Source organism: Neodiprion lecontei, chromosome 1 (assembly GCF_021901455.1).
Source record: "Neodiprion lecontei isolate iyNeoLeco1 chromosome 1, iyNeoLeco1.1, whole genome shotgun sequence".
Lineage (NCBI taxonomy): Eukaryota > Metazoa > Arthropoda > Insecta > Hymenoptera > Diprionidae > Neodiprion > Neodiprion lecontei.
This window is the reverse complement of record NC_060260.1, coordinates 27,446,822-27,591,000: the sequence shown is the minus strand read 5'-3', so window position 1 is coordinate 27,591,000 and position 144,179 is coordinate 27,446,822. Positions and strand designations below refer to the sequence as shown.

General features: G+C 42.1%; 2 protein-coding genes and 2 long non-coding RNA genes across 12 annotated transcripts in view; 3 read left to right on the top strand and 1 right to left on the bottom strand.

The window, feature by feature from the left end:
- LOC107221089 (protein spaetzle 5) overlaps window positions 1-4,128 on the top strand; it is a 19,852-nt gene extending 15,724 nt beyond the window's left edge. For 2 of the 3 annotated variants that reach the window (XM_046740934.1, XM_015659967.2), the window contains 5 exons: window positions 1,043-1,132; window positions 1,489-1,638; window positions 1,760-1,954; window positions 2,478-2,750; window positions 3,055-4,128. In XM_046740934.1, the coding sequence (XP_046596890.1) occupies window positions 1,043-1,132; window positions 1,489-1,638; window positions 1,760-1,954; window positions 2,478-2,750; window positions 3,055-3,226 (880 nt within the window). In that variant the 3' untranslated portion in view covers window positions 3,227-4,128. Of the gene's footprint in view, window positions 1-1,042; window positions 1,137-1,488; window positions 1,639-1,759; window positions 1,955-2,477; window positions 2,751-3,054 lie in introns of all 3 variants that reach the window. The other variant, XM_015659968.2, reaches the window with a different exon arrangement.
- A 30,351-nt stretch (window positions 4,129-34,479) lies between these two features.
- Window positions 34,480-47,853, top strand: LOC124293148. Its single transcript, XR_006903081.1, has 3 exons — window positions 34,480-34,518; window positions 35,144-35,596; window positions 47,680-47,853. It is a non-coding gene; the product is annotated as an uncharacterized LOC124293148 (long non-coding RNA).
- A 767-nt stretch (window positions 47,854-48,620) lies between these two features.
- Window positions 48,621-143,807, top strand: LOC107221085 (DNA N6-methyl adenine demethylase). 7 transcript variants are annotated; one of them, XR_006902817.1, is made up of 12 exons: window positions 48,621-50,395; window positions 98,551-98,625; window positions 116,334-116,558; window positions 129,101-129,341; window positions 129,446-129,699; window positions 130,512-133,341; window positions 133,585-133,772; window positions 133,858-134,211; window positions 134,305-134,532; window positions 134,641-134,795; window positions 135,793-138,805; window positions 139,927-143,807. XR_006902817.1 is itself a non-coding variant. In XM_046731335.1 (11 exons), the coding sequence occupies exons 1-11, from the start codon at window positions 49,337-49,339 to the stop codon at window positions 138,614-138,616; spliced, it is 8,403 nt and encodes a 2,800-aa protein (XP_046587291.1). In that variant the 5' UTR covers window positions 48,621-49,336; the 3' UTR covers window positions 138,617-143,807. The 7 variants fall into 7 exon arrangements, 6 of the variants coding, with proteins under 6 accessions (XP_046587291.1, XP_046587274.1, XP_046587267.1 ...); XM_046731335.1 differs by having other exon boundaries at window positions 129,464-129,699; window positions 133,597-133,772; window positions 135,793-143,807; XM_046731318.1 differs by having other exon boundaries at window positions 129,464-129,699; window positions 135,793-143,807.
- On the bottom strand, window positions 97,022-97,560 carry LOC124292876. Its single transcript, XR_006902825.1, has 2 exons — window positions 97,293-97,560; window positions 97,022-97,204 (listed from the first exon to the last, which is right to left on the bottom strand). It is a non-coding gene; the product is annotated as an uncharacterized LOC124292876 (long non-coding RNA).
- Window positions 143,808-144,179: the final 372 nt, after the last annotated feature.

The window sequence follows — 144,179 nt, the reverse complement described above, 5'->3', positions numbered from 1 at the left end:
TCGACAATCGCTGAATATCACACACGAAATAGTTTCTATGATAATCAGCATTTTCGGATTATTACATCAGTATCTTGCACCGCGAATTCAAATCCGATTCACGGTGAGTATCCGGATACACGTACGCAGATAATAACGTGATCGAGAATATTCGTTTACGTATGTAGGTGCGTGTAAGGCAGGTGGGAGAGCTTGGTGAACAAGGTGAACTCAGGGAGCACGTGTAATCGGTTAAGGTTAAGGGATGTGGGGTTTATCATCGCGTCCCCCGAGACTTGGTAATAGTTTCAATCGAATAAGCAATTCCTAATTAGCATACAAAGTGTCGTCTTAACCCCGAAAATTAATTAACGTTAACAACTAGGTCGTTCCCGCCACTACGAACAATATCTGTCTCTTATATGTATACCTATAATATACGAAACTAGGTTGTTAGGTATAATGGAATCGGCTCGGATACGTGTTTATCTCCTCGTTCCATTCTTGCTAGTTCGAGCGATCTCGATGCCCCGTATAACAGAAAGCACCGGTGAAATTACTTATTTAATAGATACATAGTGATCGTCCGAAGGATGATTGTGTGATATAAAACTCTACACCCAACCAGAATCCAGGTTTCCATTTTTACTTACTTGAAATCGGATGTCAAAAATAATCTACCATGAAAATTTATGTCCCTGATTATTGTAAAAACTTGAAGTTTGAGTATGAATTTATCATTCAAAATCGTGGGAAAATTAAGTAAGGTAGATCCTTTCAGAATTGTACCAGCATATCGAGAATTGTAAAATGCTGAAATCGATATTCAATGCGAATGTGCCATTTTCTTGTTGTACAATTATAAACTTCGTAGACAATAAGTAATATCGAAAACATTAAAATCCAATCTGTCCCGGTCGTGAAATATATTGCATAAGATGGTAAGAAGCTGCAGTTGGTAGTGTTTTGAAATAAAATCATAAGACAGAATTCAGAAATTTTTCTATAGACTTTAGAACAGTTCATTGCGATCTAATCGCCATTCGTGTGTTTTCAATTTCAGACAGCTGATCAGGTTCCTAATCGACAAATGGAGTTTTGACTACAACACGCTATTAATCGACGAATCTCGGGACGGCTTCAACTCCTACAGGTCGGTGGGTTTCTACTTTTGTACATAATCACTTGTAGGGTGTAAAGTATCACCCAAAAACGGCAAATACGGTTGCGCTTGAGAGGTCGAGTCCAGTAAAAAGACTGATTTGTGCCATACCATGATGTATAAGTCACGGGTTCCCTGAAAAATCCAATCGTTTAGTAGAGAATTCATTCGAAGTAAATATTTTTATAAAATCATCGACGTATAAATATATCGTTTCCGGTAACCGCGTATGCAGAAACTAGTATCCACGATTCGGTTGCCTCGCGAGCGAATTTCTCAAGCTCATCTGAATTTGTGGTTCTGTAAAACTGTTAAAATCCGAGCTAACCGCGAACCGCGATTTGAAGAACGGAACCGGAATACCACGGAGGTTACGACTACCAACGACCGGAAGTACCTCAGCTGTATCCACAACCGTTACCGTTCCTCCCATCGCAATACCCCTTCGGACCACCCGCACCAATTTACGGACCTCCGACCAACAAGTCCCAGCAGGGGTAAGTTTTGAGAAGTGGTATCAGAGCTTGGAAGATCAAATCACCCCGCATATCCGCACCCCTCGTTGATTCACCGCGCCTTTCGATTGTCTGTAAAAATGTATGTACCTTTTTGACGCAGGTACAGCTATCCGACACCGTCCAGGTCGCCGAACAACCCGTTCTTGCAGCCGGCTCTAGGAGTTTCGCATCATCCGCTTTCGCCGCATCTTCCGCAGCATCGTCATTCCCATCAACAACAAGAAAGTCCGTTCTTGTACTCCCAAGTCCAGGCTCTAGATCCCCTTGGACAGCCTCAAGGCTGGTGGCCAGACAGGTAATGCGTTCACTTACGGTGTACCTACGGGAAATTTGTCCGTATTCACCGGGATATTCTTCGGAGGAACTTATTGCAAAACGTCTGTCTATAACGTGACGTGAATTAAAATAGATTTCGAGCGATTTCTACTGATTCCTACATCATCAACGATGATTACCAATAATTTTTTAGAGTTTTACGGGATTTTCAGTGACTTTCCAATTCGACAGAACTAAAGAAAATCACAACAAATCACAGGAAGCAACAAAATGTTAACGATTCAAAACCATCCGGCGTTTTTCACAAGCCATTCAACGATTTCTGTAACCTCCAACGCTCGCCGTGCGATTGCTTCGGACTATCACGTGATTTCAAGTAATTCGCAATGATTTCCGATCATCTTAGTTACCTCGATTGATTCCTCGTTATTCCAAATAATACGTCAGCCGATCAGGTTCCTTGGGTTTACAATTCGATTTCCAATCGTTGAATTTATGACTTCCTTGAACGAATGGCCCCTCGACTCGAACCCAATGTTCAGGTACACTCGGAGCAACGCGAAGAGCGGAGCATTGAGAAAACGTCCTCGTCGATCGCCGCGTGTAAATCCTCTCCTGGAGTTTGCCGCCTCGAAGAAGAGCAGATCTCGTCGTCAGGCGAACGCCTCGAGCCAAGCGACCCCGCTTTGCCTCACCAATTCGCAGTTCATCATGCCCAAAGCAGCGCTGAACAACCGAGGCAACTGGATGTACGTGGTGAACCTACAGGAACAGGGGGACAAGTACACCCAGCTAGTGAAAAGCGAGACGTGCGCGTAAGTCAGAGTTCAGCTGCGGAGAAATAATTTGATTGCAGGTGCTAACGAGGAGGTTCATCGCCCGAGAATTGCTCTTATAATTCAGTCGGGTAAAGAGAAAAGTTTTCAATCGGATTTACCGGCAAACAAACTGGCTAAAATTTATGAAACTTTAACATCGACTTGTTCTCGTCAAAAATTAACCAACGAGAGTTTATTTTGCAAATTTTCGCTGGTCGTCCTCGGCGAAGATGCCGAACCTTATTCAGGCATTATTACGTCTTATCGCGTGCCAACCTCATGCGGATTTTTGCAACTTCAGATCGGATACCTGCAACGGCTTGTGCACCCTACCAACCGGATACACGAGTAGATGTCAACAGCAATACGTGCAGAAGAGGCTTGTAGCTTTAGAAGGCAGCGGGGACCGTCTTTATACCGACGTTTTTTGGTTTCCACATTGCTGCACATGTCAGATCACCTCGAACAACTGATTGTTAGAAATAATTCAATCAATCAACTGCGATGTCTCGAAATGCATAATAAGAATGGGGAAGGTTAATGTTCCCGAAGAAAGTTGATTTTATTTTTCCGAGGGGACGTCATTTGCCATCGATCAAATTTCTCCAACTCAATCTGTCCTCCAGAAATTTTAATTTCAATCCTTTTCTTTGCAATCCTTAGATAGATGTTTCGTTTCAATTCATTGTTTAGCTTTCATTTAACCGATTGCAACCAAACCGAGTAACATTTTCCTACGGTATATTTCCTGTATATACCTTTACTGATTTTGGAAATATTGCAATGATTGATTGAAATGGGACATTCTGTACGTATACGTGATCGTCGATATGGTTGAACGTTTTTCAGAATTAGAATATAAAGACATATAATAATAACAATGTTCCTCAGATACGACACTGTAGAATCTCAAGAGGATTTGCAACTGCGTCTGAGAACTCAAAGACGGTGAATCACTAATATTTAAGTATATAATAATTTGACAATACGAAACAAAAATTGGAATGAGAGAAGAATATTACAAATGAGATTTTGGAATTTTATCTGCTTTCGAATTTTTTTTTTTTTGTTTTCTTTTACTCACTTTCTACGGATCAATTCGAAACCAAATTCGAATCACTCAATTTTTACAGTCGGTAAAATGAAAGTCTCATGTTAAATTTTCTGGCGGCTGTCGATAAGTTTGCCCTCAAGTTGTCCTACAGGTTCAACGAAACTTTCCCGTAGATGTCGCTACCGTAATAGTTTTATCTTGAGCTACGTGAAAAAACAATCTAGGTTAAAAATACTTCCTGTATTCAATTTGACGAAGAATCCTCATTGGCCTGATTTCCGTAAGTTGTGAAGAGACGAAAGAATTTAGAAAAAATCATAAGAAAAGAAAAATTAATAGATAATTTTTACGAGCGTATATACGAAGCGGGCACAAAAATCGCTAAGCCGCATAGAACGATATTTGAGGTTGTAAAATTCTTTGACTTTCACAGAAACACGCGTGAAGCGCAGATACGTGCATATGATATACGCATATACGTGTATTAAATAAACGAAAGCGTGATTAAATTATTGTTAATGGTATTATTACGATTACGATTATTTTTTTTTACTCTAATTTAAGAAGATATAACTTTATTGTTCGAACGGATACTACGTGAATATAAATATTCCGTTATCGTATAGAATTATTGTAATTGTACTTTTATTATTGGATTTTTATTTTGTAATATGTCGACACGTTATTGCACTTTCGCGCTGATAATTGATAATAAAAATACATGTGTAAAACAAGAAAGGTAATAAAAACGACGAAACGAAATAACAAGTACGAATAAAGGGAGAATAACCAGACGATCATCGAACAAAAACATGTTCACGGTGTAATGTCGCGCAGTCGCAGCTTTGTTCCGAAAATTTAACACGTTATAGGTGAATTGTGAATAATTCTTTTCGTACCATTCGACACCCAGAAAATGAAAATTATTGCATTCTGCATCTGAATCATTCCGCACCATTAGAAACCATGCAATGCAAGGATCGACGGTCGTGAGTAATTAATTGAATTCCTGATTGGAAATAAAAGCGTGCATTATGGTAAATAACTGCACGCATACAATTATCCGTGATAAAAATTGACTTGTTTCAAAGAATCGCGTATTTCTCTGGGTGCACTGGGAAAAATTTCACTTGTTACAGTAACTAGAAAAATTGAGTAAAACAGGTATCGTTAAAAAAAAAACTGTTTGAACATTGTTGGAATTACGAAAAACGAAGTACGCCCAACCATTTTGCGCTATCGTCGATCCTTTTTTGGTTATTGCAACGCAAAATCAGTTTGTGAGGTTTACTCTACTTTTTTTTAGCTAAACAAGGCTTTAACGTCAATTTATTGTTGTACAAGCATTAAATCTTTGCAACAGGTACAAGAAAATAGAGTAACAGTGATCACGATGATAAAGAATAGTAACGGATACTAGACTTTCTGGTAACAGCTCAAAAACTAACTTTCATTTTGTATTTAGAATATTAATTTTTCGATTGTGGTAAAAAATGAAAATAATTAAGGACTGAGCGGTAACCGGAACTGAAAATTTCTCTCAGTGTGTGGAAAACGCCGCGAGTATGAGCCTGCTGCATTTTATGCATAGCTACACATGTAGTATCGTATCGGTAGGTGTGCGTACAGATGCATAAAAAGAGGCACCTCGTCGGAGGCATTAACGGGTTGCTTTATACGTCGGACAGGTGCCACTGTTCGGGATACGGCATATAGGAGAGAAATTCGAGTCACAAGCCGCACGTAATGTACAAAACATCGCGTGACCGCCGGTAAGTAGGTATAATAACGTTTGATTTAGGCAACGATGACGGATTACGTTGTTATTTCAAGGCTCAAACGTGGTCAACCGCCTCGCTGTTTATAATAAATACTGTACTGGGTTTATAACAATGGGCAAAAATTCGGTTCGAGGAAATTGTTCGGGACCGTTGTGCACGGTTCGCCGGTAAAATATATACGCGAGGTTGTTACCACGGCATTATTTTACTTCCGGATACGGTCTGCAAATCCATTTACACGATATTCTATATTTTACGCGTACACGTGTAACGGTAAATGCGACGTCACTCGATCGAGGTCTGTGATTAAGGATTTTTGTATCGTGTAAAACGATGCCAAGATACGGAAAGAAATACGCAGAGGTTGAAACGCGCGAAATATTTTCATTACGGGACTTAAACCAACGCCAAATTTAGGTTACAATACGTACATTTTTTTCCATCCAATTAATGACATTTTGATTACACCAATTACACGATATCTTGATCTACAAATGGGATTATAATTAAAGTAAAAGAAAACAAAAAACATATAAATATATGTGTATGTATGTATATGTATATATATATATATATATATATATGTTGTTCGCAGTTACTAAAAATAATACCAATCATTTTATAACATCAAAATCTTTCCGGGGATAAAGTGATAACCATTATTTCATTATTCAGGTAAAAATTTTAAACGGTTATTTTATCACTGCGAGCAACTTCTCAAAGCAATTTGTGGCTTTATCTAATATTACTCACAGCTCAGTTAGTAGAATTTCAAGAAACTGAAAAGAATTAATGAATTTCAAGGTAGTATTGAATGTGAAAGATGACGTGTCGTTTTCATACTCACGCCAACTGTGACGTCTAATAGTTACGAGCGAGGTCCGCTGATTCATATATATAATATTGAAAATATTGAAATTATGTGGAAAGTTTCAAGCCTGTTAAGCAGGGATTAATACCGTCTACATTTTCATGCCCGGATGCGTTACTCGGTGTAATTCAAATATTTCTCGTAACACTCGCGTCACACTCGCAACAAGAAAACTTCCGAACTGTTTCATTTTCTGCATGCCAAGGTACTTTAAAAGTTCAGTTACTGATGATAAAATAAAATTAAAAAAAAAACATTGTTCATCACTTTAACGCATCGTCAAAAAACTCGAACAATTTTTGCGTTTAATTTGCAACTAATTTCTTCCGAGCATGTTATTAACATATTTGAATACCGTGTCGATTGATTGAAACGTTCGGAATAGCGAAATTTTGGCATTTATTTTTCACACATGACAACGGCTCGGCTAGAATAGTCGTACCGAAAATAAAAGTGCTCGAGGATTATGTAACGAGGCGTATAAGACCGCGCTGCGAGCGAATCTTCGAAGAGCAAGGGGCTAATGTCCTCGTTAGAGTCACGTGGAAATATTGAACTCTCGGAAAAGCAAATGTACTACGAAAGAAACGTGATAGCGTAATAACAGCCCTCGTCGTAATGCGGAAGAACGAGAGAATAAGAGCGGGGAGAGAGAGAGAGAGAGGGAGAGAGAGTGCAAGAGGCGACGAACGAGGAAGTAGCTTCGCATTTTGCAAAGAGGTCAGACACGCGCATATGCCGTGGCGCACGTCGTTCCACGCATCAAAACAAGCCGAAGACCCTAGGTTTTAGGTACGTACCTACACCTCTTCATCTCAGGCGCCTCTTCCTCCTCTCCTACTTACTTACAACCTGAGCCTGCAAAAGCTACCGAGAAATTCATTATTCAAATGTGCTAAATACCTGACGAAAATTTGCTACACAGCGGCAGCTGTGCACTGCTCGATTCTAACATGTTGCTCCGTTCGAGGGGATCGTTGAGAAAATGCAGTTTTTCATTTTCTACTGATTTTATCAATAATGTTCCTCAGTTGACGAAAAACTGGAGCGCGGCTGGTTTTTTGTTTAAATATTAGGCTTCTCCGACTGGTTTGTCTTTTTTCAAAAAAGTTATTTCACGGATTACCGGAGTCACTTTAACGTTGTTGCAATTATGGATTATCTTACCTTAAATTAAGGCCGATTGCAATTTTTACCTTTGTTTTTTCTATCGGTGTACAGTCGCGTGAAGAAGAATATTATAGTTTATCTTGATGGTATAAAACGATCTGATCATTCGGACCATTTTAGTTAAAACTTTCGCGTTGCATTCTGCAATCGATGATATTCAGCACTAAACTGAAATAAAGGGATTGTGCGGTAGGTAACGAATGACAATTGCCATAGTGGTGGACAGTTGATTTTATGCGAATAATTTTTCCTGGCACTTGTCCTCTCTTTTACCAACTACTTGCCACATCTGCTACATTCGGTTTGAGAAATTCTTTAGATCGGCCTACGTATCACAATTTTCTGCTGTTTGGATAGCGCGCGAAACGGTTGGCCATTTTTCATCCAGCGAAACTTTGTTAGCAACAATAAATCGCGAAGGAATTTACAAGAGAGTATTAAAGAGCTTAATACATTTCCCTCTTACATAATATCCTTTTTTCAATAGATATAAAATATTTATTGAAAAAGTTTCGTTCGCTGTTACTAAACTAAACTCATTATTCTGAAAATCGTTGAAAAGAAAATAGGGAAATTCACAGGCGCAATTAAGAAACACGTAGAGAAAAAATTTATTTTCCGTGTTCCACGTACTGCAATCTGCAGAAACGCACGAGTTGATTGAAAATGTCTTAAAAATTTGATCGATGACTCGGGCAACGAAAAGTAAGGCAAAAAAAAATTCTCATATCGTACTTGGGTATTACTCCGAAGCACGCTAACGAATTTCAAGATGGACAATGCAGCGAGGAACGTAGAACACGATGGGAAATGTGCGTTCCTCGATCTGCGGCTGCTGCCATCTTCTCCCTCGCCGAAACATCCGCCTTCTCGTTTTTCGACAGGCAACGCGAGACTAGCTTGGTTTCCGGGCGTCACGACGCCCGTTCTAGCTCCCGGCATGCACTTGTCGGCGTCCCTCCCCTACTCGCCAAGAGCAGGGAAGAAAAATCACTCGCTTCTATACGTGAGGGGGTGCAAAACTACGTTCAAAGATTTTTTCCTTTTTTTTTTTTTTTACTACAACGTTACGCGTCGTTTTCCCGGATATATTACCGTTCGAAATTCATTAGACCGAAATTACAGTGATCGTGATCCGATTGGCGATCGGTTTTGAATTTCGCACTGCGCGATTAATTTCGCTGTAAACCGTGTAACTAGTAAACCTATGATAAATCGCTGTTTACAAAATTCATTTCGGAAATCCTGAAACTACGTCGTTTCGTCGAAGAACAATGCTTTTTCGGAAATAGAATTTTTAACGTCACCGAATCTGGGATCGCGCGTCGATTCTTGAACGTCAAGGCTCGTCCCCCTTTAAGGTGAAGCTTTTTCCACCGACCAGCGTATTCACGGACGGTGTATTTACGCCGATGGACGAACGTGCGTGGGTAGGTGAGCACATAGGTGAATGGCGGTAAACAGGCGCGATTCCCTCGCAGATACCACGCGTATACCCGACGCACTTGTAATCCGTGATATCCACGCGGGATTGCATCGTGCGCGCACACGTCGATCCGAGGAGCATGCACGCACAGGGCCTCTGGAATAGGACGGGGACTGCACTTGAAGGGTTTCCATTATGCGTGCACGCACCCCGGGAGTCGAGTTGAGTCCTGCGATATTTTTCCTCTTGCGCTAATAGGCTCCGGGTACCTGCGTACGCAATTATCCTGCAAGTGCACTGGCGGACTTGCGTGCGTGAGTGCGTAGTGGGTGAGCTTATATGCAGCAGGCCTTCGCCACCCTTGGATACCGTGCCCTTCTTCCATTCCGCTATTTCATGCCTAGGGCTGCAGGAATCCAAGCACCTGGGTTCCGGGCATTATCGTGTACCTTGTGTGCGTCGTGTGGAGTCTCCTGTAAAGGAGGTTCTTTGCCCGAAAATCGATACTTTTCGGTAATTTCGGAACTACATGGATGGTCGTACATTGTGTATTCGGTGAATTGTGATATATACAAGCTACGAAGATCTCTTTAAGCGTACAGAAATATAAGGTAACGGGGTAGTTGAAATAAATGGTACTTGTTACATATCGATGCTTTGTTTCAGAATACTTCGGATTGTGTAAAATGTTGTGAATTCGTTCGATATCACTTTGCGATGGCTCGTTTTATTCAGAAAACTGTATCGTCGACAAAATTATTAGAAGATTGTTTCGCTATCGTTTTGGCGTTTTTGAACATTTCATTTCACAATATTGAACTCGCGATACCGATTACGATCAACAAATTTGGCAATATTGAATCGACCGTACTGAGATGAAAAAAAAGTCTGTTTCGGTCGTTACGCAGAAAGTGAAACATTTTTTTTTTTTTTTTAATAAAATGATCCATCGTGGAGTGAAATCGTACGAATCGACCAGATTTTTAACTATTTTGAAACGATTTGAAATGAATTTTGATAAATGCTCGCCGTACGCCTATCTATTACGAAAATTAATCCAGTATTGATTTTTGACCAACCAAACTTCTCGAAGGGATGTTCGGAAGGGCTGAATGAAAAGCCGAAAATGTAAAATAGAAATGTGGAAAGCATATTGTTATGTTATTTTTCATATTTTCGCCATATTCGTTAACTGCCTTATACAAGCTAGAAGCAGAGGATTAAACAGGGTGAAAATATAGCTATGCGCGAAAACTCCTGTGACCCATATTGTCCCGACGCTTTGTTGGCTCCGTCATGCCGAGGTCGTGGACCCGCGAGACGAGCGGGCGTATTTCGGGACGAAAAGGAGCGAGGATCACCCAAGAAAGATAAAGAACCAAGTGAGAAATTCGCCGTAGCGGAAGGAAGGTCGCGAGAGTAGAATTCGAAGGCGGAAAAATTTCGCGTCAGAGGGTTAAAGAAACCCCGGCCAACGTACAATCACTTTGCCGAATGGCGGTGGGTGTAATTTTCCTTTTTGTCTTTTTCCTTTGCCCTCAACCCGTCCGGACTGCTGCAGCGCTTGGATAAAGTCACGAGGAGCAGTAATTATGAACGATCGTAGCGAAGGGGAGAGAGAGGATATAATTGTGATTGATGGAGGGGGGACGAACGGGCGCCGGGGAACGGGGGATGACTTCCTTTTAATCTCAAACCTAACCCGTCCATTCGTTGGCTCGTTCACTCGCTCGTCGATCCATCGGCGTGTCCGATGCCTCCAGTATCAGCCGGCGGGTTACTGGCTAAAAATTAAATCTTGAGCTAAAAATAATCAACGCACCGATTGATCGAGTCCAAAAACACAATCGAACGCGACTCGATCGAATCGGTAAAAGTTAATCGATCAATCGATTCTTTCGCATTTTTTTCAAGGGGTGCATACGAAACCAAAATTTCGTAAATTTCAGCACGCAGTCATAATGGCGAAAAAGTTTTTTTATGATTTATAATTTCATTCGTTCGTGTATCCGAACTCTCGATAGTCGACGGTGACTCGTTGATGCGATCCGGCAAATATACTTCGTTGTGAAAAGCTACGTGGTCGCGAACCGGTAGATTTTCATACCGTGGAATTTTAATTAGTCAGTCAGCTCACCTCAGCGTGATGTCGTTACGTCGTCGATTCCTTATAACAAGGACTCTCGAATCGTAAGGAATATGAAAGATTTATCTCACATGCGGAGATACAAGATTGGCAGGAAAGAATGTATTCGAAAAAATTACATATCGTCGAATCGTTCGATTTTCTGCGTAAGGAATCCTCCAATAACGAGCTTTAAAGCTTTTTCACTTCGATTTCTTGTATACGCACAACGAGGCCTTCTAATTGTAAGATTGCCGAGAACGGTGATACCGCAAGCAGCCTGAAGTGCGAAAGAACCGAATGTGGGGAATGAGATAAGTGCTTTCGAAGGGATAACTAATTGATCGTAACACGGTATTTCTAATCGCGGTTTCCGAGCGTGATAGGAACCCCCGAGAGCTGTTAGATAGGTCAAGTTTACGGTTTAGCGCCGGGTCGCAATTCCATAAACCCTTGCCCTTGTCTCGGCTGGGTCAACGTCTTGCTTGGCTCCGACCCACCCGGACCTGCCCCGACCCGAGGGATGACCCCCCACCGGCCCATTAGCATCGCACGGCATCCCGTGCTCGGGAAACCTCCGGCTACTGACCTTCCGACGTTCATTCCACCTTAGAATTTGCCGTATGTGCTAAAACGACGTGCGTCACGCGATCGTCCGGCAATGCCGTCGTTTTCATCACCTTCGAATTAGCCGAAGGAGTGGCAAATTTTTATCTTGAAAAAGCTGCCGGCTTTTCTGAGTATCTTTAATTTTTCTTGCCGCACTGAGAAAGATTTCATTTGTTACGGTAACTAGAAAAATTCAGTAAAACAGGTATCGTTAAAAAAAAAAAACTGTTTGAATATTGTCGGAATTACGAAAAACGAGGTACGCGTAACCATTTCGCGCTATTGTCGATCCTTTTTTGGTTATTGCAATGAAAAATTAGTTTGTCTGGTTTACTCTACTTTTTTAGTTAAACAAGGCTTTAACGTCAATTTATTGTTGCAAAAGCGTTAAATTTTGGCAACGATTACAATAAAATATAGTAACAGTGAACGTAATGAGAAAGAATAATAACGGATACTAGACTTTCTGGTAAGAGCTCAAAAACCAATTTTCATTTTGTATCTAGAACTATATTTTTCGGTTGAGGTAAAAAATGAAAATAGTTAAGGAATGAGCGGTAACCGGAACTAAAAATTTTTCTCAGTGCGTTTTATGTTTATCTATATGCATTTATCGATGACATTCGGAAACTGAACAAAGCTACCAAAAGCAGTACGACAAAAGAAAAAAAAAAAGAACTAAATAATAATTAACGCTTCAGAGACTTTGGATTACAGATACTAACATGTTCTGAACGAAAATTGTTCGTTAGACTACGAGATTTTTGTTCACTTCTTCCTTTTTGTAAATACTTATCCGGATACTGGATACTTTGTCCGATCAGTCTGACCGGCGTCGAGACGAGATCGACTAAGGGATGTTTGAAGGGGGAGAATTCAGTGGAATACATGAATTCTATAAGGTCGAAAATTGGCACTGAAGATTGTTTTTATTTATAAGGTATGATAAAGTGTCAAGATTCTTGTAAGGTATCGTTTTTCGAATACTCGCAATACGATTCGATAAATTTTTTTGACATTTTCTTCGCCCGCGTATCTCGATCCGTCAGAAATTTCTTGGTGATGCTTTCGAATTCGCCCATAAAATGAATATTTAGCAAGTTTGTACCTTGTAAATCCACTTCCAAATATCGGAGCGAAATCAGAGAAGTCGAGGTAAGCTTTGAAGCGCTACGATGTTTTACATCGACAGAGAATGACCGGCTGGAGGGAAATTAACAAACGTAATGCGTGGAATAACGTTACGCTTTTGACACAAAGGCTCACATATTAAAGTATAAACTAATAATAAAAAAGTGGCAATATCGATGCAGAAATCAGCTCTGCGATGATCTCTTTGTGAAAATAATATGTCCGCCATTAGAAATCGTACTTTCACCCCTACTTACATCCTCGCGTGGAATGTCTAATAACTTTGTAAAGAACAAATGGGCTAATCGTAAGTTTTGAACTTTGAGCTTCAGAATTGGTATTTTGAGACAAGCAAATTTAGGTTACCATGGAATTATTTACAATACATTCGATTTTGACTACTGAAAAGATGATCTCGTACATTATATCTTATAGATCGAACAATTATACGAAAAAGGGAATAAAAAATCTTGGCAATATTGTGTGGGGAATTTTGCAGTCTGTTCGAAAAGATACAGCTGATCCTGGACTTGAGCCAATTGCTGTATGAACGGCGAAAATTCTGGATTCCAAACCGAAAGGAAGACGCCTACGGTGAGTGCTGACAAAAAGGAAGCGATAATTAATAGACACATCCTTAAAAGCTAACGAACAAAGTACCTGGGTACACCTACCATAGAAAACCATTAGACAAGTATTTTCCTTCACGTACTAATTCTAAAAACTGTCCCTATAATCGAGTGAACCCTAAGAAATCGAATTTCTGGGTGTTGCGAAAATGACGAAAATTTATCCGATGAAACCGATCGAACATTATTCACTGTCAACAATCGATAATACGTGCAGTATTTTTACCCTCAGGGATCGCGTAGAATATTTTTGGGGGGGTTTTCACCTCTTAATGTCGTTTGACACACGATAAAACACCTGGATCGCAGAATGAAGAAAATCGGTAAGGTAGACCTCGGGTACCTTTCTCTCAAGCATAACAATCAATTATCTAACATCCGGAAAGATAACACAAATACTTAGATCCGGCGGACGATCGGTTTCGGGGGTGAATAGGGTCTGGGTCGCTGGTCTGTTAGCTTCTTAGCCGTCATGTAATAGGAAAACGAAATAATGACGTCACCGGCAACGTACCTATCATTCCTTCGAGGAGTAACCATTACATCACAACGCAACGCCGTCGGTAGGAATGACGTATGCGAGGAGGTACGTAAACAAACGGCTCGCTGGAGCGGTGAAGCGACGTCAAAGGGTAAAGAAATCCGGTGGAACTGTCGCGTTTCGCGATTACGTCGATTGGCCCCGTAACCGAAGAATATAAGGTGCTCGCAACACTTGGCCTGTATTGTAGCCACCCGACGATCACAAAGGACGGCGATTGCGTAAAGCGCTAAATTCTTGTATTCCATATTCCGTGGAGTGATAATCCTGCGTTACGCTGGTTTAGCCGTTATACGCCGGATAGGTACAAGGGTTGCAAAGTATAACAGGTATTGCTACCTAGGCGAAGAAGGGGTAGAGAAATTCATCGTGACGAAGATTGAAAAAAGTTGTTGGAAAATTAAAAACTAAGATGAAAATGGGCTAATTGTAAGTAAAATACAATTGGAATCGCGTCCCGGATAATTTCGATAAATTCTTCCTCTCGCGACCCTAATTAATGGCTTTCTGAATTTCTGTGGCATCTTTTTCCGATAAAAAATCGGTCATTTTCACGAAGTTCATAATTTATTGGCTGGTACGTGCTGCAACAGCTGGCAACGCTCGGACGTTTTAAACACGCGCCTCGTACATTAGCATTTCTAAAAAAAGAAAAAAACTAATCGAACAAACGAAAACGCTTCTCTTCAAACAAATTAAAAAAGGTAGTGTTACAGCAATTTTTGAGAGTAACTTTGTTGCTTGAAAATAACTCGATGATTTCTTACGTTCGTACGATAGACTTGATTTTACCGCAGAGTCTGAAGATTCATAGAATCGAAATCTGCGACAAAAGATCAACCAAATGATACCTTACGGAGATACGATATATTTTTAACGCAAAATTTTCAATTAACAAATTAAAATAAGGTTAATAAAGTCTAAACTTTGAAAGCGCGTGAAAAACAAAGTTTTCGCAGAAAATAATTCCAGCGTGTCAGAATCCGTTCATTGCCCATTTGTCAAAGTTATAAGTCGTTCACTTTTAAGATTTAACGTAAAGTTTCGTGATTTTGTACCACGCCCGGAATTCGGGTGACAGTCCCAACAAGGAACACGAATTTGAATCAGCTTTCCGCATCCGCGTATATCAGGAAGACTGGAAGCAGGTCTGGAAGGAAGATGACTTTGACGAGGGCGAAAATCGCGCGAATCTGTTGCTCGCATTTCGCGCGGAGTGTGCCGGGAAATATTTCGTTACTTCCGAGAAACCGCCGGCGCATAAACAGACGCTACTAACGTTCCCGAAAATGTTCAACCATAACAATAAAGCAAATGTCGTGCGCGATAAGGAACGAAGCACCCGCACGCCCGGCATCCTGCAGGACCGAAATGGGGGATGCCGGGGTAAAGAGCCCCCGCGAAAAAAGAAGTGAGAGAAGAAGAAAAGTAAAAAACAGAGAAAAAAAAAAAAACTTATAAGAAGAACTTTAGACTAAAAAGAAGATTTCTCCTTTTTTTTTCTCTCTCTCCCGTCTTTTTGTCTTTCCGTTACGTTTTTTCCTTGCTTCCCGCTTTCGTCTTTTATTTGCCTTTTTTTTTTCACTCCTCCTTTTCCTTATACTTTCTTTTCTTCTCATTCCTTTTTTCTTACAAAAACTTTTTTCAACTTTAGCTTAGCCTGCCACGCTCAAAGATCATCTCCTTGAAACATTTCGAACAAACTGCGACGTAATGTTTAGTTTCACTCATGTTGTTCCGGTGCAAGTAGTTGCCCGAGTATTCAAACGATGGATTGAAATTAGTTAATGTTGACGCGTTGAATTTCGTGAGTAGAATTTGGTTGACTAAGAATTCCGAATACACCGTGCGATCCTAAGTTTCTTGGGTGCAGCAATTTTACCGCCGATAAGCCGGCAGTCGAGTTCTTGCCTCTCCCTTCCTGACTCTCGACGCTGAAGCCGAACGGTATGGTTTCAATTTCGAAACGTATTCGGAGCTGGAGATACATAAAAGTATCAGGACAATGGGTGCAAAAAAATAGTTTGAAAAAGGGTTCCAAGTGGTTGAAACGCGACAGAAAAGTCGAAATGATTCGACGTCGTTGAAAACTGGCAGGAAGAAATCACACGCATACATATAATTTACATTGTAATACACAGATCAATTGTTTTCACCGCTCGACGGAGATAAAGGCACACATCGATTGAATTTTGATACCCAACGTTTCTCGATTTTCGAAAAGTGGGAAAATTTTACGGGACTTCATTTTTCCGGAACATATAGTTTGAAAATCATTGGAATAGATTTTACCGAATTGCAAAAAAACAATATCGGGTAAACTGCTATCGAAATAAGACTTTCTCGGCGAAATAAAAGATTCTCCTTTTCTTCTTCAGAAAAACGTCTCAACTCGAGGATTTCATGTATTTCACGGGTCATGTACAATTTATCGAATAGGTAGATACTGGTTTTTTGTCGCAGTTAAAATTCCAAAGTATCATTTTCATGCTGCAGTCTTCACCGAACGCATGAAACGTCACTTATTTTCACTATTATCAAACCCTATGAAAATCCTACAGTCAGCGGCAATTCGACAAGCAATGCTAAATAAAACTTAAGAAAAAAGGTTTTCTTTTATCTAACAATAATGCCAAGAAATGCATTTTTGTAACAAGATTACCACTTATCACCGATACAAATCTCCCGGCGTTATCCTCGCACGAAATAATACAGTATTTGGATATTTTCGCACATTATCGGCTGTAGAATTGCTCCAACTTCGGAATTTTCACGTCAATGATGCTTAGAACTTTGATAACAGAGATAACAAGTGACATTCTACGCGGTCGGTAAGGACTGACTACAGCATTCTCTTATGGATTCCTCAGGTCGTCGATTCGCCCTGGTTTCCGAAACAACAACAACAACAACAACAACAACAGCATCCGAAGCAACGAAGTTTCATCGTGTGGTGAGAATTGCACGAAGAGGCAGAAGAAGAAGGAGAAGGCAGAAGTAGTACGCGAACTCTACGTGTTTGAAAACGTGGGCAGCTGAGCAGTGCGGGCAGGAAAAAAATCGCAGCGTCATACAACGGTGCGAGGTACGTACGTACATACACGTATATACGTACATATAACGCCTTGGGGAAAAGTTTTCGGCTGTTTACAAAACCCTGCGCCGATGACGCGGCCCACGCACATGCCGCCACGTGTTTGTGTTTGCGCGTGAAAGTTGGGAGAGCTTTGGATCGATCGCGCGCGTAGCTCCGACCGCGCTTCGCTTCACTTTCCGCAACGGTCGATTCGTTCCGTTCCGTTTGCCGGCCCGTAGTCGTCGCGTCGGTACGTAGGGCAGGCTTGCCTTCCGTCCGTCCTTCCGTCATCCGTCCTCCTCCTCCTCCTCCTCCTCCTCCTCCTGCCGTATCCGCGTTTCGCGGTGCGCTCCGTGCGTGCGTTTCGTTGCGAGGCGCTCGCTCTCCGCTCTCTCCTCCGTTCGCTTGAAGCCTAGCTTTTCGAGCGCGCGGTTGTCATGGCAACCGCAGTGCCACGCATTGATCGCAGACTCCCGGTGGTGGTGCGGTGCGTAGAGTGCGTGGCTCGGTGGAGTGCGTAGACGAGGACGGAGCGTCGTGATGGAACGGCGGGGCAGGGGGGAGGGGGGACGGGGCGAGGGGAGGAACGAGCACCCCGAAGAGCACCGTAACACGAACGCGTTTACCCCCTCGACGCGATACCTGCACACGCTTATACGCGTCACGTATATAGAGACGCGTGGTGCGTCGTGCGTACGACCACACGACCCAATCAACCCCGCAGCCCACATACTGCCTGCGGTATAACTCTTAAACGACATTCGGGATATGGATGAACACGTTCTTCTTGTTCGTCAAATTTTCCGCGATTCGCCGGATAAATTGAAATTTTTGTTTTTGATATTTTCTTTTTCCCTTGTTTTTCTTCTTTTTTTTTTCTCTCTCTTCTCTGCCATTTCACAGACGAATTTTTCGCGTGATTAAAACTTTATTTGAACGGGGATGAAGATTGCGAATGAATAAAAAAATAAAATTAATAATAATTGTAAAAAATTGATGAAATTTTTGACAGAATCTGTTCGACGCGGGTAAATTGATCACCCACGATTGTTCAAAGTACAAGCTTGAGGTGTTTAGGAGTCGCGATGAAAAAATAGAACCGTTGCACACTGGGGGGATCGCAATATCAAAATTTAGTACACCAAGATTTAATACGTGTAATGTCGAGGTATAGAAAAGTCGAAGTTTAGAAAAGTAAAATATAGAAAGCGAAAATTATACCGATATTTTGTCTTCTATACTCTGAGCCTTCATATTTTCAAAATCTACGAATTGGATTTTCGGCCTTTGGAAAATTCCATGTTTGAAGCCTTTAATCGTGTGGCCATTCTACTATTTGACCGTCACCTCCTTTAATCTAAGAAATCGATCGCTTTTCAGCATCATCGCTCATACGATTATTTGTAATTTCATGACAAGGCCAGATGTGGCGATTATCGGTCAGTCTTTATTTTGCATGCGATCATTGTTTTTTCTTGTTTGATTTCAGCTTTATTTTCGTACTTTTATTTTGACGAATCCATTTACCAACGATTCCCCGTTTTCGACGTGACGCAATTAATGCCCTCTTGGACAGCCGCGAGGGTTGGCCTCGAGCTTTCACGCGTGGTTGAAACTTCAATTTTCGAGTTAATTCCGCTCGATTCAAGGTCAGGTTCACATACCCTATATCAAATGGAATTGCCGTACCAAAATTTTGTCCAGGATAAACCGGGGCGTTTGCCACTGAATTTTTCGTAATCAGTTTTCGACGCGAATATTGATGTCGATTTATTTTTTCATCGAGATGAAAGGGGTTCCGAACTGCAGAGTTCACAAAAGCTCTGGTATTATTTATTTTTAGATATTAAAATAGATATTTCTTGAGAGCTTAGCTGAATTTTATTAAAGAATGACGATATTTTGTGTGATTGTTCTTTGAAATTTATTAGACGTATACATATACAGCGAACTATGCGCTTTTGCAGACCGAACACACGTACGTCTAAAACTATCACCCTTCCGAAGCTTTCTTTTCGCGACATGTTCACGACTCTTTCATGTACTCGACATCGACGCGGATACCGAGATATGAATTCATACGTGACGGTCATGAAGTTTCTATGGATCAGGCGATTCCCCCAAAGGAGTATACAGCCCTTCAAAGGGTTCTTCTGGCCTCGACGTGAAGTGCCTGAGTGTAGTCCAAAGTCACACACACCTACGTTCGATGTAACGATAACGCCGCCAATGCCTGGCTCATTCTCTTTAGAATATGAACACAAGGGGAACAACAGAACTGTTCGAATCACGACTGAATAGGTACCGCCAAATGAGGTATACATATCACCGCGTCGAGATTGTTAAACTTTATAACAAAATAGATTTAGAATTTGGAATTTTCGACATGAGAAATCTGGAAACCTCGGGAAATTATTTAAACTTGTTCGCACGTGTCAAATTCTACACGAATCAACCCAAATTGTACGTGGTTCAGCCTGTACTGTACAAAATTTTTGTTACGAATCGTTCAACGCCAAATTTACGATACCAATTCGGCAATGTATGAGCTTAGTTCTTAAATATTCGATGCGGAATTGTTTCATCAACTAGACTTGTCAAATTTAAGGTCAGCACTTGTTTTTCACTGCTTCTTTGTAGGAACATGTACTCTTGTGGTCTTGACTTGTCTGTGAGAGTGAAAACGATCCTTGATTTCTTCTGTAACTTCATTGGGAAATCTTTGATTGACATTTCGTTAGTATGAAAGTTGATGAATAAAAACAGTAGCAACGTTTTTTGCTACCACATGGCGACTGTGTAAGTAACGCAGTTTGTTATATTCGACACGGGAGAATTTGGTCTGGAAAACCTGGAATTCCTATTTGACCGTAGGCTGGATGTCGTGAAAATAGGTTCTTCCTATAATCTATGAAACGAAATTCCGAATGCACCGTTGACCGAAAAGAATCCACGCTTGTTGTGGATTCCTGGTTAGAATGTACACCGTTTCCCGTATTATTATATCCTTGGGATGGATATGTGTGGGAACGAGAAGTCCGATCTCCGAGGAACCCGGTTTTCGTCATCGTCTGCGAAGGCACGATTCTTTTTCGAAGAGCGGTGCAGGACCTGCGCGGGATTTATTCACCATAACATATGTATGTACGCATAGGTATATAGGACGAAGGATACAGATTCACGTAAGCGTAACAAAAGACTGTTTGGCGGTGTGCTAACACAAGACGGTCTTGGTCCACACAGTTTCCTAGGGATAAAGCTTAGTGCACACGTACCTGCGGACCAGGTACAGATGTCCTACAGTCCGTTCACTTTAAGCTCCTATCGATTCTATACCTCCTGGGATTCGGGAGAAGTAGTGTAGGTATGCCTGCGTACAGGCAGAGACGAGGAAAGGCGGACCGGTGTGTAAGGAACTCGATTTGCGGATATATATATCGTACATACCTTTTGTTCACCGTCGGGTAAGAATTTGACTTTGCAATTCCACCGACCGGTAAATTTATCTGGCGTAAAGAGGGAAAGAAAGAAAGAAAGAAAGAAAGAAAGAAAGAAAGAAAGAGGTAGGGAAAAAAATGAACGGAAAACAAAAAGAATTGAAATTCGCTGAACGATGTGACAAGAGCTTCCATTCTCACCCTGACGAAATCACTCGATATTCCAGTTTTTTCAGGCCACAGTACCAGCCACCCTGAGTCGTGTGAGAAGGTGAATCTAGTGATGCAATTAAAGAGCTTCACGAGTCATTTTGAAAATGAAAATTGAAATCCGTCTCGGCCATTCCCTGCAGGAGCCCGGAGGGATTCGGCTCGTAAATATATCGAGGACTAAGCGTCAAATCCCAAAACAATAATAATTCACACCAACTTCCTCCGCATCTGTTCCCATTTCCTCGACACATATGTAACGCACGCCGCTGATGCAGACGAAGCTGCGTAGGACGCCTTGATCACTGCACAACGTTGCCATGCACCGTGTGCAATGAACTATACGTGCACCTATGATGCACGTATACGTATGTGTACTACACGTAGCCGCATAGACTCCAGATGTGACACGATGTAGCGAACGATGGCGTTCAAGGTTGGCGCCCACCTTTCATCCCCTGGCCGCATTCGTGCGGTAAACTTCTGAACTGAACGTCGAACCGCGTGTGATCGGTGCCTTTTCGTCGCCGGACTTATCGGTATAAGAGTAAAGGACAAAAAAAGAGCGGGTTGGAGGGAGGGGGGGGGGGGGGGAAGAGCGGGGAGAATGCACAGGATTGCCGGAAGATGCGTGCCATTGTCAAGAATCGAGCAATCCTGGAGCGCGAAGAATGATCGTGAGGGAGGAATGGTAATAATGATAATGAGGAAAACTACGAAACAAATAGAAGAGAAAAGAAAAATGAAAAATACATGTACTTTACATAGAGCGCTGACTTTTGGAACATGTGGTGACGTATTTAAAATTCCAGGCAGCTGTTCAGGGACCTAGAAATAAGTAATGCGAAGGAAGGACCGAGAGGAAGAGGGGGAAACGGGGACGGAAGGAGAGGGCAGAGAAAGATGAGCCGTACATCCATACGTGAAGGCACAATGAATGTGCAGGGGTATGTATACGTCGGGAAGATTTTGCCAGCAAGATTGTGCCCGCTGAAAAACGGCTGGGCTCTTCACGGTGTTTCGGTGCAGCAAGAAGTACTCCGATAGTATCGCGTGATGATGAATCGAAGTTTTATTTACCGAAATCATAGTGATAATAATCGTCGGTTAGCGTATCGAATTCTTACACCTGCTTGCCGTTGGTACACCAAAACTGCTTCGTGGTCCCGATAGAATCAAATGCGCGGTGTTCATCATCCTCCGAGGCGATGGAGAGTTCGGGACACGCGACACGACGGATCACGGAAGGAATTCGTTAAATTGGAAACGTGAAACTGCACCTTCTATTCATCGAAGGACAAGGCGTAAGGGCAGCAAAGAAAAGGTTCGGAAGCCAAGGGACGTCACTCGGATCACCCGGGGTGGATTAGCTGATTCTTAGGCGACTCGAGACTGAGATTTGTTAGGGGATTCCGTGACTTCCTTAGACGGCTTACGCGCTCGACGCAATGACTTAGCAGTCCACCAACTGGATGTAAGTACATTCGACATAGGCAGAGGCGGTACGTCGGTGCGATATTGATCCGTCACATATTACCAACACCAAATTCCTCGACTCGAATCACCGATCATGGATCCAATCTTTGACGACCGAGAGGCCGACTCAACTCCCTCTGCAGCAATCGTGATCCTACATCATCGGGGTCCAGCAACACCCACGGATAAACTCGAATCGTGATCACCTGCGACTTGTAAAAGTTCCGTTACATGTTCGCGGACGGTTAGCAGCGCGGAGGCTGGCTTGTCCGAGTCCCGATCCGGGCCGCCAATCCATTGCGTTAACTACGGGTGTTGCCAGGACGATCATCCCCTATTAGTGTCCGGCGTTGGACCTCCCTCACCTTAGCACCCCGGCGACCCCTCAGGAGCTGTTGTACCTTTCCACCCTCTTGCAGCTCATTTGGTGGAAATGAACCTACTCCACTGTTTTACTCTGCCAATTCTTCTTCCTCTTCGTCTTCCGCCGCCCAGTCTTCTTCTTCTTCTCTGTGCTCCGGCCGCTCTTTCTCTCTCTCTCTAGATTTCTCTTGTCAAGCAGGAGGAGAGGAGAGAGACCACAGGCCGTTTCACCGGGTCTTCAAGCCCCATCTGTTTCTGTATGTATAGAGTCGTTGGTACACATGCACCCAAAGTAAAGATTAAAATCAGGTCCTCCCGCAGGACATCCTTTTGTCCCGACGTTTGCTCTCCGAAGAAGACAATACCCTCGCTCTGATTGGCTCCGGGCCACGCGCCGATATACAAGGTATACTACTCTAGGCCTAGAATCGGCAGATGTTCTTCACCGGTGCAGCGACCCGGCTTCGAACCGATCAAATACTCTGGCTGTGCGACGCTACAGTTGGTTCACTCCTCAGAAGCGACTGGTGAAGATTCGACAAACCGGGGAAAGGTGAACCGAGGAATCGCTCAAAGTGTGGGGATTTTTCCTCTTTTAACTCGCGACAAAACATACCTTCACTCCACGTCGCATTGGGCTGCCCTTACCCTGCAGTGCAAACCTCGAGGGTGATGACCGCCATGATAGGTACTGGTCAAAATTAGGGGTGCACTGCGCTGCACCGCGCTGCGCAGCCCCAATTTTTAGCGTGTGCCCCTTTCAATGGTGGTGAAGTCGATGCCCTAGCCTTTACAGTCAGGAGGGGTTAAATGCTCTTTTCCTATCCACACCCATGGCGCTTGGAGAAGCACAAGAAGCACCTGCGTCCAACCACGGTTTTCACCGCTTGTCGATCAGGCATTTTTATCTTACGTTCGTCTTCACGAAAGAAAAAGAGATGCCTGCAGTCAGATTTAAGTCAATGATCTGCGTTCCGAAGAGCAGGAACTTTATCAAAGTGGACATCTACGACGTCTCCATCCCGCAGACCAAGGGTCAGTCGGTACGAGAACGCCATGAAACGACAACAGCGTTTTTCCGACGGTTGCCTAAAGTGGCAACTCACCGCGGCAGCGCAGAAGCATAAGTGACGTTCGAAGCAAAGATGGACGAAAAGTTGAATCTCAGGTATATTTCAGGATAGGCACTGGCTAACAAAGGCACGTTTATAAAGTATGGTGCAATCTGTGCATGGTGCGTGGGAAAAAGAGAGCTGGATAGTAGGGGGAGAGAGGGGCAACGATTAAAAGGATCCTTTCGAGGAGGAATTCACCGGGACCTCTGAAGGTCCTGTGCTCTGGGCCAGGTGGATCCGTCGAGCTTGGACAATTTTTCAATTTCCAAAGTCTCGGTGACAATGAACGCGTGTCCCGAAAGTTACAGCTGCAGATGCGGCTCTCGCTTGCTTCGATCCAAACGGACACACGGTCGAGGGCTAGGAGTACCCACCATAAAGAGTATCCAAGAGTAGCCGGCCAAACGAGGCCAAGGATCTTCTTGGTCGGTGCTTCGTGGCCGTTGCTCTACGGAGTTGGGCACACGCGTCCATATTTCTTCACTCAAGTGTATAGCTGCAGCTGTACTGATTGCAACGCCGGGGGTGACGCAAACCGTGAGGAAGGTGCGATCGTGAGAAGGGGATTTCCAATGGTCTACCCAATGTTGATAATTTGTTGATGTTAAAATTGGTCGTTGTAGAATTTTACATGGAACCGTTTTTTTTTTTTTTTTGGTCAATTTGGAAATTTAACATCCGCGCAGATGGTGTTAAATTGGCAGCAATTTATTTGTTCTTTATTTACTTCACCTATTTTTTTCATCATTTATTGCGGCGAATACGGCGATAGTCGTCAGAAAACAGAAAATGGAAGGAAAAAATAGAAAAACAGACGGAATCCTGAGATTCTCTAGAGAATTCTGTCTAGCTTCTTTAAAATACACTTATCGCGTGTATTTTTACGCAGCCACATGTTGCTTTAAATCATGGCTCCGTAAACTATTGCTGCGTCAATTTATTTGGACTGTAAGTTTTTGTCGATGTAGAATATTTTCGAAAATGACCATGATAATTGTTACGCGCGTTGTAGAAAATAATGTACAATACCGATCGAGAATACGAGAATTACGCGTGCAATCAGTTGCTAGGGTAGGCATACACACAGCTTTTAGGTAGGTAAAGCGATATGCCGAAACAAGCGGACAAAAATATAATGGGAAATTTTTCAGGGTAAAAGTTTCGTTCGCTGCGCACATCAGCCAATAATTCAATCAAGCCTTTCCCCCCTGAGCAATGCTTTTTTACACTTTTTTTTTGTTTTTTATTTGTTGCTCTCGTTTTGTTTCGTACAGTTTTTTGCAGAGCTACCCGTGCCGTAATTCTAAAATGAAGACAGAGAGAGAGAGAGTGAGTAGGGGAGTCCGGAAAAAGGCTTCATGGTTTTGCAGTAAATCAAAAAAGTCGTATCGGTATAGGAAGTCTGGGTTGATGATGTTTTTTTGGAAACTATTCGAGAATTGGGAACCGTTGCGGGCACGGATCTTTACAATGCCCGAAGAGGGCCGATTCCTATACCCAATACCCAGAAAACATTCTACCTGGTTTCGATAAGCTGATTTATTTTCGCATTATACTATATCGGAATATACACTACATGTGGATACATGTATATTATATATATATACAGATCCGTGTGTGTACACGTACGGGGCTACTCGTAGGTTTGTAAGGCATGTGTGCGTCGAATTGCATCTGCCGGGATTTGCCGGATGCTGAGAACTTAATGCATGGGAAATCTTTTCGAACCGTGTAAACAGTCGAATTTGTTACAGGGTGAAACTCAGGATCAATTTCGTTTTGGCATTCATTTTTAGTTACATTTTGGCAATTGCGACGCATTATTTGCAAACTGTGCGTTATTTAGCACGGATTTAGTTGAGTATAAAGAGTTTTCGAAAAAAATTAGCCTCGCGTGAAGGCAAGCTGATGTGTCTATGGATAATATGATACGTGAAAGTGAAGATCAATTCATTATTTCACAATCTGTGCAGTTATTGCAAATTGAGCGTTAACAATAGTAATTATAGGTTCGCGGTGTAAATTCACGTAACATAAAGTTGAATCCATATTAGTTGCGTGCGTGTATATCCCATCCTGCAGAAGGGATGGAATTGAAATTTTTTTTGAAAAGATCCGTGCTCCAGAAAAAAGAGAGAAAGAGAGACAAAGAGGTGAGATTAGGTCGGATTACGTTTTTATTATACCATATATGGGGAAAAGCTGACTAGTCGCAACGTAAGAGCGTGTAAACCGGTAAGAAAAATGGGAAAATGTTTTACTTTATTATTTTTCTGTGTTTCATTTTACATCGAATTGCATTCACGTAAATTGCAAGAAAAATAGAAAGTGAAAATTAGTGTTACTCCGCAGTCCGCAAGTTCTTAACGCGAAATGTTGACGGAAATCTGAGAATTGGACCGGGGTTCAAAGACTTTTCCTTTCCGCATTCAACTTGATTTTCTCAGCCCTCGTTCGGGTTCACTCACCTCGTCCCGAAGTTGGGGTATACACCTAAAGCCGCACCGCGAGGAAATTAAATTCTTGCGAATCCGACGTCGCCTTCTAATTCGTCCTTGCGCTAAAGATAATCACGTGCAGGTAATTGGGAAAAATAATCAGGGCCCAGCTCTCGCAAAGTGGAAATGAAACGCTGATATAATCTGCACACACGTTAAATGTATGATATGTATACGTGTATTTTCTTTATTTTCACCGCAGACGGTCGGGTTCCTCGGCTTACAAGCTAAACGTAATCGGGAATTACTCGGAGCAGATGAGTATGATACAGCAGATGATACAAGTATCACACGTATTCGCGTGTTACAGCTATACACAGTACGTCGCATGCACGCATCCGTCAGATTAATACGAGGAGTAATAATTTATATTCTTTCCCGCGTAGATGCATATACGTAACACGAGAGTAAAAGCACACATTCATTTTTGAACCTCATACGGTGCAAAGTAGGTAAACAACAGCGGGGGTGAATTTTGTCCCAGTGAACCCTGGGGACGCGTTACATGCCGCTTCCACTGGCCTCGTGCTGCAGGAGTCGGCCAGGAATAGAAGGGGTAAAGCGGGAAACGAGCGGCGGAAAAAGCAAAGGGAGGTGAAAAAAAAGGGGGAGAGATAAAAAACCAGTGATAAAAAAGGGCGAAAACAAGGAGAAAAAACGAAAAAAAAAAAATTAAAAGAGGGTTTGAAAAAAAAGGAAAAATTGGAAAATGAAAAGCGAACAACAAATCGAAAGTATAGGCCGTTCCAAACGATTAATTACACGCGTCACGTCGGGACGAGACAACGAACGACGCGGTCCGCCCAGCAAGACGTAATTAGCAAATTGAGCGTTTATAAATTCAACACTTGACGAGTTCTAATTTCTCGCGATTGTCCCTAAACAACTTTTCGGGGTTAATTACGGTATTTCTATGTATTTATGCATATTAGCTCTTCATTGATGTATCGTCAGCGTTGAAACCACAAAATTACTCGGAAAAATAATGGACGCCCTAATCTACTTACCGCCACGCATAATAATTAATTTCTTTAAACGAGTTTCACCTTGTTTCAATAGCTTTATTGTAGATACGCTCGTCCGGGTGACACGTGAGAATATTTGAACCTCGCGGTAGTGAATATTCGCGGACAAAATGAAGGGCACGCGAGATTCAAGCTTAGCCCCCGTCATCGATCGATGCAATCCCACCGATATCGATACCTTTTATCTGAAAACACGTGGGTACCCGGCATATGACGGATTTCATTCGCTTGGGACCGTCGCATCAATTTTGCCGACCGCTAAAATAAAAATTTTTACAAAACACCGATGAGGCGTTGAGCGGACGGGAGAAATCGCGGTGCCTGCAAATTGCAAAATTTGCGTGGATTGCGTGAGCGACGATTGCGGAAAGTGCACAATAATTCGTTACGTGTTTTCCAATTTGAAGAGACAAGTACAATCCGAAATCAAATCAATGTTATTGCAAAAATTCCAGGTCAGTAGCGATTCGGTAATTCTATTCCTATCGGTTGAATTACATTTGTTTTGCGATTCATTCCGATCGCTGACCGTGTCAAAATTTATTGGAAATTGTTTTGCCCCGTTGAAATATCCATTTTCGGATAATCTATTCATCTATACGACGAATATTTTGGAATGACTGAGAAGAACAAATCCTGTAATCAGAGAAATGGTAGCATTGAATCGAAAAAGAGGATTTAAAAGAATTGGAAAAAAATTGAGAAAACTACACGTTTAGAAAAAAAAGTCCGAGCTGGTCCACTCAAGTTTTTTGATTCATTCAACCACTTTTTAATGTATTACTAAGTAATAAGAAAAACTGAAAATTATTAATGAAATGTTGAAATGACAATTCAAATGTTAAAATCAGAATAAATGTGTGCCATATTCATTAACAGAAATCTAACAAATAACACAAATATAAATTGGACCTGCCGGGATATTACGTTTCGTTAAATTTTTCCAACAGTTTACGTCATTGATTCTGCACCTCGTTCAAATGAATTCTGAAACACGGAGATGTAAGTCAGAAAAGCTGAGAAAAAAAAGAATTGAATGCAGAATATAATTACTAATCAGTCAACCACAAGTGAGCTTAATTAATTTTGATTAATGGTGGAACTCGAATGAAGCGAGGGCCTTAATGGAAGGGGTGGTTTGGCGTAGATGAAAAACCGGTTTAATATTCCTAACAAAAAAGAAAGAGAGATAGAAAAAGAAAACGAACAAAAGTATCGAGGTTTTGAGTTTTGGCACGGTATTGCCGGAGCATCTCGCCCTGTCAACCGACAGAAGCTGCCTGCATAGAGCAGCCAGCCAACCCCGACAGAAGAATACGCATTAATTTATATCTGCATACTCCGGTATTGTTATGATAATGACGCGATGCTACCGTCAGAACATGCGGACCAGATATTCTGGTAGTGCACTCTTCGCGTTCGTACCGACGATGTTCGTGCAGGTCGTGTTGGGCATATGACACCAGAGACGTGCAGGACCGTCTGGTAGAGTGCAAGTTGGATGTGCGAGCAATTAAATATGCAAGAGGGAAAGCTCTACCTGGGAAAATTACACGTAGGTTGCCGTTTTTCCGATTCGTATACTCGTACGGCGTGTGTGTGTTCAATACGTACGTGTGGTAATATCTGTTTGCGCTTGTAGTACGTGCGGTGGGTTTTACTACTTCTTAATTTTATTCAACCAGTCCTCATCCCGATCATGAACCCCGGAAGGAAACTTCTAATACCGAGGCAAATTTGTGTATTTACAAAGTGCTAAGATTTCTTTGAAAATATACCAATAACTATAAAACAGTGGAGTTGTAAACGAAAGCTTGGAGGTCGATGATTCAAAATTGTCAAAAATCAAGTAGATAAGGTCAATTTTACGACGTACAAATTCACTGGAAACTTTTTTTTCCATCACGTTGGCGTCGTTGAATTATTTAATTTTACAGCATTTGATCGACATTGACGGTGGTCGAGAAATGGCAGTATTGAAACGACTCTTATAAAAAAAATCTGTTCCGGCGATCGGAGAAAATAGGCTTTTGACAACGAAACGAAATCAGGCAACATAGAGTTCAACGGAACAATTATTGTGATGGGAAATGAAGCAACAATGTCTATAAGATTTTGCTTATAATTCTAATATCGATATTTGTATGTTTTTAAATATATCTATCAGATCATACGAGAGTATGAAACAACACTTTTGATCCCTAACCGTTTCGTAGATGTACCGTTTAATATTTTATACTCATTATCACGGTTTCTCATGGCCCACCGCATAGCGCAAAGCCGCTTAAACTCGCCGGCTTATCGATATGGGTTTAAAAAGAAATATTGGCAATATTTTGTTCGATCTACAGGTATTGCGGCGGTGTGCGGTTCTCGCGTAAATTAACGGCAACTCACTCGAAAGCAAGGAAAATATCCGTGAAAAATAAATATCCGCGTGCGAAAAAAGAAACAATTAAAAAACAACACCAACAAAAACGAAAAGTCAGTGTGTGGATTTAGCGGGGATTCAATGAAGCCTACATTAAAATTGTGAACTATGTGATATGATAGTATCATATCTTCAACATTAGACAAAAAATAGCCTCATATTTTTTTCATCACATACTTTGCATACGCCTAAAAGTGCTTATCTGTAACGGTGATTTCTTTTCGAATTCAATCTTCATATTATAGGACCGACTAATCCGATATTATAAAGCTGTGGTCTTCGTTAATTGTAAGATGTGACATTGAAATGAAGATTTAGTATATATGGGGTAATCCACGTCAAATCGAACGGTCGATTTCAATGATCCATTTTAATCTGATTGTCCTTTCACCCAGTGAAAGTGCATATTGAAAGGATGAACTTTGAATTTTGTCAGATTTTTTCGACACATGATTTCTTCACGACAACTCATCCAATAAATTGATTTCAACAATGTTTTAATTTTTCGCGCCTACGTAGCTTAAAACCTGGACGACATATGAAAAAAAGTTCCCTCATAATAATTTTAAGTTCTCTCGTGAACTTCTAGAGAGTGTGTTTATCAGATTTTTCATTCCCCTTTTCAGTGTAGCTCTTATAGAAAACGCGCGCTAATTATTCGTAACTGAAAAATGTCCCAATCGAATGGGCTACAATTTATACAAAGCGCGCCTTCTGCAATGCGAAATGTTGTCTGAAAACTTCATAGTGGACGGTGCAGTGGTTCAGAAAATATATCAACAAATATTCACACAGTGGCGAGAAGTCGGTTCAAAGTTCGCGGCGCGACAAGCAATTTTCTTACCCTGCGCGTGGCGCTGCCGCGCACTCGAGCACGATCTTCAATTGTTACGCGTGTTGTTTATAATTTCGGTCGTCGACTTTTTCTCGAGGTGCATACTTCAGTCTATCATTTATTACGATTCCTGACACGATACGTGAGTTCCGTACCGCCGGACAATATTTTTGAAGCATATTCATCCAAGGTAAGAATTCAACGATGTGTTTCGTATCGTAATAGCGACTGTATAACTCACCGTTCATACCGCCACGTTATACTACGTATGGATGAGAAATTTCACAGGTCCATGTACACGATTACTTGTAAGTTTTGAACTACTTTTCCGCCCACTATGAAGCATACGGATAATATTTGGTATTGAAAAAGACATGCTGTGCGAAAATTTGAGCCAATTCGATCAGAGCACCATTTTGTTACAGAAGATTTTTCATCAAAACTATACTTTAACGAGGGAGGAAAACTCGCGTAAAATTATTTTTAGAAATTTCATACAAAGATGCGTAACTTTTGTACCGGAACTTTTCACATATGTCATCTGAATTTTAAGCTATGTTAACTTGCAAAAATGAGAAATCGTCAAAAGCTAATTTTTTGACTAGCTGTGGTAGGAAAATGCTTGGTTAGGAAAATCTAAAAAAATTCAGATTTGATGCTATCAATGCAAACTTCAAGTGAGTAACAGGGCGAAAACATAAAAAATGGTCAGGGAAAAATTCTGATTTCTTCGTTCGATTTGACGTGGAATCCCCCATATATATCTATAGTGGATGCAGTGAGTATAAAAATTGTACTAAGGAGAACAGCGCAATTTGTTATACAGGTGCGAAAATGTGTCTTCCTCTCATCTTCGGTAAATCATGTATGTCATCGATATACCCCTGGCGTAGAATAGGCGGGTATATATGGTGAGGTTTTACCGCCGTATGGGCGGTGTGAGTGGGGAATGGGGAAGTAGAACAAAACGGAGTGTTCTGATGGTGGTAGGTATACCCCTGCTTTTACGGCTCGGCCATAAACCGCGCGCGAAGGTTCGCAACACTTTCTTATCGATATCACGGCTTAAAGAGCTTGTAAGAGGTTCTTCTTCATATTAGGGAAGGCGGGGTGTTGGGTCGCCACGGGCTGTTGTACCTTTCGCTTTCTCAAAGGACACCGCTTGCCTCCTCGATTTTTCCCTCTTTTCGTGTAACACGTTGCATAACGCCGACCGTCGGACCGCGATTCGCGGCTCTCAGGCCTCGCTTTGCCCGTTTCTCCTCCATACTTTAAGAGATGTTGATGATTTTTACCACCAGATGACAAAATGAACGAAATCAATTGCGCGGGGCATATTTTGACAAAATTCAGCTTTGTTGCACACAGTTTTACTCTGGCTCATGTTTGCCAAGGTGTAGGTGTATTTAATTGTCATACTGAAATTACAATCGCAAATTACCCAGTAACAGATGTTCTTCATTTTTATTTTTCGAAATATCGTGAATGAACCCGCAGCAAAGCGAATACGGCATGAGGGTATTTACTTTTGTCGTGAACGCTTGAGTCTGATATACATTCTTGTTTATATTCGACGAAATTAGAGATAGTAATCTCGTAAATTCTGATTCTCCACTCTGCAGTAACTCGGTGATCGTAACGGTGATGGCACATGAGGTATCATGTACGTACAAGGTCTCAGTGTGTAGTGACGGATTCGGATGTGTTTGTGTGTGCCGAAGGGCGTTTCACTCGTGAAAATTGACTGTCTAACCCTTTAAAATCGCTGTGGAAACGGTTAGAAATCAGCGTCGGAACTGATCAGCAATCACGTCAGGTGGTGAAGTTTAAAATCGGAATTCTGTGAAATCAGTGAAAATCGAAATTTGTGCGAAAATAATCGTAAATTACTTGAAATTGGCGGGGCTGTTTGCTTCGAGAAATCAAATATTTATAACAGCCTGAAATCATGCAGATTGAAATCAGTTTGAAACGAACGTGAAAAACTGTTGACAACAAACGGAATTAATGGAAATCTAAAACTAGTGTCGATTCACTCCATTCCCCTTCGCTTTTTAAAATTACTCGAAATCTGTTCGAAACGCGTAGAAACACGTGAAATCAGTGATCTTGCACGAGCATCTGGTTTGGCACAAAGTCTCGCGATTTCTGATATCCAGTGATCGGGATTCATAAGTGAGTGAGAAAATCCGCGGAGACCCTGCAGAACATGTTACAAAATTCAGACGCGATTTCGGCATTGTTTCGTGCGGGGAGTAATATGTTTCACCGCAACACGACGCACGTCAGGTAATTTTAGATGCGATGAAACAGACGCGGGCACCTCGATTCGGCGAAAGTACTGGCGCGATATTTCACTCCATGCCACGTTTTTCCACCAGTTAGGCATTTCCTCTATGACTCCTCAATGGCGTACACGTAAGTACGAAGTAAAAAACGTCAAAATTGGTGTGTGTAAGTATTTATCCCCGTTTAAGTTTTTATTTTTATTTTTGTCATATCATACGCCTATCCTAAAGTGGGATAAATTGCAAACCAATGTTACTATACTGTTGGGATCTGAAAATGTTGTATTCCTACAAGTTCCGTACTCTTGGCATGGTAAACTGTCGATTCTCAGGTTCAAAATGAGAGAAAGAACGGAAGAGAGAGGCATACCGAGATTCGTGGAGGGCAGAAATGCTGCAGTGGGTATGATGTTTGGATCTTGGATTTAAACCGACGAAAGAATTTCGCTATTTCTCACTCGTCCGGGGGGCTGCAAGTTTAACGTTGGATATTCGGTGATTTATTTCTTAAGCTGTCAGAGCGAATTGAACAGATATCAACAACTTTTACCGCCGCAAGGCAAAGTCTGTAGAATCCTTCTTCCATCTTGCCATCATTCCGGTTTTGGTGAGAGCCCCGCAACCCTTGTACCTAACTCACAGGAAAATGCCTTGAATATAAGCGAAAGTAATCTTCAGCTTCGGTTGCCGAATGAGAATGTTTCACTTCTGAAATGGGGTAAGGGAGGAAGATTGTTCCTTTTTCTTGTCACGAAAAAGAAACATCTCTTTTAAGAAGTAGGTATTTTCCTCTCAGCTTTTGTAAACCAGATCCGCGAATCCTTATTTTTGGCTAAATAAGAAGAGAGAAAAAAACGTCTCTCATCGAGCGAAGCCGATAAGAATATCGAACATTCACTCAAGACTCAATTGTGACTTCAGCTGACGAAAGCATAAATTGTGCAACGACGATTCGCCAATTTTCTAACCGAAATCAGATACCTACTTATCGACAACAGGGTAGCGTGATAACGGAAAAATTGGCAAATAAACAAAAACCTCAAAACCCGGAATGCGACCGTTCGATTCCGATACGCGAAAACAATGTGAAAGAATTCCGCGCGGACGCCTATTGTCGTGGAATAAGCGGCAGGAGCGGAAGACGCGGGGTCTTGAAAAATGGGCAAGTCACGGGGTCGGTGCACCAATACAAGGAAAGGTAGAGGCGAGACGAGGCTGGGGAAGCTGCAGGATTCCTTGAGCGAAACTCGGATCCTCGTGACGTAGGAGGATCCGAGGCGATGCAGCCGACGCGAGTAAGCCCATACTTCTACGAGTACGACGCACGACGTGCAGCGTAGCCGTATCAAGGTGTGCCGCAGGGGTGAGTGCAGGTACAGAGCTTGTCGCGGGGCGTAAGGAAGCTTGCACCGAGCTGCCTCGGCTTACGGGGGTTGCAACAAGATGGCGTCAAAGGCTTCCCGCCCAGAGCGTGCGTCGGGGATCCAGCGCGGCTCGGTTCCCGCCATGAGCCGATGACGCAGCGACGAGAGCCGAACGGCACCGAACGGCGCCGATCTTCCCCGAATCGGGAACGCGGGCAGCTGTGAGACGGACAAAGAATACTCCGCGAGCGTAGAGTACAGTCACTGCGCGGCGAGCACGCACAGCACCGGGGCAGTCCGCCAACCAAAGGTACAATCAACCGAACCGGTGACACCGAGTCACGCTTTGCCAAATACGAACTAATCGTTAACATACCTATATCGCGTATTGTTATACGTATATGTATATGCATATGCATATATACATGTAGTGTAGTACATGCGTATATATGTATGTATATACGTAATAAACAAATCGACGATTAAACGGAAAAGTAAATAAAGAGAAGATTAAAAGAAAAAAAAAAAAAAGAAAAACAAGCGTGACCGACGGCCGGGGAGTTATTTATTTTTCTATTTTTTTTTTTGTTTGTTTTGTCAATTCTTTGTCACATATTATATGTGTTTTGAAAAAGGGTGATCGATCTACGGAACAGGACGAAAACGAAGAGAGGGGGAGCGAGAGAGAGAGAGAGAGAGAGTGAGAGAGAGTGAAAAAAAAAATTTAAGGATTATATGTATGCGTACATGGGTAAAGTTTCTACAAAACCGAAAATTAAGAACCATTAACAGACTACGGCGGTACCGGACGCCGCGCAACGTGCCAATGTGAAAACAGTGTGTTGTTTTTTTTTTTGTTGTTGTTTTCGTTTTTGTTTTCTTTTTTTTATCCTTCTAATCTTCTCAACTTCCGTTTCGTTTCGTTCGTTTTTTAGCGGTTATTGTTTCGCTTCGTTTTACTCCTGGATTATTTACTGCGCAAAGAGGGGGGGAAAAAAAAAAAGAAAAGAAAAGAAAATCAAAACTTGGAGGAGTTGTAGTTTCTTTCGTTCTGCAAATTGTGCCGATGTACTGTGTCTAATACATTTAAAACGGAAAACAAAAAAAAAAAGTTACTGGTGAAATTATAAAAATATAACAACAATAATAATACTATGCGGCAGTTCGATTTAATCGTTACACAGTGGATCGAGGAAAATACTGTTCATTAAGGACACAGCGACAACAGCAACATCAGGTACAACAGTTACAACAAGAACAAGAGCAACAAGCATCGACGACGACAGTAATTATTGTGCACTCGAAACGTAGGATGTGAATACGAATCTATGTATTCGCGCGGTACATACTTTCCTCAACAGATGAGAAAACACAGCACAGTTCAACAGGTTTTTAAATAATAATATATCTATGTATATATTATTACGTATGTTTTAAATTTGCTAAATAATTGGTGTGGATCGTAATATCATTGTTCTCGTATTGCCTGACGAGAACTTTCCGACTCTGTTATCGGTGTGCAACGAACAAAACGTGCGATTTTCTCTTTTACACGCGTTGCTTCACCGGAGGATGAAATTTAAAAGACAGGGATTATCCCTCGATGATCTTGACCTTACAGTGCATTATCAGGCCGGAAGAAAGGGCGAATCGGGGTTTGAGTTAGGAGAGTGCGAATTAAAGTTTGCTCGGAATATGTCTCTGCGTGTTAAATATTCGGTGCTGTTAGTCGAAGCTGCGATGATAATTGATCGCCGTCTCACGCGTATTACAGACTTTGTTGCGTATAAAAGTTAATCAGCGAAGAGTTCCGCGTAACGTTTGTTTTTCCATATATGTAGCCATATTTTCCTACGTAAAAGTTTCGATTTTATACATGTGTATGTACACATATCGCGTATGTATAGAATTACAATGACAATGTCGATAAGCTTGTCGTAACCGCGCTAGTAATCTAATCGCTAAATCTGTTCCTACTTAGCGACTAATAATTATCGGCGAGAACGAATCGCGGCCCGGTTTTCTTCTGCTATTTATTTGCCTGGCTCTTTTTCGATCGCCGATATTACGCGTACCCTTTTGTCTTTTTGTTCTCGCTTATCTCCGCGATGCGACCTCGTCGTCATCGCGATCAAACTGACCAGCCCGAAACTCCCGATCAAGTCGGTCGTATCGTCGTTGCTTACAAGCCTTACAAGCCTTACAAAAACTCGTCACTTTTGTCGAATCGGCAAAAGTGCGACGGTGATAATGCCTTTCGGTCTATTCGCGGTTTCAAACTGCGTAATAAACCGCGTATTTACCATCGAATAATGATCCGCGAAATGCCGAAAGAGGGAAAACGTAGTTGCGGGATCTTCCCACATACGTAATACGTGTAAATATATTTCTCGTGTATTTTTCTCTCGATAAATTTCTCTAAGGGAATGCCCTGGTCGATTTCGACGTTTACGTGTATTTTCCAAACATTCCACGTATTTTATACGCCAAAAGGGCCTAATAGCCGCATTCTATAAACAATTTTGAATAAAAACACTCTATCGCATCTTCATTTGCGTCAGAAATGAAGAAATGACACGGATTCGACGAATTTACGATTAAATTGCGATTTCGTAGAAACCGTGCCGTTTCTTTATATCCGCGACAGGTTAAAATGTGTCTCAGTGTTTTTGTCCAGAATTGCGTAAAGAATGGGATTGTTAAGCCCTTTCTTGCGTTTGAAGTACGTGGACTTCGGTATTTGGAGATACACGAGTGAACTTTGAAGTCGACTAGAGCAACCTTTAACACTTTCAAAAACTTATGCCAGCGGTGAAAAAAATTTAACACGAAGAGCAGAAGAAATTTAAATCGAGGAGTTCTTGCGCGACGGGAATGAATCGAAAATTTCTGATCGCTGTTTATCTCTGAAAGTAACGGGCGTATCGAGAAGTTAATGAAAACCGGACGATCGTCGAACCGCGGTTAACGATGGGCGAAAAAGAAACGAGATGAAAGAGAAGGAAGAACAGGAGGAAAAAGGCCGAATATTCGAGTTTAACGCGTGTCGATTGGCCGCACCGCCCGGGCTTAACCGTTGAAGGGTATTAATCTGTGCTTTGGCGAACCAATTTAAATATCAGCCGGTTTAGTCGACGCAATTTTATATCATTTCCGATATCTTGATGGTGTGTGGCTCGGTTTGAGGATCCCTCTTCCTCCCCCTCATCGTCGAACACACGCGCACTCGGCGGGCACGCTTTTAATAACGCCAAACTGCGACGTGTTTTTTCTCCTCTCCTCTCCTCACTTTCGCTATCCTGCGTATAAACATGCCGGCAGCACGCTCGCATGCACGAGCATTCGACGTGCACGATACGCATGCATGTGTATAGGGCATTCCGCGCCAACTCTACCTGTCTCTCGGAACTTCGCGATCTTCGATTCATCCCCCGTTGCATGCCGGTGGTCGTGGATTTTTCCGAGTCAGATTACTATTCCCGATTTCTAGGATCGAGAGAGAAAAGTTCGCGAAATTCTTGCTCGCGATTGACTCGATTTTTCGAAAATGAAAACGAAAAAGACCGCTTTTTTACGAACGCCTGGATTTTTTTTTTTTTGACGCGCCGCACTGCACTGATTTACGTTCTATAAACGGGAGGAATTCTGGGAAGTTTCTTTTGATCACGACACTTGTAAACTTCTTCTCGAGTCCGTCTCTGCAGCTATAATTCGCGCGACGAAAGTTCGTTTGTACTCGTAAGGAAAAATTGGTCAAATTTTTGAACCAGCAACAAAACTGCGCGCGACATTTCTCTCTTCTACCCGCGATATTTAACGGACGTAAAATTGTACTCGCGCTGTGACATCTTTTTACGGCTTTCGACACGATTAACAACAGCTTTCTTCTTGAGGCTGAAGCTGGCAGCCAGAATTAGCAGCCAAACGTTGTGATATTCATTCGAATAATGTAATGAAGTCAAAAATATCAATTTTGTGACGTATCTTCGACTCCCGATAGTTTTATAGAATTATAAGGATAAAACTGAACTGCATTTTTCTGTTTCCAAAACGTGTTCAAACTGTTTGAAGATAGAAAAATGCAGTTCAGTTTTATCCGCATACTTTAAAAGTATCGGGGGTCGAAGATACTTGAAAAAATTTTTATTCTCAAACTTGATCACCTTATTCGAATAAATATCAAAACGTTTGGCTACTCGTGCTGAATCACGAATACATTTGATAAGGAATCAGATATCGCCAAGATTCAGTCACAGTTTTATCGAATATCGTGCAGTTTGGTTAATATCGTGACGGAGAAAATTGCCTTCTCGATTAGCACGAACTTTATCGATCCAGACGTTCAACTTTGAAATTCTCTCGTATCTGTTTCTTTAGAGGATGCGTCTAACCTTCGATCCTCTCGCCCCTTTCTCTCTCTCTCTTTCTCTTCTTTCTCTCCACGCCTACGTACGCATTATACGTAAACAAGTTGTACGTACGAAGCGTGTGCAAGGATGCAAAAGCATGCGAAAAAAGCACGCACGCGACTCGTTCCTTCGGACATCAGCCTCGCCGTTTCGACTTAGTCCGAGTCGGAATCGCTCGCTGCTGCTGCTGCTGCTGCTGTTGTTACTGCTGGTGTGGATGAGACTACGAAAGAGAGAGAGAGAGGGAGGGAGGGAGAGGGAGAGAGAGTGTCGAGTGTGGGACCTTGAATCGGGCAGCCTTTGTCGAGGGACGCTGCCGCCGCCGTTTGCCGCTTGCTTCTTCTTCACGAGGTCGGCGAAAGTGTACCCGAACATTTTTTTGCTCCCGTCTTGCATATTTCCTCTCTCCGCCCTTCCCACCCCCTCCCTCCCCCTCACCCGCACTCGCTCCTCGTTTTTCGCGTTAGCGATTTTTTTATTTGGGGTATATTTTTTTTCTAATTTTAAATTTCTTTTTGTTTTCACCGCTCGATTTTTCATTTCCTCTCTTACTCTTCCTGTTCGTTCTTTTTACACTATTATTCTTCTCATACGTCGCTGGCTGCTGCACCGGCTCTCGATCCTCGACTTCCTTCGCCTCGTTCACTTTTCTTTCTTCTTTTCGTCAAATCCTTTTTTTTTTTTTTTTCTTTTTTCTTTTTTATACACCACTCCGCCACGTTTCTTCGCTTTTGCCTCGCCATGCCTACTCCCGCCATTTTCCTCTCTCGCGTTGCAGTGGAATTAGATCCGCGACATCGAAAAGAATCTCTTCTGCAGCGTTGTTGCAGATTTATTTTCGTTCCGTGTTTTTGTTATATTTTGTAGGTGTTCAGGAGATTATTTGATGCAACTGAATTGTGAAAAAATTTAATCCGGTTACTATAAATATACACAACTTATAACATGCATATTAACATTCGAGTTTGCCGTCGGTTAAATTCACCTGAATTTCATCGCAATTTTATCATTCTTTCTCTTTATCAACGCTCTCTCATTCCTCATGCTACCTCCACTCTTCCTCTTTCGTACAACGTACATAACTCAATTAATTCTCGGCACCTAGTTTCAAGCTGTAAAATTATCTCTGCGTTTGTAGCCGCGTATCTTGTTATAATTTCAACAAAACCGACCAATTCTTTGTTCCGTGATTCCTGAAAAGATATCCCAAGTCAAAAATGAAATTCGTATCAAATTTGACACATTACAGCTATCAGATTTCATTGATATTTCTTAATCTTTATTATTCTTTTTTCTAAACGGCTCTGCGCTTGCTAATTTCCTACGAGTCATTGCATTGCTCTGTTCGTATGTGATAGACTGAAAATAAAATATTTACAACTTATTGCCGTATCACCTTGCGTCGTTGTAATAAATTGAACGTCGATATTGCGTATATTAAGCTTTCGAGTATCTTTCGTACGAAAAGAGACGAAAATGTTCTAAAAACGCAACTCAATTTAGGTTCTATAATTTTTTATTCTTACGGTGTTCCTGCCGCAATGATGCATATTAAGTGTCTCAAAAATGTATACTCTTATCTACTACATACTATATGATAGTCAAATACTTTTAAACATCGACACGAGTTTTGAGAATGAAATTTCGTTCACTTTGTATTCTTACTTTTATATTCTTCATCACAGTTGAAACCGATCGTGTTCGTCGCGTCAGATTGTAAATTAACGAATAATATTGGAGACAATTGATACTTATCCGTAATGTATATCACACACACGAAACTCTTGCTTACGAATAACCACGCCCGGAATGTTTATAAAATGTGAAATTTTCCAAGCCTCTCAAGCGGTAAATCTGAAGAAACATTTATCTCGTCGAGCCTTGTTTGCCGTGCATGGAAAATAAGAATAAAAATTTGAGTCCCGTATTCGGCGGACGGGATTTCGGGTGTAGGGTGAAAATTTGAAAATACAGTACCTGCGGTAGTATATAATCCTGTGTACAAAGCCGTAATAAACGTAAATTAATAAAAGCCGGAGCGCCCCTGCAACGCGCAGGTGACAATTACACCCTACTGCACGGTGAAATTTTTCCGCGTTGTTAAAAACGAGGAACTAACGAAGAAATAAGGAACCTTTTTCCCCGCAGACTAAACCACCGGCCTCTACGCCAATGCCGTGGCGGCTACGTTAGCGCGAAGGGCACAATGCGTTACGCAGTATTGAATTTTTGTACGACGAGACCCGCTGGCTATAGTTGGTGCAGCGAAAGTGCACTGCAAACATCTGCGCCGGGCTCAAGTTTGTCTGACCGTCTACCGAGCGCCCAGAAAGAGAGCGAAACGGAGAGAGAGAGAGAGAGAGAGAGAGAGAGAGAGAGAGAGAGAGAGAGAGAGAGAGAGAGAGAGAGAGAGAGAGGGAGAGAGAAGGAGGGAGGCTGGGGAAACCCTGCGCTACGTTTCGAGTACCTTGAACCGTATTACGCTACGTAGTATTCTTGTGCCTATTTATACGTGACGTAGAACAAGCGTGCAGAGGGAGACGTTATCACTCGGGGAGTGAATTTGCGGGTTGAAAAATTTTGGAAACCGCTTCGATCATTGCCGATTGATCGCAGAAAACCGAGAAATTTGGTGTATCGAAAAAGGCGTTGCCCAAAAAGCGTGGAAATTGAAAATGTATTTTTTCTTATAATTATTATTATTTTTTCTTATTCTCTTACCATTTTATGACGTACGTAGAACAAATCAATTTCGTGTAAGGTGTTGCGATTCTTTTCTTTCTTTTTTTTTATTTCATTTTAAGTCCTGTCCGAAAAATTTCGGGTTATTAATTATAACTTGTACGAAGTTGCAGAAATTAGTCTCCGAAACCTTTCTTCTCTACGGATGATAATGTAAAAAAAAGAAGGCATAAATCGAGCTTTTCAAACTCGCGAAAATAATTTTTATCATTCTATCTTTTTCCCTTCGTGATTTCAAATTACTCCTCCCTCCCTACCTCCGCGTTTATGTGTTTGGCGTTTTTTTTTACCCGGGCAGCACCCATACACGCATTTTATACCTTATATAATAATGCGAAGTGAAAAACAGTCTTTAAGCCGTGATTCATTGGTCGTTTGTTCTTCCTCCTTCTTTCCTTCGCATTCAACCTCGTGAACCCCGAGTACAAATCATTTTAATCCGTACCGAAAGAAAAGAGCGAAATGAAAAAAAAAAAACAAAAAAGGAAATTATAGGCAAATGCTATTAAATCTCTTAAATTAACACACGCGCAGAAATCAACGCGTTTCCGATTCATTTCAAATTTTTCAATTTCAAATTCGTGAATTGTTTTTTACCTCGCGTTGCAGTTATAGACTTTGGAAAAGAAATATTTTTCCTCGATAGGTACATTTAAGGGTTTTTAATGAATGCGTACATGTTGTATTATGCAGAATTGAATTGCGACGCGTCAGTCTCGCTTGTAACACGCCGCCGGACACTTTCTTCAACGGTCTCGAATCACTTCGTTATTTTTCTGTTTCCAGCAGCCAATCTCCTGATCAATACTAAAGAGTACGTCCATAAATATTCATGTCTGCCTTGCGTGCGAGGCGAACCAAAACAAATAGAAATTGTAAAATGGTTTGTTATATCTATCTGCGGGCTTTCGATGCTGCCGAAAGCGCATTTTTTGAAACATTGGTAAATTGCACGAAAGTGCTTCGAACTGTCGAACTGAAAATTGTTTGTAAATTCTCTAAACCTTTTTCTGTCCATTTCAAATTAGGGGATCAAGTCCGCGTGGGGATTTGCCCCAGAGCTTATTTTCGTGCCCCGATCACCACACCGTGAAAAACTTTGAAATTCAGGATTTCTCTTCATCCGTCAGACTTTATGATTTTACCCTAGATTCAAAGGCGTAAAGGCGTGCCTTGAAGTAACTTAACCGATGTCAGACTCATCCCTCAACCCTTCCTGACACGTGTATCTGTGCGTCAGAAATATTCGGAAATTGTCAACTGCAGCACTGTAATTCAGGGGAGAATTAATCAGTCTCCGTTTTCAATAAATTTTTCCAATCAATTTTTAGAATGTCATTTTCCCTTCATTGCCTGCATATTTTCTCAAATACTTATCGTAAATAATAATTAAACAAACTTCGGTTTTACATTTAACTCACTTTCATTTATAAATTTAAATGCGAAACTGAAGTTTGTTTAATTGTCATTTACAATAAATGTTTGAGAAAACGGGTAATTTTTCTTAAAATCTGAAATATCGTTCTGGTTTCTACAAAAGTATCTGAGAAAACTAATTTTCACTTTATTAGTGACGTGGAAGAAATGAAAACATGACATCTGTTATAGAACACACACTAAAAATTCGCGATAACCGATGTTACGTACAATATGTATTTCTGTCAATATTGTTATTCCATATGTTTACCAGTACAAAATTCGCTGACCGTGTACTGCGAAAGATAGATATTAATTGTATTTTTCGGGCCTACAAGCTCAAGTCCGAAATTCCTTACTACAGACTAAGTCGCCAGCGGCTTGTCGCTTCTACGCATCCCGTATATCTGCATGTGTGAGTTTTGCTGCGTTATGCGTAGATCCGCGACCTTTAAAGACTAAAGTTCGCGGGGTATTCATTCAGTCCTGAGGATTTATGGTTACTAGGAAAGTTCAATTGCCTTGCGACTCGCGTTTTGCTCCCCTTACTCTCCGAGTCTCTCTTACTCTATCCCTCGTTATATATCCAGAGGTATATTATGTGCGCCCGCACACCAGTGACACAACGCGATCGTCATCACCGCGGGGGGTCGAAAGCTCCGCAGTAACTCCCAAGTGTTGTGTAATAAACTTGACGAGAAATCACTTGAGATTTTGGATTTCAGGTTTACTCATCGTTTCGAAATCAAGTCAGCATCTCGTGCAAATTCTGTATTGCCGTGATCGTAAAGCTATCGGGTAAAAACTGCGAATTCAGGCAAAAGTTTCAGGGATGATTTTCAACCAGTTATGGAATTTTAGAACGGTGTAACGGAAAGAGATAGAAAAGAACTTTTACCACGTAAAGTAATTTTAAGAACAGTCTTTTGTCCACGCGATCCGTTTTCCGTGATCATTAGACGAATCATAAACGCGTTTTTGAAAACCGATTGGTTCGAAGCTTTATTTATTGGATACTCGAATTGGCACTATTAGTTCGAATTTTAGTCAGGGAAAGTTTGTAATCTGGTTCGGGAAAAGTCCAGGGAATTTTTTTCGACACCATGTTCGCGTATATTTTCTCACATCTTGGAATCCATTTTTACATCTACCGTTAAATGGTAAAACGGGACACTTGGTGTTCGAAACTCTATCGAACAGTTTCGAAAAATCGTAAACCGAATCGAGTTGGTATAATTGTTCGATCGTTCGGAAATTCTTCAGGTATGAACTATTTTCACTTCTTTCAAGAATAGACAAACTTTACACGCCGTGCCGAACGTTTCTCTCAATGTTTGACTACGTACGTACCTGCAACTTCAGTCTCATCATTTTTCGTACCAATTATATATATAATTAACGAATCGATGACGTGTGAAATCGGGAGGTGGTGCAGTACATGTAATAAATCTAGAGTAGGTACATTCCGGCGCCTCTAGGAATGCGTTACACGTGCGCAAGTAAGTTGACATACCGCTTCCGTACGAATTACGCAGGTAAACAACAAGCGGTGCAAGCTGCGAGGCGATTTAGCGAAAGCACGAGGTCGCGAAAGTTATTACACGGGGCTCTGGGTACAAACCGTTACACGCGCACCTTCCTCACATCGTAATATGCGTATGGCTATGCATCTACACGTCTACCTACCCCATGCCCACGTGATATTCGCATGGGTGTTGCACCCACACCTCGGGGACTCCGTCTAATGTATTTGCACCTCGCGCATTTCCTTTTTCGCCTCATGTATACGTATGGGTATGCACGTATTTACGAGTATATATATATACATATACGTACCCCCAATTTTCGAGGGGGCATCCATGTATTATCCCCGTGTAACTACGTAGGTGTAGACACGGTATCGGTATAGGTACACTATAACTTGGTATATAGGTATATGAAGTTCCCCATGTACATGGATGTGAATTTATGTGTGTATGCGTGTATACATATTATTATATGTGTGTATATATATATATATATATGTGCGAACGGCGAGGAGAAAGGAGAACATGGTAAGCACATAGAACCGAGCTTGCACATAACACATTGAAAGTGAGAGTGAGAGGGAGAGTTAGAGGAAGCCCAACACCGGTCGATATTTCACCGTGGCTGGGCGACGCGACGCTCTCTCTTGTGTGCTGCACAGGGTGATGATATTGTAGGGAAAAGTACGACACGAAGAACGTTTGAACAATTCGTATTTGTAGGGCAAGGATACGAAATTCCGATATCGTTTTAGTCAAACTGTTACGGAATATAACGTCAAAGATTTTTTTTTTGTCTTCATTTCTCTCTTATTCGTCATTTTTTACTCCATCTTTTGTAGAGCAGTTTTGTTTACCGCAAGTTTTTCAGGTGAAATATTTATGCCAATTGTTTTACGGTGACAATTTATTGTGCCGAATCAGTATGGGTATAACGTATATGAAACTAACCGGACGTTGACACAAAAAAATTTTTTAAAATCGTAAACTTTGCAGCAGTTTTATATCGGAGAAAAGAACGTGGGATCATTGAGGACATGTGTTACTGAAATTTCGTCCTTGCCACGGAAATTCGAAAAACTTGACGATAGCTTGAAAATCAGATACGAAAAATCCACTTTTAAGTTGTTTTTTTTTTTTTTTTTTTACATCCGAAATGGCGAAAGTGAATACATGGACAAAATATTTGAAAAAAAAAAATAATGAATTAACACCGGTAGGTATTCCGAGGAGGTTATGAACTGTGAAATTTTTCAGAAATTCGGGAAGTTTGCTCGAAAGTTATGAATTTCAAAATACTGTATACTAATGACCCTGACGGAAACTTGACAACCTTTTTCATCTACGTCACAACGAGTTTCAAATTTCATTGACTTGCAAATGAGGTTCCTTAAGCGACATAAAATTTCAAGAGTAACCTCTTAATACTGAAATTAGTGAACAGATTTTTTTTTCCCTCTTTTTCCTTTTCTTTTCGATCTGGCCGTCGCTTTTGTGCATGGGAAGCGAAACTCTTCATCAGAGTTTTGAACCCCCGTCATACTCGTCGTCAGACCGATTTTTCACCAAAGACTACAGCTCGCGAAATTTTCAAGATAACGTTTGTTTTTTCATTTATTTTCTGAATACTATGCAACAAACAAAAGCGCTTTTTCGTTTGCCCATATTTACGGAAGAGTCGAGGAATTACTGTTCAGTATACTTGGAGCCATTCTAATACGAAATTTCGCGAAATATGGTGTTGACCGTACGATCTTTTAACTCTTCAATAATTATATCAATCGACTGTTTATAATTATAATATTAGAGAATTTTTATTACTTTTTTAACTTGCCGCGTTTTCTCGATTATCGGTAATTATCTACGAATACGGGACGACGAAATTAATCTCGGTGTAAATTTGTATGCCCAAGATATGAACGTTACATCTAGTAGTTACATCTACGACCTTTTGCCATCTAATTATTAAAATTTTCAAAAATACCAATGCAGCTGTATGTTCCAAAAAATGACTTTGCTCCTGAAAATTTTCAATACGAAAACTGCAGTATTTCGGTAAAACAGTTGTCCGTGTTCTCTTCGCAGTTCCATCATCACCTGATACGTACCAAGAACGAGCTTGAATGGTCGAGCGATGGTTGCTTCGCGAGAACCGAACGGCGCATCTCCGCGAGCTCCGTGATTCGTTGTCCCTTAAGGCTCGCTCGATGCAAGAATCCTACATCATGAATGAAGCGCTACACGCTACACTCGACGCTCGCGTACACACCTCGTGGCCGCAAGCATTACGCTCCGATGCACGTACGCGTATCCAAATATACGTATACGTGTATATACGTGTACACAACGGATGCACACGCGATGTGGCAAAGCGTGTAAAAGCGTCTCGCTCTCTCTCTCTCTCTCTCTCTCTCTCTCTCTCTCTCTCTCTCTCTCTCTCTCTCTCTCTCTCTCTCTCTCGCTCTCTCTCGCTCTCTCTTCACATGTATCGTGACACGGCGCTACGTACAACCGAAGAAGAGGAGAGCGGCCAGCGATACCGTCGACGATGGTGCAGGACCTACGTCACGTGATGGGAGCAGAGCCGAGTCCCTTGCGGGCGTCGCGACGCCTCCTCCGTCAGTAGACAGCCGAACAATTTGGCTTCCTGAGCGAGGCCTGCGGCCGATAGCCAACCACCCTCCCCTTTGACGGGTCTAACCTAACGCGTTACGCCTGCCGGATTTGTACCGTGAATATCGAACCTCGATCCGAGAGCTTTGGGCCTTGAAAATTGAGTTGTATTATACAATTAGTTGGGGTGCTGCTTCTCGTTATCTTACGCCTCTCACGCCTCGATTCGAAATTCCGAGTCAGTTATCGAATTTCACAAATTTGAAAGATGCTCCATCGCTGATCATAGACGTGATTTGCGATTCATTGAACAGAGGTCAGCGAATCAGAGATTTTTTAAAACTCGGAAAGGGTTTCTGTTAATCGAGGCTAAAGTTAATAGCGTTGTTGTAATGATTAACGTTTCGGATAAATCGTTATTTCTCAATTCCAGGAATGTATCTAATTCGGTAAATAAAACAAAGGCAACGCTCGACTACTTCAAAGTCACTGCAAATTAGCAAAATAGTGATTTCTCCGTCGAATGTTTCGTTACCTTAACGTTGCTAACTTCGGTCTCATTATTTTAGCCCCCCTTAGTTTATTTTATACATTTCTGCTACGATCAGACGGACATGAAACGAGTATAAAAGAAACGAGGAAAGGAGACAAAATTTGTATTTGTTATGTATGTGTGTACATATGATACGGAAATGATGAAAGATCGATGTTAAGGTTTTACATGATTTTTTAATAACGAAAGTTTTGTATTTTCTTTTGTTTCAGATCGTACAAATCTACCGCCTTCTAAAACAAGCCACATTAACCTCAAGTGATTTCTATTTTCTTACGAAACGCGAAAGAATGAATTAGTGTGTGTATACATGTTGTAATCTTGTATTTCAAGAGCTTAGGGTTCAGAGAAGATTTCAAGAAGAAAGTAAACGAGACGAAAATAAAATTAATACGTTAATAATAATAGTAATAATAATAATATTATCAATAATAATAATATTATCAATAATAATAATAATAATAATAATATTAATAATATTAATAGTAATAATAATAATAATAATATCCATAACAACAATAACAGAAACAACAACAACAACAACAAAACAATAATACAAACAAACAAGAGCTATAGCAACGTATCTATCTATCTATCTATCTATCTATATCTATATATCTATCTATCTATCCAGTGTACAAAGTATATCTTGAAAAAGTCCGCCAGTGCCAAATCGAAAATTTAAACAAGAAGAAAAAGTGAATGATAACAATTAAACCATAAACCAAAGAAGCTACCATTTTTTCTGTCTACTAATCATTGCGATAATATTAATCATTATATTAACAATAATATTAATAAACATAACATTAACGTTAATTTAAAAAAGACATACAAAAAAAAAATACTCTAAATGAAAACAAAGTTCTCTTCGTACTCAGTTAATAACAAGATAAAGGAGAGAAAAAAAAACCCACAACCAACAAAGTTTAAACTTTAAAAGTAGAAAAATTGATGTACTCAAAACGTAAGTAAAGTACTTACCATTATAAAAAAAAAACGAGTAAACTAAAAATTTATATATAAAAAAGAAAAAGAAAACAAAAAACAATAATAATATTCATAACAATATTATTAATATCGCTAAGTATAATAATAATAATAATAATAATAATAATAATAATAATAATAGTAATAATAGTAATAACAACAATAATAATAATATTAATAGTTGTAACGATAATATTGATAAAGGTAACGATAATATTCGAAGCGAAGGTATAAAAAAAGAAAAACAAAAGGATTATTCAGACGAACCGATCTACTTCAGAGCGTAGCCTAAACCTGACGAGTACAAAGGAAAATAAAAAAAAGTGAAGAAAAATTTACCCTAAATACTTCCACTCCACAAATTGACTAAACAAATCTGTAGAAAAGAGATAAAGATTAAGATAGAAACAAAAAGATAAAGATTAAACATTTTGGAACAATCGCTGAATGCCTGTATAATAAACATCCGCACCTGCACACCGCACGAGCCCACAAATTATACATATATATATATATATATATATATATATATATATATATATATCTATAGACACACACACACACGTAAATTCATATATAAATTATAAAGCGAACGATCAGAGGCTGCGCGCGACTATATCCAAGAATCTGAGTAGAGCGTCTGCGGAAAGTAAAGTAAGATAAGAGGAAAGAGGAAATTGCCAGATGTCGTTGGTGCGGAGGTCCGAATTTGACTCGCAACGATTCGTACCTTGGATGCGGTAAGGAGGGCGACGGGGGCGAAAGAGAGTTCGACAGAGGAGGTATCGGGAGCGAATAGGACGCAGCCTTGCCGCCTCCTCGACCAAAGGTGAACTCGCAGGGGGAGGAGAGGACGGCCGTAAGGATGTGGCGGAGAAGATGAGCGCCGACGTGACCAAGGAGGTCGCCTCCGAGAGGGTGAGCCCTCCGGCAGCCGCGACCTCGCCGAATTCCGGTCCCGGCGAGACGGCCTCCCGCCACCTTCCGCCCTTCAGCAGCTTCGCCGACGGCGCCATGGACAGCTCGACGACCCTGACGACCCTCCACCCCCAGGACGTGGGCCTCGGCCTGACCTCATCTTGGGACTACTACGAGGGCCTCACCGGTCGGCTGATCGACTCCCGGGGCGAGGTCGTCCTCGCCAGCCAGTACCGACCGTGGGAGTCGAAGAACGCGGCGGGGGGCGAGGGCCTCCCGAGTTTCGCGAGTCAGTTCACCGCCCCCAGCGAAGCCGAGCCCCAGCTCACCGCCCTGACACCCCTCTCCCCGGCCTCGGTATCCCACTCGCCCCCCGTCACGGCCGTCGGTCTTCCCAGCTTCCACACCCTCGGCAGTCCCCTGCCCACCCCCCACCCCCACCGCGGGCCCGTCGGCTACCCCCTCGTCCCGGCCCCCGTTCAGGCCCGCGAGGTTCCGGCGCTCCAGCAGCAGCTACTGGACGAGAGGCACATCCAGCTGCTCGGCTCGAACCCGGTGCAGGCCTTTCCGCCGCCACCCGGGCACCCCCATCACGCCGTTTTGACCGTCGTTAAGCCGGAGTATCCGCAGCTACATCACACCAACTTTCAGAACCCGATGTCGACGGTGCTCGACACGCCGACCTCGCGCGTCAACATCGACGGCAGGAAGAAGGAGAGGAGAAAAATTCGAGCCGGTTCCATGGAGTCCGAGGACGGGGCCAACGTCGAGAGCTCCGGGCAGGTGGCTGCTGTTTCCTCCACCGCCAATCGAGGACAGCATCACATCGGCGGCGGGATCGGGGACGGGGACAGCGAGGGCGGACTCGGCGATAAACCCGCCAAGAAGAAGCGGAAACGATGCGGCGAGTGCATCGGGTGCCAGAGGAAGGACAATTGCGGGGACTGCGCCCCCTGTCGCAACGACAAGAGCCATCAGATATGCAAGATGAGACGATGCGAGAAACTCACCGAGAAAAAGGTCAGTCGAAATTGACAAAATTCATTTTTAACCCCGATTCAGCATTCCGCCTACCTCTGATAACGATTTCTCCACGCGAAGGATAAATTTCTTTTCCCACATCGCGACTACGCACGGCAAAGTTACACTCGCGACTTACTCATTCGTCACATCGGATACATTTGGCAAAGTTGTCGTAATAAACTTTGGCAAATGGATTTGTCTTTATTCTTTACGAATCGTTCTTATCTTATCCCCGTATTATATCGTATACTTAGTTTTAAGTCAGATGAAAAAATCGTGTACCAAAAATCGAATCAACGTGCAGTACGTATTTTTCCAACACTTGTCATCGTCGTCTCAAACACCACAACGTCTTGGATTTCTAGACTAATCAGATTCGTCATTTCGATTCCGAGTATTGCGCAAACGAAATTTTCTACGTCGTATGTACGTATAACCTTATCGACCTTACTCCGATTACACGTTTGGTTCGACACGTGGAGCAGCACGTGGCTAAACAGCAAGAATAACCCGCTGATCGATTCAGTTGTTTATTTTTGCTCATACCGATTACAATAATACGTATAAACAGGCAGGTAGCTTACGCTGATAACCCGCGAGGAAACAACGGATCCTGTCCCAGGCTGGGAGGGGGAGGAAGGAGGGCGTTCATTTATACGCATACCGTGATTCAAACAGCCCCTAAGGACAAAGAGGGCTTGCAAGTAATCATTACACAGGCGAGTGCTTTTCATTGCGGATATAATATTAACGTACGCGCGAAAGAGTTGGTAATTCTGTACACAAGAAAGAAAGGTGAATTACGTCGGTGTTGATCGTCGGTTATCCGCTCAGAAAACGCAATTGTTATATTTGGCGATCAGATTGCAAATGATTTCACGTCGAGTATGAGAGAATGATGATTTGAGATGCTTTCGGGCAACTGGGTGCGAGTTTCATCGAATCGATTCTGATGTTCAAAATTGGTTCAGAATAAATCGGGGACCCATAGTCCGAATGAAGAGTTGGGGAAAGAGAAGAAATACCGCAGTTCTGATGCGTCTATGATACGATGAATATCGATGTGTGGTATAAATGATTCTGAAAAAATTCCAAGGAACGCAATCCGAGCTAAAAACAATTTGAGAAAAGGTTGTATAACGATTCAATACGTTGAAAAGACTTAAACTCCGGTGTTTTCTCGTACTAACTTTAATTTTTTTCGCTCATTTTTCCCGCGAATCAGATCCTCACAAACAGTCTGAAAAAGATTTGAGATATCCGTTCCGCGCGCGAGAAATGCCCAATTGAAGGAAGTAGACTGGCGAGAATCGCTTTCCCCGGGTGGGTACAAAAGAGGCGCGTATAGTTAACCCTTGGAGACCCAGTTTCTCAGTCGTTAGGATCAGGCCCCGTGTCGTGTGAACGCACACGGTAAATGTCGAGCGGATCGAATATTCACCGTCCTCTGGAAGGAACGAGCGAGAAAGAGCGGGAGAAGCGAATCTGGAACTTGAATAGGCGCGAAGCTTTCCCGAAATGGGATGATGATGCGCAATAACTGGTATGCATATATATATATATATATAAATATATGTACGTATACCCGCGTTTTCACGTTATTGGGTGATTCAGATTTGGGACGATATTTTTATGCTTGATGATGTACGATGCTTCTCGTTCTTCGTACCTGCGGGCTTGTGGTTAACCCTTTGAGGGGCAGTGTTTGGTCTCAGTTATTTTTTTCATATTTCTAATATATTTTTGCACTTTTTACATGCACATAAACACTCTTTAGACTGTAGGGCGTTCGAGTCATTAAAATTTCATGTAAAATTGAAATAATTTATTTATTCACATATTTGTTATAAACGTTTAACGTGAAAAAAACTAGTTATTTTTTTTTTTTTTTCAAATCGGTCTTTTTGTAATGTAGACAACTGAGGTTCTGTAATTTTGTTTACGTATTCCCTATACACGGTTTTATAATATATATTTTGTTCAGAATTTTCCGTTCGATAGTTTTGTTTTTTAAAGTTGGATATTTCGAAAAATTAATTTTTTTCTAACACTTGGAATTTTGTAATTATGACTTCAGAATCGTTATCAGCGATCCTGAAAACCTATAGATCACCTATGATTTTTTGAATTTGTTCAACAGAAAAATGTGCCCCTCGTAAGATTAAAAAAAGTTTTCAAGTCAAATGAACGTGATTCGAAAATGTTCGAAAAGTTTTGCGATAGCTTATTTTTAAGATTCCTGATTCCTCCACGTTTAACGTCCATATCAAAATTGATTGTGTTGAATTTCTTCTTTTCGCTATTGTTGAGAGATTTGTAGGCGGTGAGGATGAAAATTTTGGAAACTCCAAACTGTTATTTAACATGAAACATTGTCTTCGTTTCGGACAAATTTTTTATACCTACCAAGTTTCATGTAGATATTATCAGATTTCTTCAAGATTCAAGATCTCGTATAGTTATTCTAAAATGATAATTGTTTCGAAAATTTCGCGGTACGATCGAACATGTGCTGTTTTGAAATTTTGGGATTGCTTTACGCCTTACGCCGATTGTAAAAAAAATTTACATTATACCCATAGGTACGGATATCATCAAGTTGAGCATATTATACACGATGTAGCGTCTACCCAACAGTCCAGAAATATTTTATACAGCTATGACAAATAATTATCCAACTAATTGCAAAATTATCACAAAGCTAACTGTATTACATAAAGCTAATAAATTCAGTACAGTTTCACGGTAAGAACAAGTAGACACGGTGTATACGAATTGTAAAATATTTTAGGTTCCGAACTGTTTTTTTTTTTTTTTCCGAGCGTCTGTGAATTACAAGAAGAAAAGAAAGGAAAAAAGCTCGAGGTGATGCATTTTTTGACGGGAATCGACGCGAGGAATTTTTTTTCCTCTTCTCACCCGAATCGATCCGATTTTTATGTGCATTAAACGCCGGGATGACATTCAAGTAGATAGCCGTTTGACGCAGCGGGATGCGCGGCGCCTGTGAACGAGAGCGAAAGCTGGCACAGGTTTCCCGTGTAATAGCCGGCCGGCTAGGCGGCTGTGTGAGAGCTTGCGCGTCGCGTCGGTGCGAGGAGGGTATATATAGCCTGAACTTGGCCTGGATGCGGCGAGAATCCCAGAGGGAAATACAGAAATACAGAAATACAGATAAACCGGTGGTGGTTTATTATTGCGCCGACATTGAATCGAAGGGTGCTGATGTTCCTCCTCGACCTCCACCCCGCACCCTACGGGCGGAGGGTTTGCGTCACGCTAGCTTTTCCTCCTTCTTGTTGTTGTTTTTTGTTTGTCTATTTTTCTTTTTTTTTTTTTCGTTTTTCTCTTTTGTCTTGCGTATAATAGTCTCGCCAATTTTCATTCAAGCCTTTCTATCCCCGGATACTTGTCGATCGGAAATTCAAATACCGCAAATTTGCATCGGCTGTTCATTAGGTGCCAAATTTACACCTCGCTTTTGCGACAATATTTCCAAAGTTGGATCTTTAAAAACGATTCATTTATATCGATGAAATTTCCAATGCATTTACTCTTTATTACAGTATGTAATATAATTTAACGATATATTCTTACGATTGCATGTAACGTGGCCAATACCATAATCTCTCATATACGTTGAACCGTCGTCCGAGGATGGAAACTTGTAAGAATTATTCAATCAGTGTGATTTCGGTTCATGCATAATTCGCTGTTATGCGTTGTACTCGTACGATTAAGTCGTAAGACTGCGACGACGTCTTAGATTTTCTCGCCTGTACGGTACGCAAGTGTACGTAAGCCTTGAGAGCTCGCGAGCCGTTCGAGGGATCTTATCGTCCAGCCAAGTTCACGGTCTGTTCTCGTAGGTCACCCAATCTCTGGGAACTTACTGACGCGCAAGCAGTGATACGCATGTGTATACATACGCCCACAAAGTGAATATACGCGCACATTGCCGCAAGAATATGCAGCCTAACGTTGTATGTAATACGTCTTGTTTTTGCCGTTTTGCGGTTGAAATTGTTACGGTATTTGTGTATATCTATTTCGTTGAGTTGATTAAAACCTCCCATTAATCTCCCGCTTTGATAGTCGATGCTATTTTAGTTGAAATTATTTTCCATGTTCTCGGTTTTTTTTTTTTCGGATTATTACATTATGTTCCACGAGAACGGCCATGGCACAATTCGAAAATATATAACGGGGACTTTTCGTCAACTGCAGACGGAGTTTTTCTTTCTCAGCCTTTCGGATGCTTCAATCATTTGCTGGATCTACGAAAAAAGAAACTAATTAATTCTTATTCAAATTTTCAAAGTGATTCATTTGATCGCGTAAACCGACGGTTTCACGAAAATCTCTTCGGCACAAAGAGTAAGTCTCATATCATTCAGTGCATATTTAAACTGATTTTTAAAAAAATTGTAAATGAATTATTTCCTTTTGTTCAATTACCGTACTGGATATCTTCTGTACGTGAGATTTTGTAAAACTCGTTCAAGAATTTCCGCAGCGGTAGTTCAAAGTTTTTCCAAAAAAAAAAAATAGTAACTTCTCTATGCCTCACCGTGCAAATGAAGTTTGTCAAAAGCTCAGCAGAAAGAAACGAATTATTGTTTGTTTGAAATGAAAAAAAAATATACAAAACTGAGTAGGTACAATAATACGAAGAACCTTCTTCTCGGATTGACGCGGACGTCTAAAAATTTTATCCTGCTATAATGAATTAATTCTGATCTTGACCAATTATTGTTTCTTCAAATTGAACAAGCAATTTTCCAAATACATCGAAAGCTAATTTGCTAATTTCTTTTAATGAAAAAAAAAACAAAAAAATATCGCCTTGTGGAAAGTTTTCAGCGATTCTAACGATAGAACGGTTTCATCCCACGGTACGAAACGGCGAAATGTTTTTCGCGAAAAATATAGTCGTCGAAAGAGCGATGAACCGCAGCAGCAGCAGCAGCAGGGCGCACAATTCTGTACCTACGTGTTTTTCTGTCTTGTTTGGGAACTACGGCTGTACTATTGATTATTGGCAATTCGAGATGATGTCTCTCCTCTCCTCTCCTCTCCCCGCCTCTCCTCCTTTCCCCTCCTCTCCCTTCCGCACCCCACACTTTTCCCCCTTCCCCTTCGGCTGACGTGCCCCCCCCCCCTCTCCCTCACCCCCCTCACTTTCGTCCCTCTATCTGTCCATCTCTTTATTTCTCTCTCTTTCCGTCGGATATTATGACGTCGATACCGGATCGTCGGTCATATAATTTCTAAGACTAGGGAAAATCAAGCCATTGAAAAAAAAAAAACCGCTGCGTCGTTAGTTTTTGTGAACATTTGTATTGCACGAGAGATGAGTGATACTCTGATGATATTTTGCTGGATATTTTTCCGAACGGGGAAAACGGCCGATTTTTTTTTGTCTAAAAATCAAATCGTCCTATAAAACACAAGCAGAAGATATAAGTTAGGAAAATTCATCGGACGATTGCGAGTTCGATATTCGTCTTGGGGATTGCGCAATGACGGCATGCCGCACTGACTATTGTTTATTTATCCATCTCGAGCCGCGCGGATATCTACATATTCGCTCGCTGCGAGTCATAGCTAGCGCGTGACTCACGGGTCAATACACGTTTGCAAACTTGCCAACGGGATGATCGCATATTTCTTTAATTGATTTGTTTGTTCGGAAGAAAACGATCGCAGAAATTATGGAGAAAAGAGTGCGAGAGGAAAGAAATTGTCCGCAGTTGATGTTTTTTTTATTCTTGCAACGTTACGAGGCATCGTCGTTCGGTGACAATTCCGTGACACGTGATAATCACAAAGTTTCGTACAAATTCTAACACGTCAATATTTCGCGGAAAATAACGAGTGATACCAACTGTTTTGAGAATAAAAAAAGGATAAAAATCAAGATCGGCAAAAAAAATCCTTCGCTTTTTCACCTTTTCCCTTTGGTCACCATTTATTTTTGTCAAAAATGAGAAATTGAATAAAAAATAAAATGCGAAGCCTCGTTTTATCCTTCTCGAAGAAAGGTTTCTTTCTCGCTGATTGTGCACGGATTGTTAAAATCGATTTACCGCGTGACCGGAAGTATCGTTCGACGAACGTATGTATCTCCAATTTTTCGACAATTCGTAGTCAGCTCTCACTTTTCGTCGGACGAGCTTCGCTCGTTTTCGCGCGCAGATATCGAGTGGCTTATTTTCAGGCGAGTTGGTCGGGATGCAGATCTGGTGCAATGGCACAAGGGGGTCAAAGTCGGTGAGACATCCAACACGCGTACCTTCGGGCATGTGGGACGAACTAAACCGCCGGTGGCGCCCGCGAGTAACGCGGGAATAGTTGGAGGCATCCGCGGTGTTGGAATTGAGGCAGAATTGAGCCGAGCGGGAATGAAGCGGGAATAAAGCAGGGAAAGGAGTGTCGGATGACAGATGAACGACTGGGGCTGAACACGGTGGTATATAGGCTGACTCGCCGTCACAACAACCCCTCGTCCCTCCCCCTCCCCTAACTTAACACCCTCTTTATCCCGAGGGAAAGCCTCTTCCTGACTTCCTCTCCCGCTCTCCCGCTCTCCCGCTCTCCCGATCTCCCGATCTCACTTACCCTCCTTCTCTCTTTCGTGAAGACTTTCCCCGGCTTGTATACAACCAACACCTGTCCCACAGAAGCCGACCTTCGCAGTTCCGCCCACGTCGGAACGTACGACGTACCCACTTCGATATACATTTTTCCTCCTTTTTCTTCTCTCTATATTCATTCATTCACTTTTCCTCTTCAATTTTTCGCCGCGCGAATCCAGGAGTCTGGTTAAATTTTCATCATTTTTATACACCTCGATACATTTGTAATCAGTTTTTTTTCATAGATGTTCAGAATTATTTGTAAAATGGCCCTGCTGCTATTTATTCGCGAAATATGTTTCTTCGGGACGTTTGTCTTATCACCAGAAATAGTTGTTGAAATTATCAAAAATTCCGAAATTTTTATTCAAATATGTAACTTGACTGGATGACGTTGTTATTTTTCTACTCTTCCGTTACGGAAAAAAACTCCAACTTGGGTGTAAATTCGTACCCCCAACTCATAGATAATGCTAATTTCCCATAAGAAAAAAGTTAGGGGTACGAATTTACACCCAAGTTGGGGTTTTTTTCCGCGAGGGTTATCAGCATTCCTATGATAATTATGAGAATTTTTTTCTTTTTTTTTTTCGCCAACTGTGAAATGAAAAGACGAAGTTTGTCAAAGAAATCTTTTTTCACATTTTCAAGCAATCAAAAATAACGCATCAGTAGTTACTGTGTTATAACACACTTGGGTATTATTATTATATATTATACATGTATGCGTACATTTTTGTTCTGTACGTTGTGTGAAATCTCTCTTCATTGTGGAATTTTCTGTACCGAATTTCAAAGGTTTTTTGACAAACGGCTCGGTTTTACCGCCTCGTACGATAACGAATTTCATGCTTTGACTACCGTGTATCTGATAAATACGAGATTTGCGCTCCGAAAGGTTCTGCGGATGATCATGCCCGAACCTCACTGTCGGTAGGATAAAAAAAAAAAAAAAGATAGGAAAAGAAGCTATCGGACCAAAAAATCAGTAAATGGTGTTGAAAACTTTGAATGAGAACTGGGCCGCGTAAATTTTTGAAAAACTTTTTTCCCTCGGATGACATGTAATTCGTGCGCTTACGGATTTTACTTTGTTTGCAAATTTACGTCTCGTCTCAATTTTTTTTCTTTCTCGAAGAAGTAAGTTCCTCACAAACATATATCAAGAGTGTAAAGATGCGTGGAAAAATGTTTGAAACTTGCTTGTCGCCCGTGTAGATAGAGAGAAATGCCATCACTATATGTAGCTTCGAATAGAAAGGAAAAGCTCTCTTTCTACATGCAGAGTCTAGTCTAGGTCAAAGATCGCAGCGTTATCGTTGCGGGCGAACTCTCAACTCCGGGGGTTTAATTAAAAGTGAAATATATAACAAGGTTCGGTGAACTCGCAATAAGAAGAAGCAGTTCTACGTATATATATAGGTATAGTTTCTACGTTAGTTTAGGAAATTCTTTCGACTTCTTTGAAGCGTATAGAATTTCACCAGGGTCTTATGGACCACTGACTTCAAACCTACGGTGAAATTTTTTTTACACTACAAACTACGCATCTCATTTGACCGAGTAGAAAGTGTTGGCGGATTTGGATGAAGATCATTTCACGGTATCTGATTAGTCTCCAGTTTCGAACCTGGTTCCTAGCCAATTTTTTGTCACATCCGAAACACACAAAGTTTTTCCAAAACTGAAGTAGATATTAGTGACTAATTACCCCGATCTTCGAAAGAGAATCGAAAAAAGTTATTCTCCATTTCTTGAATCGTTATGCTTTAGCAGAATTAAGTTTGATTTGAAACAATTCGTATTATGTTGATAATCGCTTTAAGATCACATTTGTTTCGGTACAACGAGTTCGTTGAAATGTCGAGTATTATCCGTTGAAAAGTGTGCCTTACAGAGAGGGGATCGAAAAATAGTAACAAACGGACCAGAAATCGGGCGTATGCACTCTTAGCTAAAAAGTTTCGTGCCGTTGTCGTTGTCGTTTAAATCAGAACAACCCAGTTCCTGAGATTGGAGACGGGGCGAGAAAACAGGATGCAAAAAAAGAAAGAAAAAAAAAAGCGAGAGAGAAGATGAAAAAAATAAAAAATAACAAAACGCCCACGCACAACGAACGAACGGACCATTCTGCGTAAAAAGAGCGTTTATTAGAGCAGCCAGAGAGAGAAAGAGAGGGAGAAGAGAGGGCTTGGGGGATGGGGCGAGAGCGCGTGCTGGCGGTAGATAGGAGTCAGCAGCGCCGGTAGCGAGGAGGTGAAATTTAAAGCATAGCCTAGTAATTTTCACCCCAATTTCACGGAATTTCCCAATTGCCGGATTCTCGAATAATTTTCACGCAGCCGGGCAAAGCGGAGCAGAGCAGAGCAGAAAAGCGGGACGCCCCGCATCCAGCGTCATGGGGCTGGTTTTGCCTCCGGTTCATTCGATCGCCTGCCACCCCTCTGCTGCAGGATCCAACCAATGGCGCAACTTCCCCACACGCTTAACGCCCGGTGTATGCATACGGAACCGACAAACGACGAGCCAACGAACGCGGACTGAGGGGACACACGTGCGTCAATTGGGCCCTCCCATATCCCCTCGTTCTCGTTCTCGGGGTTAGGGTAGGTTAGGCATGACGCCATTTTATCACATATCCCCCTTTCCCGAAATCTCGGCGCGGAATTTTTATTTATTTTTTTTTGTTTTTAATTTTTAATTTTTAAACCTTTCTGTTTAGAGAACTCAGCCTCCCGCAGATCGCGACGATTCGAGGGTTTTTCGGTTGAGTAAAACGAAGTACTCGTATATGTGTCCTGTTAAATGATTAACCATCTGAAATATTAAGACATCTCACAATTATCGTGTACGTGGAAGAATTAAAAATATCTCTAGGATCGGGCGTTAAGAGTTGAAAAATTTCTTAATACTGATAAGTGTTTTTTTTTCTTCTTTCCGATAAATTTCAAAGATATTGCCAATTTGAAAAAATAATTCAGGTTTTAATTATCAACTAATCGATTCCCGAATATATTTATATTGCAGTATTAAAATTCTTTCAATTCCGCTTAGTGATGATATGATATAAGTAAGAAGAATATTTCCTTTCTTGATCTTCGGCACTTCTGAAATTCGAACTCCGCTTCTTTTCGTCAAATGAAAAATGTACATTCTTTATCGCGAAGTAAGACCAAACTTATAATGTACGTAATACATATGTGTAAAAAAAAAATCGAAAAAGAAAGGATGAACTTTATATCTACAAACCTTTGAACGTAGGAAGCGATAATCTGGCCGTGAAATTTTTTAGTGACAAGCAAGTTGAGTCAGAAATAATATAATCAGAGTGTAAGTAAGCCTCGCATTCTTATTAACCGTGATGTCCGCCTCGTCGTATCCTTAATTTTATTTCCGCCAGTGTAACAACAACGAGGCGTGGGTTATATTAAAATTTCAGCGTGACGAATGACGGTGGCTAACGGCGCGGTGAATGCAGCGTGTATCAAAACACACGCTCCTCGTATAGTAGCAGGCCACGACGATATCCCCGGGTCAATTTTATTTTCCTTTAGCACATATAACGCCGAGAAGTTGGTTGGCCTACGGCTTGATAACCCTGAACCTAGCGTTGTGTCCTCTTATCGTCCGGTTATCAGAACCTGAATAAACTTAACCGAAAGTTGTATTCAAAAGTATATAACGTTTAAACCTCGTCAAGATGGGTACAGTCCCTTGAAAGAGTCGATTCCTTCTACAAAACCGCGTAAAACGCGACTCCGACTTGGCGAGCTTTCGTCTAAACGTATCCGCGCGTCTTTTGACGTCTCGAGCATCGAGGCTCGTGGATGTCGAAAACACTCGTTGAATTAATCATCGTTTACCGGAAAAGGTGAGGAACTTTTGGTATCGAACGTACCGAGGATCGTGTGCTCACACCTTTTCACCGAGTAACCGTAGGCCTCGGGAGTTGAGAGTCAAACGAGAGTGGTGAATATCCGTTTTTTGGCTTCTTCATTTCGATTTATCGAGAAATTGAGAAGAGTTTGTAAGGCCTCGGACGGAGGAAGTCTTGCTTGCACATTTGCAGAATCGGTTGTCTGGGACGCGGCCGATTGATCGGTTGAAAAAAAAAAGAACAACAAAAAATAAGGGAGCGTCGAAGCGTCGAAGCGTAGAGGGGTTCGCTCAGCGTTTTAAAATTGTTTACTGCAGCTGGCATTGCTTTCAAATACGTAAACATCAAACGAAATTTAACGTCGGTGTCGCAATGACGGGCAAAAAATTTTACTTGATATAACGGAGCTCCGAAATCATGGTTATACGAATAGCTGCGACGGGGTAAAAACCATGAAGAGAGAATTGTTGGTTACTCGAGACTTGCGTCTACATTTTGAAGCTTGGTATTAGGAACAAGGATCTTTGAACTTTCAGCAGCCAGAACTACTCGCAGTAAGTTGACTTTCGATTGAAAAGAAAAGAAAACTCTGTTCGCATGTGCAGAGAAGAAAATCAAGATTGAAGTAAGTTAGATGTAGGATAAATTGTCCAGTTTTGAATGTTTAAAATCGATCATAAATAAAGTGGAAACCGTGCGGTTGGTTCGGAGAATTACATAAAAACAAACCCGTACATGCTGCAATTATTTCGACCGTGAAGAAACGGGAAACGAAAAATAAAAAGAAATGAAACTGAAAAAAAGAAGAAAAAAAAAAAAATTGGAGCACAAAAGATGAAGGAAAAAAAAAAATTAAAAATAACGTCACCACGAAAAACAACCAGGAATGAAACATACAACTTTTGTCACGCGTTATAAATTACTTTACAGAAAAGAGAAATTCGTCGGTTAGTTCAGAATGCCGCCGGAAGTACAATAATTTGGTTCACTTCCTTTCCCCGCATTTCCCGCAGTCGCGTACCGAAATATTTCGCGATCCGCAATCCCTCGCTTTACGGGTAAAAGGTTTCGCCCTCAGGGTAGAGGAAAATTTGATTTTCCGATCGCGGGACTTCGGGGTCTTCGAGCTGTGACAGCGAAATCACGTAAGTAAAATTCGACAGCACTGTATGTATAGCCCTATATCCCGGCCGCATCATATACACATACTTATACGCTATACGTGCATACACACACACACACACACACATACACATGCGACGCTACGCGTACGTACGTTTACGCCTCTCTCAGTCAAGTGTAAAATCTCCTTCTAGCACGGGTTCTAGACGTGCGAGAAAAGTCTGCTCGGGTCGTCTGAAAAAATTTTCACCAATGCTTTCCCTGAAATTGAAAGGAATCGAAAAGCATATCTCGGCATCGTTATCTCCGCGTGAAAAAAAAATTTATATTCGATAAAAATCGTCGCTTATACATTATGCTATGCCGAAAGCATGACGATTTTCCTTCGTTCACGGTGTTTTTATTTTTGATCCTCATCCTGCGTGCCCATAAACGAACATCCGTATACATTTACTTCGTTGAGCTCGTCTCGTGGAGATCGTGCATTTCTTCGATACTCGTTTATACTTGAACCGAAAATTTTCCAGTAACACGTGTTATTATCTGCAGTTTCTTTCAACGTCGCATTGTGTGAAAGTACGTTTTTCAAAATCAAGCAACCACTCGTTTACCGGGGATAATCAACCCCGAGGTAAGTGGATAACCCTCGCGATGGCAGTTGCAGATCTCGTCGTGGTGTATCATAGTTTTGAGCAAACACAACGTGCTCCGCAGGCGCCCGTCCCGTCACAGTCCGTGACATTTTTCAGGATTAACCAGCAGCCCTTCTCGCCAGGCGTGTATGTATGTATATATACCTACTGTGTAACAGGATAGGTGTACAGGTATTGGTTAAAGGGCTTAAGGCTCGTTCCGTGATTAGAACCACTATCAATAAGAATAAATAGTACCGACGTGCCAGATGCGTCCTCCGCGCATTACCATACGGATATGTTGAGAAAATCCGGGTACCTACGTTGTATATGCAGAGGCGTTTATGCGCAGGCTGTAACGTACTCACGTGTGATACGCGGATTCGTGACCCGGATTTTTTTTTTTCGGCTTTGATTTAGCAGCGCAACGTGAGAATCGTTCAACGAATCTCCGTGCATTCGGCATGGAATAATTTACTTTTATTCAAAGCCTATTGTTACACTTTTAACTTTCGGCGTACAACGAACCGTCATTGAAATTGTGCGGATGAAATTTTTCAACGAATATCAAAGTTTCTTCACAACCCATCCGCGGATGATAGGTACACGCTTCATCTTTGACAAGTGAAGCTTTTGTGCGATTCGGGAGCGTTAACCGGACGTAAGGTACATGCGTGCACCATTTGTGGCGATTACTTTTACGCAATTCTTGGATCTACCGATTTGATCCTTGATCTCTTCAGGTACTCGATTCTTAACCAAAATCCAACGTTGACAAGGCTTTGATCGGAAGCTTTTAATACTTGGTAAATTTTGTCGTTTGAAAATTAGTGTTTGCCCGGAGCGAAACACTTCTTTGGATATTCGCGGCCCCGTAACTTCAGATTTCATGCTACAAATATGGCCGCAGCTTGATAAAACAACGGATACAACTGGTAGAGTAAGTTGACCAAAACCGGTACATCCACCCTGTTTGAAGAAGCTTAAGAGTTTCGATGTCGGGATCAGATTCGGACCGTGGATGACTAGCTCGGCCGATCTTACAGTTGAGCCCCGTTTCGGCGTAAGTTCGTTACGGCGCAAGGCTTAAAGGTCGCCATTTTCGGGCCTCCGACTCTGTACGCCGTGCAGACGACGCTGTCGCCTGTGCTTATCTTGTTATCCGACGTTATAGTCGGGTACTTTTGCCGGGAACGTTTCTTGTCTCACCCCGAAGACCCGAGGGTGACGTGCAGCGTAATGGTCCCCCTGCGATATACACGTCACGTGACACGCCCATCGCCCTCCTCTCGTTTTGACCAAAGTCATCCGTGTCGGAAGCGACGCTGCACAGATGCGCTACACGCGTCTTGGGCGAACTCCCGACGTCTCGGCTCTGGTCCGAGAAGCTTGAAATTGCGTCAAAGAAGGAGAAAAGGGGTCGTCGTTACTCGGATTGATCAATCCGTTGTAGCGCAGTGCGCGTGTTAGCGTCTCTTGCTGCATTTCACGCTGCTCGGGCAATCGTTATCTCTCGAGTCATTGATAAAATGGAAACGTAGATAGTAGACGGTTTCATTGATGCTACTCGACGTTGGGAACCTATGTACATATAAGTTATCGCTACAAGAACCGGGCATCCCGCATTGCGCAGGTCCGCGTCTTTATTTATACAAGCTGCGATATGCGATTGCAGGTAACACGATTGTGCATTGACATGTGTGTACGTTCGCGCGGAGAAGCTTTTTTTTTAAAAAACTTCCGATCTCTATCGCAACGTCTAATCGTTTAACGCGCTTTATTTCAAATATATCCTACCAGGCTTTTCCTATCAATATATACGATGCAGGCTGTGAGAGCCGAACGTTGGCTGCCGTGATTCGATTCGTGCACGATAGCCGACGCAAATTACTTTCAGTTTCAAGATTCACGAGCGCTTCTTTCGAGCCGAAACCCTTCCGGATTTTCTCCTCGAAAAAGAAGTAGAAGAACCTGTGTTATCAGGGTTTACCGGATTTTGAAGAATCCCAAAGTCGCGACACAACCATTCTCGCTATCGATAAGCATCCTTACAACAATGTTAAAAATATTCACCCAGCGTTGAATTATCGCATGCTAAACTCCCACGAGATGTTGTGAGCAATAAAAATCGCAGGTTCAAAGGATCTCTGAAAAGCTGTGCATACGTAGGTACAGCTGATTTCCGTTCGAATCTTAAACAGCGATGACAGCGATTCGCCGATGATTTTTGTTCGAAGGGCCGATCGGCGGTGGTATTAATTTAAAAATTTTCCAAGGTGCTCGAGGGTTTCTCGGCGACGCGACGGGCACCTCGGGCGCGGATACGCAGTTTCTGTCGACGGCAGAGAGGCAGTTTCGTCAGTCGATATATCGATCCCCGCCCCCACTCGGTGCTTCCTGCCGCGGGAACAGGACTCTCTCTCCCACAGGATGAGTCACAGCCTCCCCGCGCACACCGACGCGCGGCGTCACAGCTCATGCACACGCACACGCACACGCGCACGCGTCGCACGCCTGCCGTCGTCTGCACGCCTCGCGTTGGCGGCGCGGAGCGCAGGTATGCGTGCCTTCGCACACAGCCTTGCGATCGCATCGCGTGTGTACCTACGCATCGCACACACGCGCTCTCGGAAATGCGTTGGTCGTTCGCAATCGACCCAACCCTCGTTCTACGTGTAGTGCCATAGTCGCTCAATGTAAGGTGCCATCGAGCCCCGGAGTTTAGAGACTCGAGGAGAGGGAGAAGGAAGGAGAGAACGCGAGGGAGATTTTCCTGCCGAAGAAAGAGAAATGAGTAATTCGAGATAAACTCGTGAATTCTACGTGTTTCGGTATGATGGGAAAATCGATCGGGGGTTGTAAGACTTTGCGCGTGGACCGACGGTATTGGAAAAGCTGATGATCGACGATGTTTCTATTTCACCAGATCGTCCAATGTCGAGAAATTAGAAATATCGTGTAAACCGTGTAATTGCTGAAGGATCTTATCAATTTTTTTACGAATTGGTGGAAAATTGTCATGTTTTTACGAACTAGTGTATATAATACATTATACTCATTCGTAGTGAACTTGAATCCTCACTTTTGAAGATTGTATTCGTACATTTTTAACCCCGTATTGGCGGAATATTTTGACGCGCAAGAATCTATGCAACGTGAATCAAGTTTTGTCATCAATTTAATGATCTATGTGTTGGTTCGGATACCGAAATGCTTCTTTGTACGAGTTCAATATTCGTAACGTTAACGCAACGATTGAGAATTTGAAGAAATCGCTGTGCGCCAATCTTAGAATTGTCCAAAATTCCGTAAACCGTTGACCATCGAAGCCTAAATGAAGCAAAGTATACTCAATTTCCAACCGCGCGCTCTACGTAAAGTAATCCGAAAGTTTGGCTACATTAACGTTGCGAATTTAAAACTCTATTATTTTTTGTCTCATTATACGACCACCAAAACACACGATTCGTGAATTTTTGGAGAACTGGGTATTTAGGAAATGAACAATATTTTTAAATCTACACTCTGAACCACTCCAAGGCACCACAAACGAGCATGAAAAAAAATGTGATCGAAAAGAGTATCCAGTTTTGCATATCAAGTATTTGCCAGAAAATTAAGGAACATCGATCTGCATCTGTGACACAACTAGGATCGATCAATTTTCTTTGATATTAATAATAACAGGCATTTTAAGTTGTCAAGTGTCTGCCTTGCAAAAAAATGCAGGTAAAGAGAATCGACCTTTTTTTTCCGAATACTGATTTTCGTTCCGGGATACAAAAACGGCGTTCAACGCTTTGTTTTTCTCCTCCAATTCCCTGACGCTTCCCACACGTTTCTTCTCAGTTTCTTCGTCTCCCTTGCAATGCCCGGTTCGCCGCGTGCCGCAGTGTAATACAGACGTGAATCGATTAGGCGTGCGCACGTTCTATTCCGCTTTGAAGCTGTACTCCTGAAGGATCCGAGTGACATGAACGCCGCCCCCTCCCGTGTATTAAGCGGGCCGCGGACGTGCCTGTACATTCATCTGAATCACCGGAGAGAACGCACGTACGTACAGTGAACCGAAAAAGTTCTATTCGCCCAGTGCTTTTAAATCTCACCGAGTTTCGGGCTGGTCTCGCAAAATCAATCTGTCGGGATAATTTTCGGCTATCCTCACATCACCGTGATTATAATCTGCCGGAAAACTAACCGCTTCAATTATTCAGCTCTACGGGAAACTCTCGATTTGATAGATTGAAACCTTCAAAAAACAAAAATGGATGTCCGTTTGCTGAATTCGAGAAAATTTTTCCTCGAGTAGTAGAAAAATATTGTATATATAATTGAGTTTCTGTAAGTTCTTGCAATTATGATGCGTTAACTTTTTTCCAATTTACTTAAACTTTCGTTTTTCTATACATCTACGCTGAGAAGGTGTTGTATAAATTTCACTCTTAGAGGAAGGAACTGTTTCGACGAATCCAAAGGACAAACTCACCTCAATCGTACGTTTCTCGGAACTTTGTTTAAAAATTTTAACTACCATTTCAGCACGAGGTGGATGGCGGGGAGTTGATTGCCTTACGTCATTCGTTAAAACCTGTACAATTTTGATTATTAAACTCGTACAGTGTGTGTAAAAGTACTCGAACCTCGAGTTGCGAGTACGGATCACGGGTGTGTATCTGTATAAAGTTGATACATGAACGCGGGCCTCCCCGGAGACGAATACCGCGAACATGTGGCTCACGTGCGTTTAATAACACGGTGGAAACACGTCATCTATGTAGGAGAAACGTGCAATCATAACTGAAAAATGCAAAATGCGGATTGCAAAATGAGCGGTGCTCGTATATACCCGTACCTAACTACGTTCGCAGTTCCCCGCCCTTCTGCCGCTTGCCGACGTTTTCGAATCGTCTGTTACGATCTGGAATTATTTTCCCCAACGTATCGTTATGCCGCTTTATACTTGTTCCAGACAGCCTCGATGAGCGCTTTTTTTTCCCATTCTGTTAAATTCTTCTCTTTTACCCGAATCTCCGTCGCACCTCGTGACCACGTTTCTGTCAAACAACGCTGTAAGGCTGTTGATTATACCGAATGTCTCACACCGGTGACTCGGATCGATGCATCTCCATTGAAATGTGTACGTGAAAAGGCGTAAGCACAAACCGTATTAAAAACTAAAAAAGCAGCTCTGTAACATTCCAAAGAATTCGATGAACCTGACCGAGCGGTGAGAGAGCTTTCCCTTAGAATATCGATATTTCGGATCCCAACTCTGCGGAGACGTGCGGACAAAGGTTGCTTCGGGTTTTCGATAAAACACTTTTTCGTGCATTTGCGTTCCAGGATTTTTCGCTGCGCATATTTTCGAAATTTTGTTTTCATCCAAATTCAAATAAAACAACGCAACGTTTTTCGGGATAAATCTGCACGATAGGTGATGTTGTCATTTTTTCGAAAAGTAAGTTTCGTCTCCGGATTGTACCCATAAATGGAAAAGATAACTTGGAACGATGCGTGTATAAACGATATGCCCATTATACCGAAAGTCAACTGTATCATGCACATGCATAAAACCTCAATATATATATATATATATATACACATATATACACACACGTATATATGTGTGATGCGATATAGATTAATTCGTGACTCACGCCCGTGCAGAGCGGTGATATATCTTTGGCACGCGCAACTTGCACTAAAAATCGATACCGTAAATCTAGTCAGATTATTTTTATGCGGCTTCCTGTGATGTTTGTATATAATACATGTACAACGTACATATACTACGCTCTACACTTGTGTGTGATATGGGTGTACGTACGTAAAGTGGGCATATCGTGTACGAACTTCCATAATACGAGCACGTATGCGGAGACGTATCCATAATACAACCGCGCAGCATGCTGTGTGCATTTTATAAAACTGTGCTTAATACGTCGGTGACACGCGTGCATGGCAGAGTTACTAAAAGTTATCGTTTTTTGAGCTTGAGATCGGTAGTTTACACACGCCTGTGGTGTGTGATACACGCCAGTATTACATGTATAAACATCGAACAACGCCGTTAGGTATTAGCGGCGTCATTTGCGCAGCACGGGCTGAAATATTGCGATAACGCGAATCGCGATCTCGTTCAAACCGCATCGCGAGCGATGAATTGAAACGAATAAAATGACAATAAATACGGTAAACATATAACACGAACGTATCGGTGCTCATCTGTCCTTAACGCAACGCGTACGCATTCGTACTTGGATGCACGCGTAACACTTATATAACAATTATAAACATTTGGTCGGAGGAGAAAAGTGGAGAGAGATTTCTGGGACGGTTATTTTCACTTTTCTTTTTACTTTTTTTTTTTTTTTGTTGTTTCTCTCCGTTCTCAAGGGTGGGTGGGTGTAATATCGGCACAAGGTATTATACCAGCGTTATACCTGTAATTAGAATTGGGCTAATCTTTGGCGACTGTCGATAAAAGGGCGTTAAGATGAACGACTTGGCGTCGAATCGAAGTCAGGGAGCGCGGGGCGGGGGTGGGAACGTTAAAAGTGCCACGGGGGTAAATTTAATCCAATTTTCATTTAATTAAAAACACGAACTGCCACTCGAGCCCGTTACGCTTCGGCAGTCACATTGACGCGCCGCGCGCACCATAATAACGAACGGGACAAGTCGGACATGATGGACAGACATAACGAGATTCGCGAGGGAGCGGTTCGGGATCGAAACGTGAAAGGGTTGAAATGATGCGCCACTAATTCCGTTTCACCTACACCTTGGCGCGCGTGTGTTCGTCTCTTTTTACACACAAGCCCTTGGAATCCTCCGGCAATGAGAATTGCATTATCCCTGCGCGGAAAGCTGCATGCGTTGCTCGCACCTTACACACACTCGCGTGTAAAATATTCACGTATCGCGCGCCTTCGTACGGCATGTAGGGTAATAATATGCACTTTTATCCAGGCATCGCGGCATGCGTGTGTGCTCTCATGGTGAACCGGCTCCCGTGTGTCGTTGTGTCGGCGAGACAGAGAGACGACGGATCCGGCAGTTCGCAGCTGTCTGACAGCTGTAGGGCCCTTTTTACCTGCTTCGTCTCTACATCGAGCGTATTATACACATACGTACGCGCATACGCATACTTACCTACCTATCTACCTACCTACCTACTTATACTCGTTCGGTGAAAAAAAATTCTTGATCCAACGCCGAGTCGCGTCGTACCTATAATGGATATATTATGTATGTATGCGTGCGTGTGCGTGTATGTCCGTATAAACGTACGTATGGTTCACCCCTCGGTCAAGCGATGCGTTTGACTTGCTTCTTACGTTGGTATTTCGGATTGTCCAGGTGGCACAATTTCCATACTTGCAGGATAATTGCACGGGTGCAGGCGGCGTACATTGCGTATATTCATTTCTTTTTGTTTTTTTTTTTTTCCTTTTTTGCAAGATTGTTTTTTACGCGCATGGTGATGAGAGTTAGGCTGTGTTCGTTCACGCTTGAATCGCTGATTAGAAGTATCGGGAGAATTGACGGGTATCTTTGAGGGCTTGATCGAGATGATCGGTGGCGCGGGGTTGGAAATTTTTTAATTATCGTCGAATTAAATGATATAATTGTCAGCTGCGGCAAACACTTGGAAATATCAGGGGTTTCGATCGTGTGAATTTCACGAATTTTTGGCAAGCTGTATACCTGTACGTTGAACGAAGATATTGAATAATTAGTTCCTTTACTCGCGTACAGAAAATCTCGGCAACGTGTAAATCTGTTGGATTGAAACGAAAGCGCGGATGTGTAAAAACGAAATATTTACTATTTTGAACTTGCGTGTGGATATCCATGGTGGACGGATATTTTCGAGCTGTGCTAAATTGATCCGAACTTATAGAAAACCGTTGCGCATGTCTGCGCGTGAAGCGGCGGTATGTAGAGTGAATAAAATTGTTGCGTAAAACATTTTTCTTTCCTATTTTTTAGCTTCACCGTCCTCCGCATAGTTTTATGCAAACTTCGAGCAATGCTCGTAAACGGAGAGAGAAGGAGAAAAAGATGGAAGCGTGCGTGAAATATCCATATACGGGCGTATTGTGTGTATGACATGTACAGTCGTATGGTCTATGGCGACAAGAGACATGAGGAGGATGAGGGAAACGGGGTTGGATGAAAGGTTGGGAATTGGGAGTAGTAGAAGTCTGCCTGCCGATGCGATCGTCGTATTTCGGTGCTGTATATGTATACATGTATCGAGCGAAGAAAGATGGAAGAATAAAAGAAAACAGTCGTGATCCAATTTCGCGTTCTTTCGAGATTCGCGATGGAGGCGCGAGTTTCGGTCCTCTATTCTATGAGTCGTTGTTCGCCGCGTGTAACTTGGCGGGAAAAACAATTGGCAATCAGCCGGTACCGCCGATGGAAAATGCGGAATCAAGAAGGAAGGAAGGAAGGAAGGAGAGAGGGGGAGAGAGAGAGAGAGAGAGAGAGAGAGAGAGAGAGAGAGAGAGGTTTCTCTTCCGCTATTCAAGCATGGCATCTCGTTTCTCGGCCGCGAAGCAGCGTGGAACCGCGACTTGATTTTTGATTGAGAACTTTTTGTCCGAATGAAAGGAACACGCCCGCTAACAATGGGCTCAGGAGTGCTCGGATTAAGTGAGACAACGGACTCGGAATTATGTCGACAATGCTGTTGATTGCCGGCTCATTATGACGTCATAAAAGCGAATCTAGACGCGGGTATGTGCCCGCTATACTGTCGATAAAGGATAATAGCCCGCGTACCGCATCATCCATTTGACTTACAAGGCATACTTATCGCGCGGTTCGTCGTCTATAGCTCGTTTCAAATATCATCCTGCGGGGATGATGCCCGTGCAATATTTGTTTAATCAAATATTCTTAATCCAGGTCAGACCGCGCTCCTGCAGCTCTACGAGAATCTAGAGAGCGCTGTAAGCACGCGGATATGTTTGATTGCGAGTATGGCCAGGGGGGGACATAAGTTATCGAAAGGGGGTGCATTAAAAAAGGAAAAGAGACGAAGAAAATAGAGAAGTACGGGGGCGAGGATGGGGGGAAGAACCCCCTCGGCGTTACGTGACTGTTCTGCAGCGGTGCCCTGGAAGCTTGTGATTTATTTGCGCCATGGGACACCGCAGAATATACCCGCGGGTATGCGGAGCTAGTATCACTTCCCTTTAACCCCCCCCCCCCCCCCCCCTTTTTTTTTGTCAAATTCTTTTCGCCGGGTCTTTTGCTATTTCAAGTACGACGCAAGGGATGTGAACTTTGAATAGATGTGATGTGATTGTTGACAAGTATGCCCTGTAACATGAAGAAATTAAACTAACGACGCTTATCTAGAGCAGCGTAATCGAGGGAGGGATAAATTGGAGAAGAAATAATTTTTTTTTATTTCTCGAGAAGAATAAATTGCGTGATAAAAGAAGGAACTTGTTGGAAAAAAAAAAGAAAATAAAAAAAAAAAACCAAACTAAAATAAAACTTCCGTTTGGGTAAAGTTTTCTTTTTGTTCGGAGAAAAAAGTGCCGAGGTACGAAGGTTCGGAATCCGCGAGTGAAGAAGGAAGAGAATCGAGGAAATGCCAACAAACGGAAATTAAAGGCGATCGTTAAACGGTGGGCTGAAAGCCACGGAGGGCCTTTGCCCGGTCCCGGGTGTGTATCGGCTCCGGAGGTCTCTGTATTCGGTTCACGTAGGCGAACAAGAACGCACAAAGAATCTTGATTAACAGTTTGATAGCGAAGCGAATGAATGGTCCGAGGCTCGGCCGACGGAGAAACTAGGAGCGCGCATAGATTAGGCATCGTTCCCTATAACCGCGCATTACAGCCGCGTCGCATCGCGGCTGCACAGCCCCTGCAGCACGGATGCACATTCGCCATTCGTGTATAGAAAGCGTACAATGCTTGATTTTGATTAGAACGGGGAACAGCCGGCAGGGCCACCCCTGATTCTAATGCTAATCCCGATTATTAATGGCCATTAGTTTTATTTCGAAGGATATATTCGGGCGTCCCTCGCATTTTGCATCTCCTTTTATAATTCTCTTCCTCCGTCCGTTGTAGTTTCGTTACGCGAAATCGATTGCACCCGCTGCACAACGTAAATCCTCCGCCACGCCGCGCGCTAATTAAGATGATTTGCATAAAGCGGCCTGTGTGCGGAGAGATGCGACCGATGTTCTTTGCACGCGTTTAATTTCGTCAAGGAAGAACGTGTGCCCGAATGAAACCAGGGAGGATTTGAAGGGGGGGGGGGGGGGGGGGATAACCGTCCGAAAGCAATATATTATATTATACGAAAAAGGAAAACGCATCGCCGTGGAAAATTAATCGTTGGCGAGAAAAACGATTTTCCGTTTATATCGCTTTATACGATGGATTCCTCGGATCGAAGGTTTTATCCTTCGCTGCGCTTCTCGAGTCTTTATATTATATTTTCCGTCGGTTTTACCCGCTCTTGTATATTGTACCACGTGCAGAGATGTCATTTTTCATAATGTAGTCAACGAGTATGTATGCTGGCTTTGATTGCAGGATCCGCTTAAGGATCTTCAAATTCATATGAGGCTGAAAGTAGCAGGTAGTAGCGGACGGGTGATCGGTATCGAAGATTTCCAGGGGGTTAATAAACGATAAAATATGGAATATATTCAAGAGAGGTATTCGAACAATTCTGCAAAGTTTCATCTTTTGCTCGTCCTGTGAAAATTTCCTACACGTACTAATCGTTGCCTGTGACCTGCAAATTTCAGCTTCATCAAATTTATACGATACTTTCTGATGCATCAGCATTGCGGTAGAAAAATACCATTGTCTTGGTTTTTTTTTCCCTCCCTCACAAATATCATCGAAAATTTATCTTCAACAGTACCAGCAAATGTTACGCGTAAAACGCGCACCAGAATTTCTGTCACAGAATTGACTCAATAAAAACGAAAATAACCGAGAAAACAAAGCCTAAACCTACAGTGCGAACCGAGAAACTGAATCCAACGCGACGATTTTTCGTGTAAAATTCATTGCTCAGTCTTGTATTTGTGTTTAATTTTATTTTTCCCGGCGTGAGGTGCGTATAGTTTCCCGAAGAAAAGTTCCGCGTCCAGGATAACGGAATCGGGGCTGGATTAAATTTGAGAAAATATCATGGCTATCGATCAACTCGTGTACTTGGCGAGGGAGGGAAAGGAAAGGGAAGGGGAGGGATCGGATCGTGTTCGCTGCTCATACGGGCAGAGAATGCCTGTATTTGTACATATGCAAGCATGTATAATGCTGCAGTTTCGAACAGAGCGAACCGGGTGTAACTTCCTGAAATCGGAGTTAAAGCCGAGAAGCATAAAAGTATAATCCTAGACAGGATCAATCCTCGTCTCGTGCTCATGCATTCGTGTAACGTGTGTGCGTTACGCTTTTAAATATACATATATATGTATATATATATATATGTATGTACATACACATATATGGGACGGTGTACCCAACTGTGCACACATGTATGTGTATATATAATATACATACCTATTTACGCACACAAGTTGTATAATGTACGGCAGTAGCCTACCTAGAAACTAGATCCGCGCAGCTGCCGGCTGCACCGGAAGCTGTCGGCCATCTTGTTTGCGCAGTTGCCATGGTTACCATGGGAGATCCTTTCTGCTCCTGCAGGCGCGTATGGTGCTACACACGTATTTCGGTAGTAAAGGCCCGATGGGGGGCCTCGTGACTAATGCGTTATTGTTAAAATTTTACCGCGATTTTCTATGCCCGCTGATTTTAGATTTACCAAATTTATGGCCCCGTCTCCTTCCAAACCGCTATCAGAATTCTACGCTATGTGTACGGGACAGATGGCATTTTTGATCCCATTAAAGATCCCGCATACAGATATTATACCTGCTTTACGATCAATTCACAGCTCGGTTTATACGCGCTTGAAAATTTTCAGCCAATTTTTCGCCTAAAAAACACCCGGTTTCAATCGAGGAGAATATGTATTTCTGTTAGTAAGAAGTAAAGTAGACGCGTAAAAGGATCAGAGAAGAATAGAAAAATTACGTAATTAAAATTTGATATGGAAAATTCGAACATTGAAACGTTTTAACCTGTGCGAAATCGACACGATGAAAAAAAATAAGAATCAAACTTTGGTATATATGGAAAACGTGTCAAAGCTGGGAAGTTTCGGATTTTCTATTCAGCAGTAATCTTGATGGGGGAATTCTTATGCTGCAACCGCGGTAAAAAAGAAAAAAAGAAAAAGCGCTACGACGAAAATTCGGGTAAACGTCATAGAAAGTTTGTGTTAAAAATTCAAATTTGTATTGTTATATTTAATTGCATTAATCGTGTCGAGTTTTGGCTCTGACGAGTGTAATATGCATTAAGCAAATATCTGTAGATATAAATCATCGTGAAATTAAAATGCCAACGTCATGGTATCTATCTCTAGTTTGTGAAAAAAAGAACCCAGCAATTTCTTACTAAATAAATCATAACCACCATAACTTTTTCGTCACTCTCAAGTTTAACACAAGGTTTGATTGCAAATGATTTGTAAAAAATTCTTTCATTTCGTGTACCTATAATTACCACGTTCGAACTCTCGTACTTGTTAGAAGATGATTGAGAGGAGAAGTTGAAGGGCAGATGCACGCGATCGACCTTTCACTGGCAGAAAGCGAGTGAGGACGGCTCGTGGTGCACGAGACAGTGAAATGATCGAGCGGAGCTTGCGAGAAAAGAGAGAGAGAGAGAGAGAGAGAGAGAGAGAGAGAGAGAGAGAGAGAGAGAGAGGGAAGCGCTTGTCGCGAAAAGACGGAGACAAGGCAGTCGTTCCGTCATCGGCGATAGTAGATTTGATTTTTCCGAAGCAAACGAGGCAATGCGCGCAGGCATCTGCCGTCCGATTCTTCCTCCCCTCGTTAATCCTGCGGTCCTTCGTTAGCGAAGCTGGAAGCAGAGTAGCTCCTCGTAATGCGGAATGGCGCCGCGAGCTAGGGTCTTACCCTTGTTAATACAGGGCTTACGCCCCGCGTTGAATCGGACGCCGAGCGCCAAGGAGGAGACGGTGGAGGAGGAGGAGGAGGAGAAACCGCCCCGTTTGATCTACAATCGCGAATCAATTTCGCCCGTGCCGTGCGTTCGAGACGCACCTAATTGTGCGAAAGGAGACACGCGATGATCCGTCCTCGTCGGTGCTGTGCTCGCCATCCTGACCCGGACAGATGTCGGCTAGACGAGGCTCAGACTCGCGGAGACTGAGACTAACCTGACCATAAACGAGGACCACGTGTGAAGGAAATACGTTTCCTTCAAAGGCTAACAGTCCGAAACGAAAGAGCGGAAAAAAGTCGAATGTAAAAAATGGTAAAAAATCGAAAATTTTACGAGAGATGCAGCTGTTCCTTTTAATGCTCGAGGTGCGCTCCGACGTTTTCGACGTCTCAGGAATTTCAATCTTGTGCAGTGCGCGCTCCGTATCCCGCAGGACCCGAATTTACGACATTTCCTTGTCGATCGGGACAAGTGACTACCACAAGTCACTGGTGCAATGGGTATGCATGGTTCGCTTATCTGTTCGATGTTCTGTAGGCTCTCTAAATGGGAACGGGGGAGGCTCGCTGTTGTTGGCAGAGCGTGTGATTAAATTGAATTCCGAGATACAGCTTCGCATTATGCATGTTACACGTAATATGTACGTCCTGCGTACGTCATGTGCGCAGGATGAGGACGAAAGTTAATTATTGAACATCTTACTATTTTATTTTACATACAACTTTTTACAGACGTTATATACCACGGACGTTATGTCCTTACATGCCTGTATAACAGCTGTCCAAAATTTTTACCTGCATCCTCACGGACGCTTGCGGTTGCTGCCCTAAAGCAGCGGCAGCGTATGTGTAAGGTGTTTGGGAGTTTGTCCATCTACCTGGAGTTTTTGTTAGTCCTGGGAGACGATTTTGTTTGAAAATTGATGACGCGTATCGCCCGTGGGCCTTTCTTTCTTATGTTAAACGTTTGATTAATGCATCCCATTACTTTAACGAGAATTATAGGTAACGAAGAATGCAATCGGGTCCTCTATACTCTGCATGTATAATAAGGAGGAAAGGCGTCGTTGCGTCCGTTCCTTTTTCACACCGCCCGGACGAACGTACAGGCATGCGGTATATTTACGTAAAACTGTTTCTTAAAACTGGCCAACTATACGAAGTATGTTTCATAATTTTGTACCACGCTCCTTCAATACGTTCGCAGAATATGTAGGTAATGCGAAGTTACGAATAGGAACTGCATGCCACGCTCCGTCGGAAGTAATGCGCATAAAATTTCTCTTCGAATCTACAAGTTTGTAGTGCAAAACTCCACATTTCGTATGCAAGATAAGGTTTCGAAGCGAGCTGGTAAGCGGTAAATTTAACCTGATTAAACATGAGCTTATACCGTCTCAACGATGAGTTATCGGAAGGAGCTTGGACCGGACAGTGAATGCCTGTGTCGATTACTGAGAAATTTTGTTCTCAATTCCCCGAGTCCTTGGCGATTCTCAGGTAGTGTTGGCGGCACAGAGCGAGCGGTACAATTAACACTCGTTGCAATGTTTGCACTGTCGAAAACGGCAGAAGCGTAGCGACGCGTACAAACCCATTATCCTTTCGAGAATTTCGTCTAATTCGTTCGAACGCACAAACATTTATTCGCGGTACACGTTCCGCGGAAGAAACTGAAACCTTCTGGCGTAATCGTGCAAAAATTGTAGATCGCGGGCGAGGTGAGACGAGAAACGAAAGAAAAAAATTTGAAAAAAGAACGCGAGGCATGCATCCCAGGGTCTTCCGCAACGATGTCAAACGGGTCACGAGAGATAGCGACGATCATTCGAGTTTGGGATCAGAATGTTTTCGTAGCGATTTGCGAGAGCGGCAACGGAGCGAAAGCAGCGGCAGAGTCAGCAGCTACAACAACACGACCGGTTTTCCAATTGCCTCTAGCCTCGGTAACATCTGCCGCCGTTTTCCTGAGCTTGTCAGGGATCTAGTATATCCTAGCGCATGGGACACATAGGTGTCTGCGCGTGGCGTACTTTACACGCCTGGTTCCATCCGCAGATGGCACAGCGGCGGAGGATCCTCTCGGAGACGGCCTTAGCCCTGCAGTGTTGAACTTTCGCAGCCTATAATCACCACCCGGCATGCCAGGGGTGAAAGATTCGAGATAAATCTGAACCGAGCCGGCAGATCCCGGGACCTCCTCCTTCTTCGCGCGGTTAAAACGCGATAATATCTGCGACGGAGCGAACGCCCCAAAACAACGAAGGGGTTTCACACGAATTCTTGTCGAAAAGAAAGCAAACATCGGTGAAACGGGGAAACGCGAGGGATGAAACGAAACTACCGCTTCGCACTCGAAGCCGTTTATTCTCGTTCAAAGGGTCACGTAATAATCGCGATATTGAAAGAGCGACTCAATCAATTCCAGCAATGAGATCTGAGCGAATTGCATTAACCTACAGACGTATATTACGCGCTCATTCGCCACTGGGACAGTCATACTCTATGCGCGCCGTTCGTACGTACTAGACGCTCTCAATCTTCGCGCGTATAATGGCCTTAGTTACTAAATCACCGAGAACGTATTGTTTGCGGTCAGGCAAACCTGCGTTATGTACCTACTTGGGTATAGTACGCTTACAAACTCCTGTGGCTGTGCGACCAGCACCGTTTTGGATGTGCGCAAATTTTTAATCCGGGGAACGATGTGGCAAACAAACTCGAGCAGTCGAAAATCCTGTTTATCCACGAGGTTGAACGCACTTTTTCCGAGTTGATCGTTCTCCAGCTCCGCCGCGCTTGACCGAAGTTTAAAAACCATTTCGTTCGGTACCTACGTATAGAACAATGAATTGAAGCAACGAGACTGTCGGAAGATACGAAAAATACTAGAGAATAGTGAGAGGATTCCAGTTGCATTGATCAGTGGACACTCTGTCCCAAAAACTTTGGGTATCCCTCAAGCGTTTCTCTAATGACCGTTGCCCAAAGCGAGGCGTTGAAAAAGATTGCCACTTGTTAAATTAGCTAATTTTTTTCTCGAAAATTAGTGTTATCCTAGAATCGATTTTGAATGAATTGAATAAATGTGAATAAATTTTTCGAAAAGTACAACAAGGTGTGGAGGAACGTGATTCGGCGACGTCTGCGAGAGCAGCAGCACCGGCAGAGGTGGCAGCGCGTTCCGAAAATAGACTAGCTCTGACCGAATTCCTTCCTTGCAGGATTTCTCACACGCGTCACACGTGTTCCTCCGGTTCCCTGCCAGGACCTTTTCCCCTGTTATGGAGCGGGTAGTTTCCTGTATAGCTCGTAACGCGTAACCACGGTACGACCGTTGATGATTATTCATTTCCAACATGTGTCCCGCCTCCAGATTCCGTCGTTTGAGTACAATTTCCAGAATGCGCGCATCGTCGTCGTGGGTATTCGGGCCACGTAGAAACGACGCTAATTTCTGCAAAACCGCGCTCGACGGAGTTGGTTCAGGGTTTTAGGCACCGCGTACGAAGCGCCGCATCGTCGTACTTATCTAGGTAAATATTGAAAGAACCGTTTCTTTTCCTCACCTCGCGAACGATCGAACCTCCTTGGACGACGAGTTATCTGTGCCCGAGCGACGGTAAAATTACTTACATGATTTCTGGACGCGCTGCCACCTAAGGCTTCGTCGCGGCGCGGCACACAGATAATTTTGTGGACGTTTGAGATAACGAGTCTTGAATCTTCTTTTATCGCTGAGTAAATTCCGGGACTACTCGGGCGCGGGATGGCATGAGGGTGGCGATGATGGCGGTGGACTCTCTCTCTCTCTCTCTCTCTCTCTCTCTCTCTCTCTCTCTCTCTCTCTCTCTCTCTCTCTCTCTCTCTCTCTCTCTCTCTCTCTCTCTCTCTCTCTCTCTCTCTCTCTTTCGCTCTCTCTGTCTCTCTTTCGAGGCATAAGGGTGGTGCAGGGAATAAAATATATTTGGTACCATTTCCCACGGCTGTATATAACGCGCCCGCATTTGTCAAGGCTTTAACACCAATCTAACTCGAGGAAGACCCGAGGAGTTCTCCTTTAAGGACACGGTGACGACGTCGGCTTGCTTTTTTTACTCGCTTTTCATCCTCTTCCTGCCCCGAGTCGAGTCGCTCGGTATACGAAAACACCAAACTTGTTCAACCTTCTCGGCGGCGGTGTGGTTCGAAATTTTCTAAACGCCGCGTCGCACAGTGCTTTCGGAATTATTGACCATTCTCTCTTCGCGAGTGTAAGCCTTGTAATGATTCTTTATGATCTTCTATCAGTAATTATAAATTTTGTAAGCGGGTCGTACCTAAAGTTAAAATAGCCACCTCGTTTTATTTATTATTGAAAAACATACACTACAAAAACAGAAAAAGGTAAACTTATCTTTCTAAAATGGGCGTGTCCGATTGTAAAATCGAAAAGAACGCTAAAAGTCGTAACAAAAGATATAGCAGGGACAGAAAATAGAAGGACAGAATAAATTAATAAATAAATTTACAATGGCCGATCCATATATAACTAAAATCTAACGACAAAAAAAATGGCCGGGCTTAAGGTTATAAAAGATAAAATGAGCCAATAGGCGTCACAAAAGAGAATTAAAAAGAGCGGAACCAAAAAAGGAACGAAATAAATATGTATAAATAATAAAAGGGACAAAACAAAACAACACAGAGCTACTGGGAACCCCGGGGTCTTCTTTGCAGGCCAGGTTCCTTCTTCTTAATCACGAATGTCTCCTGTCCTCCAGACTACTCGGCAACGGGATAATCAGTTTGCGGGAAATATATAAGAAATGATGCGGTCCTTTCGGATAGGTGGTTGGTGACCGACTAATCGTCTTTTGGCTCGCTTGGTCTCAGCAGCTCCGTACATGCGGATTTTGAATTTTCGGGTACTGGCAATCCTGGCCAGCCTCACGTGACCAAATCTAGCCCGATATCTCGCACAGCCTTGAACCGAAAAGTCAAGAATTGAAATTATTCCATCTTCTTAATATTATCTCCGCCTCTTCTTTTATCCTCCCTTAATTAAAATTTTCAGCATTCTCGAAACGGGTGAGCCGAAGAATTTCTTCATAACTCGATGCAAATGTCGGCAGTCGACTCGGTCTATCTATACGTGTATGTATATATATATGTATATGTATACGTATATATATATATGTATACCTTATACCTTACTCGGTGCAGCGAATTCTCGAGTATGCCCGTTATGTAATTAGGTCCTTCGAGTATTTCACATCGGTTGAATTAAATTATTCCAAGTTCTATACCTTCGTATTATGCGCGTCTTTTTCAATTATTATTCGGGTGGGAACGCCGACACCTCTTCTGCGCTAGTCACTCCACGCTGTAGGTAATGGGTATTATATGCGAATGATTTTATTTTTCATTTTCCTACATAACGTCCGATTCTTTAGAAATTAAAATACCAAAACTGTGAGTCAATTTTCTCAAATCACCGATGTATTCGCACATACATACATTATGCATTGACAGTGAAAAATTTTGGTAATCCTCGTGTAATAATTCTGTAACGTTTTTTTTTTTTTCATTTTTTTGAAGTTGGTGATTTCTTGAAATTACACGGTTAATTGTTATTCCAAGATTTTTGATAATTCTAATGATTGAAGAAATGCTGGTTACAAATTGCTAGAAAAAATGCAAAGAGTAGAGAAAGTTTAGCGTCTAAATTGCATTTCTATATTCAGGCGAGATTTCAAAACTAAAAACATCATCCAAACTCATTAACAAACGATTAGCGAAGGAGTTTTATTCGTTAACGGACATAATCGTCTTTTAAGTTGTATATTATAGGTATAAATCTGAATGTAAAAATATGAAATAATTCCGTTATCTAGATAATGATGATTTATGCAACAATTTACATCGCGGTTGATTAATTTACGTGGCTTTAAGTGAAGAATAAAATGAAAAAGTTTGTTTTACCGCGGAGTAGAGGGGCGAATTTTTTTTTCGCAACATTACTACGCGGAGCCTCGCGGGCTGGTTTGACGTTGAGTAAAGATTAAAGTGCCACCGTGTATGCTTGGCGTGGTACTTAACAGGTTTTATGAACCTGTAACGTGGACGACGGAAGCCGCACTCAACTGACATGGCCGGCCAATTTGTTCTCGGTCGCGCAGCACCGCCACAACGACATAAATTGATTAGTTGGGTCGCTCAGTCGCGGATAGAAAAATCCTGGGAACAAGTTCCATCGCCCATCGCCCATCGTCGGTCGCCCGTCCGTCCGTCCGTCCGTCCGTCGGTCGATGAGTGCCGGCGGAGCCAATGAAACTAAAAAAGGATGTCAGATTGCTGCGGCATCGGAAGTTACGGATTAAGTTAGGAAATAGACAGTTAGCGTGGCCCGAGAGCGAGAGCGAGAGAGAAAGAGCCAGAATTGACTCGCGAGAAAGAGATGCTTCCAGTCGCGTCGATGCAACGCATGCACATTACAGGATAGCCGGTACGAAACGCACGAGCAACAAACCCATTCCGCATCGGATCCGACATTCCGCGCAGTGACTCACGTCTCGCCGACGATTCGTTGCGCGTTTCCCGCCCGAACCGGGCCGTCGGAAAAGCTCCGACGTCCCGCGATCGAAGAAGCCGCTCGGTTGGCCTTCCCCGATATAACTTGCGGGGGCAAAAGCATCACGTGGTTACCGTTTTACGTTCACACCCAAACACGGCTCATTGTCTGGCACGCCCGCGGCTATCGTCTGGGCGAAAGTGAGAGGAGGATGAACCGGAAGGGGGAGGCGGGGGGCTTACCGCCACCCCTGAACCCTGGCCCTCTCGGGGGGCGGATGAGATGCCGGTCCTCGGACGGGGCTGGAAGCCTTGACCCTGCTGCCAAAGGTTTGTTTGGGTGAGCTCTGGGTTGTGTACGCGGCCCACCTACGTGCACGATTACGTGTGTTCAGAAATAACCGCCTCTGCTGCCACGTTAGCTGGCTCGATTTTCCACCCCCGCACTCACCTCGACAAGTGCGATGTCCGCGCTTAACCGTGACCCCGATGAAACTGTTTGTTTTATTCAGCCCCGTTCGCTTCGACCGGGGGATGATGATTAAGCGTTGTCCCGTGTCAGAATTCCCTAACCGCGGCTTTAACAAGCCCGCTCCGCTTTGCTGTCTCATTTCCATCTCGATCTCGATTCGGAGAACCTGGTGTCAAGACCACACTAGAATTATCATATTTTATACCAAGTCAGGCCGAAATTTCATTCTCATTCAACTTACGTTGCATCATCTATGCTCGTTTAATTGTAGCTATCGACTGGAAGTTAAACGATGTATTCAAATCTGTTATTAGGTGCGTTCAACCGATGATCCACGAACAACCACGTTACCGTGGAAGTCGTAGCTAAGTTGGATCGGCGGTTTGATTCGAAACAGAGTCCGACAGAATGAATTAGAGGATATTGGAAGTACCATTTATCGTTTATTGAACCGAAAAATTTGTTAAATACCCCTGTCAAAGTCGTACGAGAACCTTAGAATGTCTGTATGAGTAAAATCGAGGCATCGTTTTACTAAGGCGTAAGATAAATGAGGTCTAGATCGTGCGGGGGATGTGTCTTCCGAATCGTTAGGATGTTTGGGTATTACAAGGAGACCGCTGCACCGTTTCTGTGCCTTGGGAATTAATACACGCGGTGGTATAAAGGCGTGTTTGTGTCTACATACATGCAGGATAGGTTGGCCGGGTTATACGACTGCAAGATGCTCTGGGTGGGGATCACCATCTGTCCTAATTTTTTTTTCTCTTTCTCTTTTTACCTTTCAGCCTTTTTTGTTTTCGGCTTTTTTTCTCGGCAAGACGTTTTGATTTATGTTGGGCGCCAGATCCTTCCGATGTCGGGCTATACGTTTTAAGACCGTACAGGATCTCAGCTGTTGAATTTCTTCGTTCTTTTTTTTTTTTTCAAACACGAGGTTAATTTACGTTCTCAGGTTCCTCGAATTCTTTCAGATCCATAGATAACTCGATTTCCATCGCCATTACTCATTAGATATACAGAGCTGTACGGAGCTGAAACTTCTTCGGCTTTCCTTGCGACGTGTGTAATTCAATATCGTTATTTTTTTCCGCAATAAACCAATCGGCCCGTCGGAATTTTACTGCCAAACTATGTAAGTCTGATTTTGAAGAGATTTCCGGAGAAAAAATATACACATTGTCTGAGGTACTTTGCTTTCGAAACTTGGCATCGTATTTCGGCGTTAATACTTTGGCCGTTGATTCACGAAGGTGTAATAAATGGAAAGAAAAGACTGTACAGTCAGCGCAATAAGCCCGTTGTGGAAGTGGTGAACGGAGAGTCCTTGGGTGTCGGAATTGAGCTACTTGAATAATCTCTTCCAGCGTCAGATATATAAACCGCGCCTCCAATGACCGTCGAGCGTCTCGTGGAAGTGGGACACGAGCTATATCCGTTACTGACAAGGACAACCAAAGGGCTTATCGAGACCCGCTACGTGCGGAAGAGATTCTCCCGCATCATTCGATACCCGGATATCCGATCAGATTTGAAAACCCAGGTGGATTAAAGCACGGCACGAGCTGGGCGAAGTCAGAGACGATGTATTCGGTGCACCTAAATATCCCCTCATATTTCGCGATTACAGGCCAATTAACAATACAGGGTTCGACCCTCGCCCTCCAGCTTTTGGGGTATTTCCCGTCTCCCGCCTAAGCGATCCCTCAGACAAGGGGGTGCGATAAAATGTAAACCACCAGACGTAGCGGGCGACCGGGACCCTCAGTTGTGGAAAGACCCTCCTCAGCACCGAGCCGAGAGGTGTTAGGGTGGTGTTATGACTGTTGTCCGGGTCATGGTCGAGGACAGGTCAGGGAAATCCTATTCCATCCCGACGACGGTCCGTCCCGCGGGGGTCGGAAGGCTTCCTCTTTCTCTCGTCCTCTTCCTCCTCCTCCTGCTCCGGTCCTTTCCCAGTTTCGCTATTCGCCTCCCTCGCCGTGACTGTATCCTTTCACGCACCACCACATTCGCATTCCTAAGCGGCGCCATCACCGACACAGATCCACGCGGCTCTCTGCTCTCACCCAAAATCTTGGAAGCCGGAGTCGAAAAAAAAACCCGACGTGTCGCGAGATAAATATTTTCCTGAATTTTTTCCCTTTCTTTTCTCACCTCGCTTTATATTGCATTTAATTGGGGTGTCGTTAAGAAGCGTATTTTAATGCCATGGGGGGAACGCGCTCGTATCCGAGTCCGGGGAAGAAGTCGTGGTTACTTTTTCCTCCTTACTCTCCGGTGGCTCGTGCCAGACTTTTGAGTTCTGAAGGGGACTGCTGCCGCCACCGCCGCCGCTGCTGCTGCTGCTGCTGCTGTTGCCATCGCTGCTCTCCCCCACGGTCTCGGGATTCTCAAAGGTTCTTTGGAGTTTAGAGAGGGGTCCCAAAAAGGGGGTCCTGGTTAATTATCTGGAAGCGTGCCACTCCCTCGCACGAGTCACTACTCTCAAGGGCACCTGGCGCAGACTTTCTTCTCGAGGAACCGGGACTGGGGGGAAGGAAGAGGAGAACACCGATGACTGATCTCTCGGCACGTGGTGGCGTGGAGGCTTACTCAGATGTAAACGGAACATGCCCGTGATCCATGACCCGGGTCTCGCGTTACTTTCCATCAAAATCTCTCCTCCCTATTCGGCTCGAAGAAACCACGAGCGTAGATGATGTCTGGGCTCCTCGTTTTAACGAATTGCAACGGCAGTCAGTGTGAGCTTGTAAATTGTCTTCCGTATTCACGGTGACCTTGGAGCTGGCGTACGGCGAAAGAGAAGATAGCTTGAGATCGAGGGAGCGGAAAAAATGGGATGAAAAAAAGGAAGCCGGAATCCCTTATCGCGGACTTGGTTGATATTAAGACGTCAAATGACCGAATGGTCAAACTCCGGCGAAGAGGATCGTGCGAGCAGACGGTCGGTCGGAGTCCCCTTTCCAGCCATCACGTGCCTCGGAGCGTCTGCTACCCTTTTCTAGTGGTAATGTATCGCTTGCCCTCGGCCTGGCTCCTCAGCCGTTCCGTGGTTTGGGGGCTATGAATGAAATCCCTCCCGGAGGGTCGGCCGTGGGGTGTCTGACCCTCCGATCCTCTCTTCCTCTCTTCCCTCTGCCTCTCATCCTCCGACTACCCTCCCCAGGAAGAACACCCTTACGCTCCCCACTGTACCCAAAACAATAACATATCCACGTGGTGGACCATCCACGTGTTTTATGTTTTGGAATGCCCCACGGCTGATGTCACGTGAGCCGGCACCCGGCGCAACCTATTATTTTCGTATATTAACGTGACTTTCAACCCCAGTTTAGAAAATAAAACTCTTGCGGATTATCTCAGCGGTTCGTTCTTCACTCCCGCGACATGGGCTCACATCCTAAGCAACGTGATCTGTTCGTTTGACAAAATTAACGAATTTCAGGGTCTTTGCGCTACGTGAGTATGACTTCTGTCGCGCGGATTATCCGGCGGGTACAGACAGCTTCACGTCTGTCAAGGTTCCCGTTTCAAGTTCGACGTTGTTACATACCTTAGGTCGAGTCTAACAGAGTCTTCGCCAATTTATACCGAAATTTCTACCGTACGTTGATTACACACGAGAGGGGGCAGACCTTAATCACATCTGTCGCGCTTCTCATCGCGCCAGTTTACAGTTTACACCTGCTAAATTGCTTTTGAGCTTAGCCCTTGAGTCTTGATACGAACTCCGTGCGCTTTCCTCAGCTATAAACGCAGCACTCGCTTCTTCTTATAAGCCATCTGTTTTTTAGCATTTTGGGTCTGCTCAGCGTCGGTCATAAACTACGGGGCTGAGGGTGAGCCAAGCCGAGGTTATCTTCAGCTACTGTTACGGTTTGATTAGATATCTCTACCGCTGACAGTTCCTAGGCGTGGCTCGCTACTATTTGGGGTACCATACTTACACTTTTGTATACGCACATCCACCCGCTGTTTTATATACGTGTAAATACTACTTGCATACGTCTTCAACGGCGAACTTCTCTCCCTGGAGAATGGTGGAGTATCAGAAATGCTCTTTTTCGTATCATGTCTCACGCACATGGTTGTCCATTGAATCCTTTATTCTCCAACAAATAGATACACATTTGAAGTCACAAATAAGTCATTTAATAATCATTTCGCCTTTGAGTACATAATTTGAATGCGAGTGAGAAAATCGTTTAAAGTTTTCCCCAACCTTGAAATAGAAAGACGCGAAAATCAATAAAAATCGTGCTCGAAGAATGATTATTTTCATCAAGCTACAAGAAGACCTTCAAGTACTCGGAAGAGCGGAAGGGATCAGCGCATGGCGTTATTGCGGACAAATGTCACCCAGTTTTCCCTTCCCAGGAATACCGTTGCCCTAAATAAATCTGTATAGACGCGCGCGTATCTATATATGCCTAGGTATGTAATGCGGGGAAAAATAGAAGTCGCCGGGGGTATTTGCGTGGGATCTATTTTCGGTAACAAACGCGGAAGGAAGTCTGCAGGGGGTTGGTGGCTTGTCTCGGGTGGGGGTTCAACGCCGACGGAATCGACGATGCCGACGTCACCCGACGCCACCCGACGCGCTGCGATACGCGTGCACCATGGGGTTGCTTTGGTACAAGAATAAACCTCACCCCCTGAATCGGGGGCGCGTGGGCGAGTCTCTCTCATCTCCTCTGGGTTTTGGCCGGAGCTAAACGAGACGTCGGGTAGCGTACGCGACGACCAACCCCCGAGTTAGAACAAGACTAGCTCTTTACCAACATCGTCGCGCTGCTTTTCCGAATGATTCACGTCCTCGGGTTCTTCTTCCTTTCCCGAGCTTTTGTAGACACGTTCATTGAACGGCGTTGCCTGGAAGTACGAAGAAGATATTACTCAAATTCTATACGACTGCCGGTTCTTGGACAAAAGAATGTCTCTTTCGTTTGCTCCCATCGCTTATACGCTCGTGGGCCTCGGTCCCTCTTGTACCCCGGCAGGATTACCCTAAGATCCATCTTGATCGCCTGCAACTCGTGGGGAACGGTCTTGGGGAGGAGAGGATGAGGGTGAGGATGAAGATGAGGAAAAGGAGGAGGAGGAGGAGGAGGTCGGCTTATAGTAGATCTATGCGAGGGGAGATGCGAAATACTGGCTTGGGAGAGGTCAGGATTCAATAAGAACGCGAGAGAACGACTTGCTCGCCCTCTTTTCCAAATTGTATATGCGTGCTAATATGGCGAATATACGAAAGTGAAAAGAAGCGGACAAACGTTGACAGCAAGCATTTGCACAATAGCAATAGCAATAACCGCAATTCTCACCACTCTTTCATTTTACTCTCGACAGTCGGGCTTATAATTAAAAGTGTCCCAGAGTTTTCCGAACGGTATTTTATACCGGTGGCAGATTGCGTCTACTGAACTGTTCGACAAAATGGAAATCTCATTGTTTCTGTTATACCCGCGCGAAACTTTTTGTTCTACAAATTGAATAGCTGGAGTGTGTATATTTGTACATGAGGTATCGGTGTGTAAGTGATATCAGCGATGTAATTTAGATTTTGAAGACTAAATTCTCTTCTCATCATTGCTAACGATGTGTAGTTCAATTTATGCCACAGGTATAAGAATTATCGACGGTGAAACATCTGCCCGGGATATTCGTGTAAATATTAAATAACATGAAAAAAATAACGAGGCTCAGAAGACTGATTTTCTCTTCGGGTAGCTACGACCAGGATTGTCGGAGCCTTGACTATTGCAAAGCTTGGTATAATTTTGCAAAATTATCAGCCGCGTAAAATCATATTATGCAAATATTCTCGCAAACTCCCTTCGGGTAGAAGAGAATTGAGAATCTCAACTAAAACGCAAGCCCGGGAGATGAGAATTTCGAATGTAATATAGTTTTTCTTTTCTTTTTTCTTTTTGGTCCCTGTTTGATTGGATCGTGGATAAAATTTCGAACAGCGATTTAGCTCGTTTGCGTATCAAATATGATAGTGTCGACGACGATTTCTGCGTGTATACTTTGAATTTTGTGGTAAAATCAATTACAAATCTTAATCTCAATTTGATTTTATATTTCGTAGCTGCGTAAGTTCCCTGATATTTTAACTGATCGAAATATTTCAAGTTTAGATTATTTTATTGGCGGGTAAATCTCAAAATACTCGGTTGAATTGTTTATTTGAAATTTACTTAATTCGCTTAGGTTTAGCATGAAGCGCGCTTGTTAAATCAAGATAAGTCCACTGGCAAAAATCCTCACGCGATGTTCAAAAACTCTCCCAAAGAGTTTACCATACATACACATCGATACTTCCTTCAAGAGCGTGTACCAGCCATGTCCGCAACTCTTGAAGGATACGCGTTTACACATCAAAGGACTATAAGAAACAAGTTGCAGCGTTAAAAAAGACGAGACTACAGCCGGGAGTCTGCATCCTGTATGAAGTAAGGGCTCAAGTATAGCCACGAATGTATTCTAGGTAAATCGGCGCCCGAATAAGCGGCGCCCTTGTGTCAGAAGGTTGACCCCAGCTCTGCAGGCTGCCAGCTGGAGAGGCGCTCATGCGCGACCGACTGCAGCGCCCAAAGACTTTTAAGCGTACTCGGAAATGCTGTAAAAATAATTATTGTAACCGGTAACCGTGGGTGTGTGCCAGACGGTTGTTTACAATTTAGTATCCGATGTGAAGTGAAAAAAATGATAAAACCAACAAATCGAAATTGAGTGCCACTTCCAAATCGTTTGTAAAAATGTTCAAGCGAACTGGAAATATGTATTTCTATGCCTTCGCTCTTTCGACATTGTTCTTCTTGACTTGAACCGATCGCGTTCTCAACGAGGAGAAATAACAGTTTCGAATTACTTTTGTACCGAAAAGCAAAATCGATGGACCCTGAGCTCTGATTCGATACGGGGAACTCTTCTTCATCCATGCATGTGCCTTATGGTACCGATTTGGGGCACGATTACTACGCGCATGGAGAAACGCGATACGTTGCCAAAATATCGCGCGTCATTCGTGCTTTTTGTCGTTCCGGGGAAAATTGACAGTTGGTCTTAATGGCTGCGTCGTCGATTCGGCGGTCAATATATTTTCGGTTGTATCGAATCACGTTATATTCAACTCGGTGCACGATACGGTGCACGTTAGGTACACGCGTTGCCATAGTCTCGGATGAAAAGTGTACAGCACTTTTATCCCCCGAACAAAGAATTCCGCAAGCTTACGTCGCTCGCGTTTCAATGTCATTTTTCCTCATCCGCTCGAAAATTCGCAACGTTAACTCGCGAATATCTTAATGGCGGACGATTAATGCTGGTGAAGAATAAAGTGACTTGAACGTAAAGTGGGAGAGAGAATTAAAGAAATGATTAAATCGACGTATGTTACCTTTGCCAGTCAGTCGGTTGGTTGGTTCGTTCGTTCGCTCGTCGGCCGTGCGTCAACCTGTCCCTTGGTAGACTTTCAAGTTTCAACCGTCGAGCTTCTAATGGGAGCAACGGTTCCCGCAGCCGCCGACCAGCTGTCGTTGTGAAATTGTTGGTCAAAACGAAAGTCGTCGGCCGAAACTCGAAATGGACTTTAACTCAGTTGATTACAGACCATCCACTTTACGTATGGGTTGAATCGGCTGCAATGGGAGATATTTCGTTTGTTGAAGTTAGTAGAGAGTTCTAGTAGATTAGGTGTCGTTATGAACAACGCTTTGAAGCATCGTTGCAGAAATTACAAGAAAATGCGTTACAACAAACTATTTAGTACGTAATCGTTATTTTCAGTACCATATTTTTGGGTCATATTGTAACATTAAATATGATTAGTTTCTTGAACCTTGTTCGGCTAAGTGAATCATCAATAGCAAATTATAGTAGTAGTTGCAAGAAAATCTAGTACGAGTTACCATAATCAAAATGAATAGCGACACGTACCAGACTTCCTGTTTACAGCTGTAACAAAGTAAATTCATTTTCCACCCAGAACTATATTTTTCAGTTGCGGTAAAAAATGATAACGGTTAAGGACTATGTAGTAACCGCAACTAGAAATATCTCTCTGTGTAGCTCGATCCTTCCAAAAATTGTTCCCACAAATTATGTATCGAAAGAATGACCATTCGTTACAACAAACTGGAGGTCGTACAAAGCCGTGCTTTACTTTTCCGATTTCAATCATTTTTTTGGCTCCCTGATTTTCTTTGTTTTTTTTCCCCCCTCTTTCACCGAATGCCAAATCGTCGCATCGATACGTCGGGCTGCACAATGGGCAAACTTTTATGCTCGGCCATAAAATCGGCCCATTCAATGATCCGTGCAGTACGCCGGTAGGTATAGACGAGCTACGGCCAGGCCCGGATGCTGCCGGGGAGATTTTTGATTTTATTATTCCCTTCCTCCCTCTCTTTATCCTGCAGCTCTCGTACGTGCGCACGTATACACGTTATAGATACAAATAAAAATTCGTCCGCGATGGCGCGGCACCCGGGGCAGCTGTAATACCATGCCGTGACGAATACGAATCATGTGGCGGCGGGGTGAAGAGGAGGCACAGCGTAATAAAGAGAGGGAGAGAGGAGACGGAAAAAAAATTTACGTTCTGGCTGCTAAGAATTATCATCGAAAATGAACGCGCGCCTTCCGTCGCTTTTTTTCATATTCACTTTATTACACGGTCGTTACACATCGTATTTAAGGTGTAAGTATACCGACACGGTATGAGACGTGAGTAACTTGTCGTGTTTTCGATAGATCCGCTGAACTCGTACAATATAATATTCGTATACGACGCATCAGTGATTCACGTACGAAGCCGGGCGCGTAGCCCAGCGATTGTGAGAGCTTGCGGCGTGGATCGCTGAGGAATCTTCGGCGTTTCCTTTGAATTATGTATATATATATATGTGTATACATATACATAGGTGTACGTATTTTCCGTAGGAACGTTAAAGACTGCACGGCGATGCGGGGTCTGAAACAAACGGTTGTGGACTGCGTGCGCATGGGATGAATCTAGACGAGGCGTGGAGCTGGAAAAAACAGAGGATAGATAGAAGGAAAGAAAGTGAAAGAAAAAAGAAAATAAAAATTGTGGAAAGATAGAAAAATATTACGACGACTCCTTCTGCTTCCACTGTCCCGTCGTCCGAGCGGAGGGACATGTTTGGTTATAATTCCAACTTCTGGGGCAAATGTTCGGTGTCATGCGAGTTTAAACAAATACGACGGACGGCTGTCGCCATGCTGTTTCCTTTCCTTAGCTATTTGGACTTGCTTCTGTGTTTAGTCTGTTTGAAGACGCCGTACAAAGCTGTCTGGTCCATATGCCTAGGCCTTCTCCTTATCCGGATAGTCTACTATCTACCTGCGCGAAATGCGTCGTGATGCACATGCTGCGATAGGTGTGATAATGTCCGGATGATTCCGCACCGCTTCTTATCTTTGGACTTATTCTTTTCTCTTCTTCTTTCGGTTCGGCGACTCAGGGAACGCGTTGAATATTGTATGTATGTTCGTGGATTTCCGCTTAATTCCTTCGGTTTTTTAACCACTTGAAACAGGAAGTAGGGCCTGGCGATGGCACGTGGTAGTCCTTCTTTTCTTTTTATCTGAGAATCACTCGTGTCTGAAACCCCGTTATTCATTTGATTGCATCTAATGGTATAATCGCCGACAGAATACATCCGTTCTGAGTTTTGACGCATTCGGAGAACTTTGTGACCTCGTAATTTCATCTAGTCATCTAGGGCAATCGGGGTTGGAAAAAGGTACATCGTATTGTTTCAAAAAGGGTCCTGTCGCAGTTGTATTCGTGAACACAAAATTATCAGGATATCTTCAAACGGGAAACATCATTTTTGTGGATCGTTGTGAAAACTGTTCTTTACACATCCGTTGAAGTGAAAAAGATTTATTGATTTAAAATTTGATCTCTGACGTGTTTTAAAAATAGCTTGAGGGAAGAAAATGCGATTGATATTGCACAGAGGCAAAAGCGTCGTGCCAACCTTCGTGATATTTTTTTCCTTATTCGCCTGTATTACATACGTACTGTACGGTTACGTTCAAATTATATGTATCATACGACATGCCTCTGGTGAGTTATTATATTTTTATTTTGCACAATATCAGATAGGCACGAGGATCGATTTGAGCGTATTGTGTTTTTAGACTTTTATCAAACGGAGCGTATCTGGTATTTTTTTTAAATTTTACTTTCCTTCGTTCAATTTTCGTCCTTTGTGTGAAAAGAAGTGGGTATAATGTATTTCGGAAATATTTTAATTACCTTATCAGGCAATCGGAACAGCTGCTGCACCGCGCGCGTGTTTCTAATTGGCACCCGCCACCATGTACCATACCTTTATGTACCACCGTCTCGCCGCTTATTTTAACCAACTTGGTAATACAATTTCAACGCAAAAAAGAAGGAGAAGTGGGTATTTAAAATTTCAACAAAGTGTGCGTGTAATAAACATTAACTGCAGGCGATATTTATAAATACGTTGCATGTATCCGGTGAGGAAAGAAACTCTTTGTCAGAACGTAGCTCGGAATAAGGATGAATTCGGTCGTAAACGAAAACTTTCGCGAGAACAGCATTTGTTTCTTCGGGAAAAAATCAAATTACGTGTTATTAATTTCTTCGAGACAAAAAATATCGGTACTGTATATTGTAATTATTTCTCAACCGAATTTTCAGGCTGAAAAGATGCGGTGTGTGTACGTGCTACACTTTTCTCGTGCTTGGTAATAATACGCTTACAATTGCAGATGCATTTTCTTAACAACTAACGCCGTAAAATTGCCAATTTAATTCATCGTTGAAAGTTGGAAGAACAGTTATTTTCTTTTTTCTTTCGCGTGCCGAGAAAAATCAAAACAGGTTGGATAACGTGAATCTGTGATGCAATTCTCGATGCGTTCGGATGCATCGGGTTCCTAGTCGACGGCTTGCCGCGTCTTTTTGCGAATTCCGCAAAGACGACGGTAGAACTTTTTGTATTTTTCAAGATCCCAACGGGGAGATAGTGTCATCAGGCCAGTTTGCAGGCCGAGCACGCAACAACGCCTGGCCATTTTAAATAATTCATTCTCGCCGTTGCTTCTGTCTCTTGCGGAGGGAAGCTGCTGCCTGCCCTTGGTCTTGGAAAAATTAAAATATGACCCCACGGTGCTAAATTTTCGAATCTCCGTTTCCCTGTCTTGGGCCTCCGTCATGCCTACCTTCGAAGGGTGGGAATAAAATTGGGAATGAAGTTCAGGCGGCGAAGAAACAAAAATTAGAATGCCCTTCAGCTTTTCGCGATGCAGTTGAATCATTCCCAGAGTCACGATTTGTGTGAAATGAATATGTGCTAGATACAAATATCTAGAATCAGTCACGATCGAATTCTCTTTCTTTGCTCTTAGAATCCTGTCAAAAATCAGCGATGCGCGCGAATTGAACCTCTTCACATTGAACGTAATCTCATGATTTGATATGAAATATCGGAGGATTATACCATTTTTTTGATTTTTCTCAGGTCTTAGGTTGATGGTTGGTCAGATTTTATCGGTTAAGAGCTTTTTTCTACTCACATAAGAGGCCTCTGTTATCTTAGAATTATGAAGAGAAGTCTAAAAAAAAAAAAAAAAATAATAATCATCCTTGCGGTACAGAAAAAGTAGGCATAATATGATGGATCCACGTACATGAATCGAAATATTTTCGTGCAAATTATTCATATTCACGGTCGACTTTTATTCGGATCAAAATAGATCTTTCCTTTTAAGGTGTAAGCTGTTGAGAATAGTGCTCGTCGAGTCTGGCCTCTAATTATTATTTCTGTAAATTTGAACGGCATATAGTAAGAATAGAGTGGAAGTGAAAACACTGCACCGAATTTCAATATACATATGAGAATTAAATTGCAATCAGATCGGTTTTCTACGTATTTCGGACGAATTTCTGAAAGCCAAAGAAACTAGGAAGAATCGTGGCGTTGAGAACAGAGACGGAGTCTTCGAAGTTGGTGAACCTGCAGCGGGATCGATTCTTTCTGAACCAATGAAACCCGCGAGTCCCCTCGGCTCGTTCGATTAATTACGCTCTCATTGGCACTCCTTTTCTGCGCGCCTTTTCGCGACAGGAATTTCCAAGAACCCCGGCATCGTTTCGAACCCGCCGCGGTGCATTCTTCCGTTATTGACATTTGCCCTGTCTCTCGGTCTTGGACATCCACCCCTCTCTCCCAGGCGTTATGCGCTCAAGCTGGGTTCACGTTTGACACTTTTCTTTTGCTTGGCTTTGGTACAATAAAAAAATGAGATTCTTATCCACCGCTGTAGAAGAGGAGAAATATATGGGAAAAATTGGAGGTAAAATAATGTCATCATTTATTACGACAAATTATCGCTCGTTTCACTGCAAATGTCAAATGTAAGCCCGGCTTTATCAACTCATTCTGCCAGGTGCGTGGTCAGAAAGAGAAAGGGAAAAGTCGCGAGAGAGAGAGAGAGAGAGAGAGGAAGAGGGACAGCCAGTTTGGGAGAAATGAGAGGGGGGGAAATGCTCCCTAGCCTCACCTTATTTCACCGTGCCTTATTTCCTTTTCGCCAGGCTTGATTCGTTGCACTCTGGCCGATTATCGCATCTCGGCAACGTGCGAACAAAATTGTCTAAATTTTTCTTTTAGAAAATAAGAACAAAGTCGGAAATCATTTGCGTTTCAAATCTGGACTCTGTCGCGATTGCGGGCAATTAAATACTTACAGAGATGGAAACGCATGCCGGCCCCTTTCTTATTGCAATCATGCTGATTTTGGATTTTCTCATTTTCGTTCTTGTCTTTTATTTCGGCCGAGACGTCTTCGTTATTTGTGTATTTATTTGTCTATTTTTTCGTGTTGGATAGTTTCCACATGCGTGAAAATTCTGCATTGAAGAAAAATCAGCGAAGTAACAAAATTTTAGTAGTGCTAATAACTGTTGGCATCGGAATTAGAGTAAAGTATCAATTTCAAAAAACTATACGTTCTCTTTCAAACTCTACTGCCCTATCGCTATACGTATACCTATCAAATTATCCTAAGAGTAAACGGATATTTTTTGTTGGTTTTTTGTACAAAAATTACGGGAATTAATTGTTGAGCGAAGTCAGATGTACAAATATATCTTCTCATTATAGTTTAAAGTTCAACAGCAACTTTTGTGATGAACAATAAGTAATAACAACATAGAAGATATAAATTATGTACACAATTATTAGTCAGATCCAACAAAAAAATACATCTCATTACGCTCACAAGCTTCTGAAAGTATTTCTTCTTGAATAAATCTGGCGCTTTGTCGGACCGTGAATACTGCAGAGAATTTAGGCTGTATAAAAATCATATGTTGCAGTAGGTGGAAAATGTGAAGGCTCCTGTATAATGAATAATTTTGAAAAAAAAACAGTTCCTCTTTGTGCAGAAAATATCGATATAACGGGCGACGTTATCCACCGTATGCGTATGCCAGTCATGTGCGTAGTTTCGCATGCGGACGCGAATGAGTAACGCGCGTAAAAGGGAATTAGTCCGCAGTTGGTCAGCCGTGCCTAGCGGCTGTAAGCTAGAGCTAGGGGGGGATTCAGACTCGTCCATTGATTCACCTGAAACCCCGATATTCACTGGTTCGAACATACCGCTGCACGCAGAGCCTGATTAGATCATCCGACTCTCATCGGCCGCGTGTGTTCGCCCGGCGCTTAGATGATATAGCGCTTATACATATATATAAGTATACACACACACACACACACTATGTGCTAGCGATTATTCAGTCGTTTTGGGAAAAGTCCATGAATATTGTTGTCTTGGTCCCTTTCGACTTTGATTACTGTATTGATATAATCACGAATCGAAGAAAAGTTCGGTCTGCTTTTTGCACTGGTTTTCAATTTTGTTCAATTTTCCTGATTCGATGCTTGCAAAATTTGTGTAGTAAACAAAACAAAACAAGAAAAAAAATTTATCAATCACCTTATTTTTTGTGTGATCATAAAGGGTATTTTATTTTTGCCCTGTAAATGATTGGGATTTTCGCCAATGGAGGGTGTATAAGGTGGTTGTAGAAATGAAATTGTAGTAATAAAATGATGAATATTAAGCGTACCAGCCGTATAAAGTTTTTGCAAAATGGAAGTGTGCAGGAGGGGAAAGAGAGAGAGAGAGAGAGAGTAAAATTTGGAAGTAAATACAGCAAATCAGAGACTTACCAAGTTTATATTAAATTAATTCAGCGAAGACAAATATTCTTATATAATATCAAGGAAGCAACTCTAATTTCAAGTTTAACTCGATTTCACGCTGGCGCTCGAATAACCCCCGCATCCTCGTTGCCTCTGCCGCCTCGTTCTCATCCTCATCCTCGAGAAGAGGCGCACTTCCTGAAATATCAAATTAAATAATCACGGTGATGGAAAAACGTCGAAAGATGTAATTTCACCTCTGAACACCCAGCCTTATCTCTCTTACCTCGCCTCGCCTGGCCCCGCCTCAACTTCAACCCGTACTTAGGTACATTCTCTCTCCTCTCTCCTCTCCCCTCGCACATCACGAATCTCTCTTGCTTAGGTATTATTCAGCTTTTAAATATTACCTATGCATCGAGATTTTCAAACTGGACCACGAGAAATACTTGTCGTCGTCGTCGTGTTTTGTAGATGCGTTAGTCGCGTCGTAATTTAATTTTGCGAGTGGCGCGCGCGCAAAAAAATCAATTTTATCTTATTTTCTTCCCGGGGCGCAAGCGCTGTGCTTGCGCCTACATCGTTGCCTATCGCCAGGCTTTGTTTTTCCCAAACGATACCAGCCGCTGCCGGCTTCCTTACGGCGGCGCTTTCGGGCGAAGCTAAGCTCTGTCGACATCTGTCGATGCCGCGTTAATTTACCCTCCGATCCGGCGTCGGTAATTCAGTGTTCTTCTCCCGCAGGAATGTTACCAACGCTTGGTAAAGCAGGGTTCATCACTCGCAGAGTATGAGGCTATAGTCACTCTCGAGTACACTTGCTTCTTACTACCTTACTTAACTTATTTGCCTTATCTATCCAAAAAATACAAAAACTCGTATATACGAGTATCGACGAGTACCGACGAGTTTTTGGATAGATAAGGCGAATCAATTAAGTAAGGTAGTAAGAAGCAAGTATACTCGAGAGTGATTAGCCTCTCGGGCTTGATATACCAGTTTTTTCGATCCCCGTTCGATTGGAACTTCAGGGAAATGAGTATTTCAAGATCTTTTATTTTTGTGTTATGCTCATCAGGGTAGCTCAGGCTAGTTCGCTGAAAAAGCGAAAGAATTGATCACGAAAGCAGAAGAACTCTATTTTAACAGAAGCTTGAATTAAAATATTGCAAACAATGTGAAAGATAAAGGAAACGGAAATTTTCCTATATTTTATCGAAACTTATTGATAAATGCGTCATTTTGTATGTGTATTTTCGATACGAACAGGCAGGAAATTGCTCTATGGAACATTCATGACGTCAATACGAAAATATTTTTAAAAAATGTATCCTTTCTTTACAGTTCCTCTGTAGTTCACCGGTCGTTAGTTTAATCGCGATACATAAGTGCATCACGAGTTGCCTATCGACAGGCGTGTTTGCGCGTACTCTGCTACTCGTGAACGAGAAAGATTGCATATGCGGCTAGATTCCATGGGAATGCAGAGGGTGTTGAACAAAATGTTCACATTCAAACAATTTCTTTTTATTTCTATGTTTCAGCACCTCTATCACTTGCAAACAGGGGATGGAGCATTCAGGGAAAGAGGCCGAGGTAGAGGGAAAGGAACACCCAGGGTGAGTTGATGATGATGTTGATGAAAACTCATGAGTCATTTGCTTCTTTTCGCGCGCTAATCGTTCTGATATATTTAGATCTGACAGCAGGACGTTTGTCATAGTCATTTGCGACGGTTTTTATTTCATCTTCAAAAGGAACAATGAATGGAAAAAATTGTTGGATGACGTAACGTTGTGCCTGCTGAAAACGCAAATATTAGTAGTAGGTGTAACGGTCGCAACGTGTTACACGTTTAGTTACCTTGCATTTAAAACTCTTCGTTGACAACCTTCGTGCGTTGACTATATAATTATTTTTTCTTTCTCTCTCGAGTCGATAGGTTCTCCTTCAAGCTAGTTTAACCCGATCCTTCTCGTTAACTGCTAATAACCGTAACCCTGTTTAGAACACGCACGTTACGCACGGCAGGCGTGCTCGCGTCCCTACGTGCCGTGCCTCCTACTTCGTTCGGCTAAATGACAAACTTGCCTGACGATACTAATCAGAGTTACGTGTAGATTCATCGCGAGATCTGTATCTATATTGTCTACGCGTTTAGCCGAGGGAAAAGCTCGGCTAATCCCTTATATAGCGGCTAGAAGTCAGGACGGTTTTCTTGGCTTTAACTTTTGGAATGGTTTTCGTGGAGGGCTGCTGGACCAATGTTGAAATGTGATGAATCGATGAAGACGAAACATTTTTAAGGAGGTTGGTTTGCCAAAAATCTGCATTTTTCATTCATTTTGTCATGAGATAGTCCGAACATTGAGTATTTATCGAATTTGTATATTCCTGAGCTGCGAAGAACTCTTCAAGCATAGGAAAATATAAAATACTCGAAATATAAGTAAAACTTTGGATATCGAATGATGCTGTATTTCCAATCGATTCAAGACGGTTGAAAACTTTGTCAATTGGATCGAGTTAATTTTGCGATGGTTTATTTTATCTAGAAGATTATTTTTTACAAATCCAAATTTATCGAAACATTTTTTTTTATCGTGTCAAGTGTTTGATTTTAAAGCATCGCATCCACGTTTATTATTACCATTAACCTGCAATATTGAATATTGCCTAGTGAAGAAAAACACGGAAATCTATTGCATTGCAGATTTCATAGAATACAGTCATTTTTAACAAAATGAGATAATGCAGAGTGAAATTGAACGAATCTACTTCATTTCGAATCATTTTGAAACGATTTAAAATGGTTTATCGACATTTAAGCTTTATTTTTTTACAATTTTACAATTCCAGTCTTCTTTTTTTGTATTCGTAAGGAAGTCTTCGTATTTTACGGATATCAAAATATTATAAATATTTGACGCACGATGATCTCATAATGAAATTGAGAGAGATTATTTATTTCTGACGAACCAATCCTCTTGACAAGCTATAGGTGGGAAAACTGGTCCGTCAACGTGAAATATCGTATTTACTCAGGTTGAACCGAAGCAGCGAGTAAAACTGCTAATTGCGTAATAGGTAATTCAGGAAATTTATGATCTTTGCGTCTACCCACGGGGAAATCTATGCTAAAATATACAGATTGGCATGACTATTATATATATGTACATACTTATATTTATAGTCTCAGAGCAGGCAATTTCGCATGTGCGTGCCTGTCCCTGGAAAATCTACGTGTTACACTTACCCACTCAAGGGGGGTGGGGGGAGGGAATATACTAGGGCACACCGTCGTTTTCCTTATACTTACGGTTTTACGAGGCACTCAAACGCGGCCGTAAAATGCATCGCGGGGACCGATGTGCGACCGTAAAATTGTAAAAAGTCAAATTTAATGTATGCCTTTTCTTTCCCTAATTTTTCTCTCGCCCTTTCTCCCGTTTTTTCACTTGCTTCCGACTCGGGGAGAGAAAAAAATAAGTATTCGCACCGTTTTATGCCTCGTTAAAAACTCGTTTGTGTACAAGAGGTTTCAACTTGGACTGCGCGGTTAGAAAAAAACTGCTATACATACGTATATCCACCTTGTAAACCAACTCCTATTTTAATTCAAATACCAGTCTGCTATTGTGCTTTGTACGATCCCATTTTTCAACGCATTAATTAGAGGCTTTCGAGAGGAGTTTGTCGAAACTTTGAGGAGCTTGGTGAATTCGAACTTCAACATTACTTCCACCGGTACTAAATCCTAAAATTGTTCACCAACTCTCAGAGTCCTTCGTCGAGTAGAATTTTGCAAATTGCGTAAACGAGAATCACGTGTTCCTCTCATATATTATAATATATGCTGTGCAGGGTGATTCAGGCACGACAGGCATTTTTTCGGAGTCCACTCCTGACCGAAATTCACAAATAACGTTTTGCTAAAACGAAAATTCTGACCAATTGCAGATAATTTCGAAATTACTCCATATTACAGTCAACCGAAATTGTCTATTTTCGGTAACTGATTGACCAGCGTCCTCGCGGAAGCAGAAATCAGGATAGTTAGTGCCGTGAAAAAATCAACCACCGAAACGTTTTGCTGCAGTGCATCTGAATTTGCATGCAGTGCAGATTGATCGTGGTAGGAACTAGGCGCGAGCTATTGGACCAGAAATGACTCCATAGACTTTATCGCTCTAGAGTATCTTGTTTTCCGTTCTTCGTGTTCAATTTAAGGACTAGTACGCTTCGTCTCCGCACAAGGTGCACGGGCTTGATACAATCACGCATCGGAGAGGGTACCATTCTATTCATTCAATAATATCTTGACACAGGCTGTACTCAGTTTGAGAACTGATATTAAACAAGGCGCTATATTGATCGCGGTAGAGTGCGCCTGTCCGCGTTGCACCGCCATGTTTAAAATTTTCCAACCCAAGCCGCCTTGCGGGCAAAATTGCAACTGCGCTGCGCCTCGATGCATTTCCTAGTCTTGCGCAAACAAAGTAGGTAGGTAGACACATCGATAGAATTGCCCGCATATCTGCGACCTTCGTTGTAAGCACCCGGCTTCAAAGTTCTCTTCTCATCCGAATTAAATTTTTTTCATTAATTGTATATCAAAGTTCGTTGGAATATTTCAATGCTAAGGGTAACCATTGCATAAATCAGCGTTAACAAATTAAGGGCATACTTGTAGACGGATCCGGTCAGCGAAATGTTCCTCCGAAACTTGTACCATTTTATCGATCTTCGCATCGACGTTAGTTATAATATTATATGGAAATGAACAAACGGCCGTTATGCGGTAGAAAAAATCGATTGACATTAAAATTTCGAAATGATACTTGGTCTCATTGCAGTTTATTGTTAGGCTTTTCATTTCTTGGGAACGAAAATCTTTTATGATCTCAGGAAATATTTACAGAAAAATTCTCAGCTGTGGCGAGTATAAACGAAACTAGATTAGTGAAAATTTTCTTCACAATATCTGTCACTACCGCCTATCCTGACTTGCTTGTATGAAAAGGGAGCGATTGATTCGAACGAATGTATTGTTTCGGAGCAACTAAAATTCGGGCCTGACACATATCAGTGATATGAAACTTCATCTGCATATCTGTACACTGCAAATTAATTATCGTCACCGTTCGTGCCAGCTGCAGCTGCGCTGATATCACCTAAATTTCATTAGTTTTGGGACCACCATTTCGGCTAGACTAACCAGTTTAATAACTAACGCGGTTATAGCCAGCGTCGAACTAACTTAAACGTATTGATTAAATCCCCGGCGGGAATACAATTGTAATTCCAAAACACTACGAAGGCGACTTGATGCCATTGAATTCCGATTCAACGATTGCAGTTCTTAAGACACCATTTATTCAATTCATTATTTAAGGCCACAAAATATTCCGTCAAACGGTAAATGTAATTGACAAAAATTTGTCTTATTATCAGAGTAAGCTGTATGCAATTTGTAGTGGGTAATTTGATGTCTATTTATAATACTAACCGCATGAACATGTTCGCTTTTCCTCTGACCTAATATTTTTATTACGACGATAAATTTGATCAGTTCTATTGTATCGTCGTAATTTACCCGATAAAGATTCTTATCGCTCAAGTCACGTGACATGCCGGGACCGATAGTATAAGGTACTTACCTACATTCGGCTATGAGATACCGCATAGGTACTTATCGTGAATTTGTAGTGCCGCAGCACCGCGGGATACTACCGCTCGTAATGACTAATGACTAATGACTGTAATGAGCCAGCTGAAGCCACGCGGTGTAAATGCATATAATATATGGTATATGCATGAGTGAGTCTCTGCATTACTCTATGCGTTGTGAATACATGCTCACGTAACCTACACGCTCAGAAGCTACGTGTTATTCGGCTTCGGTTTCCAAACAGTATTTCACCTCGGTACATGGACAGCGCGATTAATACAGTGGCAAACTTCTCGGTCCCCGGCCAACGTTGCTTAATGATTAACGAGATTTTAATTACTGTCTAATGCCGTCATAAATTCCCGCTATTAAACTCTGCCCCATCAGAGTCTAGTTCGCGATTCATAGAACCCCGCATTTGTGAACAGATTACGAATACCGTTTGTAGATACGAACGGATTTTCATCCCCCGCATGACGACGGTTACCACGGAGTAACGCGAGTCTGATCAGAGCCACTGATATCTACGGACGTGCTTTCTTGTATTTTAGTTTTACGGGCCCTTAACATCAACCTCTTTCAACGGCGAGGTCGAAGAGATCCTCTTGAGATTTTCATTGTTTTACGTTTTCCTATCGCTGGGATTATTCGTTCTCGAATGTGAGACAATATAGTGTTTCTCGCGTTCTTTGGTGTTTTGTAAAAAATAAGTTTTCAAAGTCATTAGAAAAAATCTAGTTGGAAATTTTCCTTTCAATGAAAATATGGAGAGTATTTCTTCTTAAAACGATTTCTACGACCAATGGGAATAATAATAGGTACTTGTATTCAATTTAATCTGTCTCAGTGCGTACTTATTATTCAATTGTGAAATTTACAAGTTCCATAAGGCAATCTTCCTTGGCATGTAACCTCACAATCAGTAGTCTTCACTTGTCCCGTTTTTCCACTTACACACATCCTTGTTTCTTATTATGTTTTTTAAACTTATCTTTGCCGGTGTAATTCGAATAACCGTTAGCGAGCGATCATTTCACTCAATGTTTTTTTTTCTTTTTTTTCTCTCTCACCTTCCGATTCTCGACGCATGTCGTACAAATTATGACTACTCCAGATGGGATTGTGATTTAAGGAGCCGTAAAAAAATTTACATGAATGTTACAACAATGATTTTATGCGGAAATTTTTCGGAAATTCCCACCGAAATTCTCCAGTGCCTTGTGCACGCTCTACCTCAGAAGCCATAATTAGTATAATTATAAAGTTTTCCTGAATTTGAAACATTTTCGTCAAGAATTACGACCGCAGTGAAAAATTGATCAATACGTGAAAAAAAACAGGAAATAATTTTATTGTATCTACAAATAAAGAAGCGGTAGTTTCGCTATGTCTGTCACACGGAGGGTCGAACTATTCGGTATACGACTAAGTTATTCGGTCCCTAGACGAGATTAGATAAAAAGCTCAGTCTAAGGTTCGAGGTCAGTTTTGAGGAAATGTCAAAGACCGCAGGACTTTTTCTTATCACTAGTCACGTAGGCCAATAGAAAGGTTCCCTGCTATTTTTAGACAAAAGTTTGGTCGCTGATTCATTTCTATGATGTATCCGTATGCGCGAGTGCCAAAATCTGTCTATCCTACAGTGCCATGCACCGATGAGTTTCAAAAATAAGTGCTACTTTAGCACAATGGCTCAAAAGATGAGCGACACTTATGATCACTATTCAAGCTTTCCAAAACATGTTTTATTTACTTGATCATCGACAGTTCATGGGTTTAGTCGCACAGAAATGAAAGAAATGATAATTCAAAATTGGCAAACGAAAGTCGCACTTCTTCAGGAATAATTTTCGTCGAAAAATCTTTCATTTACGTTTCCTCTTTCCCTACGATAAAACCTTCTATTAATTATCAATAGTCTGCAGAGAGCCCTTACGCAGTTGAACTCAAGTATAAAGTGATTCACTCGAAGCCTCATGGCTATATACCGTGTTATTTCCTTTCAACGATAATTAATTAATCCCAGATGACGGCCCAGTTCTTGTGACATGAAACCATTGATTTTTGATAATTGTCGAAAAAAATTGAGATTTTCGAATGAATGATTCGAACGTAAAGAAATCTGACTAATTTTCTCCATTTGCCAGAGTAATCCGATACCGGATTCCGTTCTTCTATGACGCGTCGAACGCATTTCGATAACAACTAGTTTTTAATTAACCGATAATCAGTCAGGATCCCTCAGCCTCGGCTGTTACATCCACATTCCCACAGCTCTGGTAATAAAGGGTTTTCGTAAAAATATCGAGAGAACAATGGTCGGTCTTGTTTAATGTCCGCAGTCAGTGTTCGGCGACCAACGTCGTGCCCTGAACCACCACCGATACGTGTATAACTTTTATCTAAAACCTTATCTGGACTGCCACCGTCGAGTCGCGGGCGGCTGCTTCGCATCGGTACGGAATGTACCTGGTTCGGCTTCGCCGCCACCCATCGCCCACCCACTTCAACGGGGGAGACGTACAGTCGATGCAGTTCTGCGCTTTGCTGTATTCCGCTCTGCACTCCCCGGTCCAACTTATGCAGAGACGATGCGCGTACACCCGTCGTCTCCGAATCGAGACCCCTGGAATTGGACAAGTTTAAAACGCGCTCGGCGCATTGATCACTAGCTCGGAACCGTGCTGGTTTCACCTAAGACGGGGATGTCCCCGTTTTTCCGAAATTCGGTACGGTTTCACGGTTCCTGGACTCATTGGATTCGTATCCGAGACTCGCGCGCTTTGTCCGGTTCCAACCGATCCGATTCGAAAATCTTGTTATCCGAAAGTTGAAAGGGTTTCACGGTTCCCGGACAGATTGGATACGTACCACCCGAGGTTCGTGCGCTTTGTCCAGTTCTTCAACCGGTCAGATTCGAGTTCGCCGGTTGTACGCGGCTTCTAGACCGCGGCCAGACCGTACTTTACGAGAGCAGACTGTATCTACGTATAATGTGCATACATACGACACGGCTACGTGAGTAGGTGTAGGTACGTACAGTCGGGTCGCGAGGGCTGCGATGCAATTTTGTTCGAAGGCCAAAAAGTCTCCTCGATTCGTCGAGTCTTTGATTTTAATTCACGCTCTGTTACTATAATGCACTGGCGTAGCTGACTCGAAAATCATCGTTTTCATTCGTCGCTCGTAAGTTCTGTAGACGGGTTCTGCAAGTCAGTGACGTTATAACCGTAAGTTTGACAATCATCATTAGCAACTGTTATTTCAGCGAAATGACGCGAGTGTTCAAGCATGCTGATCGTTTTTTGTTGGTGTTTTCCATCGAGGGCTCCAATCCTTCAAGAAAACCATTTTTGGCGGAGATGATTGGCTAGTTGAAAACTTTCAGAATACCAAAAGAACATGCAATTTTTACACGAATAACGAAATCGCATCAAAATTCGGTCTGAAACGATGCGAGACGCTGAAAATTGGAATGGGATTAAAGCATACGTTTGGAACCGTTTACACGGGTCTTTTTTCCATTTTCTCTAACCAACGACAATAATCGAAGAATATTCCATGGTCGCAAGTCGGACCCACCACTCCACAGTTATCGACAAATACTAATTCGAATAAATTTGACGATTCTAGCCAGCGTTCGTAACGCAGTCGTGACGTATCTTCGCGGGCGACGAGGGAGACGGCGGGAGAGTGAGAGAGAAAGAGAGAAAGAGAGAGAGAGAGAGAAAAAAGGCCGAAGGCAAAGTATCGCCGTGAGGCCACCGGAGGCCGTCGTCAGGGCCAGCGGCAGGAGGGAAAAATGTTTACGTATCGAAAGAGGCGAAAAAGGTTGAAGAGCCGGGAGGCGGCGGCGCTGCGGAGGCGGCCGTTCGAAACGAACACAGTGTATAACACGGGTCCGGAGATAGCCGAAGTCCTCCGAGGCTCTCCGAAACTGTTTCGTCGGCAGAGCCGCGGAGGCGCGCACTTGACGCGCCGCGGCTGAACCCTACGGCCGACGAGTACGCGCGACGAGAGGATTCAAGGATTTTATAATATTATACATGTACCCGAGGCGAGAGCCCGCGAAGAGAACGAGTACGAGTACGAGTACAAGTACGAGAACGAAAACGAGAACGAGAACGACGGTCTTGCGCGTTTAGTGTCGGGATCACAATCAGAGTCGCGTTGATATACCTGTGAAAACGAAGGTGCAGTGCGACAGATTTCCGCGCACATATCGCGGGTGAAAATTTCAGTGCTACGATAAGACGAATATATATATATATATATATATAAACATACATACATATCTTCAGTATTATTTTTACTGTTCTATCGTGGGTGTGGCGAAAACTTGAAAATTGCAGCTTGCACGCGACGTTATTGTTATATCACTCGGTGCGTGGTGGGAATGTTTTAAACAATCATTTTCGACAACCGTACGTAGTGCAACGACTTGTATATTTATATGTTACACACACACACACACAGACGCACACGCCTATATTACATACCTTTTTATCTGTACATATACAAACGCCACATATACATCGTATATACGTATTCTTACCGCGAGACGTGCCATGGAACGAGGGAGACGAGAGAAAGAGAGAGAGAGAGAGAGAAAGAGAGAGAGAGAGACGAGAGAGAGGAAAGAGAGGGCCGCGTGGCGCTCGGCTAGCCACACCGCGCTGCGGTTTCTCAACTTCATTCTGCACCGTGATAACAAATGACGAGAGAGAAAGAGAGAGAGAGAGAGAGAGAGAGAGAAAGAGGAGAGCTGCATACTCGCTGACATGACGCGGGACACGTACTCTGTACTATAGCATACACACAGTATGCATCATTCGGCTCTTCTTGGGTATATCGTTCGAAACACTGCAGTCCGTAGACCGAATGCACTTAGGCTTTTCAAATGGGTGGGGGTTAAAACTTAAAAAGGTCAATATTTCGAATGGCCGGTGTATCGAAATTTCAATCGAGCGAATGACTAGTCATTCTAATCAATGACACTTTCGAAAAACAAGATTTCGAACAATTGGTCTTTCGTTATTTTATTTTCGCATGTTCGAAATTTCGATATATCGGCCATTCGAAATATTAACCCTTCCAAGTTTCGACCCCCACCTTTTGAAACGAATGCGCGGTTTAAAACGAACCTCTCGGGTGGATTATTTTCGGATTAAATCTGTCATCGCGCATCGCGACGGTTCTTGGTTCTCTGCACTTCGAGACTCATCGCGATGTTACGTGACTCGATGGACTAGATCATCCCGAGTACCCCACCTTTGATATGCCATGTATAATGTATCGTTGATCTTCGTCGTTGATTCCGACTTCTTCGATCCCTCGATATTTTTATTACTTATAGCCTTGATACTCGAGTCATGCTTCTTTTGCCGAGCACCGATTCACCAGCGTTACATTCACTCCAGGATGTATGTACAATGATCCCCCGTTCTTTATTGTTACATGTACATACGTATAATACAGTTGTTTGAACTCGCGGACGAGATCGATCTGAGAGCTCCACTGACTTGAAATTACAATCTGAAACTGTTTTATTAAATCACGGGATCTTTCCAATGAGTCTGTAATCCGTTCAACCCAAGATCTGAACTACGTTCCATATCGGATGTATACTAGTCGGCAATCCTTTTGTCAGGAAACCTGTAAAATTGATCGATATCGGCATAATCATCACGTGTTCGTCTCAATTAAGATGTAATTGCATAACGCTGGTCCTGTTTATATGCCGCAGGGATTACGAGTCGTGTCACAATACCGCATTCGAGCAATTGAATTAAATTTCGATTCTCTCTCCCTCTCCCTCTCTCTCTTTCTCCCTCTCTCCCTCTCTCCTTATCGTCTCCTTCTCTCACCTCGGTCAACGTTTGGTATTCAGTGAGCCGTAGCAACACCAACAGCAACAGAAGCAGCAGCATTGGCAGTGTCGCGTTCGACTGACAAGGCGGACGAGATAGATTAGTCAGATCCGAAGAGTTAAAAAAAAAAAAAGAAGACGGGACGTTTCTCCGTGCGTCCTTGCACGCTTAAACGAAGAAAATCAAAAAAAGCAAAACAAAAAACAAGAGGAAAACCTGTCTTGTAGCTCTTTTTTTTTACATCACCATCGCGGTGCTGGAACCGCGCAACGAATATAAACTTACCGATATCACGTGCCAACGGGGCACAACGGAACGCACACCAGACGTCCTCCCGAGACAGTGAGTTTTTAACGTGTATACATAAGCATACGTATGTTACATATGTATACAAGCATGTATGTATCATGTACCTAACGATCGGACATACGCGTTGCCATACCCACCCGCCTTCCTGCCACCTGTGACGTCATCGCACGCACCGATCTCGCATTACACGAAAACACGTTACGGACGAAAGCGCGTTACGTGAACTTGATCGACTCACGTCGTTGTTTCGGGATAAGAGATAAGGAGATATTTGTACAAATTACTGAGAATAATTTTTTAGATGTGATGAAAATCCGATCAATTGTCGTAAAGGTCTCGACAATTTTGCTGCACGTGTATCGCATCTTGGCTAATATCGAAGACAGCGTCGATCGATGATCAATCCGCGGGGTTATTGCTAATGTCTGCCACGTTCAGACAAATCCATCAATTATTTATTCAACGCCAGGGATTCAGTCGTAGAGTTATATATAATTCTTATCTTTATGTTTAAATGAGTGAGCTTCGTTTGAAATCATTCATACATATCGATTATATCGACGATATTGTTGGTATTTTGTTTTCGTTATCATCCCTCGTGTAGGAAGAAGAAAACGTTCAGCGGGACTAATGAATTGATTTGTTCGATAATAGCGAGCAGCGGATTAGGTATACAAATCTGTTTCATGTCAAAGTTCCGCTGCAGTATTGTCATTTTGAAAGCGTATACGACGATGTGTTAAACCGATTACTTTGACGAATAGTTATAGCTGATTGACCGTTATAATTGATTAGTCTTTGTTAGAAGCGTGGCCATGTAATAATTGATTATTCATGAATCTGTACACCGGGCATACCTATTATTCTTCTTCTTTCTGTTTTTTTTTTTGGTTATTCAGCCGCGTGATAGAGATCATTTTAAATAACCAATGATAGTAAGAATAATTATGAAACACCCAAAGTAACGCAGGTTATACGATACATGGACGTAGCTGTTTCTAACATACGCGAAGTACAATAAATAATTTGATGCATCGTTGTTTCGGTAATATTTCTGCATTGAATAAATTACATACAATATGTATAATTCATACGTTTCATTATCAACTGCATTAGAGCGTATATATATATATATCTTGAGAAATTCTCAGTCGCATAATCGCCCGCAGGGAAAAGTCCAAGTCTACGGACAGCTGTTGTCGGGTGACTTGGGCGTCGAATCGATTTCCTTTCGTCGATTAACCCGCACCAACGACGGATACTTTCACCGTGCAAGTGTAAGGCGTGTTTCACGTAGGTATTACATGTACAACTATAACGAACGAAGTTCTCTCAATTTTTCCAATTTCATCAATTTTATCCCGGTAGAGTTTTATCGATCCGTCTTATTCTCGGTAGTCCAACGAATATTGCCCAATGCTTAGAATCTTCGGCCTTCGAGTCGTTATCGCACGTCCGCCAGGCCCTTCTCATGGCTCCGAAGCGCTTAGATGTCGTTGTTAAATGCGAAGCCGCCGTTTTATACCGCGTTGCGCAAGCATCCATTCCACGGAATTCAGGTCACGCGGTGTCCCATGCTATTAACGACACGCTATGACCGCAAATGAAATGATTAACGACGATCGCGACTTTTCCAGCCTGCAGAGGAGTTGCTGCACGAATCGTACTCAATCCGTCCACGTAGTCACCTTCAAATTGAACATGGCTGTACGCGGTAATCGCTCCGTTCATCCAGACCCAAGACACTCTAAAACCGAGCTATTGGTTCACCGAAAATTGGCCAGAAATATCGAAGAGTTCGGACAACGGCGTCGAGCTGCCTACGCTTGTTCGGCAACCACGTGGCCCGCCACGTGGTCTCCGTATAGGCGCGTGATTCTGACCCGAGAACTCGAGGAGCGGGGCAAATGACCCTCGGCACTCGGGGTCGTCGTGAAGGGTCCGAATTATGAGGGGGAATATCCTCGGAGGGCCCCGTGCACGGTTCGTTGAGCGCGTTGAAGAGGCTTCCGATCGCGTTAGGATCCGAAAATTTTGACTGACGTATGAAAAGGTCGTCCGCGACTCGGGTCGGCAATCGTAGAGCAGAGATTGTACGTCGGAACGGAAGGGAATGAATTTCTTTCTACGTATTTTCGTTTCACCTTATTTTATGTTCGAATTTCGATTCTTTTTTACTTCACCTTTTTTCTTCCATCTCCGTCACTTCGTAACGGGCTCACGATATTCCTCGTCAGCTCGACGTGTATTACATATCGACCGTCCATATTTCTATGGCGAATAATCACGAGCCACTGTATGGCTCGCTTGTTCGGATCATCTTCTCTTTGAAGAAACAAAACGGGATTAGTGAAAGAAACAGAAAAGTACGCACCATATTGATCATTCTTGTTGAACGTTGAAACTGGAATCCTGGAGTACGCCATTTACGCAGTCACCGACTATTTCTAGCATACGGTCAACCGCAACATCCGGAAGCTGGTTTGCCACATTTCCGGTATTCTCAACTATCGCATTCACGGTTTCCTTCTTGTATTAGCGCGGTCTATACAAAATTTATGCACGATGCTGTATAAGATTTAACGTGTTATCCTGTAAAGTTTCCAGGATTTAGTTATTCGTTTATCATTATTCCTTGCATGTATTTACGCTGGTATAATATGTAGACTATAGGAAAGGAACGAAAGAGAAATTTCGGATCGGGAAACGAAGAAGTACTCTTTTTATTCTTCGTCGTTAGAGAAGAAAGTCCCGAGGCTTACGTGTACGTAGCTTATAGGTATAATTTTACTTTTCTTGGGGTCGTTAAGAGACTGACTGTCGAATAAATCATCCGAAGGAATAAAATCTTGGGCTGGTTTATAATCTTGCGACTCCCCCTCCCCCTACCCTTGGCCATGTATACTACTTGCAGAATCTTTTTCACTCGTAAAATAAAAATACTTTTTTCTTTACGACCCTGGAGAAGCTCCGGGATTTTCGTGTAACGAATTTTCATATAACTTACATTGCAGAACTTGGAATGAAATTGATAAGCTTGGTTCAATTGAATCTGGATTGCACCGTCAATTTTGTTGCCAGATTTTTAAGTTCCGGGATTTCTATCGTTGATCAAACTCTATTCAGTGTTGTAGGTGATTTGAGGACGAGGAGCGATGTTAGTCGATAACCGGTTTCTATCCGGTTATTAAATTGTGTAGATTAGGTACTTTTTTCCTCTTATGATGCCTCTTACTAGACATACATGTACACGTACACGCATCTACATCTTGATATTTACGTTATAGGGTTAGAGAATCGAGGGTCAGAAGCGAACGCATGCTCGCAGCACGAATTTTCTAACCGTTGAGAAAAATTAGAAGATTAGCTTAGAGATTGTTGAAACCAACTGTCGAATTTGTACTTTCGACTCACTTCGGTGCCCAACATGTAAGAATTCGAATCGAATTGCGCATTTGATCTCGGTTTACTGGTCAACTGATTATCTAGGTACTGTACAAGTTAGTTTCAAAGTAACTATGTGCTCGGCTACGTACGTCGATTGTCTGGTAAAAATAACCTAGCTTTTATCAACTACTCAGAGGCTGGGATTGGGTTCGTTTAACCAGGGTTCGGCTAGGTTTGCTTAGCTTGTACTTCTAGATATCGATTCAACGGGAACACGTTACAAGAGTGTATTATATACACATAGATACATATCACGTCTATAATATCGACGTGATTACTCGTCGCCATTACGGTAACACCGCCTGCCTTACGGTATCGTGTGTCACCCTAGTTATCTGTGCTGTGTGTGGCGAAGAGGAAAATAAGAGAATAAAATATTACAGTGTACCATTTTCTTCGACGTTGTCAACGAATGACGTAACGATTGTATTTTTTATGATGTTTGTCGTCCGGTTTTTTTGTACGGTGTAACACGAATTTGTTGTTGAAAAAATGTTAACGAAAATTATTCCACCTCAATCTCATTTGCCGGTGCGCAAACCACGGTGATGAAGGACGAACGAGAAAATAGAACAGCAATAATGTAGAAGCATTTTTCGACCCTCTTGTAAATTACCCTTAATCCGATTCATGCAGCGCATGGAAAACAAACCCTCCGGACCTCACGCGACGAACGTCATCGATTTATCAACGCTCTCTTGATAAACGTGACGTTGATGTAAATTTGTCGTTTCTATATCTGTATATAATAGCTGTATTATGATAATAAATTCTTATACATCCGCTGTATGCAAAAAGTCTTATCTTTCCAACGTATCGGCATAGATTTATTTATATCATATATACTCTGCATCGGAGCCAGCGAAGAACAGGTTTTATTAATGAATCGATCGTTTTAGCTGCGAATAATCTTTCCGTCGATAACACGGAAAGTATATCTATTTCTTCATGTTTGTTTCTACGTCTTATATTAATTTTTTTTCTTTTCCGTTGTCGATAATTTATTTATAACCGAGCATTGGAAATCAAGAGTGAAATATAAAATGAATCACATAACGCTGAATCGTCTGAAACTTGATAATATTTACGAACAAAAAATTTATTTACATATGAAAATTTTCCGACACGAATTCTTTCATTCCGCTAATAGCATGTATAATTCTGTAAGCTCACAGACTTATACGTGTATATATATACCTATATATCTACACATCATACTTGCTCATCTACGTTTTTCGTAACTGTACTAAAAATAGCAATATGCCTATTATAAAGGAGTATCCTACATTCCTTCATACAATAAGAATCTCTAACAATAAGATCGTTCAAGCATTACTACAGAATACGTAAAAAAATCGAAACCTCAATTTTTGGCAAGAACAGTGCTTTCGGCCAGATCTCGGACGTCCGCACAAAAGCTTGAACTGCGAACATTTTTTGTATAATTCTTCGAGCCGGTAGATTTCGCATCGTCGACGGACCCAACCCCGCAGGGGTATTTCGCAGCTGGGGGTAAACCGCCTGAAAGTGTTGCAGCGTATCTTCGTCGTCGTCGTCGTCGTCACCAGCGAAGCATGTGCGTTTTCCACTCCCCCGGCTCGGTTCTAGCTACGAGGACGCACGGAGGTTGGAAGAAGCCGCCTATTTATAAACCCTAATAAATATACATTTACGCGCATATACAGCCACCTCGTGCACATGTGTATCGTAATAGGGGCATTGGACTCCTCGGGGACAACCCCTTGACTTTCGTTAGACGACGTATGTCTACGTATACTCATTTAGGGTACGACGAAACGACTCTCGGGGTCCCGGTGCACTGCAGGAAATTCAATTGTTTCATTTTCATCGACGTCCCAACGAGACGGGACGAGACGAGACGTCTACTCGCCTCCCGGAGCGCTACGCTGTCTCAGAATTTGAATCTTGGTTGTCAATCGAGTCAACCATAGCTCTATATGCTATGCAAATGGATTCGACCGGAAAACTGTAATCGTTCATGAAAATAAATCAGATTCGATATTTTGATTTATACATATTATGGGTAGAAATAATGACTTACGGTAATAGAAATTTATAAATTTTTGAAATTTTTTCAAGGTCTTTTGACGCATCTTTTCTAACTCGATTTCATTGATCGAATATCAATTACACAATATATCAGTGTAATATATCGAAAATCAGCTCAGAGTTAGAAAATAATTCTATTATATTGTATTCTACTTGCATCCACTGGTTTCATTTCGCATAAAATTTCTTGCTACTCGTAGTGTTCGTAAGAATTATTTCGAACTTGTATGGAAAAATCGAATTTCTAATTAGTCGATTTTGACAAAGTTCGCGATGCCCGTTTTACGATACTTGTTGCACACGTCGTGTCGAAATAGGCGAGGCTGTAGACCTCAACGATAGATCAAAGATGAATTACAGTAGTTTCAGAAATGTCTTCGATATCAATAAACTCGCAAAGAATTTAAAGCTTGACTTGAAGTTCGTGTATAAATCGACTTTGTCCGTACGAGGTAATCCAGCAAATTGCAATGACTGTAGATTTTCGACGGAGCACCTGACGTTGGGTCTCACCCTTGCGTTTTTTTCACTACTCATGCACACCGTATGAATGAAATTGTAACGATTCGCTAGCTGAGCTGTGTCGTAGATACCGACAGGAATTCTTTGTTTGACTTTATGGAAAGCCATCTAACCGTTGTGGCCCACTTTAGCCACGTATTTTTAGCAATAGGGTCACGCCGGCACGTATACAGAGGTTATTCTGGCCACTGGACGATCAGTTATTCGTTCCTTTATTTTTTACGTTTCAAATCGAGACTCGAATCGCTTCATTGAGTACAGCTATCCATTTCCTGATGTGTAAATCATTCGAGTTAATGTTGCAACGTATGCCGAAAGATTTTATGCTACCACATCGGCAAAATACAGTGTCTATATAATGTATCTTTTTTTCCTTCAAAAAAGTGAAATGCGATCGAAGCATTATCTATGAATTGAAGGAGATATTTTTAATAACAATAAGTGAGTTGTGTAATACATAAATAAATACATTAACTAAAGAAACGAATGGTTAAATTTGACCCAAATCTTGACACTGTTCCTGTATTCATTTTACAGTTCGTTATCACTTATAATTTGCAGGCTAGCGTAACAGTTGAATCAGTTGTAAAGGGGAATGAAAAATTTTCATCAGAAATTCGCGTGTCGCCGATGATCTTTCCATAATGTACGAAAATAGAAAGGAAAAAAATAAGATTTTGCTACCATATCTCGTCAATTCGTTCGAATACACGTCATTTGCATCTAAATACCATACGGAGTTGAATCAAATTATACATGTATATCTACCGATAAAGTATTGTTCGATTTAATTGGATACTCTGTTGATGATCGGTCAAATATTTGATTAAAGTCCATCGGAATCAATTAATGAAATAGTTACCAAACCAAATAAACGTGTTCCATGGTCCGATTCAATTACATTTTTTTTCATATATCTACAATATTTTGACAATTTAATTTTAACGTTCACTTTTTCCTTATTCCCTGATTTTACACAAGTGAAATACCCCCCCTCCCACCAAGAATATTTATTTTTTACGCAGAATTGATAATCATCGTTAAAACTTTTCGTCACACTAGAATCATACTTTACATTTAATTACTTTACTATCGATGCGTATGTCCAACTAGTTGTAAATCAGATATAAATCACTTGGCTTTGATTGATTCATAGAGATAGGATTTGTCTAGAAAAACAATATCGACTCGTTATTTGAATATGTCGAGCTGTCTTGAGTTGAGTGAGATTGACGAATACTTGGGATGTACTATGGATTCCATTACGAATCTTCCATGCAGGTTCAATTATTGTCGGAGGTTCGTTCGACTTTATACCTTACACTCACAATAGACTCGTCTTAAAGACCCCCGAGCACCCAGCGATGCCACTCGCACTGTATAGATACCTATATTCCCGTTAAATAATATCGTTTTTTTTTGTGTCACATGATTACAGAGTTACCGAAAGATCGCGCGCCAAGTCAGCACGCCGGATACACCGACGGTTGGACTGGGTAGTCCTCAGGCAGGTATTGGCGGCTTGCAACAGCAACAACACCCGCAGCAACAGGGACTCCACGTTGACGCCATGCAGCAGGCCAAGGACAGTTTGTCACCCGCGGTTGTTCAGCAGTCCGGAGCTCTTCGCAACGGGAATCCGGCGCCACCAGTTGTGTCAATGGTGAGTTCATTTATTAGCCCCTTTTTACTCAAATTTGCCGGAGGTGGAAAAGCGTGTCCGCTTTCGGTTACCGGATTCACTAGCCCTCGGAATTGAGGGACGGACGCATGCCTTGATTTTTGTCCTTGAAGTAGGTGGGAAGATATTCTGCACCTTACTCATCGGTTGAATTGGATAGCATCGATTCTGGGTGATATGAGAAATTGGTGATTTGTTGAAACAGCGATAAACGGTCTTGTGTCGCTGAAGTAGAAATACAGTGATTTTGGAAGACCCTGGAATACCTGGTCTACTCGTATCAGACTTGCTTTTGCTTTATTAACGTACCAGGTAAAAATATGCGGTATCAAAAACGTTGACACGGAAATTCCAGTTTGGTATGGATACATTTTTCGACCGGTGTACGTATGTAATAAGCAACAGGGAACGTTTTTCTACGCAACTAGCAAAAATTGATGTACCGTTAAAAAATGTTTGTGTAATGCGTGCTTATTTCAGCACTACATTTGTAAACACGTCACTATAGACAGAAAGATAGATAGATCGATCGATAGGATATTTATTTGTCCATGACAGTGATGGATAATATTACAAAATTTAATAGAGAATAGAAAGCAGTGTAGAAAAATAAAACAATTTTGAAAAAAGGTGAATTATGATCCTAGGGAAATTAGTAATTTTTCCACAGAGATTTTTCATCCATGCTCTTTAGATCAACAGTCTATTTTGAGCCGTTGAGATTTGCTATCAGCAGACCTCGTGAATCAGCGATTCTTTGACAAGTAACATTTGATTCAGTGAAAATAAAATATACCGTTTATTTCTGATCGTTACCGACGAAATTAACCGTGTTGATTACAAGGGTTTCGTTAGTTAGAAATTGAAACGAAAATTCGATGGCCACGCGGATATCGTCAGTCACAGAAACTGTCTCATCTGTCCTTGTTCGATGTGTTACGTGGTCGTGATTGATCAATTCGAGGTTTCGGGTTACATATAATGCTTGAGGCACTGGTCTGCGGCAGCTGGTTTCTGTACTGGACATAATCCAATTACCGTGTATATCGTCCGTATTCTCTTGTGGACAGCGTCTCTTGATGGTGGTATTTGTACAACTGTTCCGGTGAATGGAGAAGAGCGAAGGTCTCCAAAGGTCGTAACGGACATGGTATCATTTGCCATTTAAATTCAGATGTTACATATTATCCGTCGCGTATGAACTCCTCGCTGGCATCAACGGAACATTTCATTCGACGGTATAATTTTCTTCCCGTGTAGGTAGCATAGTTGTTTGCTTATCGGAATGGTTCGAGACGCTTATCAGCACCGCCTATGCTGGTATCTGTAACATGCTCCAGTTTCCTTTACTCCACACATGCCAGCGATGCGATGCGTGCAACGTTCCCTCGAGTCGTTAGTTGTATTATTATACTGCGTATTCCCAATCTAAATTCGCAGCTTGTTGCCGCCCGAGAGTTTGCCACGCTCCGTGTATTTACCACGGGTAAATTTTATCTCAGGCTTGTCCGACTCCCGCTTTGAAGTAAAAAAGAAGCGTGCTGAATTGGAAATATTGGTTCCAAATTGTGATTCAATCGGTATGATAAGTCGATTCGTTTGAATCGTTGTATTACTATGAAATAAAAGCAAAAGTAACTCCATACGCGAGATGTTTTTACTTTCGGGTACGGATAGAATTTTTCCTCTAACCATAATGCGTACACTGAGAAAAATTTCATTTGTTACAGTAACTAGAAAAATTGAGTAAAACAGGTATTGCTAAAACAAATGTTTGAATATCGTTGGAATTACGAAAGACGAGGTACGCGTAACCATTTTGCGCTATTGCCGATCCGTTTTTGGTAATTGCAACGCAAAATCAGTTTGTGAGGTTTACTTTACTTTTTTAGTTAAATAAGGCTTTAACATCAATTTTTTGTTGCACAAGCATTAAATTTTCGCAACAGTTACAAGAAAGTATATATAGTAACAGTGATCATAATGAGAAAGAATAGTAACAGATACTAAACGCTTTTTTGTTTAAGTTCAATGAAGTGAGCGAGCGAGATAATGTATCGAACATGGGTGTTTTGCTAATTCCGGATGCGCGTGCGTGTCATAATTAGCGGCGGTTGCGTTCTCACTTTCGAGTGGCGTTTAACTAAAGCTGTGAACTTGTAACGGTGTCAGATTTAGGGTCGGTTCACTTTTCTCTCGAGACCACCGCGCGTCTAAGTAAGTCAGCAGCAGGCCCCCATGCAGGAATGCGGGAATCCTTTCTCTCCGCGAGATTCGAGCGAGGAAATCACGCTACCTACCCAGGTTACTGGGCAAACCAGTCTCCAAACGGGTGTCGTGGTCTCTCTGATCCTTCGTCGTCCTCCTCGTGTGGTTGGTGTATCATTATCGCGCCTACGCGGAGACACGACGCTCTTGCGAATGGGCATCCACGTGCAGCCAACGCCGACGATCCTCAAGGCCACGCAGAAGGTCTTCACACCGACGTGACCCCGGCTCCTACTACCACGTACCCTGATCCTACATTACGACGAAGTCGACAACGAAGAGCTCGGAACGGAGAACGCGTGCGTGCGATGACTCCACAAATCGGTCGAGTAATCACTGCTTTGAACGTCTAATCTTTCCGGCATGGTCTAGGGTCCTAGTTGAATGTGTTATAAGTAGCGGGATGAGCCTGGTCTACTACGATGGTCGATCGGAGGGCCAACGGCAATGGTCATCGGTCTATGGTCATGGCCTGTGCAGGACAGTCCCGCACTTGATACAGCAGAAAGAATTGAATAATATAATACATCATATAATATAATATCATACATCATACATAGCATTAAAGTTTGAAACCAAATTTTGGATGTTCGGATGTTCGGATGTTCAGAAAGTATCGTCACCAAAATTTTTTTCTCTCTGACATCATCGATCAATAGTAATCGTCGACGACGAAAATCAGCTAGCCGAATTCCTCAGTCCGGAAACAACCGCACAGTAGAGAAGACGTATGAGAATCGCGCTCCGCAGATTTCGAGTACCGGGTTCTCTACCTCCTGGATCTTGCGCTGCGGTCCGCTTCCTGGTGCAACTCGACTTGCAGGACAAGCACTCCGCAGTTCTGGCTGTTCAGGTCCTCCACCTGGTGGATCTCGACCTCCAGCACAAGTGCTCCGTAGTTCCTGCGCTCTAGGTCCGCTACCTGGTGAAATTCGACTTCCAGAACAAGCGTTCCGTAGTTCCTCATAGTTTCTGCGCTCCAGGTAATTTACCTGATGAATTGCGACTTTCAGGTCCTCTAGCTGATGAATTTCGACCTCCAGGATAAGCGCACTGTAGTTCCTGCGTCCCAGGTGATTTACCTGATGAATTGCAACTTCCAGGTCCTCTACCTGGTGAATTTCGACTCCCAGAACAAGTGCTCCATAGTTTCTGCTCAGTGCAGTGAGCAGTGAGGGCGTGAGGTATCTCATTAATCTCGTATCATCTGGTAAAACACTGATAACGAGCAAGCGCAGCGAGCCCACGAGCACAAATATCAGTTACATTAGGCATCCGACCCCGAGCGAGCTTTAACGAGCGAGGGTTTTACAGCTAGTTGAATAATAATCGATCAACTGACATTGCCTCGCGGAGAAAAGGGTATACTGAACATTTGCGTACGGTATGGTAACAGATGGATTTTGCTGTCGCGGTATGACATTTATTCCGATATTCTCTTATGTCGTTATTACTAAAAAATATAGTACAATGTGTTATACAGTATATAAAACTAATCTTCATTCTGCGATAGTAAAAACTCATCTGATCGTGGGGCTGCTCACTCCCAAATTCGGTGGCACGACAATTTTCAAAAGGATTTGATTTCTTGTGATTTCGAATGCGATTCCCGTGATTTCCGAATCAATGAGATTACCTGCGACTTTGTATGGTTTCTAAATTTCAGAAATAATTGACCTCTAGACTGTCAAGAAATGGAGATTGATTAATTATTACAGATAAACAGTAATTAATTTACGAGTAGGGATACGTGCGTACTCAATCAATAACATAGATTATTAAAGAAATTAGAATCATTTTTTTTTATTCTCTCACAAACATTTTCGTGAACGCTTAAATTTTTTTCACTCATAACAGGAGATGACTCCGAGAATGTATCTATAATAGATAGACGTTGGATAAATGCTCGCTTGCTTGGAAATGGGATGAGTGATTTCGAATGTAATGAGTCAATGATTTCTCAAGTAAGCAACCCCTAGCATCTGTTACTATACGAAATTTCAATTCTCAGTATAACTTTATTTCGTGAACTACCCACGACTTCTTCAGACTTTGTATTACGGTGAAAAGACCTCTTCCCCGAATCACGAAAAATCTTTCTTTTAAATCCCAATCTTGCTACCGAGCAGAATAATATCCATCATCACCTCCCCCGCTGTAGCAGTGGCAGCAGCCTCTTTCAACTCGGCTTAGCGCGGCGCCGATCTTCCGTCTCTCTTTGGCTCTGGCTCGCCCCTCTTTCAGCTCTTCCCATCCCGCTTCACGTACGTCGGCGGTTCCTGTTCCTGCGGGTATTGATTCTCGTTGGCGGGCGGTCACCGCCCCCGCGGCCGCGGCGGTGGCCGACGCCGTCGCTGCCACCGTCTGCTACCAGTCTGCGGCCCCTTCCTAGTTTTCTTTGCCGAGAGATGGTCCTCCGTTAAACCTCTGAGCGTAACCAAACTCGGTTGTTTCTTTTGTCCTATTGTTACGTCGAGGGTTGGCCATCTCGCCGAGGAAGACGTTGGCCGAATTCCGAATCGCGGTGTGGCAGCCTTCTCGGTCCCCGATGACCTCGTTCAATGCGAGTCTGGTCAGGGTTAAGAGCTCAAAGCGTTTACCGGATGGCTCGGGGGGTGTAAAATGGTCCTACCGGAGATCAGGAGGGTGCGATGACACGAAGGTCGAGCCCCGCGAGGGTCGGCAGCGCCCCCGTCTAGCCCCGCAGGGGTGTTTTCAAGACGGTCGTAAATTCACTCCGAGAGAGTTAGACACCGCGATCTAGGCCAACGTCGAGAGTCCCACCGCTCGAGGATCAGAACCCTCGTCTGGCAACTGGTTGCCTCTTTTATCTGGTCGCGAATTGCGACAGTTGGGGTTAGACGCCTTGGGGTGGGATTCGTGTTCAAGTGTACTCTGTCTCCGTTTGCACGCTGCAGAAAAGAAACGGTTTCCGACGTTGAGTTTACTCTACGTTTGAAGAGAATTTCCTCCTCGCGACATAACGTAACCGCGTATGGGGCTGCACGAGGATCGAGGCTGTCCGATTTCCGAAACCGATTTCCTCAATCAAACACCGCAAACTTCAATTTCCGACGTAATATCTACGGACGTGTAATACCGTATGTATGTGCCCACATTTACCACATAACACGTTTATACTGACAGCCTATTTCACCGCCATGCATTTGTGGCGAATCGTGCATTTAATACATTTCGCCGGGTATACCGGAAGACCCGAACGGGGAGGAGCGTTGGTATCGATTTAAGCGGTCAGACCACACATTGTCGACTAAACTTACATATACGTCGAGTGAGGCTCACGCCGAGTAAACTTCTCATGCATTACGATTGACCCTTCCATTTTCCATTTCGTTATATTGAAACACCATCACTTGCCGTTCAAATTTGACCGTTTTGGATTCGAGTTTTGACAAGTACTCTGTCATGGTGTTCATATGTAAGTTACTGAGCGTCACGGCGTTATTCTAGTGATCTGTAGTCTCACGTTTCTTTTCTGTCTCTGTATGTAAAGTAAACTATCAGACCAATTGTGAAACTTGATAGTGCCCTAAAAGTAGCCAAATATCGACTGTATTCGCAAAAACCATTTTCAACTAAGTTTCATTTCCGATGATTCCTGACTGTGATTACAGCACTCTGGATGCTGATGAAATGACTGTCGACATTGATCCCACTCGTCGGATATTTAGTTTAAAAAGTGGAAAGCATTTTCACGGTACAAAGCTAGTTCAGAAATTGTACGTCTTACACTTATGGTTGCTTATGCTTAATGAATATATAGAAATCTTGCAAGTGTTCAGTTATAGAAAATTCAAATCATTACGTCGTGGTTAACGCAGTCTGTTTTCGTATAACGTTGTTTTTGGCTGGTGGTAATCCTACCGTAAATGCAGAATTTGGTGTCCGGCAATTAAGTTAGAGAAGCTACGGGATGGAAAATTAATCGAATCATCGTATCGATGCGTCGTTGATTGCGGTGACCAACTTACCGATAAATTTACCCCACGCTACGTGACCACTTGACCGCGACACGGCATCTTCGGTTCCGATATGTGGATCGACCGTCGGGTATCTGGTTTACGGTCTGTCGCCCAAACTGGATTTAAAGTCTCCAATTGCAGGCCACAACTTGACTAAAGTTTTAACATTACTCATTGAAATTCATTCGCGAAATAACTCCCCAAAAATTTTTATGAAGTTGTACACCGTGAACAGTCGTTCATTGGTGCAAGTCTTAGCGACGTATTGCTGTTAGACGGAATAATACTGAGTTACATTACAATTGTCAGCGGAATCAAGTTGGTGCTATACGTGCAGTAGGTATATCGATGTATTGGAACTGGCGCTACATCGTTATCTGAGATTTATCGTTGAAAGAAAAATGGGAAAAAGTCAGTATTCCTGACCTCCTATATATTTACTTCAAAGTTCCTCAGCGAGCGGGCGTAATCATATCCATTTTGCCAAACGAAAAGTAACCTTCAAATGATATAGAGTAGTCTGAATCGCAAATTTCTACTTGAATAACATAAGTGGGAGCTTCTCCCGGAGTTGGCCGAACTTTACCTCACTCGGTGTTTACATAGATTCCGGATTTCTTGCGAACATGCAGCATTGGTTGTAACAAGTTTTGGCCCATGGGTAAAGTTCCGAGTGTTTTCTAGAAAATCAAATCGTCAATATTTGCCAAGCAAATTTGCATTGAGTGTTCAAAATTTTTAATTGTACAAAGCTGTACTGCACAAAAGGCAATTCCACCAGTCTGTTACACTATCTAGTGTGAAATCAACCAAATGCCGATACTGGATACGTCGAAAAATGGCTGTGTCGGGTTCGATTCAAACACCAGAGCTCCGGTAGTTCCTCGAGCAGGTCCGGCACGGTGCTCTTCACCTTCGGTCGAGGGCGAGCATCATCCCATCCCCAAGGGTTGTGCTTGGGTCCCGGCTTCGGCGGCTTGAGTTGGCCTAGGTCACGTTGCTTGCTCTCTTGCGGAAGGAAGGATATTCCCGAGACTGCCTCCCCTCTGCCACTTCCTCTTCCTCTTTCTCTTCCTCCTCCTCCGCCTCATCCTCCGACACCCGCCGTTCTTCTTCCTTTGCGCGTCGCGGGTGGGAGTGGAATCAACGGCTTGGCTCGACGCCCGTCTTCGATGCTATCGGCCTTCACCGCAGTCTCGACCCCGTGGCCACTTTGAGGATATGTTTGTGTTCTCTGCTTCGGCACACTTCGCTACAGGTTCTAGCTGGAATTGACGAAGACGAGACATTTTCTTCGGCGGCTTCGCTTGCGAGCAACTTCTTACTCCACCAAAGGGTCGTCCTTTTGGCGCACCGCAACATGACCAACAGTTTCATTTCTTGCTACCTTTCTTTCCAGCCACTTGTATTGAGCGAATAACGTGGAAAGTGCAATCGTAGGCTGCGCGATGTTCTAGTTTCGTTTTGTCGTTTTCTTGGTCGTCACCTCAAGACGGTTCATCGAAATTGAACAATTTATTTTCTACTTCCATACCCCGGCAATAACGAGCTATCGACGTGGGCGGATAGCCAGCCTTGTATGCCTCGAATGCTTCTTCCTTGCGTCGAAGAGCACGAAGGTCAACCGGTCGGCTTATAATATAGTGTCAAAGAGCGTGAGCAAGAGAGAGGGAAAGAGAGAATGGCGATGAAAAGTTGACGGAAAAAGAAGTACGCGATGCGTTTGTACTATTTCAACGATATATCCATGTAACTAACGATATGGATGTAGTCTATGGCACGTCACAGACAAACTTGCTAATCAGCCGTTTATTTTGCTCAAACTGAAACCTCGGGGCCCCTGCGGCATACTCGATGAATCATTCCCTCGGCAGCAAGTTATACGATGCGTCTTGTCCCTTAACGGGCACTCTCGACGTGCAGAGGCACTTCTTGTGCTCAAAGGGCACTTCTAATCGCTGATGTATTTATGCAGCCGGCTCAAAGGTGAGACGGTTAAACAATGGCTGGTTGGTTCTTGACTCATTGTCAGCTACGGGTACAGCTACTGTCAAAAATACACAACCGCTTGTCATTTCTTTCACCGTTGTGCCTCTTTTTCACTTGAAATACATCCGCGTTGTCATATATTTTCTAGAGTGGGAATTTTGTGACCTGGATTTTCATGTACCTATCGTGAGCCGTTGAAAAGCTCGGTGCAGCCGGTGCAAGCCCGGCGCACAAAGCTTGCTCTCCTATCCTAGCCGAACGGCGACGGCTGATTGCCATTTTCAAGAGACTGATTAAATTGCGAGGCGCAGCGGCCATCGCGCATTCTCCTCGGTCTGTCTACGTCCATCCCCGTTCCTCTCTTTCAACATTGTTAACTCTTCCTTCTCCCTCCTACGCGGCGGTTCTCGCCTGCATAACCATGGAAACGCCATGGCCGTGCTTCTCTTTCAGCTCTTTTTCTGCATCCTTGTCTTTCAGTTTTACAATTTATTTTTCACCCAATGCTGTACATAGTGTCGGTACGGAGTGCGGGGTCTACATACATACCTGACTGAAATCGATGGAGGTATTTTCGCCCACGCAGACCGCCGCTTCTTGATCTCTCGCTCTCTTTCGTTCGAATATTTACATATAATACTGAAATCGCACATGCGGGAGGAAAATCTAGATGCGAGTCCAAGAGAGAACGGGTCAGTAAACGAAATTCATTCTCTGATTATTCGCTTCCGAATTTTTCACCCGCAAAATTTCCCCCCTTCATCGGGTTTTCCAAGGTACTTCAAATTACTGGATACGGCTCGGAGTGCTTCACGTGCTGAAGCCTTAGTTGTCCTTTGAACCTTTCCAGTATGAAGATTCTTGACGAGCACTTTCAACCGGATGATTAATTATTGATGCGATGCTTTACAACGGGGGGCTTTGAACCACTGCAAAAATTAATGCAACAATCTTGGATTTGAATCCGTAATTATTCCAAGAATTTCGACCCTTTTCTACGCGAGCAGTTTGAAAGGTATAATTTCTACCAATTGTATCGTATTACTTACTAGTTCGAATTGCCGTAATAATCCAGGACCAGGCAGATGTTTAGGTACTAAATAGGATTAAATTTCCGAATCGTTACGGACTCTATAACAATTTCACAGGAAGCTTAAGTCTCGATTGACCCTAGAAATACGAGTAATTCTTATTTCACTTGGTATAAAGTTGCTATAATTAGGTACTTGCTCTTTTATGGCGTTCAATTATTTCACATGATATATGGTGTTACGGTCGCGTGCTATATCAGTGTGATGTTATACAATGCCAATACCACTACATGTGTATCTAGATACTACCCAAGTCATTTTCAACCGCACTGAAACAGAATATCGATTTGTTTTGTGGGAGAAATTTGCTAAATTAACGTTTATTATGAAAATTCAATCACATTATTCACCTGTACAGGATAGTATGTAGTAAACGAGAAAAAGCGTCTTATAGATGTAGAAAAACAGATCGCCTATTGTTAAAAAAAACGAAATAAAAGTGTGATTGATGAAAATATCGCAATTTTCAGATTCGGTTTGTTAAAGGGCTCGATACGGCAGTAAATCAATGTAGCAGTATAATTTGAAAAACATACGTAAATTTCACGAATATCATTTGCCGTGCTGACTAGCAAATAGTTTCGTTCTGTGGACAAGTGGATTTTTTTTCATTCGCTCGGAATAAAAGTTTACGTGACGAACAGTACAAATATCTGTGAAATAACGTTGCAGTACATTTTTTACTATCCAAACAGGTATCCTAAAATCCACAGCATCTGTATAATCAATTGCAGAAGTAAATTGGCAATGCTTGGTTTCAATTTCAAAGAAATATCAAATTTAAAATGAAAATCGCAACTATCGGAATCAGCAAAAAGTAGAAATGGAAATATTGACCGTAATAAACCCCGGTAACCGTCAATTTTATCGACCGTAGCAATTTTTACGGCTGTTGAACAATCATATTGGTGATAAATTTCTGGAGAACTGATGTTTGCAATGATTGGTAATTCTGCTCACAATCAGTTATGAATTATACAAGACTTGAAATAACACTTGCCGAAAATTGTGTTGCCCGAAAGGCTAAAATTCGGGTAAAAAATTTCCTTTATAAATGTTTCATTGTCATGCTCTGCTGTAAAATTTTGTATATAGGCGATCGAATTCAAGTTTGTAAATAAATAGTGCGGGTCATCGTTACCGACCTCACTTTTTCCCCGATGTCTGCAGCACTCTGAGTGATCGTCGGAACGTTAGTTTTAACTGTACATCAGATTTTGTTTTTGTAAAATGAAGCTCAGGTCCACAAGGGCAGATTTAAAATAGTATTCTTTACCCGACGTTCGGTTATTACGCTTAGATGTGTTTTTGATATCCAAAGAAAATGTATTCTGAAATGTAATCAAGGCAATATCCGGTGGGGTCACAGTCCCTGAAGTCGACAAAAGATTGAGTCACCGATACGAAAACCACCGTTATCTCCTGGTGATGACTTCGCGAAGTCATGATGCGTTTCGCCGTTACCAAACTAGTTCGGTCAATACCATCCCAGGGTCCAGTAACCCGTCGATATTAATGTACCAAACTCGTTACTCGGGTGACTAGGCGAATCTTCTATTGCAGAATTAAAAAATGTGGAAGATCATCGTTCCGAGGGGTCCAACCCCAGGATTCAAGTTGACATAGTTTTGGCTTATCGGAAGACAGAAGTTTCAGCGTCATCGCCAAGGCTGTCACAAGCTACTGCAGCACTCCTTGGCTCTTTCATGCTGTAGCGGCAACAGCAGCAGCAACTGAAACCAGTCAGCCAGTCGATCCAGGCGCTTGTAACGTCTACCTTGCCGTTGTTTTCCTTTTGCACCAAGTTTTATAGTGGCGGGTTAAACTGCGAGGTTGCCGGTTTTATCTCAGGGAAAAAATGAACGATTGCGATGTATAATGCGTCATCAGCAATTCGTCATTCAGCCCACAGTACCGGGCGCAGGGTTAGGCTATTTTCAATTTGCACGATAAATTCCGTCAGGCATTCTTCAGGAGTTCCTACAATTTATCACGCGGGGTGTTGGGGCTGTCGAGAGAATCTGGCAAACCGGGAAACTGGCACAATTCTCGAAATTTATGACTTCCTTTTGACAACTCTGCCTGCAGTTGAAGGCATGCGTATACAATTTGCGAAAACACTCACTCACTGTTTTACAACAATCAGTAATTGCGAAAGAGCGAATCTGTTCCGTGGAAAATAGTATTTTCTTGTAGATAATTTGAAAACGGTCATGAATGTGACGCACCATTGATCTCAGACACCCCGACGCTGTCATATATTGGATTCACCAGAAGGATCGTGATAGCCGGGATCTATTACCGTGCTCCGTTGCGCAGCAGTTTCATGGCGCTATAGTTTTCGGAGTTTAGGTTACACAGACCCGGCAGACGATATAAGCCATAAATTTTCACGATGCTTTTCACACACAGGTTTTCCTCCGTCCGGGACATTAACTACAACCCAGACGACATTTTAAGGAGATGAAATCGGCCTGATGACTTCATGCTCTTACCCCGATATATACCGTGTGCTATACCCACCTTATAGAAGTTTCTCTCCTCGCTCAACGCTTCGAAATATCGAAGCGCCCGAAAAAGAGACGCGTGAATAAGAGAGACAGAGCCCTTGTTCAGAGCCTCTGTCCTCCTGCGCATCGGTTTCATCTACACACGCCATTCTCTCATCCAGCCTCAAATAGATTTCCTTCTCTGGCGGTAGAACCGTGGCTATACCGTTATAACGCTGCTCGTTATAGGACCGCATTATGTGGAGACAATGCAATTCTTTCGGCGCGGCGTTATTTTATATACTTACTTATTGGTATTGTGTCCACTAAATATTGTTCACGATCAATCGATGTACAAGTTTTTAATCCTTTGGTTATGATCTGTCCGATGAGGATATGCAGCCCCTAGATTCGCCTCATAACGAGCAACGAGAACACACATCTTCCGCTTTATTTATTCTTTACGAACGTTACTCTGTCTATCCACTTGCCTCCCCGTGATTTCATTTTATTGGCATTTGCTCATTTTTGGTATCTTGGATTACTTTCTTGTCTGGATATGAATTTCTCCAACATTGCTACGGACGCAATGAATGTTATCTATCTATCCATCTATCTAGAGACACGAGATGTGACGCTTATGTACCGCAAACTTGATGACATTCTACGCGTATATCAACGATTTTTCCATTCGCTTGTTACAGTCGTCTGGGGTGATGCCCGGATTCTACGGAGACACTGGTGCGGGTTTCCGACCTGCAGCTGGATTCGGAAACACAGTATGGCACCAAGGAGTTGGTCCAGTTGGTGCAGTGACGGTGGAGGCTGCGCCAGCCGCCTGGCCTCCTCAGCAATTCATCCAACAAATACCAGCGCCCAACCAGCTCGAAGAACTGAGATATCACACTCAGTACAGCGCTGCAACTCCGTACCATCCACAACCTGGTGAGTTATAAAGATTTCTTTAAAAATTTTCGTAGATCTCGTTTTTTCCTGGATCCAATCATCATGGTGTAAAAATATTCATTAGATTGCGCTATTAATAGTAGATCTTTATTTGGTTTCAGTTGCCTATCAGCAACAGGCGTTCATTACCGCTGATCAGTCGGCGTTTCAACGGGCAGGCACAACCGGACAATACGCTATTACCGGTCAACCGTCGCCTCTAGCACCAGTTGTGGCCCAATCGGCAGCCACTACTGTTCAAAGACCTCTTAACGGTCAGTTTATGGACCCGGCATCAACGCCGGGTCAACCAGTCGGTTACGAAAGACAGGAATACGTTAATGGATACCAACAGCAGGTGAGCCAGAATGTGAAATTCTAGGTAAATTGATTCATTCATTAATTATCGTATTAGGGAATCATTTATTAGCTGTCATTCCGTGCTTACGAATTATCTATGTATACGCACCTCATATATATTGAAGGACAATGTTAGATTTAGAAACTAAGATGCCTAGAAGTAAAGTTAAACTGACAGAAAAAGGCGCAGATCAAGTGAAATACGTTCCTTCTCTCTGTTGTCCGAGGATTTTTATAAATAGCCATTACTATAATCATAAGTTTGCATACCTCCAGACGATTCAGTCTATCAAAATTTTGTACCCGACATCGTTTGAGATAAACTACCGTCTATTCGAGATCCCAATTTACTTTGGTTGTCTGAAAAATGTTATTTATTATTTCCAGTTACGAGTTATTTTGGGAATAACCGCTGGAAAAGCAATGTAGAAACAATGCTGCTTGAATTTTTTAGTCTAATCTTATTCTGTGCCAGTAAAGAGAAGTTTTAAACCCATTTTGCGTGATGTCTTATCTTGTATTTGTATCAATGACTATGATTTAAAGACATCTTGTTTTTTCATTAATGTTTATGATACTAACGTTATATTTTTGATCAAAATAACTACTTCATTAGAAATAAATTATTTTGTGCGACACAAGAAACAAGAAAAAAAAAAAAATACGGAACGAATGGTATTCGTAAAAATCAACTTTTACCGCATTCGCACGTGTGCCTGGTTAGATCGTAATAAGTGAACGTTTAACTGGTAATTGTGGTGATTAATGGATGTACAGGATCCAATTAACGAGTGTCACGTTTCCTTTCAGGACGTGACAATGGCTCCACCGCCATCGACAACTCCAACAAGTCGTAGTAGCTCGGTTCACATGGATACCCAACCGAATCAGCAAAGTCAGCAGTTACAACAGCAGCAACAACAGCCGTCGTCGGACACGCAAGTAAAAGGCTTTGCCGCGATCGCCGCCGGCAGCGTGTCGGGAAACGAGATGCCTGGGTATCTACTTCAACAGGGCCCGCAGAGTTTACACAGCTCTAACGGATATCCAGGCTACGTAGAAATGGGTCAACAACAAGCGCAAAATCAATGGCAGACTCAGGTCACGCAGCAGCAACAACAACAACAACAACAACAACAACAACAGCAACAGCAACAACAACAACAGCAACAGCAACAGCAACAACAACAACAGCAACAACAGCAACAACAACAACAGCAACAGCAAATGCAGCAGCAGACTGTGTCCGATGCTAATCAACGTCATATATGGTCAGACACTAATTCGAATGCAAAAATTGGTAACGTTAATAGTATGACGTGGTCTGACAATAGCCTACAGCAACAACAAAGCCAGCAACAGCAACAACAGTTACAAACGCAACAACAAGAGCTTCAGAACCAACAACAAAGACTGCAAAATAGTTTGAAACAGCAGAGTGAGCAACAAGCTCTACAAAATCAACGACAACAGCAGCAAATACAAAATCAGCAACAGCAACAGCAGAGTCTACAAAATCAGCAAGAGCTTCCAAGGCCAGCAAGTCATATGAGCTGGGAAAATAGCAGTATTAAGGAGCCGCAGACTCCCCAATCTTGGTCGGAAGGTACCGATAATCAGCAACAGGCGCAGGGGAATTGGCCACAACAAAGTCCTAAGCACAGAGACAACAAAAATCCAAGGTTGACGCCGTCCACTCAGCAGCAAAGTCAGCAGGGTTGGCCCCAGCACTCTCCAAAGGTGTCTGATCATCAAACACAGCAGCAAAATTCCCGAATCACACCGACTGCTCAACATAACTGGCAGCAAAGTAGTCCTGAGAATCAGAATCAGCAGCCTGGTCAACAGAATCCAAGATTAACGCCGTCTGGGCAGCAGATGCAACAGCAACAACAGCAGCAACAGCAACAACAGTGGCAACAATCGAAAATTGAACAAAATCCAAGATTGACTCCATCCAATCAAATGTCGTGGCCGGATACACCAACTAGTCAACCGAACTGGTCACCGAGTAGTTTGAAGAGCGATGGTAGTCAGCAGCCGCAACAACCATGGCCAGATTCTCAACCTAGTCCAAGGAGAACTCCCGGGCATCAGACGGGTTCGTGGCAGAGTCAAGCGTCGCAAGATAATAAGATGGAAACCCAAATGAATTGGTCGCCAAATTCAACGGCAGAGAATCAAGGTACTTGGGGACAACAAACGACGAAACAGGATATTCAAAATTCTGGAGAAAGAATTTTGTGGCAGCAGGGACCAGAAAGTAATAAGCAAAATGGTTTTCCGGAAAACCAAGAGCCACAAGACAATATGTTTTCACAATCTAATAGAGTTAATTTAAACAGTCGATTGAAAACTATGATTCTGAATAAACAGCAACAACAGATGCAACAGCAGCAGCAGCAGCAGCAGCAGCAGCAGCAACAGCAAATGCAGCAGCATCAGATAAATCATCAAGAGCAGCAACAGCAACAGCAACAGCATCATTTGCATCATCAGATCGGCCAACATTCTAACGGAAGTAATAACCCTAATACTGATTTTCCAACGGATGATAGACTTAGAGAACCAAATGAAAGTGCTGAAAAGTTACAGGAAAAACGATCAGGAGAATATTTGAACCAAGCAGCCATGATGTCTATGGCACAAACTAATGAATCTATGACCGGTAATTTTTTATTGCATAGCCACCACCCTCGGGCCAATAGTTTGCCCGACGGTGGTGGCTTATGGGAGTGGACTGGAGGAGGAGGAAGTAATGTGAGTAATAGCACGTTGTTGCCGGAAACGGGAATAGCTGCTATTGAAAATTTCATGAAATACGCAAGCGTTGATAAAGATGAGTCGGAAAAACCAGTGCCAGTTGAGGAACGACATTCATCCTGGACCGAACCAAAGACTCCAAAGGTTCCAGATGATGAGAATATTGATGATAAGTCGTTTCAACAGCGACTGTGTATTGGTCAGAATACCGATGATATATTTCCAAAAGAAGAAAACCAAGATGAGACTTTCAAAAAACAAGAAGATCCCAAAAACGATAAAAATGACATTGAACCTGCTTTTGACAAAGATTCTAGCGCTACTCAAGAAGAACAGACATTCGAGGTGGAAAGTCTAGAAGCTTCGCCAACCTTCCGGACAGAAAATATTGATGACGAGGTCAAGTACAACTCGGAGCAAGTCATTAAGCAGGAAGTTGTGCCACACAGTTGTTCGCCTTTAGAAAGCACAGTGGAGTGTTCAACGATGGAAAATGATATAACGCCAAGTCTCGATGCGATAGTGAAGACTGAGCCTGATCAAAAATCCGAAATGTCGGAAATTAATTATAAGTTCAGGGGTGACGGGGGACCAGCAATGGTGTCATCGGAAATTGGCTCGTGGTGCTGTAGAAGAGGTGGTACCGAACAACCGACACCCGAACATTTGCGAGAAGGTTGTTGCCAAGGATTGCAGACCCGCGATGAAATTTTGGCAGAGCCACCGCCAAAAGCAAACGGGGCACAGGAGGTGAAAAGTGAAGGACCCAACAGTCCTAGAGCACCGTCGACACCTAAGTTACAGGACCATTTGGATAAGCTCAAGAATAATGTTAGGACCGAAGTGCCGGACTGCAACTGCTTTCCAGCTGACAAATGTGAGTTGAAAATGTGTATTCAGCACAACACTAACATTGAGAGAACACACTAACTATGAGTCATGATACACACATTGAGAAAACATCATCGTACATATGCGATAATTTAACCAATGGTGATGGATAAATCCTCACACACATGAAAACGAGCTTAGCGTTTTTGTCAAATCAAATTCTAACGCCAGGGCCGGAGATTTTAATTACTTCTTTTATGAGAGTCGGTGTGTTGTAAATAAAATACAGTTCAACCAAAAGGTCCACCCGAACCCGGTTCGTACTACACGCATCTTGGTGCTGCAGCGAATCTTTCCGATCTTCGAAATGACCTTGAAAGAAGAACTGGACTGAAGGGAATTGCTTTAAGATTCGAGAAAGTCATCTACACTGGGAAAGAGGGCAAAACAACACAAGGATGTCCAATGGCCAAATGGGTATGCCTCAAAAAATTATGCAAAGATCAAGTTTGAAAATAAATCTTTCACACATTCACGTTTTATAGATAAACTAATTTTACAGATAATCCGCCGTTCTGGTCCTGACGAGAAGATCTTGACTGTAGTAAAACATCGCCAAGGCCACAAGTGCGCAACAGCCTGGATTGTTGTTGCTATGGTTGCATGGGAGGGTGTACCGACACACGAGGCTGACAGGATCTATTCGCTTTTGAGCCACAAACTGAACCGTTTTGGTCTTCCTACAACCAGAAGGTGTGGAACTAACGAACCAAGGACTTGTGCCTGTCAGGGTCTGGACCCAGACACGTGCGGAGCCAGTTTCTCGTTTGGTTGTTCGTGGTCAATGTACTACAACGGATGCAAATATGCCAGAAGTAAAACCGTCCGAAAGTTTCGTCTCTCTGTGCGAACTGAGGTGAGATTTACTAAACTCAGTAAAGCTTCATCTTCGAAAGAACGTATAATTAATCGTGACCAAGCAATTAACATACGTTATTTTATGTCATAGGAGCAAGAGGTAGAGGAGCGAATGCACGTTTTGGCAACTCTGTTGTCTCCTCTTTATCTAAGTCTTGCTCCGGAAGCTTTCAACAATCAAACGCAATTCGAACGCGAAGCAAGCGAATGTCGACTGGGATTTAAACCGGGACGACCATTTTCCGGGGTCACAGCCTGCATTGACTTTTGTGCACATTCGCATAGAGATTTACACAATATGAACAATGGTTGCACTGTGGTGAGTGAAGTTTTGATCAGATTTCTACTAATTCAGATTGTTTTCGTACGAAATGATGTAATTAATCGACAGTCGTGAAATAATATGATATATTGTATTGATTCTGAGGTCGTGAGTTTAACAAAGCATCGATTGCTGACTAAACCAGATGATGAACAGCTTCATGTCCTTCCACTATATATCATGGACGAATCAGACGAGTACGGCTCAAAAGAAGGTCAAGAGGAAAAAGTTCGGTCAGGAGCAATCGAAGTCCTGAGCAAGTTAGTATGAGATTAATTATTGCAATTTCAATATTTATCTTTGAACACTTTAAGTTGCTTGATATACAACATGCCTGCCTGTTCATTTATCCAACGACGACATTGAATTTTTTGAAATTTACGTAGCCTATTGAGAATCGCGCTTTGATCAAATAGGCTCAACCTGTACTAATCAATGGATTTTGATCGACGTATCACCGGTTAAATAAGTTTTGCTAATTTTCAACTAGTTACAATTCATCTTTTGCCGTGCAGGAAAGTTTACAACATTTCCTTATTTTATTGATCAATTATTCCATCATTTCCGAGTCCAAAAATATACGACACATTCTCTAAATCCGTCTAAATCATACTCAGATGATGTGACAATCAGTCTTCGGATTTAGATCCAAATTTTGCGCGGTACTTAAGTTTTTTGCAACAAGCTTTCCTTGTGAGAGAGATGCGATATCTAGCGGAGGGTTTAGGTCCGAAATTGTAATTAGTTCTCATGGAAAATTTTAATTTCATAATTGTTCGTAGAAATTTTCACTTTTCTACAAAATTTAACGTGGTTCTACGCAGAAATTTTTTTAATGTTTGCATTATGCACTATGCAAAAATGAAATCATCTTTCATAAAAAGTCGTGGATATTCATAGTTTTGCTTTAATCCTCGTAGTTTCCTACAAAATTCGACGATAAAAAAAAAATTAAATATATTTCCAAAATGCAATTGCAATAATTTTTCGTAGATAATGGTGGGATTTTCATAATTTTTTGTAGAAATTTGTACGTTTCTACGAAAAATACAGCGCTTTTTCACGATTATCTTCAAACTTTTACGTTTTTTTACGATTTGCCACTATTTTCAACGATTTTCTACTATTTTCTACGAGGGGCAATTTTTCGTAGTTTAACGTAGAAATTATTTTTGCCAGGAATATCATCGAAACTTTGACAAAGCGTGAAATACCTAGACTTTATATGTTGATAATATATGTTTCTCTGGATTGCAGGTATCCCTGTGAGGTAAGAGTTCGGTCTGTACCCCTCCAGCCTTGTAGACGTCATGGGAAAAAGCGAAAAGAAGACGAACCAGACGCAGCTAGTAACAAGAAAGACACGGGGAAAAACGCTACTGAAAAAACAATTGAACCAACGAGACCTACAGGACACCAGGAGGCCCATCGAACAGCCGTCAGAGATTCATCGCTTTCCTTAGAAATGGCAACGATGCTTGAAGGGATGGATGCTCAGCTGCAAAGTTCTCAAGTGTCTTCAACAGTGTTAGATAGTCCAGTCTCAATGTACCAGGGATGGGGCTACCAAGGAGATCAACAATGGGCGAGAAGCGGTTGGCTTGACCAACGGAAAAACAACTGGCTCAACCCGTGGGGCGATTATCCTTTCAGTGGACTAGAACGAGACGTTAAAGTTGACCCGGATAGCACAAGCTTAGATGACACTAGACCGAGGAGCGCATTTGCCCAGGAAGACATGAGACCAGGATCCAGAAATTTTCCGAATTCAACGGTAGAGTCGCCAAGAGGAAGCTATTCTCTTTCACCAAGAGGACATCATCCTGTTTCACCTAGAAGTTCATACCCGAATACTTCCGGTGAAGCTTCGTACTCCATGTCTCCTAGAGGGTATCCATCAACACGACAAGAAGAGAAAATGGGATCTCCTAGAAGTTCTGGTTATCCTTGCAGCGCAACTCCAGGCGAGGGGAATCACAATTTTGGCTCCCCAACCCTAAGGAATTATCAAAATTCGAGTTTGGACAACAGGCAAGCGACCGCATCGCCGCGGGCTGGCTCTCACCACTCTTCACCGTATCCTGATGTGGTGCAAAGAAATATGTCACCTAGAGTAGGATATCAGGCGGCGCCTTTATCATCTCTTGAAGCCGCGCACGGTAGTCAATCACCTAGCCTTGCATATTCAAAAAATTTGCAGCAGAATTACATAGAGGGTAATTGTCAGTTGAAGTTAACATCACCAAGGATGCAAAATAATGTGCACCAGCAAAGGTATCAAAGTTGCAGCATGGAAAATCAGCAAGCATCTAAGTTACCATCACCGGAACAACAGATCGATCGTAACCAAGCGTTTGCAAATAGATTACAGCACAATTTTGCCTCACAACAAACACCGCCGTCTTCCAGAACCATGGGTTATAGAAACCCCAACTTGAATCCTGTCAACCCTCAGGATTTATTTTCGGGGACTTCTGCTGGTATGTCTACAACCTGCATAGACACGAGTGGTCACAAGCCTTTGTCGAATTCAAGGAGCAGTTATCCAGGTATGCAGAATCCTGAATTCATGCCGCATAGTCCTTTGCTCAATATACCATCATCTGAAGGTCATCACCCTCAGAATACCATGGGGTCATCCTCAGAGTCAAAAAAATCTTACGCAAAGAGTGGATTACACAGACAATCAGATCTGACACGAACAGCTGCTAGCCCCTTTGTTCCTGCATCTCCAGATCACAATGCTTCCTGTGGTAATATCAGTAGTAACAATAATTGGAATACTCTTAACAACTGGGGATCAAATACAGTTAAACCACCTGAGCACCAGACACCGCATCATCATAACGAATCGCACATGGAGCAGCAGAAGAACTCGCAATTGTGGCAAGAACGAGCGGTGCATAACGAAAATCTAAAAACACCGTCTTGGGAAATGCAGGTACAGGAACCTTCACCGTTCCGCGTACCCAAAGGTAGACCACCTTCGAGAACGGCGCCGAATCAAAATTTGCAGGAGGCAAACACCTTCCAGAACTCATTTGCTAAGACATTCCTGAAGCCGCAGGAACCAACCAAGAGTAATCCGTACACCGATAATAGCAGTAACTACAATAATGTTCCGAATAATAGCAACGTCCCAAATCACGAGAAGCAGCGAAGCGATTGGCCAGAAGATAAATTGCGAGAAGGTTTTCACGATGCCAGACAAGAGGATCCCAATACAAACTCGAGCTGCTTAGCTTGGGCCGAAGAGATGAAGCAGATTCAAGATTTCCATGCTATATCCGGCCTTGGACATCACCCCTTTTCTCAGTACGGCTACCCTACTTATCCTGTATTCGACAAGCCATACCCTAACACCTGGGATGGCTATAACTACCACCAACCATATCATCAGACGCCAGAATACCCCCATCAATTTTACCAACAGCCAAAACGAGAGCCGTGCTTCCACTCCCCGCAATATCCTTATCAAGGGATGAACCCCTACCAAGGAATGAATCCGGGATGGGCAAGGTGGGAGACACCGCGATGGGATATTTATGGTCCTCCGTCTTATTTTCCTGTGGTACCAGAGCCGCCTCCGAAAGCAGAACCTCTCGGTGAGGTGACTGATTTTTCGGACAATGACGAATGTTTCAAAGACCCTCAGATGGGTGGCGTTGCTATAGCACTTGGACACGGAAGCGTTCTATTTGAGTGTGCTAAGCATGAAATGCACGCGACAACGGCGCTCAAAAAACCGAACAGAATTAATCCAACTAGAATCAGCCTTGTATTTTATCAACATCGTAATCTCAACAGACCAAGGCACGGGTGGGATGAATGGGAAGAGAAAATGCGACTGAGAAAACTCGGCGTAACTGCTACGACAACCCAGTCAACACCAACGACACCGACAAGTCCTAGCTCAGCGAGCAGCGAGAAACTTCCACCTTTACCTTATATTCCCAGTGTTCCAAGCTCTCAGTTCATGATGAGGTCACCGACGTACACTACCATGACGTGGACGACGTTGTTTCCGATGCATCCGTGTATGATAACCGGGCCATATCAAGAGGGTGGAGCGATTGGATGAGTAAATGATCAAACAAAGTAGAGTTCAAGTAACTGTTAATGGTTGTTTCAAAAGCTTGGATCATGCGTTCGGAGGTGAAAACAAGTAACAGGACAGACACGAATACCGCTGACGATGTGTCAGAAAGAGAATGATAGAGAGGAGGAGAAAGAGATTACTGTGCAGTAACAACAACAACAAGGATCTGAGGTATTGTGTGAAATTTTTATAAAAGAGTCTACAGGGTGATTGAGATACAAAAATATCTTTTTAAAGTTACGAAGTTTTAGAGATGATACTTTCAAACAAAATAAAAAAAAAAATATAAAAAATAGGCATTCGGAAATAGCACTGCCATTTTTCTATTTCACGTGCTTTACTCGATATACGAGCAAAGTCATAGTCGTAGGGCAATGTTAAACTCCAGTCCTTCGTATGCGTTGTATGCTTGAGAATCTCACATTATTGTATTACGTACACGACCCTTTGAGTAGCGGTAAAGTGTTTGAAAAAAATGTATTTTTTTTTAAACGTACCGCAAATCCTTACACAGACTCGAATGTTGAAAGAGTAAACTTGATAAAACTGTATGAAGCAGCTGAAGAATAAATCACGCAGGTCACAAGCGTGATACCTACTTGAGCCTAGCTCCTAACTTTCGTCGTGGTAAGAACTACGAGATGATTATGCAGCGGAGATATCGTATTGTTCAAGTACCATGCGCATATCATGATTCGATTTAGTCATAAGACGAGTTGGGACCTTTTTGTTACCAGACAGGAGTTCCGTACAGCTCAAAAAAACATCGACAATAAGATCATAAGACAGAATTGAAACGCGGTTGAGATTTGGAAATCATAGCGTTTCATATACATAGTTCTCAATGGGTATTTTCTAAAACAAAAATGAAAAAAATATGACAAAGAGAAGAGGTCTGAAGCTCATACTGCATTGGCTAATATGCTGTCAGTTGTACATCAATAATAGTAATATACGTCGCATGATTAACAACTCGTGTTATTAGCATGATATTATTTTTTATTGTATTACGATTGTCATGGTTATCATCATCATCATCATCATCATCATCATCATCATCATCATCATCATCATCATCATCATCATCATCATTATTATTATTATTATTATTAGCTAGTCTATACCCAGGTCACATGCTATATTGTATTACGCATTTTCGCACGCATGTACAACATTATTATTATTGTTGTTATTATAATTATTATTAATAGTTTTTATCACCATTGTCATTGAACATTAATCAATATTAATCAATCAATCATTTTTAATTATGCTGACGATAATTTGTATAGATACTGCACAATCACATTTTCGAAAGAAGGATAGTGAAGAAAAAAGTAAACAAGAAAAACAAAACAACACAAGAAAATGATCTCAAGTTTATTAATTACGGTAAATGTTTTATTTTTTAGCGTTTGTACATTGTGCTTGTTATTTCGTATTTATTAGTACGCACTCTGCACTAAACATACATATAATGAGTATATGAAGTATGGTTATAACATATGAAGTATACAAAAAATATATGAAAATAATTTAAAAACGACGGTAAAAAGGCAAAAAAAAAAAAAAATACTAACCGCTCGCTAAGAGGCGACTGAGTACAAAGCATTTTTTCTAACAATCATGAGTGATATTAAGAGAAAAAAAAAAAGAAAACAATATCTTTGAAAGACAAAAAGAAAAAAATTAAAAAGTACCTATTAAATCGTACTACATACTATTGAGTGTTGTAAAACGATTCCTGCTGCAAATCTTGATGCGGCAACGCAAGTGTTGACCAGTTTGGAACGTATTTTATTTTTTATTGCTTCCAAATATTTATAACGTACTAAATGTTGCTTACGTGACGTATCATGCGTACAAGAAGTGTTGAAAGGAAAACATTTTCGAGTCAGCCACACTCTTAATAAATGACTCAAATCTACATTGAAGAAGCTCATAATATGACGAAATTGATCGTATCTCAAATTACATGAAAAAATAATTACAATTTTTTAAAACTAAATCTAATTTATATATTATTTGAAATTTGTATATACTCTAATTTAATAGGTCGCATTTGATTTCAGACCTGTATTATTCAATGAATTTTTTCCAGCGAGCAAAATATGTATTTACCATTGCTTAGCTAAATTCCAACTATTTATTTATTATTTTATTATATACCTATTGTTTTGACTTTTAGGAAAATTTAGTATGATTTTAAATGATTTCTAGATCGACATTTTACAACAATTATATACTATTGTACTATCATTATAATTATCAATTATTCTGACTATTAATTAATAATATTATATCAGATAAGTACTGATTGAGTATAAAGTTAGGATGTTTTTTCTTTTTTCTTTTATCGAATTCACTTCTCGACACGCGGTGTACGCGAACCCGGAAATCGGAACCGCCCTCGAGTATTATAAGAATCACTAATATATTATCATTCATTATTGTCACAATAATAATTAGTAATACAATGTAATTTAATTATTTATTGATTAAGTTTGACAAAGTGTTATTGTACTACTATGTTTAGCTAACTATATGTATACATATTACATATTTTATTACGAAACACTGATGCTAGAGTGTGTAACATGTATTCCACTGTTGTTACTTTGGCTTGGTGATCTCGTCATTTTTAAGCATTCGACTCTTGCGCATGTGTATGAACCAACGGAAATTATGTCTACCATCTTATAGCGTCAGAGTTTGGTACAATCTATTCCAAATTTTTCTGTAAGGTAAGTTGATTAATTTTTGCGGAAGATATGAGGACGGACAGAAATATTCACAACAAAATACTCGAATTTTTTGTTTTGTTCGTTTTATTCCGATTTAGTCAATTAATATTACTAGTTTGAAAAACGAAATATATGTTATATGATAACAGAGACTATTTTTTTTTTCTCCAACTTTTACTCTCCGCGTTGAATTTTACATCTCCAGAATTTTGGTTTCACGGGTATTGTATGTGTATAAGTATCACAGGGAGGCACAAATACAATTTACGAATAATTTCTCCTCTTTTCAGTTTCTCGAATGATGAAACACGGCTTTAAAATTATATCGAATATATTGTGCCATCGTGGTATTACATTCGTTTAAGAAAAAAAAATTTAATTTGAAATTTAAATTGCCTTTGGATCGTCGTGGCGTAAGATTACTGACATTTTTCGAAAAATATTTTGGTCATCTTTTTATCGGCTTATAGATTTAACGTCATACGTCAGTCTTGCGATCAAACTTTCTGACATTTTCGTGTGGTATCGATGATGAAATGTTTCTAATTGAACAAATTTTCTACCACATTGATTTTGGTTTTCAAATTCCACGTGCGTATCATGAAACGTTTTTAAACCAGTTTACATGTAAATAAAACAAAGAAGAGGGAGTGCGCATCCCAGCTCCGAAATCGCAGAGAGTTATTGAACAATTTTTGTAAAGAAAGATAAAAAAAAAACATGCAAAAATGAAAGAGAAACAAATCGAGAAATAAATGCGACGATGCCAAAATAGAGTTAAAACTAATAATTAGAAAGTAAATACTTGTAATAAGAACAATATAAAGTAACACTATCAAAGCTAAAGATATGTAAGAATGAAATCATTTTTAAAGTAATACTATTATTAAAAGTAATTAAAAGAAAATAAAAAATATGATTGAATAAAATCGAACGAGAAAGCAAAGTTGAAAAATGTATTTTTCCTTCCAATGCCAAAAAGATGCCATTTTGTTTTGTACGAAAAAATTGACGAAAAAATCACGAAAAAAAAAAACTTTAAAAGATCGGTAATGATAAATAATATTAATAATTGATAAAAGGTATTGAAAACCCATGTAGTTTTTAGCAAACGTATGTAAGTGTAAGAGAAAATTTGATGTGTATGTCTCGTGAAACAAACGTAAAACATGTCCGCCTTATATGCAAATAAAATAAATAAATTTAAAAAAAGAAAATGCAAATAAAAAAAAAAAAAAAAAAAAACAGAATTCATAACAGGAAATAATATAGCTGTTAGTTTACAATAACAGAGTTTGTGATTAAAAGAAGAAAAAATAGTAATGTATCAGATCCGTATCACGGTTACACTTTGCCAGCTGAGATTCGAAAATTGCAGGATGTTTGAATGGCGGTCCATAACGTATCCTTGCGATCTGATCCTGCGATTTTTAAGTCTGACAAAAATACCTTGCAGATATCCCTTCAGGGCGTATATAATATACCCATATATACATGCATATATAAATATATATATATATAGTATTAGGCATAGTTTCTATTTACATATGTGTACATATATTTTTGGACAAAAACGTAAGAACAATTTCATTGGACAAAAAATGAATAATAATGCAAATTAAGACATCAAAAAAATTAAACATCATTGCCGCGGCAAGTCGAGGGAAGCATTTTGCAGCGAGGAATTAACCATACGATTTTTTCTAAAAATTCTCAAACTTTGTGCTTTACTATCTGATGCAATGATCAACTAATCCCGAGATCCGCTTGAATATCACACATTCAAGATTTATTAATTATTGTTGTATACATCGAGGTACATAACGTCGAAACTATATGGATAAATTTTCTGGTTTATATCCGTCGGAATCAAATGAAATTAGACAATGGTGGCAAAAGACGAAATATACATTTTTTATAATATACTATACACACACGTACATGCGATTATTCATAAATTTAAGGGATTAGATCTTGATTGCCGGTGGTATCGTGGTGACAATTTGTTTTTTTTTGTTTTTTTTTTCATTAACGTTTTTTTTTTTGCTATTTACTTTAACATTTTTGTACTATCGTGGTTATATTATTATTGCCGTCTCCCATTCTCAAATGCATGATTCGTTGACTTAGATGTATTTACGAGTATTTATTTATACATATTAAGCGAATGAAAATCTAATATATATTTAACGAATAAAGGAACGTAAAATATAAAGTAAGTTTTTTTAATATATTTATAAAACGTTTGGTTTACTATATTATTGACCTAAAAAAAATAGTATAATTATTATGAACGTGAGACGAAAAAATTTAAGCAATTGACAAAAAGACTCATTTTTGAAGTAAATTAAATTATTAACATCGTAAAATTGATAAGATATAAATTAATTGACTAAGAAAAAAAAAAACGAATGAAAATGTTTCTGCGTGACGAAAAGAAAAAGAAAAACAATGTACACAAGCGCGCAACTGTGCTTGAAAAGTGAAATCTTATAGGATGCTTAGGGTACAGTAGCAAGTAAAACGTAAGTAATAAATAAGTAATTACTATTAATAATTATTAATGATACGAATATGTTTAGAAAAAAATATACCTATAAGCCAGATGTAATTGTCCTTTGTGAATATACATAAGAGAGAAATGAAAAAAAAAAAATACAACAAACTTTTATGAATAAAAATTGAGGTTTTCTTTCACTTCGTTTTACTGACTATAAATTCGTATTACTGGATTTTTATTTCTTGTTCAGATGCGCACGTATATACCTGAACATTCCTAATACTTGGTATGAATTATTTAA

Excerpts from the sequence above, each read along its gene's own strand:
- LOC107221085 (XM_046731308.1), top strand. The coding sequence starts at position 49,337 with ATGAGCGCCGACGTGACCAAGGAGGTCGCCTCCGAGAGGGTGAGCCCT. Across the intron at positions 129,342-129,445 it reads TCCGTACCATCCACAACCTG|ATCTTTATTTGGTTTCAGTT; the intron begins GTGAGTTATAAA and ends TATTAATAGTAG. Across the intron at positions 129,700-130,511 it reads TTAATGGATACCAACAGCAG|GACGTGACAATGGCTCCACC; the intron begins GTGAGCCAGAAT and ends GTTTCCTTTCAG.